At 43.4% G+C, this 119942-nt stretch overlaps 4 protein-coding genes across 10 annotated transcripts; 2 read left to right on the top strand and 2 right to left on the bottom strand.

The window, feature by feature from the left end:
• The first annotated feature begins 11826 nt into the window (after nt 1–11826).
• Nucleotides 11827–20191, top strand: LOC137427756 (uncharacterized). Its single transcript, XM_068117471.2, has 5 exons — nt 11827–12076; nt 12223–12279; nt 12396–12452; nt 12615–12722; nt 13758–20191. The coding sequence occupies exons 1-5, from the start codon at nt 11899–11901 to the stop codon at nt 15626–15628; spliced, it is 2271 nt and encodes a 756-aa protein (XP_067973572.2). The 5' UTR covers nt 11827–11898; the 3' UTR covers nt 15629–20191.
• Nucleotides 20192–22468: 2277 nt separating this feature from the next.
• On the top strand, nt 22469–105171 carry LOC137418904 (jerky protein homolog-like). Of its 5 annotated transcripts, XM_078777810.1 has the most exons (9): nt 22469–22814; nt 22962–23018; nt 27652–27708; nt 27871–27978; nt 80518–80568; nt 81077–81133; nt 81415–81522; nt 81833–83624; nt 103874–105171. In XM_078777810.1, exons 1-8 carry the CDS (start codon nt 22637–22639, stop codon nt 83614–83616), a joined length of 2400 nt encoding a protein of 799 aa, XP_078633936.1. In that variant the 5' UTR covers nt 22469–22636; the 3' UTR covers nt 83617–83624; nt 103874–105171. The 5 variants fall into 5 exon arrangements, with proteins under 5 accessions (XP_078633936.1, XP_067961151.2, XP_067961153.2 ...); XM_068105050.2 differs by lacking the exons at nt 22469–22814; nt 22962–23018; nt 27652–27708; nt 27871–27978 and adding an exon at nt 71591–71836; XM_068105052.2 differs by lacking the exons at nt 22469–22814; nt 22962–23018; nt 27652–27708; nt 27871–27978; nt 103874–105171 and adding exons at nt 71591–71836; nt 90301–96119.
• Nucleotides 23415–26656, bottom strand: LOC137427935 (uncharacterized). Its single transcript, XM_068117770.2, has 5 exons — nt 26278–26656; nt 25975–26147; nt 25379–25842; nt 24529–25143; nt 23415–24390 (listed from the first exon to the last, which is right to left on the bottom strand). The coding sequence occupies exons 1-5, from the start codon at nt 26622–26624 to the stop codon at nt 23542–23544; spliced, it is 2448 nt and encodes an 815-aa protein (XP_067973871.2). The 5' UTR covers nt 26625–26656; the 3' UTR covers nt 23415–23541.
• On the bottom strand, nt 101929–116169 carry LOC137414718 (uncharacterized). 3 transcript variants are annotated; one of them, XM_078777818.1, is made up of 6 exons: nt 116086–116169; nt 115677–115850; nt 109857–109913; nt 109096–109155; nt 104446–104502; nt 101929–104000 (listed from the first exon to the last, which is right to left on the bottom strand). In XM_078777818.1, exons 2-6 carry the CDS (start codon nt 115837–115839, stop codon nt 103054–103056), a joined length of 1284 nt encoding a protein of 427 aa, XP_078633944.1. In that variant the 5' UTR covers nt 115840–115850; nt 116086–116169; the 3' UTR covers nt 101929–103053. The 3 variants fall into 3 exon arrangements, with proteins under 3 accessions (XP_078633944.1, XP_078633945.1, XP_067956328.2); XM_078777819.1 differs by lacking the exon at nt 116086–116169 and adding an exon at nt 115988–116033; XM_068100227.2 differs by lacking the exon at nt 116086–116169 and having other exon boundaries at nt 115677–115996.
• Nucleotides 116170–119942: the final 3773 nt, after the last annotated feature.

Raw genomic sequence — 119942 nt, 5'->3', positions numbered from 1 at the left:
CCAGATTTGATTTCTTCAATTTTTCATTGAAGTCGATGGGGAAAATGGAAAAACTGATCCCCCACTTTATGGCCACCCATCAAAAAATATCATATTTCTCCCACTTTTAAGTAAGCCAAATGCATAATAATTAAATTACGTATAAACGTATATTAAAAGGATATATTATTGTTTTATCAGGTAGGCATTCATTGATTGAATCATAAAAATATATCGAATGTTGATCAAACAATAATCCTCAATAGACACACCCCCAATTTAACATTGAAGTGAATGGAAAAACTGATCCCCTCCTTTAAGGTCACCACTACCCCCACCTCCAAATCACACCTACTTCTCTTACCTTTTCTTTTTCAAAAAAAGTAAGTTAGCAGGATGGATGTTCATTAAATTACTTATAAAACAAGCATTCTGAGTATTGCGCTGCAATACATGTCCCCTACCAGCAGTCTGTCATCTGGAAAACTGTTGGGGAAATTACCAAAGTTCAAAGTGCCATAACTTTGTCAAAAATGATCGAAACGTCGTGAAGTTCGAACTTGATCTGTAACTTATGAGGAAACCATGTACCAAGTTTGAAATCATTAGCATTAAGAGTTTAGGGGAAAAAAGTCCGGAAAGCTGTTCTTTGCGTGGCGCACTGACAGACTGACAGACGGAGGGACGGAGTGCAAACCTATAATCCCCTCTGGTGTACACTGGTAGGGGACTAATAATAATAAGAGAATATATTAATATTTATCAATGAACAGCGGCAATATCAATGAAGGCGACAAACAGGGTTGGCGGCAGGAAGGGCATCCGGCTGTAAAACATTGCTTCAAAAAGGGGACCAAAAAATAACAACCACGGTCCCCGAAAAGGCCAACCCCCGCTTTGCGGGGAAAAATGGCCTCTAAACGGTGGGTGTTTTTTTAATGAGCAAATGTTTATTTGTCCACAACTTAACCAAATTTATTTTAAGCATAAAAGTATGTATAAAACATTGAATGATTTCATCAATATGTTTTTATTTTAAGTGTAAAAAATATCTATAAAACACAGTTTTCATAAATATTTTTATTTTTATTTTAAGCATAAAAGTATCTTTAAAACAATGAAAGATTTCATCAATTTTTTTTTCTGCACCTATAAGTAGATATAAACCACTGACATTTTGTCAATATTTTTTTATTTTAAGTGTAAATGTATCTATGAAACACAAACTTTTCATAAATATTGTTTTTTATTTTAAACATAAAAGTATCTATAAAACACTGAAAGATTTTAAAATGTTTTCTTTATTTATTTTGTAACAGAGGAGTATACAGTATATAAAATTATAAAGGCACTCTACGACGTCAACTGATATGCCTCCACCTCCACCCACATTATTACATCATTATAATACTTGTATTAAGTTTTATTTAAATCCATTCAGCTGTGCCCAAGCTAGCGCATTTCTACCTGACATGACCTCTGACCTTTGACCTATTGACCCCCAAAATTTAATGGGTTCATGTTTACATCATTATACATACCTGTACCAAGTTTTAATTTAAACCCCTTCAGCTGTTCAGAACTCACATTTTTACCTGACATGGCCTCTGACATTTGACCTCAGGACCCCTAAACTCTAATCAGTTAATCTTTACATCGTTATACTTGTCTGTACCAAGTTTGAATTAGATCCCTTTAGCCGTTCTCAAGTTATAGACCATTTACAGACATTTAACAGCGCAGTTAGCCTTCACTCATGGAGCAGTCCCTCTTATAGGAACGCTCACCACGAGAGGGGAAATTATGAGGATCTTCTTCTGCATTTCATCACAATGATGTTGATCAATGATGATTATGATGATTTAGAATCCAGTAAACTCAATGAGCTCTTCTGATGAGGATGCAGGAGAAAGTGCTGATTAGTCTTGCACTGAAAGAAATGTAGATGAGGGAGCTGAAGAGGATGCAGTTGAGGTAGCTGATGAGACCTGCACCAAAAGGGATGCAGGCAAGGGTGCTGATGGGTCATGTGTTGAAACAGATGCAAGCAAGGGCACGTTAAGGTAGAGGGACTGGGATGTGCTCAAAGAAAAAATGGGTGATCGGGATATGAGCACTTCAGGTAGGAACTTCACGCTCAGGTTGTGCCTCGCAACCTCTTCCTCTTCACTGCCTCCTCAGAAACCTTGATGATGGCCTCCAACTCCTCCTCATCTCCTCAACATGCGAGGCGATGAACTCCTCCAATGCCTCAGGCTGCATGTCGTCAAAGCCTTCCCTTTCCACCTCCAGTGCCAACCTGGCAATTGCCCACCTCTCTTCCATTGTGTCGGGAAAGCCTCTGAAGTCGTCGACTCCCTATGGCTATGGATTACTAGATTAGGGGGTTGCCATCCTGGGGTGCCCGCACCCCCAGGGGGTGCGAGATGGAATATCTGGGGGTGCGACAAAGAGTGGCTAGTGTCCTTGTCGTCGTGTGTCACGAGTCATCACTCAGCCATCTGCCAGTGTGCCGTTTGAACATGACATAAAACTTTTAAGTTTCTCTCTCTCTCTGTCTCTCTCTGTCTCTGTCTCTGTCTCTGTCTGTGTCTGTCTCTCTCTCATCTTTTACACTACAAGAAAAGAAGGATGGGAGATCCACCAAGAATGTTGTCATTGAACGCGTGCTTCGTTGAATGGTGACTCATGAGGTAAATGCTCCAATTTTCTTCAAATTAAAGTTTGACCACTCAATAATATTAAAATTGTGTGTATTTTTTTTCCATCAACCACTGTCACAACGGCAACACAACGGGTTCACGGGTCGTCTAGTGTATTTATATAATTTTTTATGTGTAGCTTAAATTGCTTCCCCATGACGAAAAATCACTGCACGCCACTGCAAACAACGTCTCAAACCAATAGTCAAACATGTTCCACTCCGTATACTTTATTCATTTTTTTGTCTTTTTTCAGCACAAACTCTTATCGTGTAGCAACTTCTTGTAACCTGTATACACCATTGTATACTTTTTGCATATTTTTATATTTTTTCTCCTATTAGCTCATATTTTTCTCTTTCTGTTTTGCAGATTAACCCTTCATCATGTCAAAAAGAAGGAAATGGAATGATGACTATGTGCGCTTTGGTTTCACTTGCATAACGGGAAATGATGGCTTGCAAAAACCCCAGTGCATTCTTTGTAGCGTTGTGTTTTCCAACTCAAATCTGAAACCATCCAAGCTTCAAGAGCACTTCAAGAACAAGCATGGCGGAGCTGATGTTGAAGGACATGATGTTGGGTCATTGAAAATCAAAAGAGCTCGTTTTGATTCTGTAGGAACTCTTCCAAAGTTGGGTTTCGTTTCTGTTGAAAAAACACTACTTCTTGCTTCATACCAAGTGCCATATGCAGTGGCAAAATCCAAGAAGCCCCATACAATTGCAGAAGATCTCATCAAGCCATGTGCACTGGAAATGGCAACAACTATCCTGGGCAAAGAAGCAAGAAAAAAAATTTGAACAGGTGCCCCTGTCAAATAATGTCATTCACAACCGAATCAGTGATTTGAGTGAAGATATTTTGGACCAAGTCATCTCGGATATCAGAGCTAGTCCTCTTAAAATCTCTATTCAGTTGGGTGAGTCAACTGATGTCTCCAGTTGTTGTCAACTCATCACATTAGTGAGGTATGTCAATGATGGTGCTGTGAAGGAAGATTTCCTGTTTTGTGAAGATTTGAAAACAAGCACAACTGCAAATGATGTGATGCAGCTGGTGAAAGACTTCTTTGCCAAACATGATTTAGATATCAAAGTCATTGGTTCTGTGTGCACTGACTGGGCACCTGCAAGGCTTGGAAATAAATCTGGCTTTTCTGCATTGATGAAAAAGGAGTTTCCAGACTTGCAAGTTACCCATTGTTTTCTTCATCGGCATGCTTTGGCATCAAAAACATTGCCTCCAAATTTGAAGAAAGTCCTTGATACTTGTGTGAAGATCATCAACTGGATCAGGGGGCGAGCTTTGAACCATTGCTTCTTCAAATCATTTTGTGAAGATCTGGGAAGTGAGCATTCAGTTTTGCTTTTCCACACAGAAGTCCGTTGGTTGTCACGAGGACAAGCTTTAACCTGCTTCTTTGAACTTCTTTGAACATCTGAAACACTATCAACTGCTCTCCCTACCTCCCCCTCTCATCCTTCATCTTACCCTACTCCTCCCCTCCCCTGTCCTGTACCCGATGCTCCCCCTCTCTCTTCATTAACGGTATGGACCTCAAACATCCGGGGCCTTCGCTCAAACCTGACTGATCTCTCCATACAGGTTGCTTCTGACAATCCAGACTTGATCTGCTTAACAGAGACTTTCCTCCTTCAAGATGTCTCTGATTCCTTAATATCTCTTCCTGGTTACTCCCTCCTCCGGTATGATAGACCTGAGCCTCGGCCTGGTGGTGGGGTGGCTATCTTTGTCAAAAACTCTCTTCCTCACTCTCCTTGCACTGCTCTCTTTCCTCCTCACCCGCAGGAGTACCTCTGGTTACGGCTTCCTCTCCGCTCCCACCTTTTGTTCATATGTGTTCTGTACCGTCCCCCAAACAGTGATGACTCCATCTACATTTCAATGTCTGACAACATGGACCAACTTCTATCCACTCATCCCAACTCTCTCTTCCTCATATGTGGTGACTTCAACTGTCATCATGCCACCTGATTGGGTGTGGGTTCCTCTCTCACTAGTCATGGCACCTCAGCAAAGGACTTCTGTGACTCACTGGGATTGACACAATCTGTCAATTTCCCGACCCGGATCTCAGCCAATGGAGTATCTTCTCTTCTAGACTTGGTTATGACAAACTTCCCTGCTAATGTCTGCTGCTCTTCTTCTGCTCCAATCGGTTCTTCTGATCATGTGCTTGTCAAAGTGGACATCTCTCTGGCCATTCTCAGAGAGCCTCCTCAGCGTCGACGAGTCTGGCATTTCACTCAGGCCGACTGGGACGGTCTTCAAGCAGCCATCAATCGTCTGGATTGGTCTCCCATCTCCACTGCCTCTGACATCAATTCTTCCTGGGAATTCTTCCAAAGCAAACTGATCTCTCTCATGCACAGATTTATCCCATCTCGCCTTCAATTGTCTTACCCTTCCTCCCGTCCATGGTACACTGAATCTTGTGGTGAGGCAGTTGCCCTGAAACAACTTGCCTTTGCCTCTTGGAAGGCTAATCCAACTGAAGGAAATCTCAGTTCCTTCCACCAAGCTCGGAACAAGTGTGTGTCTACCCTCAGGAGTGCCAGGAAGCACTATCTCTCCTCACTCAAGAATGAACTCTCAAACCTGTCTCCTTCCTCCAAATCCTGGTGGCGTCTGGTCAAATCCGTTTCTGGTGTTTGTTCCCCCTCCATCCCCTCCCTTACCTCAAATGGCCACACAGTTGACATCGCACGTGACAAAGCCGAATGCCTCAACTCTGTGTTCGCCTCGAAATCCTTAGTCCCAAACCCATCTCTCTCTGTTCCCACCTTTCCCAGTCGAACCCAAATGCTCCTGGACTCTGTGTCCTCTCCTGACAAGGTGGAGGAGTTTTTGTCAAACCTCGACTCTGATTCTGCAACTGGACCAGACGGCATCAGCCCACGGGTCCTAAAATCCTGCTCTGCCGCTCTATCTCACCCTCTCTCTGTTCTTTTCACCCTATCTTTTGCTCAAGGTCATCTGCCAGCATCCTGGAAATCAGCTAACATTACCGCTTTACACAAAAAAGGTGCAAAAACAGATCCTTGCAACTACAGACCAATCAGCCTGCTCCCAATTATCAGCAAAGTCATGGAATCCATCATTGCTTCGGATATGAAATCTTTCCTCTTCTCCAATGGCTTGATCTCTGATCATCAATTTGGTTTCATACCAGGTCACTCTACTCTGGACATGCTGCTTCTGCTGTCTCAACAATGGATGGAGGTCCTGAATGCCAAACAGGAAATCAGAGCTGTCTCCCTTGACATATCAAGGGCCTTTGATACGGTCTGGCACCCAGCTCTGCTCACCAAACTCTCCTCCTATGGTATCCATGGAAATCTCCATGCATGGCTTGCGGACTTCCTCTCTGGTCGTAGTCAACGTGTGGCCCTGAATGGATTTCTCTCATCTCCCCTTCCTGTTCAGGCTGGAGTTCCCCAAGGAAGTGTGCTGGGCCCTGTGCTTTTTCTGGTCTTTATCAATGATCTCTCTGACTCTCTGGAAAATCCTCTCTATCTCTTTGCTGATGACTCCACTCTCTGCCGCTCCATTCCTCTTCCCTCAGATAGGCAGTCTGCAGCCTCCTCACTCTCTGAAGACCTGGACAAAATCACAGACTGGTCAAACAAGTGGAACATGTCTTTCAATCCTGCCAAATCTCACTCTCTTACTATGTCGCTCCGAAAAGATCGACTGGACAACCCTCCCATCTACTTTCTCAACAATCCTCTCCAAGAAGTTCTGTCACTCAAGCTTTTGGGTCTCACTATCTGCCATGATCTTTCTTGGGAAAACCACATTTCCAAGCTGGCCTCCAAAGCCAGTCGCCGACTGGGCATCCTCCGTCGTGCGAAGTCCTTCCTCGGCACACTTGAGCTCCTCACCACATACAAGGCTTTCATCCGCAGCTCAATGGAATACTGTTCTCCCCTATGGGCTGGTGCTCCTGCCTCACACCTGGCTCGGCTTCACGCTGTTGAATCCAAAGCTTTCAAAATCATTGGAATCTCCCGCGATGAAGCTATCTCTGAGGGCCTTTCACTCACTCACCGCAGGCAGGTAGGTGGTCTTTCTGTCTTCTACCGACTCCTCTCCGGCCTTGCTCCCCCAGCTCTCTCCGTGCTCTGTCCCCCAAATATTCCTACAGGTCGCACAAGATCTGCCAGCAACCCTCTGATGGTTAAACTGCCGAAATCTCGGCTCTCTGCTCACCTTCACTCTTTCATTCCTCTTTTCTCCCGCCTGTGGAACAAACTCCCACACTCCCTTCAATCCCTCTCCTCCCTCCAGGTCTTTAAAACAGCTGTTCACCACCATCTCTTATCTTCCCCCATCCATAACCTTGATCTTTTCTACCCCCACTAATTCACCCCAGATCCACCTTGTTTGAAATTCCAACTTATTTCCTGGAAATCCTGGCAGTGTCCATATGTTTATACCTCTCCCACCCCCCCCCCCCCCCCTTCACATGCCTCCCCCCCTTCACATGCCTCCCCCCTTCACATGCCTCCCCCCCAAAGCCCTCTCCCTCCCACAGATCTCTCGATGTCTCCATGTCTCTCGGTCCCTGCTCTCAAATGTTGTGTTTGTGTCCTTCCCCCTCTCTCCCCATCTTGTCTACCGCTCCCGATGTTATTTGTTTTATGTGTCTGTTTGTCTTTCTGTGTGATTAATTTTCGCTCTTTCACGAGCCTCGATCTTGTATACAAAAAAAAAATAAAAAAAAATAAAAGTTTTTCTGGAAGAGCGTGAATGTGATCTGGTTGGGGCATTGAAATCACAGCAATTCACCCAAATGCTGGCTTACTTAGCTGACATTTTCACTCGTATGAATGACCTGAGTGTTTCTCTTCAAGGAAAAGGGATAAACATATTGAAGGCTTGGTTGAATGCCGTCAAAGAAAAGTTACGTCTTTGGCGTCGAAGGATGGAAAGAGGTAATCTCTCAAATTTTCCTTCACTTGAAGAGATGGTTGATGACGCTGGATCCATAACTCCTACTGTGCATGAAGAAATTGTGGCTCATTTGGAAATGCTGTCAGAATCGTTTGGTGGATATTTTGCTGCTGGAGACATGAAGATTTCAGAAGAATGGATCATGAATCCATATTCCTACAATATGGAGAAAATGTCAAATGATGAAGAACTGAAGGAAGATCTTATTGATTTGCGGACAAATCGAGCTCTTGAAATGCAATTTGAAAGCAAGACTTTGGAGGAGTTTTGGTGTGCAGCACTGGATATGTTCCCAAGACTTGGTGGAAAACCACTCCGTCATTCTATTTGCAACGACATATTGTGTGAATCTGGATTCAGTTCTCTTTTGTCAATGAAGACAAACTTGAGGAATCGCCTGAATCCACAGGCAGACCTGCGGATCGCAGTCAGCAAGAAAGTTCCACGTTTTGTCAAAATCATGAAAGAGAAGCAGGAACAAAGAAGTCATTGAATTTTATGTTCACAATTGGGATTGATTTTACTGTTTCATTTTTTCTGAATAAATTAGAATCTAATTGCTCAATTTATATTTGCATTTCATGCACTGAGTTAAAATCTTATTTTTTAGTTCAATTTGTTCACCCACAGTATTGTATGTGGTTCAATTTGTGGTTCAAAAATTTGACTTCTTCATCTTCAAATGTGATATTACACTTTTGTAGGGGGTGTGAACATTAATCAAATATTTCCTAAGAGTGTGGGACATAGAAAAGGTTGGGAACCACTGCGTATAGATAGTGCCAGCAAGTGTTGATAGTGGAGGCCTTGACCTCGTCAAGAGAGTCCTTGGTGGTGCTGATACACTGCGTGATGTTGACGTTCCTCCAACATTCCACGATGATAAGTGCGGGGTCAAGCTCGACAGCATCCAAGATGTGATGGAGGTTGTAGCGAGTGTAATACGTTTTTGTGGTTGGATCAGGGAGGTGGTATTGAGTGGCAGAAAGATGACTACGACATTGGCATGGGCCACCTACAGCCCCTCCCTACAGCATGGACCTGCCCCAGGAGCATTGTCCACCAGCAGGAGAACCTTGAAGGAGAGCTTGGTGTCTTCCAGGTAACTTGAGGGACGAAATAGTTGAGGCACAAATCCATGAAGATGGCAACTGTTACCCACGCCTTTTTCTTGGCCCTGGCAGCTGTTACCCACCACACAACAGGTCACCACCACCGCAGGTAATTTCGCATCCAAAGTCATATTTTCTACACCCGTTAAACTAGGCCCCACCTAGTTAAACTAGCCCTACCTCTCCCAACATTTTGCTTATGTATCCATCTTGCCACCCTTTGCGTTCTCCCTTACCCTTCATCATTACCTGCATCCCTTGTTTGTCCGTCTACCTTCTCCCTCTGCCCTGCTATCGACGTTTTCCCCTTTCTCCTATTGATCCCTTTGTAATGTTGGGTGCTGATCTGTTCTGTGCCCTAGCTCTTCCACGAGCTGAGACCATGTATATAAAAAAAAATAGGGGCAATACCCCACTACCCCAGGGTGCTCACCTGGTAGAATAAAGCAGTGTAATTCACTGACTCGAGGTATTTTAAACAGTATCACGGTATTTTAAATCAATTTCAATGGTTAATTGCAGACAGGACAGCATTTAGAATCATACTAACATAATCATGACTTTAAAAAAAAAATCATTTTGGGGGTCAACCCCCCCCCCCCAAGTTCCCAATTGAAGGGGGGATCAATTCCCAACCCCCCCCCCCCCCCCCCAGAATACCTCCAGGCCCAATTCTTTAAACTTCGGTACATCACGGGCCATGAAGGTTGTGGTCAAGTTTCACCGGAATCGCGTGTGTAGTTTCTGAGAAGAAAGCAACTTCCAATTTTTGGGGGGAGGTAACCACCCCTCACCACCCCCCCCCCCCCCCGCTCCCAGTATATCCCTATTTTCGCCTGGAACATCCACTACATGATCAAAAGTATGCGGACACCCGTTATAATTAGTTGATCTGGCTATTTCAGCCACACCCATTGCTGACAGGTATATATAATCAAGCGCACAGCCATGCAATCTCCATAGACAAACATTGTCAGTAGAATGGGGCGTCCTGAAGAGCTCAGTGACTTTCAACGTGGCACCGTCGTAGGATGCCACCTTTCCAACAAGTCAGTTCGTCAAATTTCTGTCCTGCTGGAGCTGCCCTCGTCAAATGTAAGTGCTGTTATTGTGAAATTGAAACGTCTAGGAGCAACAACACCTCAGCCGCAAAGTGGTAGGCCAATCAAGCTCACAGAATGGGACCGCCGAGTGCTGAAGCACGTAGCGCGTAAAAATCGTCTGTCCTAGGTTGCAACATTCTCTACCGAGTTCCAAACTGCCTCTGGAATCAACGTCAGCACAAGAACGTTTCGTCGGAGCTTCATGAAATGGGTTTCCATGGCCGAGCAGCAGCACACAAGCCTAAGATCACCATGCGCAATGCGAAGCATCGGCTGGAGTGGTGTAAAGCTCGCCACCATTGGACTCTGGAGCAGTGGAAACGCATTCTCTGGAGTGATGAATCAAGCTTCACCATCTGGCAGTCTGACGGACGAATCTGGGTTTGGCGGATGCCAGGAGAACGCTACCTGCCCAAATGCATAGTGCCAACTGTAAAGTTTGCTTGAGGAGGAATAATTGTCTGGTTTTGTTTTTCATGGTTCGGGCTAGGCTCCTTAGTTACAGTGAAGGGAAATCTTAACGCTACAGCATACAATGACATTCTATATGAGTGTGTGCTTCCAACTTTGTGGCAAACAGTTTGGGGAAGGCCCTTTGCTGTTTCAGCATGACAATGGCTCCATGCACAAAGCGAGGTCCATACAGAAATGGTTTTGTCGAGATTGGTGTGGAAGAACTTGACTGGCCTGCACAGAGCCCTGATCTCACCCCCATTGAACACCTTTAGGATGAATTGGATCGCCGACTGCGAGCCAGGCCTAATCGCCCAACATCAGTGCCCGACCTCACCAATGCTCTTGTGGCTGAATGGAAGCAAGTCCCCGCAGCAATGTTCCAACATCTAGTGGAAAGCCTTCCCTGGGTGGAGGCTGTTATAGCAGTAAAGAGGAGGAGGAGGGGGGGGGGGGGGGGGAACCAGCCCATGACTTTGGAATGAGATGTTCGGGTGTCCACATACTTTTGGTCATATAGTGTATTTCTGGGGACCTTATGCGATGGCGAGTCGGACATCCGTCAATCCGTCCATAAACACCTGCAACTTCTCCGAAACGGCTGATGGGATTGTGACCCCACTTGGCTCAACTGATATTTGGTAATTTGCAACTCGAGTTTGTTCACAGCATGAAAAAAAACCTCAAGATTTAAGGGGGGTCTTCCGGAGGTCAAAGTGGGTCCAGGTTTCACACCCAAAATAGGTATTTTCATTCTTCTCTGAAACTATACACACAATTTCAATGAAACCTGACCACAACCTTCATCACCCATCATGCACCAAAGTTTGTTCACGGCATTTAAAAATATGGGGGCAATACCACTGACGCTCACCTGGTGGAATAAACAGTATACTGTACTGACTAAAGGTATTTAAACCAATTTCAATGGTTTCAGGGAGACAGGGCAGCAGGTAGAATCATAATAACAACATCATAAGACTTTAAACAAACAAACAAAAAAATACAAATTTTGGGGGCAGGCCCCATATACCTCCTAACCCCATATACCTCCTAAGACCCCAATTTTTATAATGCCTTAAACAAACATTGGTGCATCACGGGTGAAGGTTGTGGTGAAGTTTCATTGAAATATTGTGTGTGTAGGTTCTGAGAAGAAAGCAAATACTTATTTTGGGGGCAAACAAAGAATCTGCTGTGATGGTGTTTTGGTTTCTTTGTTGGTGCAATTTCATTATTTGTTACACTTATTAATTTCCTTTATCAACTGTTTTGTCCACAAAGGAATAAATGAGATGTCGGTGGAGGATCTCATTGTCGGTGTATATTTAAGCTGGGCTTGTACATCCTCCCTCCTTCCTTTTCACCTCTTGCTCTGAGAAAGTAAAACAAGAATTGTTGACATCGGATGTGTTCATTTTGGGAATAACATGTGTGTAACAATAACAACAATAGTTCACCTGAATTATTTTCATATCCACTGGTAATTTAATTTATTTTTGTGGTTGTGAAGAGACGAACGTTAACCGAGGGGCCGAGGGGATCAGTTGTGTAACCCTGTGGTGATTGATGGTCATGGATCGAGATCCCCCGATCTGCACCCACGATCCCAACTCCTCGGACTCCAAGTCGGTCTCTGATGGAGGGAACACGGGGGGTCCGGGAGGGGTCCATGTGATCTGCGGGTTCAGGATCTTGGACGTTCAGAAGCTTCGTGATGGACGGGACGGGACGGACCAGGAACCAGGTACGGGGTTCTCTCATGATGGAGAAACCACGTGGATAAATATGGAGGAGAGAAAATAAAGGAAGAGTTTAAAACTACAGTAGTTTGTTTTAAATTAACAACTCCGAGGTTGATGTTTGTTTAAAACAGGTTTTGTTTCTCTGCAGATCCTATAGTGGTGGTGAAGGTGGAACCTGAACCTGCAGGTGGTTTCCCCTCACCAGGTAAGAATACATAATAACATTGACATTGTACAAGTTGAAGATGACGATACTGGATGATGGGAATGGCGGGATCGGGGTGTTGAGTTTGGTTTCAGACTCGATTTATCTTGTTGTAGATTTAAATGAGGAGGTGAAGGTGAAACTTGAACTTGGGGAGAATTGTTCTTCACAAGGCGAGTCCAGAACGACATTTAAACATTTATTCGTCGAAATTAAATTTCGTTTTCAATTTATTATTTGTTATTTTATAAAAGAGAAAACTATTAAAATTCCCACAAGATGTACTCGGTATTTAAAATCCTCCACGGCCGTGACGTCATTCCATTTCCCCTCAGATGAAACGGGTCGAGTGATACCCGGAGGTTTCCATGGTAACGTTCCTCAGATGTTGAACATCACTCATGTGAAGGAAGAACCGTGTGAAGATTCCTTCATAACAGAAGGTGAGCAGTGAAGGAAACTCTCAATCATTCCCAAGAGTTTTTAACCGAATGAATCTTTTATAAAACACTCAAGACAGGTGAACAGCTGTCTTGAAGACGTGGAGGGAAGAATGAGATGGTAAGGGGTATGGAAGGTGGTTCCACAGGTGGGCAAAAAGAGCAATTACTGAGTGGAGGTGAGCAGTGTATCTGGACATTTAGGTAGTTTCACTTGGGGGGGTTGGGGGGGGAGTGGTTGGTGCACTGCATGCGTCCTGCAGATACCTGAGGAGGACAAAGCACGGAGAAGGTCGAGGGTGCCACCAGGTTTCAGAGGAGGGAGACAAATTTTAAAGCTCATTCTTGAGATTTGACAAATGATGTTTTCCGGCTCCCGAGAGAGTACAAACACTTGTTGCGAGCTTTATGGAATGATCTGAGGTTGTCTTCATTTGGATTTGCCTTCTAGAAGGAGAATGCAAGTTGTTTTAAAGCAACTGCCTCACCACAGTTTTCAGACTACCAAGAGCGGGAGGATGGGTAAGATAATGAGAAGAGTTTGGGTGAATCTGTGAACAAGAGGGAACACGTTTCTATGAAGGGGCACCAATTTGATTCATACAGCTGCATGAAGAAGTAAAATAATGTATTTTAACCTATATATTTGGGGCGCCCCTTTTATATGAACTTTTCCAGAGCATTTCCCTGGTTCCCCCTAAGAACACAAGGGTAGTCCAGGATGCACACGAGCTTTTTGAATGTCCCTTTCTTTTCTATACCCTTATATAAAGGGGCCTTTCTATGCCCCTGGCATTTTTCCCACGAATCTATTTCATTTTCTACATGGAACCCCAAAATCTAATCAGTTAATCTTAACATCATTATACACAACTGTACCTCGTTTGAATTAGATCACGTCAACCGTTCTGAAGTTATAGACCATAAAGGCACTACTATAAAATGAATCTACTGATGTTGTACTGCTTAGATTTGCAAAAGGACAGGTTCGTTTTTAAAAACACATGCAAGTGTTTTTTTCTGTTATTTATGTTGCAGAGACACCCGTAGAGCATCCTGGAACGCTGTGTTCAAGTTCGTCTCAGTCTTTTTCAAGCAAGGTTACTTCGAAAAGAGACATGCGCAGGACAAGGAGAACCTCATTTGCTTTGAAGAAATGTGAAAGGAATCACATTGGTAAGAATATACATCAATGTGCTGTTATTGAAAAAGCCTTCACTACTTCCTATGCTCCGAAGATGCATGAGACCACTCATAATGATGAAAAGCTGTACAACTGTTCTCTTTGTGAAAAATCCTTCACAGATTTACTTTTTTTGAAGACACATAAGCTAAATCATAATGCTCAGAAACCATACAGGTGTTCTTTTTATGAAAAAGCCTTTCCAACTTCTTCCATAAAGCTGCGCAAGATGATTCACACTGGAAATCGGCCATACAAATGTTATTTCTGTAAAAAAACTTTCCGAACTACAACCTCGAAAATAATACACGAGAGGATTCACAACCGAATGAGTCCGTACAAATTTGTCGTTTGTGAAAAATCCTTCGCAAACCCTTACAACCTGAAAATCCACGAGCACAGTCACCCAGGAAACAAGCCACGCGAGTGTTCCTTTTGTAAAATGTGTTTCACGACGTCATATTGTTTGAAGATACATGAGAGGATCCATACACGTGAGAAGCCGCACAAGTGCACTGTTTGTACGAAAGCTTTCACAACTTCATTTTCATTAAAGAGACATGAAGTGATCCACTTGACAGAAAATCCGCACAAATGTTCAGTTTGTAAAAAATCCTTTGCAAGTGCAGACGGTCTGAATATCCATGCGATTGTTCACACCGGTAAAGGGCCACACAAGTGTTCGGTTTGTGAACTAACCTTCAGGTACGCTTCTCAACGAAAGGTGCACAAGAGAAATGCGCATGAGAAGCCACTAAAATGTTCTGTTTGTCAAAAATCCTTTCTAGCCTCGTTCAGTATGATTAGACACGAGATGATTCACAGGGGGGAAAAGCCATACAAATGCTCTGATTGTAAAAAATCCTTCACATGTCCATCCTATCTCAAGAAACATTCAGAGATGATTCACAGGGGAGAAAAGCCATACAAATGTTATCTTTGTGAAAAATCCTTCGCATATTTATCCTACTTGAAGAATCACGAGATGATTCACACGGGAGCAAAGCCGCACAAATGTTCTGTTTGTCAAAAATCCTTCAAATCTTCATCCTACCTCAAGAAACATGAGATGATTCACAGGGAAGAAAAGCCATACAAATGTTCTGGTTGTAAAAAAGCCTTCATATATTCATCCCACCTCAAATATCATGAGGTGATTCACAGTGGAGAAAAGCCACACAAATGTTCTTTTTGCAAAAAATCCTTTCTCTACTCGTCTGACCTAAAAAGACATGATTCGATTCACAGGGGAGAAAAGCCACACACATGTTCTTTTTGTCAAAAATCCTTCAAAACTATGTGCACATTAAAGATGCATAAGAGGATTCACACTGGTGTGAAGCCATTCAAGTGTCCTGTTTGTGAAAAAACTTTCCTAACTTCATCATATTTGAAGAAGCATAAAAATATTCATCAGGAAGGAAAGACCTACACATGTTCTCATTGTAATAAAGTATTTACATTGTCATCTTACCTAAAGAAACACGAGATTATTCATGAGGAAGAAAAAGCACACAAATGCTCTTTTTGTAAAAGGGCTTTCAGAACTGGATATTGCAGAAAGAAACATGAAATTGTTCACACGAGTGAGAATCCCAACAAGTGTTCCATTTGTGATAAAGTTTTCACCACTTCATATTATGTAAAAATACACGAGTATAAACACACTGTCCAATCCTCACCTTATTTGCAACTGAAATCCACAAATACATCAAAAAATACGTGATAAAACTAGAACGGCACTCGGAAGAGCCCATAGTCTCACCTCACGCTCTCGATCTGAACAAAAATGCCATCGTTAACTGAACACGCTGCTGTTGTGGCCCACTGCAATTATGGTCCATATACACATATCATCCATGCACCCTATTATGTCACATACATTGCCATTATCTGTAGCGCTATTGATTGTTGGTTAATTATTAGGATATTTAACAACCACTTTTATGCACATTAAGGCTACATTGCTTCAATGAAGATGAATATGACTTGCATATTCATATTGAATAGTCATTCCAGAAAATAGTAACTGATAAACACCACCAGAAGAAGGAAAAACCAGGCCCGACAAAGAGAAACCAAATTCCACCATGGAGACAGAGATTAGAGACACAAAGAGAGAAACTGCATAAGGAAGTAGGACAAATACAACAGTTCTGGATAGGAAACAGTCACCCAAAACGAAAAAACAGAATCCAAAGAATAAAAAATGCAAAATCGATGACAAAGTCCTCGAGAGCTTGCGTGCTGAAAACAAACTCAAAATAGAAACGACAGCAAGGAAGATTAAAAATTCATCATATTTGACATGAAATGAAGAAATGAAATGAAATCAAAACATGAAAAACTAGAACGGGCACTCGGTAGAGCGCATACCTTCGCCGCAGCTACTGTTCTGTACTTGGCATGGGAGTGTAGGGAACAGAACAACAAAAATACGATTTTGACCTTTTCGTGACCTTGACCTTGACCTTTGACCCGATTGCTCCCAAAATCTAATCAAATGTGTCCCGTATAATAACCAATCATCCCACCAAATTTCATGCAATTCGGTTGAATACTTTTTGAGTTATGCGAATAACATACACACACACACACACAGACATACAAATAAATACACAGCGATCAAAAGATAACCTTCCGCTTTTGCGAAGGTAACTAGAACGCCACTCAGTAGAGCGCATACTCCTGCCGTGGGTGGCCGCTGCTGAGCCCTATCTTCCAATGGTAAAAAAATCCTTCGAAAAATTCCTGGATCTGGAATAATATCCTGAGCTTCACCAGAAACTAATCAATTCTTCCTTATCCCAAGGGCAATCATCCCACCAACTTTCATCCAAATCCATTCAGAACTTTTCCAGATATCTTGTTCACAAACATACGAACACACACACACACACACACACACGGACGGACACGATCGAATGCATTACTCCCTAGCGGGAGTAACTATGAAGAAAGGTACAACAGGAGAAAACAAAACCACATGTTTGAAAGTAACCCAAAGAGATTATACCATGAATTGTGGAAACAAAAACAGGATGTGTCGACTCCCTCTGAAAAAGAGAAACTGGAAAAATTCTGGAAATAATTTTTGAAGATCGAAAAGAACGTAACAAGGAAGCAGAATGGATCCCAAACTTGGAAAAGTGGAAAGCAACATCTCGTCAAAATGCCCCAATTGATAATTATTGATGAAGAGAAGATGAGAAAACAACTTTAAAAATGCCAAACTTCAAAAGCCCAGGCCCAGATGGAATTCCAAATTTCTGGCTAAAACAACTTCATGCTCTCCATGCAATCACCACGCCAGGACTTTTAATGAACTGATCCAAGAGGAAAAGGCAGTAGATGAGTCGCTCGTAGAAGGAAACACCTTTCTCATCCCAAAATCTGAGTGAGTTTTCTGAGTTTTCTCATCCCAAAAAACCGTCCCACAAATACAAGCCAATAACATGCCTATCAACAACGGTACAAACTGCTGACAGGAAGGATCAAATAAATGATGTACCATCATCTAACACAGCAAGGAGGTTTAGCGGCAGAACAAAAGGGATGTAAGAGAGGGTGTTGTTGACCACCTACTACTGAAGAAGGCCATACTTGAAAATTACAAAATGCGACGAATCAAATTGTGCACCCCCTGGATAGATGACAAGAAAGCTTTTGACAGTGTCCTACATTCGTGGATGATAACATGCATTCAAATATACAAAATCAATCCCCAAATAATCAAACTGATTGAGAAAGCAATGGAGCTCTGGAATACCACATTGATATTACAGCACTCAGAAGGAAATATTGAAATACCAGATGTGAAGATCCGGCGTGAAATCTTAAAGTTTCTTCCAGGTTGTTGTTGTTTTCGTATGCAGCCTGTGGCTGCTGGTTGCATCATTTCTCTGGAAGCGCGTTTGTGCCGCTGATGCAGTGCCCTAATTACCAGTGAGCTGGTACTCAATTTGCCGACCTCAGAAGGATGACAGGCTGAGTCAACCCCCCTGGCGTTAATGCAGCGATCGACCGGGATTCAAACCCAGGATCCTAGGATCCCAAGCTGGCACCCTAACCGCTAAGCCAACACCAGGCTAGTCTTCCAGGGAGACGGTCTCCCCCCCCTCCCCCCCCCTTTTCAACCACTTCAATGAACAAGGACATGGATACACCCTAACAACCAACAGAAGAACATCCAAAGAAATCGGAAAGGTGACACATCTACTATATATGGAGAATTTTCAAGTTTTCATCCACCAAATGACGAAAAATTAACAGAACAGCTAAAACTAGTAAAACGGTTTTCTGAGGACATTCAAATGGAATTTGTACTTGACAAGTGCTCATTTGTACAAGGTAAACCAAAAAACAGACATGAAAATTGACCTTGAAATAGCAATACAGCAGTTAGAAAACGAAGCATCATACAAATACCTTGAAGTAGAAGAGGGCCACTAAATATGTCACAAACAAATGCGCAAAACAATTGCCAGATAATACCTTCATAGAAAGAAGCGGCTCCTGAAAAAAAATACCTCTCCCTAAGAAACAAAATCAAAGCCATAAACCAGCTCGCAGTACCTGTGTTCCATTAGAGCTGCGGAAATAATAAACTGGCCCAATCAGAAATCGACAAGTTAGACATCAAAACAAGGAAACTCGTCACCATTCACAAAATGTTTCTACAAAAATCAGCGCATCCCTAGAATGTATCTGCCACGACGAGGAAGTCTCAATCTAATGGAACTCGACCAAGTGCACAGAATGACAACTGTTGGATTGGCTGAATACGTGAAAAGTTCAACAGACAACCGAATCTAATTTGTATGGAAAACAAAGACAGCAAGCTGCAGAAGGTATCCCTAACCCATGTAGCAAAAAAATCCAAAGACAGATGCAAATGGAAGATGTCACACATGAAACTGAAACAGCAACTAATACAGCCCCAATGATTGAAAAAAAAGACGAAAAAAAATATAAAGCTAAATATCAACAGATATAAACCGGCAACTGGGAGAACGACAAAATTGCAGGAAGATATAAAAAAAATACATTGGGCATAGACAACGAAGGCTCATTGGAAAGGCTAAATAAAGAGAGTTCAACTCAATTGGGATGGAGAACGAATCATTAAAAATGCCAAAGATGAGGGACACTTACACAAATGGCTTTAAGAAAATGGCAGGACTGAGTCAATCGGACAAGTGTAGGTTCTGCAAGACAGAAACGGAAAGCACACATCACCTCCTATCGGGATGTAAAAAACTCATGTCAGAGCAGCTGTACACCCAAAGGCACAACAAAGTATATCGAGTAATCAACCGGGCACATCTGCAAAACCTTCAATACCCCAGCCCCAGAAAACTCATGTTACCAAAAAGCAATCACTGAAAACAAGGAAGTAACCCTCACATACAACCTGATGGTCCCATTGAGCGTGAACAGAGAAAACAAAGTATTGCGACACGAAGGTATAAAAAAACGGCATTGCTAATTGAGGTATCAGATCCCAGCGATTTTTGGCCTAAACAAAGCAGAAATCAAGATTAATGCCCAAGCACCAAGACCTCAAAAAGGAAGTGAAAATATCCTGGAATCTGAAGAGCACTGAAATTGTACCAGTGATTATTGGAGCAACAGGAATGATGAAGAATACCCTAAAAAAAATCCCTGGGATCTTAAATCGTAAAAACCATCATTAAAAACAATTGAACAATCATTAAAATATGATGTCTTAAAACCACCGCTGGGAATATTAAGACAAACGAACTGCAGTTGGAAGCTGTCTGGGGTTCAATGACGATCCTGAAAAGAACCTTCGGAACTATTCTTTGAGAACAACAAAACTTCAGCTTGGTCCATGAATCGTGATTCCCCACCCGTTACCAAAACGGAGGAGGCTGCTTCGGGACCTGGGAGGACTCCATTCCACCTTCTGAAACCTGCATATGGAGATTTAAAAAAACATCAACAACATACAAAACACACACACACAGACAGGGGTGTTGCAATGGTCTCGCAACCTTTTCAGGACGAGACTAAGAAATAAAAGCTGATTGAAAAATAAATTGACATCACTTTGAGTTTGTTTTTTGAATCCTTTAAGTCTAAATATTGGTGAATTGAAGAATGAGATGGAATGGCATAAACCGATACTGCTGCAGCCCACATTGGGGCAAAAGTTTGACAATCTTATTATAATAGAGCAAACGTATATGGTTATGTATGTTTGTCTGTATGTATGTTTATATGCGACTGAAAGGTCTTCTTCTTCTTCAAATAAAATTAATACCCTCTTAATTACGTTTAGACTGCTGAGTTCCTCAGACCTTTGATGACCCTTTAAGTCCCCCAAGACCCTTAAGACCACCAAGACCCAAAACACCCCAAAGACCCAAAATACCCTTTAAGGCCCTGAGGCTCAAAAAGACCCTGAAGACCCAAAACACCCTGAAGACCCAAAACACTCCAAAGACCCAAAATACCCCGAAGACCCAGAGGAACCTTAAGACCCAAAAGCCCCTGAAGACCAAAAATACCTTTAAAGGCCCAGAGGATGCAAAGACCCAGAGGATCCAAAAGACCATGAACACCCAAATGGTGCCGAAGACCCAAAACACCCAAAAGCCCCTGAAGACCGAAAATACCCTTAAAGGCCCAGATGATCCAGAAGACTCAAAACAACCTGAAGACCCAAAACACCCTGAAGACACCCAAAGACCCTTAAAGACCCAGAGGAAGCAAAAGACCCTGAATACCCAAAAGACACCTAAATGGTCAAAGATGCCTATCCTTCTGAAACGACGTGTGGTGAGGCGCGCCGGGTCACGCTAGTCCAGTCAATGAACAGGAAAGAGGAAAAAAAGCAAGATTAATCTGAGAACCTGCAATTAAGAAGGGTACATTTAAAGAGGGTTAATGGTGGTGGAAAATATCATGGGTAGGGATGAAAGGTGACATGAAAAGGATATGAACGACTCATTTCAAGCTGTATGAAGTGAAGTGAGGAGTGGGAGTCAACTGATTCCGGAAGGTGGTTCCACAAGGGACGAAGAAATAGAATACATAAAGGTAGGTGAGCAGGAAGCCTTGATGTTACAGGACTAACCAGGAGTGTGTTGCTGATAGACTGTGGTCCTCCTAGAGTTGTTGTGGAGGGTTGAATTTTTAGCTCACCTGGACTTTCGTCCGATGAGTTTATGCGATCGAGCAGTGTCCGTGGGTAAGTCAGTGAGTCTGTAAACACTTCAGTCATGCTCACTTGAACCAAACACTATTTTGATGAAACTTGACCACAATCTTCATCACCCGTGATGTACCAATATTTGGTCACGGCATTAGGAAAATCGGGGTCTACGGGTGAAGTGGAATGGGGTTGCCCCCCAAAATAGGTGTTTTTTTTTTTTAGGTCTGGGGAGCTTATGTGATGGTGCGTCATCTGTCCGTCTATAAACACTTGCAACTTCTTCTCCGAAACCGCTGATGGAATTGTGATCAAACGACATAAATGATATTTGTTGTGTTGTGACTAAAGTTTGTTCACGGCATTAAAAAATGGGGGTCTAAGGGAGTCCACCGGGGTCAAAGTGGATCCAGGTTTGACCCCCCAAAGTAGGTATTTGCTTTTTCTTCAGAAACTACACACACAAATTTGATGAAACTTGATTACAACTTTCATCACCCGTGATGTGATGTACGAATGCTTGTTCTGCAGGGTGTCCACAAAGTCTCGCATCACAGGAAATTATTTAATCGATTATAATATTTAATTATTCATCATAGGAAATTATTTAATCGATTATAATATTTAATTATTCATCATAGGAAATTATTTAATCGATTATAATTTTTAATTATTCATCATAGGAAATGAAATTATTTAATCGATTATAATATTTAATTATTCATCATAGGAAATTATTTAATCGATTATAATTTTTAATTATTCATCATAGGAAATTATTTAATCGATTATAATATTTAATTATTCATCATAGGAAATTATTTAATCGATTATAATATTTAATTATTCATCATAGGAAATGAAATTATTTAATCGATTATAATATTTAATTATTCATCATAGGAAATTATTTAATCGATTATAATATTTAATTATTCATCATAGGAAATGAAATTATTTAATTCCACAATTAGCCCGGATATGTTGAAGAACATTCAGAGAAACCTGCTTTTCCGTTTACAGACATGTTTTGAGATTGGTGGGACACGTTTCGAACAACTGATGTCGCCAACCTTACAAATAGATGTTTTGTCTATGATGCGTGACTTTGTCGTAACCCTGAAGGCATTAGAAAAAATCTGGGTCTAAGGAGGTATACGGGAGATGGAAGGGGAGGAGGGAAAATCATATATGGAAAAATCTCTGCCATACTTGCGTACGTAATACATAAACGGCCATAACGAATCTTCTGTGACTTATTTGCAAAGGAGTTTAAACGAGCTTCATTGTGGGTGTATAGTTCAGCTCGGTTTGTACATCTCCCTCCTTCCTTTTCAATGCCTGGTCAGTTGGCAGGTTCACAGGAGGATACGTTTTAGTTCATGTACCGGTAATTCTTTTCGGAATTTTGAGAACTACACCGGTGCATCATCAGTTCCTGGAATAAATTTTGCATATCCACAGGTAATTTAATTTATTTTTGTTGTTGTGAACTGTGAAGAGGCGAACGTTAACCGAGTTACCGAGGGGATCAGTTGTGTAACCCTGTGGTAATTGATGGTCATGGATCGAGATCCCCCGATCTGCACCCACGATCCCAACTCGTCGGACTCCAAGTCGGTCTCTGATGGAGGGAACACGGGGGGTCCGGGAGGGGTCCGTGGGATCTGCGGGTTCAGGATCCTGGACGTTCAGAAGCTTCGTGATGGAGGGGACGGGACGGACCAGGAACCAGGTACGGGGTTCTCTCATGATGGAGAAACCACGTGGATAAATATGGAGGAGAGAAAATAAAGGAAGAGTTTAAAACTACAGTAGTTTGTTTTAAATTAACAACTCCGAGGTTGATGTTTGTTTAAAACAGGTTTTGTTTTCTCTGCAGATCCTATAGTGGTGGTGAAGGTGGAACCTGAACCTGCAGGTGGTTTCCCCTCACCAGGTAAGAATCCATAATAACATTTAGTCTAGTAGGAAGACTAGGTCCCCCTGCACCCCCCGGAGATATACTTCTAATCAGTGTTTCTAGATTGGAAAAAATGTGTAGAAAATGACTAGCTATGGCCCCAAGCTGAAAAAATGTCCCACATACCATTTTTATGCAAATTACTGCTGCCATTATCAAAAAAACGATTTTTGACATATCTCAGCCAATATTGCAGATAATTGAAAAATGAAGGTGTCTAGACCCATGTTTTGAAGGGCATAGATCATGATAGAACTATTCATAACATGATTACATGTGTCTATGGTATACTAGTATGCATATTAATGCTGTAATTACAAAATAATCACAGTTTTACGAAATAATAGACTCATATTAAGGTCCGTCTACACAGACGTTAACACAAAGTTTTATTTTTCTAAATATTACAACTGTCAAAATAGTCCTAGCACTCAATGTGACCACTCTTCTCTTGCTTGTTTTAGATAAACATCATTAGCATTAGTGATTCTACACTGAGTCAGTCATCATCATTTTCATCGAAATCGTCAGAGTCAAACTCTTCTTCTCCTTCCTCTTCCTCCTCCTCTTCGTGCTCTCCTGTGTTCAGAAGATCCACCAGTGAGGTTGGTAGGATGGGACCACTGGACCACATTGGTTTCAACAGTCCTTCATCAGTCCTTATCCATCCTTGCTCCTCATAAGGTTTTGGCTTTTCGATGATAGGTTGATCGGCTCTTTTGTACAATGCTACGCGGTGGTTCACACGCTGGATGTGCGGCTTCAGGGCAGACTGGCATGGAGGAAGGCGAGCCAGATCAACCTTGGACTTGGATGTGAGGGTCTTGTCCTCTCCCACCATTTTTCGTAGCAGCTTGGCACGGACAATGTCCACTGATGACTCGCGACTCTGGCCGTACATCACACAGGTGAATTTTTCTAACTGCCTCTCCACCTCAGGGTTGGCATCCCAGTTGTCACCCAGTTCACCGAATGCCCTGTGAAACCTGGGATTCTTCTCCAGCTTTTTCAAGGGCCCGACTTTTCCCTTCCCTTTGAAGGCACTGGTGCAGTCTTCTCCGCTGAACACATAGTACCCCAGGAGAGTGGCACAGTAGTCCTCTCCCAGGGATTCTGCCAGCTCAGAGACGTTGACAAGTTGGCGATGCTTCCCTGACCCTGTATCCAGGTACACCATCAGCTTGATGTTGTGGGCATGGTGGAGCAGGATCAGGAGGATGTCTGTGTCCGGTGTTCTGACTACAGCGTTCTTGTATCCGATGGTAGCAGCATGATGGAGGTACAGAACCACCCTGGTATCAGTCTCTTCCTGGTTGCTGTAGATCGTGGGGAGTTCACGTACCTCGACCTGAAACACAAAAAGGCACCGCATTTCAATCACCAGTCACTGCCAGTTTCAGATCTAGACAAACATCACAGGTAATCACCTTTTTTTCAGGAAAAATTACAAATTGAATCGCCATTCACGAAGGGCTTTCAATTTTACCTTGCCATTCGTTGAGGCAAGTTGGTGGGCCTTCCCCTCCACGATCAGCACAGCCATCTCTGTTCTCTCCAGCCTGGTAGCTGCCTCTTGTCCACTCCACACTTTCAGAAGAAGCTGGCACATCTGCTTTTTGTTGTCGTCATTTGCAAGGAACATTTTGAAGTCATATGGCTTCCTGGTTGCTGGTCCAGCCAGAATGATCTTCTCTGAGCTGCCCCGCCTCAGCCTTTCCTGCGCTTTGATTGACTCAGGATGGTAACTGTCAGTGGAGAACAGAAAGTGCTGCTTGGCCACCATCTGATCAAGCACCTGCAAGCATATCTCACCACATGTTGGGGGAAGGTTGGCAAGGGTATGCAGCAGCGCCATTCCATCCTGGATGAACAGGGCATCCTTGGGGTATTGCAGATCTTGTGGTGTGGTGTCCTCTAAAAGGTAGTGCAGAATGGAGGCTTTGTTGGTTTTGCAGAAGAACCCATCTGGTGTCCCAAGGCTAGGAGGCACTGGCATCAGGCAGTACTTCATGAGTTCTCCCAGGTCTAATGGCTCATCTTGACTCTGAGACTTGACAAGGAGCAGGAATGCAAGGTTGCTTTGCTCCTGATACTGGATGACCTGGAATGATAAATGGTGATTGGTTGATATGTACTACAGGAAGGACTACAGGTGAAAATTATTCATGTGCTATAAATTGGCATATTTACAATCTTTACATTGTTCATTGATGTGCACTTTCTTTAATAAACAAATTTGGAGTTCAATCTTGTATCTCAATATAGCATGTACAGGACGCCATTTAAAAATACAACATAAAATACAAAAGCACTTGGGTATTGGATTACATCCTTACCTTGCCCTGTGAGGATGTTAGTGTGATCTTCTTGTTACTAGCCTCCATGGTCTTGAGTTTCTTTCTCTTGATTGGGTTGAAGAAGCTCTCAGGTTCTCCGCTTTCCAGGCGCCTGATGAAGTCAGCTTTCGCAGCTTTCCCCACAGCTTCTGCTTGTAACACATCCATCTCAACATCCATGGGGACGGGAGCACCAGAGGCCAGGCAGTAGAGTTTGTCCTTATCAATGATGGTGAACGGATTGGTGAAGTTCTTGATAGTAGTTAGGGTTCGCTGAACGGCCTCCTCGCCTTTTCTGATCTCTGCCTTCTCTAGTTCACGATGTCTCCCTGCTCTTGGGCAGTCTGGGTCATCGATGAGATCCACCATCTCAAGGGTCTTTTCATAGAACTGTGCCCGTGCTGTGGTTGTTCGGCACCATCTCTGGTATGCCCCAAACTGACTGTACAGGCCAGCAAAGCCACCTGAAAAGTGAACATATTTTAATTGCATAACCCAATCATTAAAAGGGAAATGTTTTGTAAGAGCAGTTTACATCATATAAAGCTGGTTTCTACAGTTTCAAATGTATAATGTACTGAAAGAAAATGATGTACCTGATGATTTAGCAAAGCGCATGAACGTTTCTTCCATTGTCTTGTCGACAGCACTGAGTGCCCCTGGTATCATCGAGCGAGCCACTGCGATTGCACCCATAGTAAGCAGGTCCTTGGCCCCTGGGTGCGTGCTTTCCAGATTTGTCAGGTGGACTTCCAGCCAAGTCAGATATCTGTAAAGTACAGAGAGGGAAATACTGTAGACATTTATTGGAATAGCTCCTCTCATAATACATGAACCCAAGTATCAATTAAAATCTACTCAGTGATGGTTATACATTTTACCATGTATGCTACACAAACCTGGAGTAGTTGTGTCCGTCAAAGGCGAAGAAGATATCTGCCATCTCTCCGTTACACTTGTGAAACAGCTGGAGGTTGTTGGTCTTCACAGAGTGGAGGAGCATGAAGACAAGATGGCAGTGGGTAATGAACGACATCCAGAAGGCAGCTGTCTTCCCCAGGTGGCCCTTGCGCACCTTTTCCTCAAAGGCATGGTACTTTTTGATGAGGAGTAGAGTTGAGGGGTCTTTGAGGGCTTCATCGAGGTGCTCTCGGTTGCAAGACTGGGTCATTCTGAGAAGCACAGCAGGGTCAGAGATCATGATGTTCTCCTCCTCAGTGAATCTCTCCATCAACAGCCTCTCCATTGCCTCACACACTGTTTTGAGGCAAAAGAGGGACTTTGCGTAGGCCTTTCCACTGAGAACACCTTTGAGAGATCCACTTGTTACTAGTTGTGCCTCAAAGAGAATCTCTGCATATCCAGAACCACGCATCTTGTGTCCAGTGAGCATCCCGATGTAGTTCATGGATGTGTGGAAGGGTCCAATCGTTTGTACAAAATCGTAGCATTGTACAAAAGAGCCGATCAACCTATCATCGAAAAGCCAAAACCTTATGAGGAGCAAGGATGGATAAGGACTGATGAAGGACTGTTGAAACCAATGTGGTCCAGTGGTCCCATCCTACCAACCTCACTGGTGGATCTTCTGAACACAGGAGAGCACGAAGAGGAGGAGGAAGAGGAAGGAGAAGAAGAGTTTGACTCTGACGATTTCGATGAAAATGATGATGACTGACTCAGTGTAGAATCACTAATGCTAATGATGTTTATCTAAAACAAGCAAGAGAAGAGTGGTCACATTGAGTGCTAGGACTATTTTGACAGTTGTAATATTTAGAAAAATAAAACTTTGTGTTAACGTCTGTGTAGACGGACCTTAATATGAGTCTATTATTTCGTAAAACTGTGATTATTTTGTAAATAAAGCACTAATTAGCATACTAGTATACCATAGACACATGTAATCATGTTATGAATAGTTCTATCATGATCTATGCCCTTCAAAACATGGGTCTAGACACCTTCATTTTTCAATTATCTGCAATATTGGCTGAGATATGTCAAAAATCGTTTTTTTGATAATGGCAGCAGTAATTTGCATAAAAATGGTATGTGGGACATTTTTTCAGCTTGGGGCCATAGCTAGTCATTTTCTACACATTTTTTCCAATCTAGAAACACTGATTAGAAGTATATCTCCGGGGGGTGCAGGGGGACCTAGTCTTCCTACTAGACTAATTGTACAAGTTGAAGATGACGATACTGGATGATGGGAATGGCGGGATCGGGTGTGCTGAGTTTGGTTTCAGACTCGATTTATCTTGTTGTAGATTTAAATGAGGAGGTGAAGGTGAAACTTGAACTTGGGGAGAATTGTTCTTCACAAGGCGAGTCCAGAACGACATTTAAACATTTATTCGTCGAATGTAAACTGAGTTTTCAATTTATTATTTGTTATTTTATAAAAGAGAAAACGATTTAAATTCCCACAAGATGGACTCGGTATTTAAAATCCTCCACGGCCGTGACGTCATTCCTGTTCTCCACAGATGAAACGGGTCGAGTGATACCCCGAGGTTTCCATGGTAACGTTCCTCAGATGTTTAACATCAGTCATGTGAAGGAAGAACCGTGTGAAGATTCCTTCAAAACAGAAGGTGAGCAATGAATGAAACTCTCACTCATTCCCAAGAGTTTTTAACCGAATGACCGGTTTATAACACACTCCCTTTGTTGGACTTTGTACTTAAAACATTGTAAAAGTGTGAAGCCTCGTTTTTGTGAAGCACAGTTGATGTTCGAGCTTTTTCTGAACCAGTAGCCTATGTAGTTTGTAGATACAGTCGGACCCCTACATTTTTAGGAGTATGCACCCGTATCTGTACCTGTAATGCCGCGAATGCATTACTTGAATAGGGTGAGGGAGGGGTAGGGAATTATTTTTTCGACTACATGGTCTACGCTTATGGAGGAGCTATGACACTGTACAAATCATAACGAGGAACAGCGGGAGAAAGGGGGAAATGCCAATAGCAGGGCGGATGGAGAAAATAGATTGAGATGGACAAGCAATGGATGCAGGTAATGAGGATGGACAAATGGATACATACGCAAAATTTTTGGGAGGCGTGGGGAGGGGGCGGGGGTGTTAACAGGTGTAGAAAAGGTCATGATGTTGTATGCGAGATCACTTGAGGTGGTGGTGAACAGCTGTTTTGAAGACCTGGAGGGAAGAATGAGATTGTAGGGGGTATGGAAGGTGGTTCCACAGGTGGGCAAAAAGAGCAATAAATGAGTGGAGGTGAGCATTGGTTCTGGATTTAGGCAGTTTCGCTAGGAGGGGGTTCGCTGGTGGACCGCATGTGTCCTGCACACACCTGAGGGGACCAAAGCACGGAGAGGACAAAGTGTGCAAGTCTTGACGAGGCGCCACCTTGAGGAGGCGCCACCGGGTTTCAGAGGAGGGAGACAAGTTTGCAAGCTCATTCTTGAGATTTGACAGATGATGTTTTCTGGCTCTCAGGGAGTAGACACACACTTGTTTCGAGCTTCATGGAATTATCTGAGGTTGTGAATTCGAGCTGAAAATATTTTCCTCCGGTGATGTCCACTTTTAATTAATATGCAGATAGGATTCATTTCATTGAGCATTCACATATTAATGGATGTTTGACTGAACTGGGATTGTGCATCTTGTTTTTTGTTTCCTCCCTTCCTTCCTTAATGAAAAAGTAGACAGAAAATGAAGGCAAATTGCTCTTAAACAACATGGATGATTCTTCTTCTTCTTCTTCATTCGTATCCAGCACAAGGCTGCTGGGTAGCGTCATTGGCCGAGGGTGCAGCTGTGCCATTGATGCAATGCCCTCTGCTGGCTCGGGCAATAATTTGGAATTTGTTCATGGTGCCGACAGCTCGCCTAATCTTCGCGAAGAACACTGGGATTTTTAACGTCCACCAACGATTTCTGGCAGAGGAAACGTCCAGTTGATAGTCGATCCGAGGGGAGGCACACACGTTGATGAATCACCTCCTGCCAGTGAAACACCGTGATAACAGTTTATAGCTTGGTGAGAATTCAAACCCAGGTTACACAGCTTCGAGGCGCGTGTGCGTACCTCTGGACCACCATTGTTACCTCTGGACAATTGTTACTGATCGCGGTTTAGATGTTATGATGGGCCGAGCGGATGGTCCAACCGCGACCGTTACAGGATCCCCGACTCACCCGATTCCACCCAAACGTTGGCCGGATCGCACCGCAGCTGCTCAATGAGGGAAAAGACTAAAACGACGAATGCAAAGAGGAAACGAAGGCAAAGAAAGGTTGGGAAATACTACTGAATTTATTGACTATTTACACACATAAGCAAAAAGAAAGCAGTCACGTCTATTTACAAGCACATAAGACGCAGGTGACACAGTGAAATCTTTAGCTTACCTTACAGGGATGGTTGGAATTGTATTTTGTTTTGCTCGTATCTCAAAAGGCTTCAGTGAACTATTCTCTGCAGCATTAACACAGAGGAATAGCTATAATCACTGTTTTGACACATTGAAGCAGGAACTACATCTCTATTATTTCATCAAGATCATGATTCATGATTCCTCTCCATTCCAGTAAACACTAGTCTCGTGTCCATTTTAAACCTGATCTGATTACTTGTGGCCAAGGTAAACTCGTTCAAGAGCTCCAATGCAAGGACGTTTGTTTGAACTTTTTCGCTCAATGGAAGGAAGACAATTTGGTCTGTGACAAATCATGAAGCCGAGTGTAAATGGGAAAGTCCTCTTCTCCAAAGAATATGACCCTGAGTGAGAGTCTGTTTTAAATCTGTCAGTGTCGATGCATTCACCTTGACTGTAATAGATTCACCAGCTTGAACTCAAATCGGAGCAGCCGCCTTCATGTTGATCAGATTCGTGGAAAACGTCTCGTCGTCCTTTTCAAAACTGTAGGCGATGGTTTTATGCAAAAATGCCAAAAATCAAACACTGATACATGAGAGCAAAGCTCTGTATTTGTGGTGGACGAAAAGGGAAAACAAAGAATTTGTCTCATGTTGATACATTCTGCTTGAGTGGCTGGTACTGTATTTACTGATTAATTTGTCTCGGCCTGCTCTTGGCTGAATGGTTAAAGTGGCTGGTTTGAGATTTTTGGGTCCTAAGTTTGAACCCCTGTCGTAATTAACACCAGGTGGGTTGACTTAGCCTGTCATCCTTCCGAAGTCAGCAAAATGAGTACCAGCTTATTGATAATGGGGGCATGGCCTCAGCGGCACAGCCGTACCTCCAGAATATGATGCAGCCAAGCAGCCACTAGCTGCATACGAACAACAACAACAACAACAACACTTAATTGGAAATACTCTTTTTGAAGTTGTATATACTTATCCCATACACGCAGAGCAAAAAGCATGATTCAGCAATTGGTTCATGTCCGTCTGCCCATCCATCTGTCTGTATATATACAAACGTCATTTTATGATTGAGGAACAACTTATTTAAACTCAATGTTATATTTTGAACACGACTCAAGGAGACTATGAAATACGAGTATAAAGCCCATCAAAAATGACGGGTTGGAACAGTTTTTGATGGTACGGCGGCATGAGCATGCCGAAGTCTGGGCCTAGTGTCAGCGGTGCTTATATCATATTTATTTTTTAGACATCCTACAGACGTAAATGAAAACTCGTTTTACTCTGCGCACATTGCACATCATGTGCAGCAAATTTCACCTCCCTGTGCCTTGTGATGAATTTTTAATTATTATTAATTATTGATTATCCGAGGTTCTGGTGGACGGTGGTTATGTTTGGACGGAGGTAATGTCTGTTTGTCTGTCTCTCTTTGAGCAGGAAATAAGCCTGGTGTTCGCTTAGCAGTTAGGGTGCTGGCTTGGGATCCGAAGATCCTGAGTTCGAATCCCGGTCGATCGCTGAATTAACACCAGGGGGGTTGACTTAGCCTGTCATCCTTCCGAGGTCGACAAAATGAGTACCAGCTTGCTGGGATGAATGATCCCGGTGTGTACCCCGATTTAGAATAGGTACACCGTATCCCTGCGCATCCAGGTGCAGGGATACGGTAAGAGGCGACGAAGGGTTGGCGTCAGGAAGGGCATCCGGCCATAAAAACATTGCCTCAAACAAGGAACCATGATTGTCATGGGGCCCGCAAGGCTAACCCCCACTCTAGCGGCGAAAAATGGCCTTAAAACGATCATTCATTCATTCATTCATTGATATTCATTCATTCATTCATTCATTCATTGATTGTGAATTGATTAATTATTGTGATTTTAAAAAATACCGCTTCTGTACACCGACCAACCTTGAGGCTCAGTTTGCAAACCACCATCTACAATGCCAATGTAAGATGCATAATTCTTCTTCTTTTTGGGTCTTCGGAATCCTTGGGGTCTTTTGGTCATTTGGGTCTTCAGGGTCTTTTGGGTCTTCAGGGTCTTTTGGGTCTACAGCATCTTTTGGGTCTTCTGGTTTTAGTGTCTTTTTGGTCATTTGAGTCTTTTGGGTCCTCTAGGTCTTTTGAGTCATTTGAGTATTTTGGGTCTTCAATCGAGATCTTTGGGGTATTTAAGGGTCTTTGGGGTATCTTGGATCTTAGGGGTAATTTGGGTCTTTGGGGTCCCCTGGGTCCTCAGAGTCTTTAAGGGTCTTTGGGGTCTTTCGGGTCTTTAAGGGTCTTTGGGGTCTTTAAGGGTCGTCGGGGTATTTTGGGTCTTCAGGGTCTTTAAGGGTGTTTGGGATATTTTGGGTCTTAGGTTCTTTTCGGTCTTCTGGGTCTTTTTGGTCCTTTCAGTAACCAGGATCTTTTGGGTCTTCGGGCTCTTTTCGGTCTTTAAGGTTCTTTAGGTCCTTTGGGTCTTCAAGAGCTTTTCGGTCTTCGGGGTCTTTTCAATCTTTTCAGTCTTCGGGGTATTTAAAGGTATTTGGGGGTATTTTGGGTATTTTCAGTCTTCGTGGTCTTTTTGGTGTTTGGGGTCCATTGAGTCTTTTGGGTATTTTGGATCTTCTGAGTCCTTGGGGTATTTTGGGTCCTCATTGTCATTTGGGTCCTCAGGATTGTTTGGGTCTTTTGGATCCCCGGGGTGTTTTGGATCCTCGTGGTCTTTCGGGGCCTTGGGGTCCATTGAGTCTTCAGGGTCTTTGGGGTCCATTGGGTCTTCAGGGTCTTTTCAGTCTTTTGAGTTTTCGGGATATTTTGGGTCTTCAGAGTCCTGGCGGTCTTCTGGGTCCTTGGGGTCTTCTGGGTCCTTGGGGTCTTCTGGGTCTTTTGTGTCTTTAACAGTCTACAGGGTATTTTGGGTCTTCGGGTATTTTGGTTGTTTGGGGTCCATTGGATTTTCCGGGTCTTCTGAGTCCTTGGGGTCTTTTAGGTCTTTTAACTGGTGGACACACAGTCCTGTTCAAAGATTTCCCATTAAACCACCCCCCCCCCCTCCCTTTTCCCCTCTCCCCCCACTAAAATCCCTTTTAAAGCACTACTCAAAGTTGAAATCTAGCAAAATACCCCAAATACCCCCTTTAAAACCTACCCTTATGAAGGGTGACAGATACACACATACACAAACACACACACATTGTGTTTTATATGGTAGATTACAAAAGATGGGACTGGGATGTTCCTTTCACCATACAATGAGGGCGAGGGAATGTATCTTGGTAGTGGTTACTATAAACCAAAAAGGCAATGGGGTGTAGGACATCAATTTAGAAATAAAGGAGATGGGATAATTAATACACTAATGGGTATTGGTTCAATTATTCTTCAACATAAATACCTAATAGGTTCAACCACTTCTGCCATGGGAAATGTAGCAGGTGCTATAAAGAGTATAAAAGATGCTCCAAAGGAATCCCATAAATTACAAGCCATCAAAAAAATTAAGAAGAGCGAAACTAAACTATCTCCACAAGAACGGCAGAAAATAATTCAAATACTTAGGTCGGGGTTTCAAAAGTTTTAACATCTTTATTTACGAAATAAATACAAGTATGGAAGCAATTGATAGTATATATGATTTGGATGATATCAATATTATCTCAAACCCTACTAAAACAGAAAACTATTTTAAGGTAAATGCTATAACAGGAACAGATTGGAATACAAATGGAACTAAAAGTTTTGAAATAAATAATCCAACAAACTTACTTGAATCTAGCTGATAGTTTTTTGTTGTGTAAATTTTCATTCACTATGGCTGGGAATAACACAAATGCCACACTCGTAAATGATTTCTTCTGGAAAATGTTTGATCGTGTTCGTTTGTATTTTGGAACACAAGAAGTTGAGGCGGTCGATTATGTCTCTGCTACATCTGAAATGATGAAATTTATACTATATTCGTTTAGTGATAGAATAGGTAAGGGATCTGCTGAAGGTTTTATTCCTGATATGGCAACCGGAACAAAAGCAGACCCCGGTTATAATCAAAGAAAAGGAAATTATGACGACTAGAGAAATACCCGTGCGCAGCACGGGTGGGAGGCCAGAAGCAAACAGGCAATGCAGATATGGCGAATGCTAAAGCATGAAACCAATAAATTCCATATTCCTGTAGCACCTTCAGTCGCACGTCAGACATGGACAGGAAGTTCGTGAAGGACTTCCATGAAAAACGTACCCGTTCGCAAACAAAGGGGTACGTTCACGTATAGAAACATCGATCATGGGACCATGGCGAATCTGCATATGGCGATGGCAAAATATCAGAAATTGAAGGCTTTTTAAAATTTTAAACGATTCATATAAACATCCGTTGAATCATATCACACACAAATCAGCAAAATCTAAACAGTATCTTTCGAATTTCAATAAAAGCCACATCACTGTTCATATCGGTAAATATTATTCCATCATGTTTCAAATCGTGATCGATACACTATGATCGTGATGATCGTGATCGTGAATCGTGATCGATAATCGTGTTCACAATCGCTATGTCGTATGTACTCCCGATACGTGTACCAAATTCCCGATACATGTAACTGTACCAAATCAACAGTTAAAAGGATTTTGAGCCGATAGGTGTTACGGCCTTGGCAAGATCGATGGAGACAGCGATCTGTTAGATCTGATCCTCCTTCATGCCGAAGTGCAGATCCTCCTTCATGCCACATCCAATCGATGCAGCCGTGCAGCGATCAGTGCAGTTGTTTGTACGGCACATGGTGCAGCGATCGGTGCAGCCGATCGGTGCAATCGTGGACTCCCACACTGCCACATCCTGCTGATACTTGCTCCCACATGACGTTGTTTTCCTGGGTGCCACACAAACAGCTGCACCGATCGAGATTTAACAGATGTTTATATAAATTGTTTAAAAGAAAAAAACCCTTCAATTTCTGATATTTAGCCTTTTCATTTGGGCCTCCCAATTGAAGCCCCGCCCATAGGGTGGATACCGTTGCTCGACGTAAGAAGACGTCGCAATGAAAACAATGAACGTCATGCAAACGTGAATGTTATGCGGGAGTCCAACCCTGAGAATGCTGGAGACCAAAGCTGAAATTGGGAAAACTAAATAGCTTATATTACTCCTGGGGGATCCCAGGATTACCCATCTAAAATATCTTTGCGATCGGTTCAGCAGTTTTTACAGTACCTTCGAACGGACAGACAGACAGACATTTGGTGAATTATAGTAAGATGATACAAAAGCAAAAAATATTTGGATTTTGTGATTCGGGTAAAGTTCTGTATGGACTTAAAATTAGATTTCAACTACAAAGGAATGATAATGCAAATAGATTGCTTTTTGGCATTGCTAATGCTTTCGGTGATAATAATAAATTTGTTATTGTTGAAACAAGTTGGTATATCAGTGAATATACTCCTAATTTAAAAACGCAAGAGATGTTGGATAGAAGTCTTAACTCAAAGTGACCTCTAAATGTATTGTACTGTTACGTTTGTGGGGGTAGGCATGGAATACCTTAGGAAAGTTCAGAATGTGTAGGTTTAGAATGCTCTGTATGCCGCAAAGAATCTCTATGTAGTAAGTAGGCCATCTTTCTGGGTAATAGCGTTTGCATGTCGCCATAAGGGGCATGGCTTTGTGCTAATTAGTTCTTGGGCTTAAATATGAATTCCCCAGTGTGTAATTTGCCCCCTGTGATCCTCCCTCCGTCTTTATTACAATTAAATGCCTGCCAAACAACAACGACAATGTAATGGACTCATTCACTCACAACGCCTCCAGGGCCGACAGAAACAGCATTTGCCGATTGGCAAGTAAACCCCAACGTCATCCGAACATTCCCGAAAAGAGATTAGACTCCGTCCCCCGTCGACTCGTGACGGGGAGGCCATGCGTCATTGGGCATCAAGCAAGGCCATGAGGCCCTGCCCCGAAGACAACGATTGGTCGTGACGATGAACTGATGCAATGGGACATCACTGATTGGACAGTGTGACATCCGCGGTGGAACATTCGAGAGCTAGGAGAGCAAAAAGAAGCCGTCTCGCCATCTTGGTCTCTCTTCTGGTCCTGGCTAATACAGTTAATTCCTCAACAAAATTAAAACCATCAAAAATATTTCCAAAATTAGAATACAAAAAGGAGATTAATGTGAGAAATCCAAAGTTTAAGGTTGGTGATGTCGTAAGAATATAACGGTGGAAATCACACTTTGAGAGAGGTTATACAAAGAGATGGGCTAATGAACTTCTTTAAATCATTGATGTAATGGATACAGTTCCTTGGACTTACAAATTATATGATTTAAAGGGAGAAGAGATTTTAGGTTCATTTTATTCACAGGAATTACAAAAGACAAAATTAACAAAGTACATAATAAACTGAGGGGTTTAAAAAGATTTAATGGATGTCAAGAAATCAATGGAAAAATAATTTACTACAATCTCAAAATGATACGTGGCTCTGGAGGCACTCAGAGTATGACATTGAGGGAGGGTTATAATTTCATATTGACTCAACAACAATATTTACTTATTGTTTGTTAACATACTCGATGGCGATGAGTGTTGTCAAAAATTTAAGTTATTTCCTAAAATAGAACATAAACAGATATTCATTGGCTATCTATATGACTTTAATGAAAATTGTTACGTTTGTGGGGGTAGGCATGAAATACCTCAGGAAAGTTCAGAATGTGTAGGTTTTAGTATGGACCGTGTGACATGAAGAAGCCATCTCGATGTACATAAGCAGGGTAAATGTTCAGGTTAAGAGTGTTTGCATGTCGCCATAAGGAGGGTGGTTTTGTGCTAATTAATTATAGGGCTTATGGTTAATAATCCCCAGTATATATTGCCTCCCTGTGATTTTTCCCTAATGTTCTTATAAAACTCAGCCTGCCAGGCGATGGCTCCATTAGCCAACCGCCAGGGCCGACAGAAACCAGCACATTTGCCAATCGGCAAGTAAACCCCGACGTCATCCGAACATCCCCGAAGGACTGCTAGGCTCTGCCTCTGAGGACCGGAATTGACAGGCCACACCCTGAGCTTCGTCATTGGGCATCAAGAATGGCCGTGAGGCCACGCCCCGAAGGATGATTGGTTGGGACGATTAGATGGTGCTGGGAGATTGGTCAAGAGGATGACGTCATGGGGACGCTTCGAGAAAAAGCAAGAGGAGACGACATTTTCTCTCTTCTGGTCCTGGCGTTCGTTGGAGGCGGCCGCATTCTCTTTTGGTCCTGGTGTTCGTTGGAGGCGGTCCCATTCTTTTCTGGTCCTGGCATTCGTTGGAGGCAGTCAAATTATCTTCTGGTCCTGGCGTTCGTTGGAGACGGTCACATTTTCTTCTGGTCCTGGCCTTCGTTGGAGGTGGTTGCATTCTCTTCTGGTCCTGGCATTCGTTGAAGGCGGTCGAATTCCCTCTTTTGTGCTGGCTTTCAAAGAGAATGGCTGCGGTTGCCTTTTGCTCTTGTCCTGGTCTTGATCGCGACGGTCACTTGGTTGTTTTGCGTGGGAGGACGACGAACGCTTGTCTGTGTGCGCCGGAGAGATCATCGGAACCGTGTTAGCGAAGAAGGGCCGCCTGCATGGATTACCTCATGGTCGGGGTGCGACGAAAAAGCAACTCCATGCCATTTGTGCGTTTCCTGCGCGGTCGTTCGAGGCGAAGACCACCAAGCCCTGCGTTGCGACTAGAGCTAAGCGGCTGCACGACCAACATTATTCTCTTTACTTTTATGATTCCCTTGTCTATATATGAGTTGGAGTGGAGGATCCTCAACCTCGGAATTTTAGTTTACCTCACCTTTCCTTGTTTTTTACATTTCTGTAAATAAATTTATATTTGTTGAATTTCACTTGCGTGTCTTGTTTTGTTTTTTTGTTCTGTGGGTTCAGATTGTTTGGTTGAATGAAAATTCAACCATGTGTTCCCGATGTGATAAGGCTTCGGGCCTTTCCCGCGCGCGTCAATGACAATCCCGCCAAGTTCGAAATACGCCGCGGAGTAAAGCTCGTTTTGGTCATCCGTCACCCAGGGGTCTTTACCCCGGGGACACGACAATATGTTAGCATGATCATGAGGTTAAAGTATGGTTTGAATACCATCATCACATCAGGAATAACCAACTCCCAGTAGTAGTTGTTCTATTGAGGATTTAATATTTGTTTATAGGCTTAGTTGGACGCTAAGTCAAGACTTCAATTCAGTGGCAGTAAAAACATGAAACCTTTGACCTAATATGTTTATACATAAAAATGATGAAGGACTAGTAGAATCCCCCTACAATTTAATAAGTATGATGATGAAGGTAGACCCTCCAAGTAGTAGTTGGTCTACTGAGAATTTAATATTTGCTTATAGGCTTAGTTGAAAGTGGGAAAAATAGTGATTTGGGGGGGGGGGGGGGGGGGGGTTTGGGGTGTTGGTCCAATAGTTTTTCCCTTTCCCCCCATTCACTTCAATGTAAATTTTAGTGTGCATCTGGACCTTAACCAAAATATAATCGGCTTGTTCTTCTCAAATACCCAACTCATCCACCAAGTTTTGTTCAAACCGTCCACAATGTTTTGAGATGTCATGCCAAATATATTTTTTGGCCCTATCACTCAATGGTGAAGAATCACTTAAAAAAATTAATAAATTCTCATATCCGGATCTGGATCAGGGTTTTCACCGAAATCCAATCAATTTGTCCTTATCACCCACCCAACCTGTCCACCAAATTTAGTCTGAATAACCTTTTGAGATATCCTGCTCACAGACAGACAAACAAACAAGGGGTGGTATTTGCTGGTATTTGCTCGTTAATAAGCGACAGGTGGTATTTGCTAGTAAATAATAATGTCTTGTAATCTCGTGGTTCATGATTTTGTAATGGGCTGTAGAGTACTGGAGATGTCTTTAAAAAAAATTCGGGTACATATGTTGGTAATGAAGGCATTGTGTTCTGCTTTTTACGTATGTTAAATTTACTTTGCAGAACTTGTACTGCAGTGAATGGTAAAAGAGAAGGATAGTTTTTCAAAAGAAAAACAAGTTGTTTTTTCTCTGTTCTTCTCCTTACATTGCAGAGACATCCATAGAGCATGCTGTAAACTTGTGCTCAAGTTGTTCTCAGTCTGACTCAAGCAACGTTACTTTGAATAGAAACAAGGACAGGGGAAGGAGTACTTCATTTCCTCTGAAGAAATGTGGAATGAATCACACTGAAAAGAATGTACAGCAATGTGCTGTTTTTGAAAAAACTTTCACAACTTCATCTGCTTCGAAGATGCATGAGCCAACTCATACTGATGAAAAGCTGTACCTGAAGTGTTCTCTTTGTAAAAAGTCCTTCACAAATTTATATTCTCGAAAGAGACATGAGCAGAGCCACACTGTTAAAAAACAATACAAGTGTTCTTTTTGTGAAAAGGTATTCAGATATTTTTCTGAAATAAAGCAACATGAGATTAGTCACACTGGAAATAAGACACACAAATGTACTTATTGTCAAAAGGCGTTCCGTACTTCAACTCACCAAACCATGCATGAGAGGATTCACACTGGTGAAAAGCCAGACAAGTGCAGTGTTTGTAGCAAAGCCTTCATTACCTCGTCTGCATTAAGGAGACATGAAATGATTCACTTGACAGAAAAGCCACACAAATGTTCTGTTTGTAAAAAGTCCTTCACGAGTGCATATTGTCTGAATGTTCACATGTTGGTTCATACCGGCGAAAAGCCACACAAGTGTTCCATTTGTAAAAGAGCCTTCATGTACTCTTCCCAACGAAATCGACATGAGATTAAACACTCAAATGATAAGCCACACAAATGTTCATTTTGTAAAACGTCATTTGCATCTTCCACCTACCTCAAGAATCACGAGATGATTCACAGGGGAGAAAATCTACACAGATGTGCTATTTGTCGAAAGTCTTTCACTGTTGCATGTTCTTTAAAGATTCATGAGAGGATTCACACCGGTGAGAGGCCATTCAAGTGCTCTATTTGTGAAAAGGCTTTCATGTACTCTTCAAAACGAAATGTGCACGAGAAGAAACACACGAATGAGTATCCACACAAATGTGCATTTTGTAAAAAATCCTTCACATCTTCATCCTACGTCAAGGAACACGAGATGATTCACAAGGGAGAAAAGCCGCACAAATGTGGTGTTTGCAAAAAATATGTCGCAACCATGCCGCTACGTTAAAAATTCATGAGGGGATTCACATCGGCATGAGGTGGATATTCATACGGAGGTGGATACTTTGAGACCTGGTACGTCTCCGATGCATTTCCTGAAACCCACCCACGTGTGGAGATAGCAGCCAATGGCAACTTGCACGCACACACACACACACTTACCCACACACACACACATACACAGAGGAAAGTGGATACTTTGAGACCTGGGAGGGCTCCGTTCCACCTTCTGAAACCCACATATGGTGATAACAACAAATGTGAGAGGACTTTCAAGTGTTCTGTTTGTGATGTAGCCTTTAGATACCCTTGTGAACTAGATGCACATGAGGAAAATCATAAAGAAAAAAGTCACACAATTGTTCAGTTTGTGAAAAATCTTTCATAACTTCATCACTTTTGAAGAAACATGAAAATACTTACAAAGTTAGAAAGACACACGGGTGTTGTCATTGGAAGAAATTCTTCACATTGTCGGCTTACCTTAAGTAACACGAGGAGATTCACAAAAGAGAAAAAACACACAAATGCTCTTTTTGTGAAAAGTCTTTCAGATCTGGATTTTACTTTAAAAAGCATGAAATGTTGCATACTCGTGATAATCCCCACAAGTGTTCCGTTGGTGATCAACTTTTCACGACTTCGTAGAACCTAAAGATGCATGAGTTTAATTACACTGTCCAAGTGTCACCTCATTTGCATCTCAAACCCAGAATATTTGTTCATAAGGATAAAGGATAAACAGAGAAAGACAGGCACCTAGCCTGTCTTTCATAAGGATAAACAGAGAAAGACAAGCACCAAGCAGTTTTATTTCAGCCATAAATGACCCCGATATATTTAATCTTACTATAATAATTCACCAAATGTCCGTCCGTCCGTCTGTCTGTGTCCGTTTGAAGGTACTGCAAAAACGGCTGAACCGATCGCAACGATATTTTGGGTGGGTAATCCAAGGACCCCCTGGAGTAAAATAGGCTATATTGTTTTTCCAACTTTCCAGTTTTTCCAAACACGATGGAATAATATTTACCAATATGAACAGTGATGTGCTTTTGTTGAAATTCTACATACCAGAAGAGAGTAGATCGACTCCTGACAAACTCTTCCTATATAAACGTGCGGTTCCGAAGTAACACGGCAGTGTGTGCAAAGCGATGGAGAATCAGGTGTAGCGGCCGCTTCTGTGTTACAGATTCGGCGCGCACTCTTCACACATAAACGTGAAACTAAGAAAGGCGTGTCGCGGCCGCTTCCGTTTTGCAGAATGCAATCTTTTTTCCAAATGGGCGCCATGTACTGTTTAGATTTTGATGATCTGCGTGTGATATGATTCAACGGATGTTTATATGAATCGTTTAAAATAAAAAAAAGCCTTCAATTTCTGATATTTTGCCTTTTCATTTGGGCCTCCCAATTGAAGCCCCGCCCATAGGGCGGGTACCGTTGCTAGTTGAACAAATGGAGAAAAGTGTTTGAAAAAGAAGAATGTGCTCAAAAAGAAGCTTTTTTAAAATGTATTTGTGCTGTTGCCAAACTATTGCTCACGTCCACATTTGATCAGAAGAAAAACCTTAAATGTTCTGAAAAACAGACAGGGAATTATTTTTTTATATACAAAGTCTCAGCTAATTGAAGAACGGGGTGATTGTGGGTAGAATGGCAATAGGTGGACACACTAAAAGACAGAATTAAACAAGTGGAGCTACATTCAAAGTACACCGCACACATGCCAAATAAATAAATACCATCCTCCAGCGTGGCATTGCTGGGGCGCCCGGCGATACCGCTGTGCAGCACATAGAGACGGTATTGGGAGGGAGAGGTGTACAATGATTGATTGATTAATTGCATAATTAAAATCAATAAATGATCATCATGAAATATTTTCTTAATCAATTGGCTAATAGCATACCTAAACCACCAGTGCTTCATCCGAAGCTGTAAATGTTTGAAAATTAATGAAATAAGTCATTGATCGAAAAAATTAAATAAGTAATTGATTAATCAATAAATAATTAATTGATTAATTGATTAATCAATAAATCAAAATGTCCTTTATAGCCACATCACTTGGTCATTGTCATGTCCAAATATCAGCTTCCTAGTTCAAAAGGTGCCTGAGATATTGCCCAGATGAGAAAGAAAATAAATAAATAATAATCACAAAATAATTAACTAATTAATCAATTGGCTAATATGATACCGAAACCACCACCGTTTCATCCGAATCTTTAACTAAAAAAAATAAAAATTATGTCATTAATCAAATAATTAAACGATGAATTGATTAATCAATAAATCAAAAATAGCCTTTACAGCCACATCACTTGGTCATTGTCGTGTCCAAATATCAGCTTCCTAGTTCAAAAGGTGCCTGAGATATTGCCCAGATGAGAAAGAAAATAAATAAATAATAATCACAAAATAATTAACTAATTAATCAATTGGCTAATATGATACCGAAACCACCACCGTTTCATCCGAATCTTTAACTAAAAAAAATAAAAATTAAGTCATTAATCAAATAATTCAACGATGAATTGATTAATCAATAAATCAAAAATAGCCTTTACAGCCACATCACTTGGTCATTGTCGTGTCCAAATATCAGCTTCCTCGTTCAAAAGGTGCCTGAGATATTGCCCAGATGAGAAAGAAAATAAATAAATGATTAATAATGAAAATAAATAAATAATAATCACATAATAATTAACTAATTAATCAATTGGCTAATATGATACCTAAACCACCACCGTTTCATCCGAATCTGAAAAAAATAATAATTAAGTCATTAATCAAATAATTAAACGATGAATTGATTAATCAATAAATCAAAAATAGCCTTTACAGCTAAATCACTTGGTCAATGTCATGTCTAAATATCAGCTTCCTAGCTCAAAAGGTGCCTGAGATAATGCTGCCCAGAAGAGAAAGGAAATAAATAAGTATTTAATTAATCGATAATAATTAAGTAAGTAATCAATTAATTGATGAATGAAAAAACAAAAAATATCGTTTTTGACAAAGTACTTGCTCACTATTGTGCCCGCTTCGCTGCCCGGCAATGACTTCATGCAGCGCCTGGAGATGGCATCGGAAAGGAGCGGTATACAATAGTGTGACTATTACCTATGTGACTGTAATAATGTCTAAATCATTGAGAACGAACAAAAGTGATCCAGTATGAGCATCTAAAAATGACATGAAGAATGAATGAATGAATGAATGATCGCTTTAAGGCCATTTTCCCCGCTAGAGCGGGGGTTAGCCTTGCGGGCCCCATGACAATCATGGTTCCCTGTTTGAGGCAATGTTTTTTTATGAAGTGTCATGTCAAAAATGACATGAAGACAACTTGTAAATTAAAAAAATAATTTAAAGCTTGGTCCATGAAACTTCCAGCTAAAAAAATTGGTTCCTGACAGTCAATGGTTCTGCCTTTTATACCCACTTGAATGAGATTAAAACCACCACGAATAGCCACACATGTGTTCTGCTTTGTAACTACCAACATCTTTAGAGGCATAAGATTATTTGCATTGATGAAATGAATTGCTGTGAAGTACATGAAAAGATAAAGCAAAAATGAATAGATTTTTTAATGTGAAAAACATCCCATGATCTTTGAGTGAAATCCCAAATAAAAATTGTCCTTTATCTTTTGCGAAGGCTTCGTTCCTTCTATGAACACCCGTCACATGATATTATAACCAATGTGTACATGGGTTTACAAATTATTTTTGTTTCCAAAAAGGCTTGACTTGCATGCATGTTTGTGTGATATTTCAAAACTTTCATTTGGAACAAAACTTGCAGCATTTAATTAACTGATCTGTTGGTGGCATGGCGCAATACGATTTAATGTGATTCCGTGCTTTTGTTGTGCATCAAAAGTGAAATTCATGAAAATAATATCATTTGATTTACTTTTTTTTTGTATTCAAAATTGAGCCTCAGGGAAGAATGAGGAGACAGGAAAAAGTGCAAAGAATGGGGTAGTCTGATATGGTGGTACATAGATGGTGCAGTTACCATTGAGTCATACCTTCTGGGTTTGATTCCCCACCTGACTAGAAACAGTCAGATCTGTGCTTCGCAGGCACGGCACTTCATCAAAGTGAAGATGTAAAATATCATGATCATGGATGTAAAATATGATCATGGATGTAAAATATCTCTCTATTATATAGTCTCCCTGTATCTCACGAGTTATCACCTATGCTCTGTCCAAATCCTTAATTCCTGCCCAAAACGAGAGGCCAAAGTTGGATGCAAACTTATGGATCTTGCTGATCAATACTGTAGGTGGAAGGTTTACTAGTCTGTTGTTCATTAGGTCTGTCTTTGTGCCTTTCTGATGGGTTAGAATTGTGTAAGTCGTATTCCATAGTGAAGGGAGGGAGGTGTGATTTTCCTGGAAATATCTGCGGAAGGATAGTAAAAGTGGAATAGTGAGGTCGGGTGCACACTTTTTGGATGAAATCACTGATACCATAGGGACCACATTTATTATATCAAGATTGTCCAAATCATTTTTACCTTTACGGGTGAGAAGATTACTTGCTCCATGGAATAGGCTGTAAAGGGGAAAACAGTTTTGAGCCAGGGAAGTAGAGAATTAGGAAAATCTGATATGGGAACCTTTTCGACAAAGAAAGAGTGTGGACATTCCCCCTTATCAGCAGATGTGTCCATTGTGACTCCATCCTCGATGGGCGAAAAGACTCGATAAGAGTACAATCCAGAGACATTTTAACTGGATTTGGAGGGAAGGCAAAGGGCCTGAAATGTATGATCTCAGAGGAGCCGATTTTTGGATTCCTACGGTCCATTCTAAGGACAGATACACACAGATTGTAGGATTTTCGAAGTGTCTGCAAGTCCCACCAATAGGATTGGCCTTCAGGGTAGTGACCACATGTCGCTTTTCTTGCCATTGCTTCTGTATACCCTGGACAAGATGTTGGACAGCAGAACTGGATACACAAGTGCGATGGAAGTAGGTTCTTGTGCAACGAGTTACAGATGCTGTCACTATCTGTTGCTGATGCTGCTGTATTGATTTGATAATGAATATTGGCACAATATGTATTCAAGTTTTTGCATGCTCATCTGCATTCAAAAAAAAGTGGTTCTGTTGAGGTGAAACTGGTCCAGTCAAGGCAAGATGTTTCCATGGCAATGCTCCTCTGTCTTCAAACGGTGTTCGTGTAAAGGAAGAGCCGAGTGAAGATTCTCACCGAGCAGATGGTGAGCAGGGCACTGATTTAAATATCGGGTTGACTCGAGTTATTTTTGTGGAATGAAATGTTTTGCAAAGCACTCTTTTCTTACCTCGCTTTCTAAAGCTCTTGACTCGTAGAAGTGCAACATTACGTGGCAAACTGAATGCAAGCCAAAAATACTTGGAGTTAAAGCCAAAAATACTTGGAGTTAAATGTGGCCTCCTTATGCTACATGGCATTTTAATATTTGCACTATCGAGGCTCGTGGAAGAGTGAGATGTTTGTTTCTTGTACAATACTATGAGTTTGTCAGTTGTCACTGAGCAAAACTCCCAGCGATGTGAGGTTTCGCCGCATCACTCTTCCTGGAAATGGGTTTGTTGTCGAACTGTGAATTGGATTTCCATCCACTGACTTTGCTACACAAAAAACAGTTGACTTTACTACACAGAGGATGATGGAAATGTAACAGGAAGTAACGTAGTTGAGTTCACCAAATGCATCGGTGAATTGTGTACCTTTTACACATCGACTTCTGATTGGCTCCTTGTTTTTGTTTATCATTGCAGAGAGATCAATGGAAAATGGTGAAAACCTGTCCTCAAGTCGGAAGATCCCCAAGATCATTCACACTGGCGAAAAACCATACAAACGTGATCTTTGTGAAATCGCCTACAGCACGGAAAGTTATCTGAACATGCATACAGGATTCCACAAGGGGGAAAATCCATACAAATGTCCTATTTGTGAAAAAGCCTTCAAGACTTCATTCTTTTTAAAGAAACACGAGACCACTCACACAAGTGAGAAATTATTTCAGTGCTCTGTTTGTGAAAAGGCCTTCAAGAGATCTTTTGCTCTCAAGACACATGAGAAATCGGTTCATACCGGCGAGAGGCCATTCAAATGTTCTCTTTGTGAAAAAGCCTTTGTGTTGGCCTCAAAGTTGAAGCACCACCAAGTAATTCACACAGGTGAGAGGCCATTCAAATGTTCTCTTTGTGAAAAGGCCTTCTTCTTTCCGAGCCTTTTAAAGAAACATAAACTAACGCACACCTGCAAGAGACCATTCAAATGTTATCGTTGTGAAAAAGCATTCCTATCCTCTCATAATTTAAAGAAGCATCAGAAAATTCATGCTTTTTAGGAAGGTCGTGAAAGAAGCCAGCGGTCGAAAAATGCGTGGTATTTCATACCATGAGAAACTTGACATGTCTGGGATGCGGGTTCAAAGAATAATAAAATTATTTTCATGCGTCTTTTCCACCAAACGTGATCCAAAACAAAACTTTTTTCGACCAAACTTTTCCACCAAAGAATAAGAAACTTTTCCACCAAAATTATTTGAATACCATAATGTTGCCCCCTTTCCCCATCAAAAAATGTATAAGTGCGTATTTTGGGAGAAAATAAAAACATTGAATGAAACCTTTGGGGGAATTCTTCACATTTGGAACAAAGCTGAGTAATCTGTAAAAAATATTTTCATGGAAGAACCGTGACAGAGGGTCGACTAACCGATGGCCGGACAGATGGGTACACGAGGACAGGGGACACGTGTGTCAACATGACTACAGATATTGTGCATCCACAGAGAATGCATGTGATGAATAGAGTAGAAGAGCTCATTGTTAGGGATGGGAGAGGACAAGTGAGGTTGCGATGGACTGCACTCATGAAAGCATGTAAGAGGGCAGACTTGTTTTGAATACTGATTCAAGGATCGTGCAGGAGCTAGAACACAGCACAGATCAGGATTAGGATAACAAAAGGAACAGCAGTAAGAGAAGGGGGGATGCCAACAGCAGGACCAAAAGAGAAAATAAATGGAGGTGGACAACAAGGGATGTGCAGGTGAAGGGCAAGGGTAGGGGAGAATTCAAGTCATGGATAAGATGGATACAGAGGCCAAATTTGGGGTGGAAGTGGTTTAACGGGTGTAGAAAAGATCATGGTTTAGGATGGGGGATAATCTGAGATGGTGGTGAACAGATGTCTTGAAGATCAGGAGGGAAGAATGAGATTAAAGGGAATGTGGAAGTTGCTTCCACAGTTGGGAAAAAAAGAAACGAATGAGGGCAGGTGAGCAATGATTCTGGATTTTGGGAGTTTCAAGATAATGGGGTTGCTGGTGGAACGTGTGTACCATGCAGATACATGCGCCCTGTGGGAGGGACAGGCAAAGCATGGAGAGGGTAGAAGGTGCAATACTGGAACGGAGCGAGACCACCGACCTGCCAGCAATGGCAAAGTCATAGACCCATAAACTCAGCTTCATTGTGGGAGATTTCAATCATCTTGAAGGCCTTGGTTTCCATGGTGTCAAGCTGAGCAAGATGTGAGGCAGGGCCTCCAGTCCAGAGGGGAGAGCAGTATTCCATCAAGCTGTGGATGAAAGCCTTGTAAATGGATAAGAGTTCAGGTCTGCCAAGGAAGCACTTTGCACGATAGAGAATGTTCATTCGGTTACTGGCTTTGGAGGCCAACTTTGAAATGTGTTTTGCCCAAGAAAGATCATTGCTGAGATTGCGACCCAAGAGTTTGAGTACTGAAACTTGAGCAGGCAATTTTGCATTTGAGAAAATGCAAGTTAAATGAGAGGAAGGCTTAAATATGGGTTCGGAGGATGACAAAGGAGTTACTTTCTTCTTTTTTTCTTGTGATCTGGACGGGACAGAGAGTGAAAAGGGACAATGTGCAACACCGGCACACAGGGGGAATAAGACCTTCAGGCTACCAGCCTGCCATGGTATGTGAGCACAAAACCCAAAGCCATCAACCAAAAAAAGGCATTTCATCTGATGGCCTCTCTCTCTCACCAAAATGATGCCAAGATGAAAAGCTGAGGCACAGGCCCAAAATGGTGAGCCATACTCCATAGCATTTCAGATGTATGCCTTGTAAAGCATTATAAGCTGCGATTGGCCTCACTTGTGTGAGATAAAGGACTTGCTTTTTAGAGTTCTCTAAGGCAGTGACAATGCTTCTGATCATAAAAGAGGGACAAATTGCGATTGGTGGATGTTGCAGAATTGAACGACATACAGTATTCCAGATTTTGGTGCAGTTTTTAAAATTCACTTTCTTAAAAATATGCAAGCAAGAATTCTTGCATGCCCCTTCCCTTTGAAAATCGGAGACATGCTGAATGGAGAAGGTGGATCAGACTCGGCAACGGTTGCTAGAGTGAGATGTTCATGGAAGAAGTTTCGGGAACTGAGTGGCGTGCTGATGAGGAGGGGAGTGTCGTTGAAGCTGAAGGTAAAGGTGTATGCTGCATGTGTGAGAAGTGTTATGATTTATGGGAACGAGACATGGGTAATGAACGTAGAGCAGCAACGAAGGCTGGAAAGGGTGGAAATGCGAATGGTTCAGTGGATGTGCGGAGTATCGTTGAGAGAGAGGAAGACAAATGATGAATTGCGAAAAATGATGGGACTAGAGCCTGTGATTGATGCTGTGAAGAGGAACAGGTTGAGATGGTTTGGTCATGTGTTGAGGAAGGATGAAAGTGACTGGGTGAGAAGAGTGATGGAAATGAATGTAGAAGGAAGTAGAGGACGGGGAAGACCGAGAAAGACTTGGCTAAAGATGGTGGAAGAAGAAATGCGGGCAAGGGGGTTAACAAGGGGAGATGCAGAAAATAGGGCAAGATGAAGAAGATTGTCATGGGGACCGCAAGGCTAACCCCCGCTCTAGCAGGGAAAATGGCCTTAAAATGCATGTTGTTGTTGTTGTTGTGTACTCTATCAAGGGAAGGTTGAACACCCCATTGCCATTTGTGCACACTCCATTGATGAAATGAATTGCTGTGAAGTTCATGAGAAGGAAACTCTAAAATGAACGGATTTTATAATGTGAAAAACATCCCACGATCTTTGAGTGAAATCCCATATAAATATTGTGCTTTATCTTTTGGGAAGTCTTCATTCCTTCAATGGGCACCCTTCTCCAGATATTATATATAACGAATGTATATGGTTTTGGAAATGATCTGTTTCCAAAAATGTCTTGATTAAATAACTGACTTGCAAGTTCGTGTGATATTTTAATAGTTTCATTTGGAGTAAAACTTGTAGCATTTAATTAACTGATTTGTTGGTGGCATTGCTCTATATGAAATGTTGGGAAAATGCCAGGGGCATAGAAAAGGCCCCATTATATGGTATGTGCCATGTGGCAAAGTATAGAAAAGAAGGAACATTCCATGACTTGTAGAAAATGCCAAACAATAGAAAAGAAGGGACATTCAAAAAATCTCGTGTGTATGCTGGACTACCTACCCTTGTGTTCTTAGGAGGAACCAAGTAATGTTCTAGAAAGGTTCATATAAAGCGGCACCAATTTAGTTCATACAGTTGTATGAAGAAATAAATGTATTTTATTTGCCAGATGTCGGTCCTTCGCATCAACGTTAAGTTGGATGTCGCGTCTGCTACCCTCGGCTTGGTATTCCAATGTCAAGCTGGATCGCCGATTCATTTTTGGATTTTCAAATATATTTTAAAATTCTCAAGAGTGCCAGTCTGGTACCCTCTCTTATATCGATCTAGACATTTCATACACCAATAATCCACAATAATTTTTTGCTAAATACTGACTTGCATGGTTCCACCCAAATATTCCATTTGGCGACCAGAATAATAGAATGGATTAATGTGGCGTTAATATAGCGCAGATATGATGGGCCCAACTACCTCCTCTTGTGTCAAAGTTCCTTTCGTGTACGTTCATCCTTTTGAAGATTAAGATTCTTCGTTGGTATGCACTGATCTCTATACTGACTGGATAGGAAGGGAAGCTCATTTTTTGAAGCCATTTTCCGCCATCTTGGCACTCCCATGAGTTCCCGCACGCTGGATCGCTGGACGCTAAGAGTTGGCTTACCGATGAAATGTGATTCTTCTAATCCTTTGAACACGACTGTCGCAGTTTTCACAACCATAAGCAGCATCTTTATTCCGCATCATGAGCCCGCCTTTCTGTGTTTTGGGAGAAGCAATATGGCGGATTGAGGGCTTCCGGTGGCTTCAGGAGCACCCGAACAATGAACTTTAAGCACCCTATCCAGTTACTAGTACCCGACTGCAAAGCCACAATGAGCCGGCGAAGCCAAAGCCTCTTGCCACTATTTTACCCATCACTGTGGCATCAGTAGGTTAGGTAGTTGGTAGTAGGTAGGTGTAGTAGGTACCGTCGGTGTAGTAGGTGTAGTAGGTACCATTTGCATTCTGGATGAGATTAAAATTGATAAAATTTACTTCTTGATTAATTCGGTGAATTCCGTCTCAACTTCGGATATTTCTGGCCGTGAAAAACTATCCCCGACGGCCGCGATATTTCTAAAAAATAGTTCTTCGTCAATTTTAGAATATTTGACGCCGTTTTCACCATCCGAAATGCGTAATAAGCTTTTTAAAAATATTTTTCAAATGCTCGAATCTCATTGGTTCCGGTGTTTGGTGACGATTTTCGTTGAAGATAACGAGGTTGGTCTTAACGTATTTTAATTACAAATTAGATGCTCATTAGATTGTGAATCAAAGAACGACGGGTGAAACAAACTCCTATTGAACTTTTTCGCAATTGTTTTATGCAAACTTCCGCATCCGGTCGATGGCTGCCTACATTGCGTGATTTGGTTTTAGAAATATTTTTTCAAATGCTCGAATCTCATTGGTTCCGGTGTTTGGTGACGCTTTTCGTTGAAGATAACCAGGCCCGTGCAGGCCGAGGTTGGTCTTAACGTATTTTAATAATAAATTGGAGGTGCATAAGATTGTGAATCAAACAAAGACGGGTGAAAGAAACTCCTATTGAACGTTTTAAATTTGTTATGCATACTTCCGCATCCGCAAGATGGCGGCCTCCATTGCACTTCGGAATTCTCAAGCCAAGGCATAATCTGGTTTTCGACATAATACGTACGCGTTTATTGACAACACCGGCTTCGCCGGCTACGAGTACCCGACTGCAAAGCCGCAATGAGCCGGCGAAGCCAAAGCCTCTTGCCACTATTTTACCCATCATGATGGCATCAGTAGGTTAGGTAGTTGACAGTAGGTAGGTGTAGTAGGTACCGTACCTGGTAAGACTTGGTAAAAGAGAAGAGCAGACAGTCCTCCCCAATACCTACATACAATAAATGTCACAAGAAGCTTAAGGAAGTAACTATACGATGTGCTAGCTTAAGGCCTATCTTAAGAATTTTTAACTGGGCTTAACGTACGTTTTCACAGTATGTGTGTCGTCTTCTAACTTCAGTCGCTGTCAGGGCTGGTTCTCTCCGGGCACGGCAGCTTCCTCCACCAGAAGAAGTTAGCTTGCAGTAAGATCAGTGCCGACAGATCAGACGATAGCGCCGTTTCAACGGCAATGTGTGACTGTCGTTAATCAAACCGAGCTTTCTTTCTTTATGTAAACCGCTTATACCGTATTTCTGGCCGTGAAAAACTATCCCCTACGGCTGCGAGATTTCTAAAAAATAATTCTTCGTCAATTTTAAAATATTTGACGCCGTTTTTAGCGTCCGAAACGCATAATAAGCTTTAAAAAAATATTTTTCAAATGCTCGAATCTCATTGGTTCCGGTGTTTGGTGACGATTTTCGTTGAAGATAACGAGGTTGGTCTTAACGTATTTTAATTACAAATTAGAGGTGCATTCGATTGTGAATCAAAGACGGGTGAAACAAACTCCTATTGAACTTTTTCGCAATTGTTTTATGCAAACTTCTGCATCCGGTCGATGGAGGCCTCCATCGCGTGATTTGGTTTTAGAAATATTTTTTCAAATGCTCGAATCTCATTGGTTCCGGTGTTTGGTGACGCTTTTCGTTGAAGATAACTAGGCCCGTGCGGGCCGAGGTTGGTCTTAAAGTATTTTAATAATAAGTTGGAGGTGCATAAGATTGTGAATCAAACAAAGCCGGGTGCAAGAAACTCCTATTGAACGTTTTTCAATTTGTTATGCATACTTCCACATCCGCAAGATGGCGGCCTCCATTGAGCTTCGGAATTCTCAAGCCAAGGCATAATCTGTTTTTCGACATAATACGTACGCGTTTATTGACAACACCGGCTTCGCCGGCTACTAGTACCCCGACTGCAAAGCCGCAATGAGCCGGCGAAGCCAAAGCCTCTTGCCACTATTTTACCCATCACGATGGCATCAGTAGGTTAGGTAGTTGATAGTACTAGTAGGTCAGTGTAGGTACCGTACCTGGTAAGACTTGGTAAAAGAGAAGAGCAGACAGTCCTCCCCAATACCTACATACAATAAATGTCACAAGACGCTTAAGGAAGTAACAAGATACGATGTGCTAGCTTAAGGTCTATTTTAAGAAATTTTAACTGGGCTTAACATACGTTTTCACAGTATGTGTGTAATCTTCTAACTTCAGTAGCTGTCAGGGCTGGTTCTCTCCGGGCACTGCGGCTTCCTCCACCAGAAGAAGTTAGCTTGCAGTAAGATCAGTGCTGACAGATCAGACGATAGCGCCGTTGCAACGGCAATGTGTGACTGTCGTTAATCAAACCGAGCTTTCTTTCTTTATGTAAACCGCTTATACCGTATTTCTGGCCGTGAAAAACTATCCCCTCCGGCCGCGAGATTTCTAAAAAATAATTCTTCGTCAATTTTAGAATATTGACGCCGTTTTCAGCGTCCGAGACGCGTAATAAGCTTTTTAAAAATAGTTTTCAAATGCCCGAATCTCATTGGTTCCGGTGTTTGGTGACGATTTTCGTTGAAGATAACGAGGTTGGTCTTAACGTATTTTAAGTACAAATTAGAGGTTCATTAGATTGTGAATCAAAGAACGACAGGTGAAACAAATGCCGATTGAACGTTTTCGCAATTGTTTTATGCAAACCTCCGCATCCGGTCGATGGTGGCCTCCATTGTGTGATTTGGTTTTAGAAATATTTTTTCAAATGCTCGAATCTCATTGGTTCCGGTGTTTGGTGACGCTTTTCGTTGAAGATAACCAGGCCCGTGCGGGCCGAGGTTGGTCTTAACGTATTTTAATAATAAATTGGAGGTGCATAAGATTGTGAATCAAACAAAGACGGGTGAAAGAAACTCCTATTGAACGTTTTCAATTTGTTATGCATACTTCCGCATCTGCAAGATGGCGGCCTCCATTGAGCTTCGGAATTCTCAAGCCAAGGCATAATCTGGTTTTCGACATAATACGAACGCGTTTATTGACAACACCGGCTTCGCCGGCTACTAGTACCGACTGCAAAGCCGCAATGAGCCGGCGAAGCCAAAGCCTCTTGCCACTATTTTACCCATCACTATGGCATCAGTAGGTTAGGTAGTTGGTAGTAGGTAGGTGTAGTAGGTACCGTACCTGGTAAGACTTGGTAAAAGAGAAGAGCAGACAGTCCTCCCCAATACCTGCATACAATAAATGTCACAAGAAGCTTAAGGAAGTAACTATACGATGTGCTAGCTTAAGGCCTATTTTAAGAAATTTTAACTGGGCTTAACATACGTTTTCACAGTATGTGTGTAGTCTTCTAACTTCAGTCGCTGTCAGGACTGGTTCTCTCCAGGCACTGCGGCTTCCTCCACCAGAAGAAGTTAGCTTGCAGTAAGATCAGTGCCGACAGATCAGACGATAGCGCCGTTTCAACAGCAATGTGTGACTGTCGTTAATCAAACCGAGCTTTCTTTCTTTATGTAAACCGCTTATACCGGTAGATGCAGGACAACATCATAAATCAGACAAACCTACTGAGCATGGGAGCATGGGATTGAAGCCTAATTCGGCTTTTCAGGTCTACCACTAAAAAAGAGAAAAATTTCGAAAATGGCCCAGAGTGGTTTACTTTCCAATTACGTTTCGTGAGAACATTGTTTTTTATCGCGAAAAGAAGGTGATAGACGCTGATAGTGACCTGTAAGTACTCTTGAACATCCTCAACAACACATATATGCTGGTGCGAGCACTCAAAGGTCTTTACATGCTTTAGAGAAATTTAGCAGTGTACAGTTAAAGTGTAGACTTAAACTGGTAATTGAAACAGTGTAGATTGTAACCTGGTGAATGAGCAGTAGTCGCAAGACACTTTCTCACGAATTAGCTTGGGTACCCAAAACTTGGGTACATTTATGTCGTGGTTCAGCATAAACGTCGTCCTTCATGCCACATCTGATAGGTCGGTGTGGCGATGAAGAATGGAGGTGAAACATTGTTCCTCGTTTTGGCTTTGACCGAGTGACATGGCGTTTTGCAGAATCGAGTCAAAAACACGTTGTTCAAGTGCTCGTACTTTTTCGCTGTGCAGTAAGTGAGTGACTTGATACGTTTCAGTTCATCAGCTCTAGCCCACGTTGTTGCAGTATTAACAACCATGCACATATGGTCATCGTTCAACAAGTAGTTCGGATTCCAAGCGAAGTCCGGAATGGTGTCATCGTCACCAGCATATTTTGCACGAGATAATGCGACGAATAGTGCTCCTGGATTGAGACTTTCGAATTTCGCTCTCCCCGGATGAATAACGATATATCTGTTAGGTTCGCCAACACCCACAGTAATTCCTTGACAGCGATGAAAAGTTGCTGCCCATCCAAGTCTCAGAGGTATTTGCATACGTTTGCAACAGTTTCAATCAATACGACGCTCAATTGACACGATCGGCATGAGCTTTGGATGATCCTCCAAAAAAGGAGGACCCGTATATTTAGGAATATTAACGATGACGACGTCTGGTAATCCATCTTTTGGTGAATGACCATTTTCGTAAATGATGTCCTCAATATGACACGTAGCTCCGTTGTGGAGACCGTGCTCAACAGACAAATTGGAAGTAAGACAAACTTTGGCCCCTTTGCAAAGATACAATAATCGAGGTAAACCTTGGGCTTGGGCCTTGTCACTCTCTGCCACCCTGGCGTGTGGTCCAGTGTTATTTGATGTGATTTTCGCTACAGGCACATCACGATTGGCGGTTTGCAGTTGATGCCCAAAGCAATGACGATTTAGCTTAGGAAATTTGAGCATATGATGAGAACTATTTCGAGCAGCATCTTCTTACGCGTGATTCGGTTGTTTTGCACCAGCCTCGTTCCCGGCGTCGCAGACGACGTCTGACGACGCCCTGGTAAGATGTCCTGTGTCGAGGGCGCTGATTGGCTGACCTAAGCTGATCGCTGATTGGTCAGCTCAAAAAAATTTCGAAAATTCAGTTCCGGCCGTGAAAAACTATCCGTATTTCTAAACTAAATATGTAAACCGCTTATACCGTATTTCTGGCCGTGAAAAACTATTCCCGACGGCCACGAGATTTCTAAAAAACAATTCTTCGTCAATTTTAGAATATTTGATGCCGTTTTCACCCTCCGAAACGCGTAATAAGCTTTTTAAAAAGATTTTTTCAAATGCTCAAATCTCATTGGTTCTGGTGTTTGGTGACGATTTTCGTTGAAGATAACGAGGTTGGTCTTAACGTATTTTAATTACAAATTAGAGGTGCATTAGATTGTGAATCAAAGAACGACGGGTGAAACAAACTCCTATTGAACTTTTTCGCAATTGTTTTATGCAAACTTCCGCATCTGGTCGATGGCGGCCTCCATTGCGTGATTTGGTTTTAGAAATATTTTTTCAAATGCTCGACTCTCATTGGGTCCGGTGTTTGGTGACGCGTTTCGTTGAAGATAACCAGGCCCGTGCGGGCCGAGGTTGGTCTTAAAGTATTTTAATAATAAATTGGAGGTGCATAAGATTGTGAATCAAACAATGACGGGTGAAAGAAACTCCTATTGAACGTTTTCAAATTGTTATGCATACTTCCGCATCCGCAAGATGGCGGCCTCATTGTTATGCATACTTCCGCATCCGCAAGATGGCGGCCTCCATTGCGCTTCGGAATTCTCAAGCCAAGGCATAATCAGGTTTTCGACATAATACGTACGCGTTTATTGACAACACCGGCTTCGCCGGCTACTAGTACCGACTGCAAAGCCGCAATGAGCCGGCGAAGCCAAAGCCTCTTGCCACTATTTTACCCATCACTATGGCATCAGTAGGTTAGGTAGTTGGTAGTAGGTAGGTGTAGTAGGTACCATACCTGGTAAGACTTGGTAAAAGAGAAGAGCAGACAGTCCTCCCCAATACCTACATGTGTTACATATTTATGTGAATGTATGTGAATTACTATTCAGGTCTTTGCTTATCAATGTGTAGTCGATTAAAGGTTGTTGTGATTAAAGGGTCAGGAGCCCTTCTGAGAAAAAGGAGACCGGAAACGGAAGAAGAAAAGACACGAGGTCCTGGAGACGCGACGATTCTTCTTCTTCCTGGCCGAGCTCGGACGCGAGCGGTATCGATTGAGCAACGTAAGAGAATCGGCGTTTCAAAGCCCGTCTGGCGAGAGGAGTTACCGGGACGTGTAACTACCCTTTGACACGTCAAGTCACTGTGGGTTCGTGCACGGAACCAAGCAGCTGGCACAGTTCGCCTCGCCGTCTACAAGGCCGCGTACGGGTCGCACCTAGGGCCGCGCGCGCTGGGCAAGCCGCGTGTTGCTTTGCCTGCTTTACATTACCTGCTTTGCTTGGCCAGGAGGTGCGCGCTGCAGCCATTGTTCCCGGTACGGGACGTGCCCGGTGAAAGCACGTCAGGAAGGGTCCGTTCAACCGCCCACGTGCGGAGATCGAACTACCGGAGTACGGAGACATTGAGAGAGACATTGACCATGGAGGGAGTCGGGAGTGGGGCTCACATGAGGAATGTATAAGATGGCCATCTTAGAGTTATTATAGATGAGTTTACATCTTTGTACTATTGATTGCTGATTGTGGATGGTTGTTGATTGCTCGGGAAATATATATCATTGATTATTCCGGATCCTTGGTGTGGGGTTTCTGATTGATTGAAATTCATATTGATTGCGTTACGAAAGCGCCTAAATAATAGATCTTTCTGGCGGAGTTCCTCTCACGGTCCGGGGGTCACCGAGACCAGGTAGTCACCGGGAGGACCATGTAACAGAATTGGGGGCTCGTCCGGGATCTAAAATTGTATAAAATAATAAAATAATATTTTTATTAATTAAAATTTATTAATTAAGTATTAATTGGTAAATGTTTGGGGAAATTGGGGTAAAGTCTTGGGTGAAGGTTAACAGGTGTTAACGATAGGCACCATGGCGTTTGTGGCACAGAACTTTGCGGTAACCCCGAGTGAGGCACAGTTCCGAGCGTTACTAAAGTCGGACCTCTTGAAATTGGCCAAACATTTTAACTTGGAGGTCCGAACTAATTTGAGGAAGGCAGAGTTGCAGACCACGGTGATACAGTCTATGGTGGGATTAGGAACATGGGACGAGTTAGCCTGGCAGTGGCTACCCGAAGAACCAGAAGACGTTGAGCTCCGGAAACTGGAGTTGCAATTACGGAGCCAGGAACGGATTAAAGAAGAAGAAAGGAAAGCAGAAGAGAGGAGAGAAGAGAAACAAGCAGAGGAAAGGAGAGTGGAACGAGAACTTCAGGAAAGGTTAAAAGAAGAAGAAAGGAAAGCAGAAAAGGAAAGAGCAGAAGAAGAAAGGAAAGCAGAAGAGAGGAGAGAAGAGAAACAAGCAGAGGAAAGGAGAGTGGAACGAGAACTCCAGGAAAGGTTAGCAGAAGAAGAAAGGAAAGCAGAAAAGGAAAGAGCAGAAGAAGAAAGGAAAGCAGAAAAGGAAAGAGCAGAAGAAGAAAGGAAAGCAGAAAAGGAAAGAGCAGAAGAAGAAAGGAAAGCAGAAGAGAGGAGAGAAGAGAAACAAGCAGAGGAAAGGAGAGTGGAACGAGAACTCCAGGAAAGGTTAGAAGGGAGAAAAGCAGAGGAGAGGAGAGCTGCAAGGGACCTCGAAGCAGAGGAGAGAAAAGCGGAAAGGGAATTAAAGGAACGTGACATGGAGCTTCAGCAAGAAATTAAATTCAAGGAGCTGGAGTTAATGAGAGACTGGGGAGAGGTACCACCCTTGCTGACGGGGTCAACACCTAGCCAGAACACCTGGGATGTGGGCAGACATGTGAGGCTGGTTCCACCCTTCAGTGAAAAGGAAGTCGCTAAATTTTTTCCACACTTTGAGAAAGTGGCTCGACAGTTAAACTGGCCGGAGGAGGCCTGGACCATACTAGTGCAAAGTGTGCTGGTGGGAAAAGCTCAAGAGATTTATTCGGCGCTACCAATGGACCAATGTGCAGATTATGAGGTATTGAAGAAGCACATCCTCAAAGCCTATGAGTTGGTTCCGGAAGCTTACCGGCAAAAATTCAGGAATGCCAGGAAGAGGGAGAGTGAGACCCATGTGGAGTTTGCCAGAGTGAAAGAAAACATGTTTGATTGGTGGTGTGAGTCAAAAGGAGTCGGGAACGACTTCGAAGCATTGCGTGACCTGATGCTGGTGGAGGAGTTTCAACAGTGTGTCCACGAGGACATCAAAGTGTACCTGCAGGAAAAGAAAGTACCGAAGTTGTGGGACGCAGCCACCATGGCAGATGATTATGCCTTAACACACCGGATAGGGGTCCACGAACCTAACTCCTCGCCTAGATCTCCGCAGGGGAGGTGGGGAACAGCAGGTGCGGAGAACGACAATACATGGCGGCGGCCTCGAGAGGATTATGGGGACAACGCGGATACCCCACCTGTTCGAAATCAGAGGGCTGCGGGCCCAAGACAAACTTATTTTTCGGGGGGCCCGAGGCAGACCACGAGTTTTTCCTCCGGGCCTACTTGCGCTTTTTGCAAGAAACCTGGACACTTGATGTCCAGTTGTTACCTCATGAAAAGGGAAGACCCAGAGCGGAGTCTGACTATTACCACTCCGAATGCGATGGCAAGCGTAAGAAATCGCCCACAGAAGAGTTACCAACCATTTATTTATGAGGGGTTGGTCTCACTCAAGGGAGACTTGACTAACCCAAGACCGGTTAGGGTTTTGAGGGACACAGGAGCCCATCAATCCTTAATGCTTGAAGGCATTTTGCCATTGTCAAAGAGTACCGCAATTGGTGATAGTGTTCGGTTACAAGGGATCGGTGGCTGTGTTAGTGCCCCACTTCATGTCATCCATTTGGAATCCGATTTGGTGTCAGGACCGGTCACCGTCGGTTTACAAGCCACGCTTCCTGTAGAGGGAATATCTGTGATTATTGGGAATGATTTGGCCGGGGGGCAAATTTATGGTAACCCGAGGGTTGGTAAAGAGCACAGCAGGGAAAATAACACCCCACCAGCTCGGGATGGCGACAAAAGTTCCAAGTTATTTGTCGGGGGACTGAACTTCAACACAGAGGAAGAAGTTCTGACCTCTGTCTTCAACAGATATGGGCCGCTGGTGGAAGTGCGGGTGGTAAAAGACAGGGAAACGCAACGGTCAAGAGGGTTCGGCTTTGTCACGTTTGCAAGCACAAGAGACGCCAGAGAGGCAGAGAAGAATTGGAATGGTAAGGATTTGGAGGGTCGGACCATAACAGTAGGGAAGGCATTTCGTAGGCGTCGAGAGGTCTACTGAAGAGGACCACTTGGCAGGAGTTTTGGGGTTGGCAGCAGCCGATATTACTATGGAGGCTCCCAGAGTTACGGCACCTCCCGAAAGAATGAAGGTCAGAGCACTGGCCGAGAAGGAGACCGCCAGTCAGGTAACGGCTGGGACAAGGGGTCCCACCGTAACTGTTAGGAGTCTGGAGAAGTTGAAGCACTATATACGGGGGAGCTGCCGAGCCGAGGCTCCTACACGGACTAACCGTGAACGCCACGTTCTTAAAGGCGTCCAGGTAGTGAACTTTCCTGCACGGACTAACCGTGAACTCCATGTTCTTAAAGGCGTCCATGTAATGAACTTTCCTCCCCGGACTAACCGTGAACTCCACATTCCTTAAGGCGTCCATGTAGGAATACTCTGCTGGGCCTCCCGAAAAAGTGCTATAGAGAGGTTTAAATTTGGGGGCTTTGGGTCACCACCTCTTAACCGTCATTCAAGAGAAACTAGAAGTGGTTGACGCTTGGTCCAGAGGGAATTAATCTAGGGGATGGTGTGAAATTTTGTTGCTTTATTTTTAAGTGATGACTGTGCCCGGCGGGAACGGATGATTTGGGGGGGGTGAGTTATCTGGTTTGTATATCCAAATTGGCCGGCAAAGAAAGTTTTCGCTGGGTTCAAACTTTCTTTCTTGAAGGGGGGGAGTGTTACATATTTATGTGAATGTATGTGAATTACTATTCAGGTCTTTGCTTATCAATGTGTAGTCGATTAAAGGTTGTTGTGATTAAAGGGTTATGAGCCCTTCTGAGAAAAAAGGAGACCGGAAACGGAAGAAGAAAAGACACGAGGTCCTGGAGACGCGACGATGCTTCTTCTTCCTGGCCGAGCTCGGACGCGAGCGGTATCGATTGAGCAACGTAAGAGAATCGGCGTTTCAAAGCCCGTCTGGCGAGAGGAGTTACCGGGACGTGTAACTACCCTTTGACACGTCAAGTCACTGTGGGTTCGTGCACGGAACCAAGCAGCTGGCACAGTTCGCCTCGCCGTCTACAAGGCCTCGTACGGGTCGCACCTAGGGCCGCGCGCGCTGGGCAAGCCGCGTGTTGCTTTGCCTGCTTTACATTACCTGCTTTGCTTGGCCAGGAGGTGCGCGCTGCAGCCGTTGTTCCCGGTACGGGACGTGCCCGGTGAAAGCACGTCAGGAAGGGTCCGTTCAACCGCCCACGTGCGGAGATCGAACTACCGGAGTACGGAGACATTGAGAGAGACATTGACCATGGAGGGAGTCGGGGCTCACGTGAGGAATGTATAAGATGGCCATCTTAGAGTTATTATAGATGAGTTTACATCTTTGTACTATTGATTGCTGATTGTGGATGGTTGTTGATTGCTCGGGAAATATATATCATTGATTATTCCGGATCCTTGGTGTGGGGTTTCTGATTGATTGAAATTCATATTGATTGTGTGGGGTTTCTAAATAATAGATCTTTCTGGCAGAGTTCCTCTCACGGTCCGGGGGTCACCGAGACCAGGTAGTCACCGGGAGGACCACGTAACACATGCAGTAAATGTCACAAGAAGCTTAAGGAAGTAACTATACGATGTGCTGGCTTAGGGCCTATTTTAAGAAATTTTAACTGGGTTTAACATACGTTTTCACAGTATGTGTGTAGTCTTCTAACTTCAGTCGCTGTCAGGGCTGGTTCTCTCCGGGCACTGCGGCTTCCTCCACCAGAAGAAGTTAGCTTGCAGTGATTAATTCGGTGAATTCTGTCTCAACTTCGGATATTTCCGGCCGTGAAAAACTATCAACTTCAGTCGCTGTCAGGACTGGTTCTCTCCGGGCACTGCGGCTTCCTCCACCAGAAGAAGTTAGCTTGCAGTAAGATCAGTGCCGACAGATCAGACGATAGCGCCGTTTCAACGGCAATGTGTGACTGTCGTGAATCAAACCGAGCTTTCTTTCTTTATGTAAACCGCTTATACCCGTAGGTGCAGGACAACATCATAAATCAGACAAATCTACTGAGCATGGGAGCATGGGATTGAAGCCTAATTCGGCTTTTCAGGTCTACCACTAAAGAAGAGAAAAATTTCGAAAATGGCCCAGAGTGGTTTACTTTCCAATTACGTTTCGTGAGAACATTGTTTTTTATCGCGAAAAGAAGGTGATAGACACTGATAGTGACCTGTAAGTACTCTTGAACATCCTCAACAACACATATATGCTGGTGCGAGCACTCAAAGGTCTTTACACGCTTTAGAGAAATTTAGCAGTGTACAGTTAAAGTGTAGACTTAAACTGGTAATTGAAACAGTGTAGATTGTAACCTGGTGAATGAGCAGGAGTCACATGACACTTTCTCACGAATTAGCTTGGGTACGCAAGACTTGGGTACATTTATGTCGTGGTTAAGCATAAACGTCGTCCTTCATGCCACATCTGATAGGTCAGTGTGGCGATGAAGAATGGAGGCGAAACATTGTTCCTCGTTTTGGCTTTCACCGAGTGACATGGCGTTTTGCAGAATCGAGTCGAAAAACACGTTGTTCAAGTGCTCGTACTTTTTCGCTGTGCAGTAAGCGAGTGACTTGATACGTTTCACAGTGCCCAAAGCAATGACGATTTAGCTTAGGAAATTTGAGCATATGATGAGAACTATACTCAAAGGCAAAAGTTATTGTGACACACAAACAACAAACAGAATCAGTGTTAAACTTTTACTGCCGCGAATGAAATGTTATTACATGGAAAGACAAATGTTTCAAGGTATGGTAACGATCAACAGTCCATAAGAACAGTGCACCTGGCATATGCAAATGAGCCACAACACAAGAGGGGGTTCACAAGCAAGTTCACACAGTCAGTAGCGAGTGTGTCCACCTTGTGCATTGATGCAGGCCTGGCACCTTCGCCTCATTGAGGCCACTAAACGTCGATGAAAGTCCTTGGGAAGATCATTCCATATCCGAGGAAGGATTTGGTGGAGTTCCTGCAGCGTTTTTGGAGGATTCGGATGACGTCGTAAACGTCGCTCCATTTCATCCCAGACGTGTTCAATGGGTGACAAATCAGGGGATCTTGCAGGCCAGGGTAACACATTAACATTGTTCTGATTAAGATACTGCTGTACAACTCGAGCAACGTGTGGTCTGGCATTGTCGTGTTGAAACGTCACTCTAGGGCCGTTCTGTTGCAAAAACGGTAAAGCGGCCATTTGCAAAATCTCGTCTCGGTACCTCACAGCATTCAAGTTCCCCTCAATCACAATCATTGGCGTTCTTGCTGCAGCTGTTATCCCACCCCAGATCATAACGCCCCCACCTCCAAAACGATCCCCTTCCAGAACACATGGCCTGATGTAACGTTCACCTGTGCACCTGTAGACACGTGTCCTACCGTCAGCTCGGTGAAGCTGTGCCAAATGGTGTTTCTATGGACGTTGAATCGACGAGCAACATCACGCTGCGAGGTACCAGACTGAAGCATACCTATAGCTCTCCATCTGTCATTTTCCCCGAGGCGTGACATGTCGAACTTATTCCAAAACGATGAATAGAGTTGTTTTTCTGACTTCTGCACTTCTTAAGACTGCATTGAGTGGAAATGATAAGCGTCTGGTTGTCTGGCCTTTTAAAGTTAACATTGCTGGCCATTTTTCTCGAATATGTCATGCTTCTTGCAAATTTCATGCAATTCGAACAACAACTGCTTGGTTGCGTTTCTTCGACCATTTTAACACACTCTTTCTCTGGTTCAAATCCAAAAATTCATTCACAAGATTACCAATGAAAAAATTCCATGTCACAATAACTTTTGCCTCTGAGTATATTTCGAGCAGCATATGCTTACGCGTGATTCGGTTGTTTTGCACCAACCTCGTTCGTGGCGTCGCAGATGACGCCCTGGTAAGATGTCCTGTGTCGAGGGCGCTGATTGGCTGACCTAAGCTAATCGCTGATTCGTCAGCTCACAAAATTTCGAAAATTCAGACCTAAAATGACACAATTTGCATTCTGGATGAGATTAAAATTGATAAAATTTACTTATTGATTCATTCGGTGAATTCCGTCTCAACTTCGGATATTTCCGGCCGTGAAAAACTATCCGTATTTCTAAACTAAATATGTAAACTGCTTATACTGTATTTCTGGCCGTGAAAAACTATCCCCGATGGCCACGAGATTTCTAAAAAATAATTCTTCGTCAATTTTAGAATATTTGACGCCGTTTTCACCCTCCGAAACGCGTAATAAGCTTTAAAAAAATATTTTTTCAAATGCTCGAATCTCATTGGTTCTGGTGTTTGGTGACGATTTTCATTGAAGATAACGAGGTTGGTCTTAACGTATTTGAAATACAAATTAGAGGTTCATTAGATTGTGAATCAAAGAACGACGGGTGAAACAAACTCCGATTGAACTTTTTCGCAATTGTTTTATGCAAACTTCCGTATCCGGTCGATGGCGGCCTCCAGTGCGTGATTTGGTTTTCGAAATATTTTTTCAAATGCTCGACTCTCATTGGGTCCGGTGTTTGGTGACGCGTTTCGTTGAAGATAACCAGGCCCGTACGGGCCGAGGTTGGTCTTAAAGTATTTTAATAATAAATTGGAGGTGCATAAGATTGTGAATCAAACAATGACGGGTGAAAGAAACTCCTATTGAACGTTTTCAATTTGTTATGCATACTTCCGCATCCGCAAGATGGTGGCCTCCATTGCGCTTCGGAATTCTCAAGCCAAGGCATAATCAGGTTTTCGACATAATACGTACGGCGTCGTACGCGTTTATTGACAACACCGGCTTCGCCGGCTACTAGTACCGACTGCAAAGCCGCAATGAGCCGGCGAAGCCAAAGCCTCTTGCCACTATTTTACCCATCACCATGGCATCAGTAGGTTAGGTAGTTGGTAGTATGTAGGTAGGTAGTTGGTAGTAGGTAGGTGTAGTAGGTACCGTACCTGGTAAGACTTGGTAAAAGAGAAGAGCAGACAGTCCTCCCCAATACCTGCATACCTCTTGCCACTATTTTACCCATCACCATGGCATCAGTAGGTTAGGTAGTTGGTAGTACGTAGGTAGGTAGTTGGTAGTAGGTAGGTGTAGTAGGTACCGTACCTGGTAAGACTTGGTAAAAGAGAAGAGCAGACAGTCCTCCCCAATACCTGCATACAATAAATGTCACAAGAAGCTTAAGGAAGTAACGATACGATGTGCTAGCTTAAGGCCTATTTTAAGAAATTTTAACTGGGCTTAACATACGTTTTCACAGTATGTGTGTAGTCTTCTAACTTCAGTCGCTGGCAGGACTGGTTCTCTCCGGGCACGGCAGCTTCCTCCACCAGAAGACGTTAGCTTGCAGTGATTAATTCGGTGAATTCCGTCTCAACTTCGGATATTTCCGGCCGTGAAAAACTATCCGTATTTCTAAACTAAATATGTAAACCGCTTACACCATATTTCTGGCCGTGAAAAACTATCCCATACGGCCGCGAGATTTCTAAAAAATAATTCTTCGTCAATGTTAGAATATTTGACGCCGTTTTCACCCTCCGAAACGCGTAATAATATTTTTTCAAATACTCGAATCTCATTGGTTCTGGTGTTTGATGACGATTTTCGTTGAAGATAACGAGGTTGGTCTTAACGTATTTTAATTACTAATTAGAGGTTTCATTTGATTGTGAATCAAAGAACGACGGGTGAAACAAACTCCTATTGAACTTTTTCGCAATTGTTTTATGCAAACTTCCGCATCCGGTCGATGGCGGCCACCAGTGAGTGATTTAATTTTAGAAATATTTTTGCAAATGCTCGACTCTCATTGCGTCCGGTGTTTGGTGACGCGTTTTGTTGAAGATAACCAGGCCCGTGCGGGCCGATCGATGTTGGTCTTAAATTATTTTATTTATACATTGGAGGTGCATAAGATTGTGAATCAAACGATGACGGGTGAAAGAAACTCCTAATGAACGTTTTAAATTTGTTATGCATACTTCCGCATCCGCAAGATGGCTGCCTCCACTGCGCTTCGGATTCTCGAGCCAAGGCATAATCAGGTTTTCAACATAATACGTACGCGTTTTTTGACAACACCGGCTTCGCCGGCTACTAGTACCGACTGCAAAGCCGCAATGAGCCGGCGAAGCCAAAACCTCTTGCCACTATTTTACCCATCACTATGGCATCAGTAGGTTAGGTAGTTGGTAGTAGGTAGGTGTAGTAGGTACCGTACCTGGTAAGACTTGGTAAAAGAGAAGAGCAGACAGTCCTCCCCAATGGCAATACCTGCATACAATAAATGTCACAAGAAGCTTAAGGAAGTAACTATACGATGTGCTAGCTTAAGGCCTATTTTTAACTGGGCTTAACATATGTTTTCACAGTAAGTGTGTAGTCTTCTAACTTCAGTCGCTGTCAGGCGCCAGGGCTGGTTCTCTGACTCTCCGGGCACGGCGGCTTCGTCCACCAGAAGAAGTTAGCTTGCAGTGATTAATTCGTTGAATGCCGTCTCAACTTCGGATATTTCCGGCCGTGAAAAACTATCTGTATTTCTAAACTAAATATGTAAACCGCTTATACCGTATTTCTGGCCGTGAAAAACTATCCCATACGGCCGCGAGATTTCTAAAAAATAATTCTTTGTCAATGTTAGAATATTTGACGCCGTTTTCACCATCCGAAACGCGTAATAAGCTTTAAAAAAATTTTTTTTCCAAATGCTCGAATCTCATTGGTTCTGGTGTTTGATGACGATTTTCGTTGAAGATAACGAGGTTGGTCTTATCGTATTTTAATTACTAATGAGAGGTTTCATTAGATTGTGAATCAAAGAACGACGGGTGAAACAAACTCCTATTGAACTTTTTCGCAATTGTTTTATGTAAACTTCCGCATCCGGTCGATGGTGCCCACCATTGAGCGCTTTCATTTTAGAAATATTTTTGCAAATGCTCGACTCTCAATGGGTCCGGTGTTTGGTGACGCGTTTTGTTGAAGATAACCAGACCCGTGCGGGCCGATGTTGGTCTTAAATTATTTTATTAATACATCGGAGGTGCATAAGATTGTGAATCAAACGACGACGGGTGAAAGAAATTCCTAATGAACGTTTTAAATTTGTTATGCATACTTCCGCCTCCGCAAGATGGCTGCGCCCACTGCGCTTCGGATTCTCGAGCCAAGGCATAGTCAGGTTTTCAACATAATACGTACTCGTTTATTGACAACACCGGCTTCGCCGGCTACTAGTACCGACAGCAAAGCCGCAATGAGCCGGCGAAGCCAAAACCTCTTGCCACTATTTTACCCATCACTATGGCATCAGTAGGTTAGGTAGTTGGTAGTAGGTAGGTGTAGTAGGTACCGTACCTGGTAAGACTTGGTAAAAGAGAAGAGCAGACAGTCCTCCCCAATGGCAATACCTGCATACAATAAATGTCACAAGAAGCTTAAGGAAGTAACTATACGATGTGCGAGCTTATGGCCTATTTTAAGAATTTTTAACTGGGCTTAACATACGTTTTCACAGGACCGTATGTGTGTCGTCTTCTAACTTCAGTCGCTGTCAGGCGCCAGGGCTGGTTCTCTGACTCTCCGGGCACGGCAGCTTCCTCCACCAGAAGACGTTAGCTTGCAGTGATTAATTCGGTGAATTCCGTCTCAACTTCGGATATTTCCGGGCGTGAAAAACTATCTGTATTTCTAAACTAAATATGTAAACCGCTTATACCATATTTCTGGCCGTGAAAAACGATCCCCGACGGCCGCGAGATTTCTAAAAAATAATTCTTCGTCAATGTTAGAATATCCCTGGTGTTGTGCTAGCGGCTTGGGTGCCGGCTTAGGATCCAAGGATCCTGGGTTCGAATCCCGGTCGATCGCTGAATTAACGCCAGGGGGGTTGACTCAGCCTGTCATCCTTCCGAGGTCGGCTAATTGAGTACCAGTTCACTTGTAATTCCCTGTTTGTCGTTAAAGGCGGCAAAAAGGGTTGGCGTCAGGAAGGGCATCCGGCCGTAAAACATTGCTTCAAATAGGGGACCGAAAAACAACAACCACGGTTCCCGAAAAAGGCCAACCCCCGCTTTGCGGGGAAAAATGGCCTCTAAAGGTGGTTATAATGTTAGAATATTTGATGCCGTTTTCACCGTCCGAAACGCGTAATAATATTTTTTCAAATGCTCCAATCTCATTGGTTCTGGTGTTTGATGACGATTTTCGTTGAAGATAACGAGGTTGGTCTTAACGTATTTTAATTACTAAATAGAGGTTTCATTAGATTGTGAATCAAAGAACGACGGGTGAAACAAACTCCTATTGAACTTTTTCGCAATTGTTTTATGCAAACTTCCACATCCGGTCGATGGTGGTCTCCATTTAGTGATTTCATTTTAGAAATATTTTTGCAAATGCTCGACTCTCATTGGGTCCGGTGTTTGGTGACGCGTTTTGTTGAAGATAACCAGACCCGTGCGGGCTGATGTTGGTCTTAAATTATTTTATTAATACATTGGAGGTGCATAAGATTGTGAATCAAACGATGACGGGTGAAAGAAACTCCCAATGAACGTTTTAAATTTGTTATGCATACTTCCGCATCCGCAAGATGGCTGCCTCCACTGCGCTTCGGATTCTCGAGCCAAGGCATAATCAGGTTTTCAACATAATACGTACTCGTTTATTGACAACACCGGCTTCGCCGGCTACTAGTACCAACTGCAAAGCCGCAATGAGCCGGCGAAGCCAAAGCCTCTTGCCACTATTTTACCCATCACTATGGCATCAGTAGGTTAGGTAGTTGGTAGTAGGTAGGTGTAGTAGGTACCGTACCTGGTAAGACTTGGTAGGTAGTTGGTAGTTGGTAGTAGGTAGGTAGGTAGTTGGTAGTAGGTAGGTGTAGTAGGTACCGTACCTGGTAAGACTTGGTAAAAGAGAACAGCAGACAGTCCTCCCCAATACCTGCATACAATAAATGTCACAAGAAGCTTAAGGAAATAACTATACGATGTGCTAGCTTAAGGCCTATTTTAAGAAATTTTAACTGGGCTTAACATACGTTTTCACAGTATGTGTGTAGTCTTCTAACTTCAGTCGCTGGCAGGACTGGTTCTCTCCGGGCACGGCGGCTTCGTCCACCAGAAGAAGTTAGCTTGCAGTGATTAATTCGGTGAATTCTGTCTCAACTTCGGATATTTCCGGCCGTGAAAAACTATCCGTATTTCTAAACTAAATATGTAAACCGCTTATACCGTATTTCTGGCCGTGAAAAACTATCCCATACGGCCGCGAGATTTCTAAAAAATAATTCTTCGTCAATGTTAGAATATTTGACGCCGTTTTCACCGTCCGAAACGCGTAATAAGCTTAAAAAAAATTTTTTTTTCAAATGCTCGAATCTCATTGGTTCTGGTGTTTGATGACGATTTTCGTTGAAGATAACGAGGTTGGTCTTAACGTATTTTAATTACTAATGAGAGGTTTCATTAGATTGTGAATCAAAGAACGACGGGTGAAACAAACTCCTATTGAACTTTTTCGCAATTGTTTTATGCAAACTTCCGCATCCGGTCGATGGCGCCCATCATTGAGCGCTTTCATTTTAGAAATATTTTTGCAAATGCTCGACTCTCATTGGGTCCGGTGTTTGGTGACGCGTTTTGTTGAAGATAACCAGGCCCGTGCGGGCCGATGTTGGTCTTAAATTATTTTATTAATACATCGGAGGTGCATAAGATTGTGAATCAAACGACGACGGGTGAAAGAAACTCCTCATGAACGTTTTAAATTTGTTATGCATACTTCCGCCCACGCAAGATGGCTGCGCCCACTGCGCTTCGGATTCTCGAGCCAAGGCATAATCAGGTTTTCAACATAATACGTACTCGTTTATTGACAACACCGGCTTCGCCGGCTATTATTGACAACACCGGCTTCGCCGGCTATTATTGACAACACCGGCTTCGCCGGCTATTATTGACAACACCGGCTTCGCCGGCTCCTGGTACCGACTGCAAAGCCGCAATGAGCCGGCGAAGCCAAAACCTCTTGCTACTATTTACTATTTTACCCATCACCATGGCATCAGTGGGTTAGGTAGTTGGTAGTAGGTAGGTGTAGTAGGTACCGTACCTGGTAAGACTTGGTAATTGACAACACCAGCTTCGCCGGCTATTATAGAGATCGGTGATAAACACAACACCTACAATTTACATTGAGAACCTGTGAAACAGTTATATGGAAGCTTATAGCATGGTCTGGATTCGAACCCAGGTTACACAGCTTTGTAGCGAATATGCCTAAAAATAACACATTACTTCTTCATATGGGGTGATGTGATGAGACAGACAGATTGAGAGAGGGCAAGACAGAATGAAAGGAACCCGTCCGTGAGGCGATATCGACCACGTGGTGAGGGGTTGTCACAGCAGCTGGGCGGCTTTCAAGCCCTTCACCACCTACGTTCTGTTATGGCCTTTGCTCAACAGCCAGGGAGGGTGCATTCAAGGGTGTGGGTGGATTCAAGGGTGTGGGTGGATTCAAGGGTGTGGGTGGATTCAAGGGTTTGGGTGGATTCAAGGGAGTGGGTGGATTCAAGGGTGTGGGTGGATTCAAGGGTGTGGGTGGATTCAAGGGTTTGGGTGGATTCAAGGGAGTGGATGGATTAAAGGGTTTGGGTGGATTCAAGGGTGTGGGTGGATTCAAGGGTGTGGGTGGATTCAAGGGTGTGGGTGGATTCAAGGGTTTGGGTGGATTCAAGGGAGTGGGTGGATTCAAGGGTGTGGGTGGATTCAAGGGTGTGGGTGGATTCAAGGGTTTGGGTGGATTCAAGGGAGTGGGTGGATTAAAGGGTTTGGGTGGATTAAAGGGTTTGGGTGGATTCAAGGGTGTGGGTGGATTCAAGGGTGTGGGTGGATTCAAGGGTGTGGGTGGATTCAAGGGTTTGGGTGGATTCAAGGGAGTGGGTGGATTCAAGGGAGTGGGTTCAAGGGTAAAACTTTACAATGTTTGGTGTCGCTGATGTGACGTCCATGTTCCACATTTGACTGAACTCGATCATCATAATCATAAATATTATTATTTTCCTCCATCAGAGTCCAGAAAATAAACAGATTTAATAAACCACACAGTTTGCGGTTATTGTGGTTCATTAAAAAGTACTTATATAGATTTAATTCACGAATGAACCAGCGCTGGCATGGCCGAGTGGTTACATCGCTTCATTTGACGAGTTCCCAACTCTGTCTGCATTGAATCTCCGGTTCAAATCCGGGACCCACCGGCATTATCCAGCGTTTTATTTCCCGAAAAATTTCTTATTTCTTTTGCATAGTTTTCTTTGGGAAGTCATTTTTCACGGATCCAGGTCTTCAACAAACCAAGGATTGATAAAAATAAAATGTGGGAAAGCAATACGCAATTGAGAGCTTTCCGTGACGTCACTACTATCGGGCCCGTCGCTGGTACACCGCCATCTTGGAGGATACATGACATGAGCACGGAGTTTACGTACGCGTTTATTGATAACACCGGCTTCGCCGGTTATTGTAGAGATCGGTGATAAACACAACACCGACAATTTACATTGAGAACCTGTGAAACAGTAATATGGAAGCTTATAGCATGGTCTGGATTCGAACCCAGGTTACACAGCTTTGTAGCGAATACGCCTACCAGTTCCTTTTAAAGATGTGCTCGTAAGCTCAGCTTGTGCATTCTTCTTTTTCAATGCAAACGCGATTTTTTTGTTGAATATAATTTGTAAATTCAAAACAATACGAATTATCTTCTGTGGATTGGATTTTGAAATAATAATTACACTAAAACTCAAAAACATAATTGAAATAACTGGTGTTGTTTCGGTGTTTGTCTCCACGTGCATTTTGGAGAAATGTCCTGTTGATAACGTTGGTTGTAGTTGGAGCGGTAGTGACGTCAAACGTGTGTTGTGGGTGCTGAGAGTCAGCGTTGAGGGTCATGAACCGAGACCCCCCGATCTGCGGCCACGATCCGAGATCCTTGGATTCCAAGTCGGGTTCTGATGGAGGGAACGGAGGGGATCCAGGAGGGGTCGATGGGATCTGCGGGTTCAAGATCCTGGACGTTCAGAACCTTCGTGATGGAAGAGACGGGACGGACCAGGAACCAGGTGCGGGGTCCTAATTGCTGTTACCTTTCGCAAGACATACCCAAGGTGTGTGTGTGTGTGTGTGTGTGTGTGTGTGTGTGTGTGTGTGTGTGTGTGTGTGTGTGTGTGTGTGTGTGTGTGTGTGTGTGTGTGTGTGTGTGTGTGTGTGTGTGTGTGTGTGTGTGTGTGTGTGTGTGTCGGAACTAAATGCTCAGCACTGGCAAAAGCCTGGCAAACGTCTTGTCTGGCTCAGACAGGCTCAGACAAAAGCCTTGTCTGAGCCTGGCAAACGTTAAGCTCTGAAATGTCCGTCCCCTCTCAATGCTTTGCACCGAAATGTCCGCACCCGCAAAATATTTATGATTTGTATTAATTAGAATACTTTGGCTCATTATAATTTGCCTTTGATTGTTGTTGAGTTTTTATAGATACTAAATGAAGATATGGAGCAGAGGAAGAATAGGAAGAAGAAGAATCATCTGTTCAATTCAGCTTTCCTGATGTGACTACCACTTTGATGTAGTGGGGAGGCTTGTGCGTCACAGTGACCCGGAGAGCTATGCTGGTGGGAGCAATACCCCCTGGTTATGTTTAACCAAGCCAGACAGGTCAAAGGGTAGGGGCCAGACAAAGAGGGGTCACACAAATATGACAGGATGAGGATTTTTCACATATGACAGGATGATGATGACATATTTCATATTTGATGATGATGATGATGACATATTTCACATATGACAGGTCACACAAATATGACAGGATGATGATGATTTATGATGAGATGAGGATGACAGGTCACAATTAATCTTAACACGATCGTCTATCTCCACATCTATACATTTTTGCTTTAAAAATGGATTTCTCTGCAACCGCTTGTCTGATCAATGCGAAACTTTAAACATAGGAGGGCATCCCCATGGATAATATTTTCTTGCTAACTGATGTCATAGGTCACATAGTATTGCAGCCATATTGGATTAAAGAAATAAATCTAGACATGATTTTCTACAAAACTGCTCAACGAAAAAAAAATTAAACTTGGCATATGTCGGCAACTCCCCATGGGGTTAATAGGGTGATGATGATGTCACCGATAACTCGGTATTTCAGCCATAATCTGTTGAATATAAATCTTTATCTGAAAAATCTGAAACTTCATATACACTACATGACTAAAAGTATGTGGACACCCAAACATCGAACATCTCATTCGAAAATCATGAGCATTAATATGGAGTTGGTCCCCCCTTATGCGCTACTTGCTTCAGCACTCGGCGGTCCCGTTCTGTGAGCTTTTGTGGCCTACCACTTCGTGGCTGAGCTGTTGTTGCTCCTACACGTTTCGACTTCACATTAACAGCACTTACAGTAGACAGGGACAGCTCTAGCAGGGCAGAAATTTCATGAACTGACTTGTTGGAAAGATGGCATCCTACGACGGTGCCACGTTGAAAGTCACTGAGCTCTTCAGTTCGGCCCATTCTACTGCCATTGTTTGTCTATGGAGCATGGCTGTGTGCTTGATGATATATACCTGTGGCTGTGGCTGAAATAACCGAATCCACGAATTAGAAGGGATGTCCGCATACTTTTGGTCATGTAGTGTATGTGATATACGACCCGATGTGAGTACAACAACAACAACATGCATTTTAAGGCCATTTTCCCTACTAGAGCGGGGGTTAGCCTTGCGGTCCCCATGACAATCTTCTCCATTTTGCCCTATTTCCTGCATCTCTCCTTGTTAACCCCCTTGCCCACATTTCTTCTTCCACCATCTTTAGCCAAGTCTTTCTCGGTCTTCCCCGTCCTCTACTTCCTTCTACATTCATTTCCATCACTCTTCTCAACCAGTCACTTTCATCCTTCCTCAACACATGACCAAACCATCTCAACCTGTTCCTCTTCACAGGCTCTATTCCCATCATTTTTCGCAATTCATCATTTGTCTTCCTCTCTCTCAACGATACTCCGCACATCCATCGAACCATTCGCATTTCCACCCTTTCCAACCTTCGTTGCTGCTCTACGTTCATTACCCATGTCTCGCTCCCATAAATCATAACACTTCTCACACATGCAGCATACACCTTTCCCTTCAGCTTCAACGACACTCCCCTCCTCATCAGCACGCCACTCTGTTCCTGAAACTTCTTCCATGCACATCTCACTCTAGCAACCGTTGCCGAGTCTGATCCACCATTCAGCATGTCTCCGAGGTAGCAAAATGTTTTCACACCTTCCAGCTTCATGCCGTCTCCAAGATCCAACTCAACATTTTCTCCATGTGCAGCTCCCTCTGTGCACACCTTACATTTGAATGTAGCTGCCACACTGGTTAATGACCCTCTCAGACCACTACATTTTTGATGAACCCACTCAGCGCACATTGTACATTGAATGGAGTTCACTCCGCCACCCTTCCTGCACACAGCACAGGGCCACTTCCCAGTTCTTTCCACCTCACCACATACTTTACCACTTGCCATCACCTTTGTCTTTCCGATATTCACCTTCAGACCTTTTGTCCCCAGACATTCCTTCCACTTGTTCATCTTTTCCTTCAGTCCATCCATACTTTCCGCAGTCAACACCAGATCATCTGCATACAACAACTCCCACGGTAAACCCTCCTTTACCTTCTGAGCCAGCACCTCCATCACAGCTACAAATAGTAGTGGACTTAGTACCGACCCCTGATGCAATCCCACCTTCACCTCAAACTCACCACTGTTCCCGTCCTTCGTCCTTACAGCTGTGCGTGCTCTTTTGTACATTGCCATCACTACTCTGATCAACCATTCCTCCACTTATAACTTCCTCATTGCCAATGTCAATACTTTGCGTGGAACCCTATCGAATGCTTTCTCCAGATCAACAAACCCAAGAAACAACTTCTTCCTCTTCTCCATGTACTTCTCCTGCAACTGCCTCACAATAAAAAGCGCGTCTGTCGTTCCTCTTCCTGGCATAAATCCAAACTGCATTTCGTCGATCTTCACTTTCTTCCTTATCCTCCTCTCCAACACCCTTTCCAATACCTTCATTCCATGCTACAAAAACTTTATCACTCGGTACGTGCCACACTCTAGACTCTAGAGGGTCACCTTTCCCCTTGTATAGAGGGACGAGGGTACTCAGTTCCCAATCCACTGGAACGCGGCCTTCTTTCACCGCCAGATTACAGATCTCTGTCATTCTCTTCACACCCCAACTTCCTGCTGCCTTCAACATATCTCCCACAACTCCCGTCGGCCCTCCCGCTTTTCTACTCTTCATTGCTTTTATCGCTTCCTCAACTTCCTTCTCAGTTATCTTCTCTGCCGGTCCTAAAACTGGGTTACTCTCTATGTTGCCATCCCATTCATTCTCTATTCAACAGCATTTCCATATATCTTTTCCATCTTCCTTTAATTCCATCTGGGTCCACAACGATTTGTCCCACTTCATCCTTCAAGCAACTCACCCCCATCACATCACACCTCTCTTTTGCTATCTGCTTTGCAATCCTGAATACTGCTCTCTGACCCTCTTCCAAATCCAAGCGTTCTCCGAACATTTTCCTCCATGCCTCCTGCGCCTTTGCTACCTCTTTCTTTGCAGCCTGCTTGGCTGCCTTATAACTTTCATGCTCTGTTGTTTCTGCTCCCGTACCCTACGCCTTCTGCCACTCCTTGAACTTCTTCCTCTTCTCGTCAATCCTCTTTCCAACTTCATCATCCCACCACCATGTTTCCGAGTGCCTCGGTGGTCTTTTTGTCCATCCACATACCTCACCAACGGCTCCCAACAGACTATCTTTCATTGACATCCAACCACTTTCAAGCTCAACCACATCATCCTCTACCATACTCAGCCTCTCTTTTAATGCCTCCCTTACTGTCACCTTTCAACCTCCACACCTTCATTCTCGGTTGGTACTTCACCCGCCGAGCTCTCCTCGCACCTTTCACCCTCATGTCGCAGACAACCAAGTGGTGCTGTGAAACAGCCTCCTCCCCCGGGATCACCTTTGTGTCCCGGAGGTGCCCCCTATCTCGCCTACGCACCATCAGGTAGTCAACAGTTGTCGTCGACCCACCTGACGTGTATGTAACAAGCTTATTATCCTCTTTCTGGAACTGAGTATTACAAATCAACAATTCAGCTCCATCAGCAAACTCCAAAATCCTTTCACCTTCTCCATTTCTCACACCATATCGGTAACCCCCCATGAACTCCCTCAAAACCATCCATACTCCTTCCCACATGTCCATTTAGGTCTCCTCCTACCACAACAACTTCCTCATCTTTCACGTTTTCCATCAGCTTCTCTATCGCACACCAGAACTTGTCCTTCTCTTCATCGCTCCGACCAACCTGCGGAGCATATCCCGAGATGACGTTCACCAAGAGCTTTCCAATCATCATTTTCACCATCATCAACCTATCACTCACTCTTGTCACACTCACCACACTGTCTACAAACTCCTCAGAAAACAGGACACCAACACCATTCACGCCCTCCAGGCACCCTTGCCACACAAACTTGTATTTCTGTCCCTGCCTACCCTTCACCATTCTCACACCACTTCCCTTCCATCTCGTCTCTTGTACACAACATATGTCCACTCTTCTTCTGACCAATACTTCCACCACTTCTCCTGATCTCCCTGTCATTGTCCCTACATTCCATGTCCCAAACCTCAGAAACCGATCTCCACTTCGGGCCGTACCCTGCCTACATGTAGTTGTAATTGTCATGGTTCTCTTTTTGAGGCAGTTTTTTATGGCCGGATGCCCTTCCTGACGCCAACCCTCTTAGTCGTCTCTTACGACACGCAGGGATACGGTGTACCTATGCTAATCCAGGGTACACACTGGGAAAGGTTTAAAACATGGAAATTCTGGGGGGGGGGGGGGGGGGGGAGGGGGCATCACGGCTGCGGGGGCCCCGTCAGCACCATGCCACGTTTGCCCGGTCAGCACCACACCATGTTTTCCCGGTCAGCACCACGGCGGCCCGGTCAGCACCACACCATGTTTTCCCGGTCAGCACCACGGCGGCCCGGTCAGCACCACACCACGTTTGCCCGGTCAGCACCACACCACGTTTGCCTGGGCAGCACCATGGCGGCCCGGTCAGCACCACACCCTTGGAAAGGACTTCAATGCACGTCGGCCCGGTCGGCCAGAGCCTGGTGCGAAGTCCAAGGACATCAGCACGTCATCCGAAAACAACTCCGGTTGGTGCGAACCACTCGGTCAATGGCACGAACCAGGTCCTGACACGCCCTTGCTCGCTTGGTCCCGATGAAGGCCTCGCTGGGTGTTCTCCAAACAGGGGCAAAATCGCCCAAGCCGCGCTGGATTTCGGCAGTGGAAGCCTTGCTCGCTCGGCCCCGATGAAGGGGCCTAAAGCAGAACCTTGTTGACTTGGATTCCTTGTTGGCTTGGAGCCTTGAATTCCGGCTCCACTTCGAGTTGCACGAATAATCCTCTCGGCAGGTCTCCCAGTATAATCAGCGCTCAAAAGGCGCCCTCATGCTCTTCAGGAGACGTAAGTATTCTCGTGCAGCAACCAGGAAACATCGAGAGAGCAACTGAAGAATTATAAACTGTGACATAATTGGGTGTATGGACCAATGGACCATGATAACAGTTGGCCATAATAGTTGCGTGTTCAGTTAACGATGGTGTTTTTGGTCAGAATGAATGTGCTAGGCAAGACTATGCACTCTACTAGTGCTGTTATTGTTAGATTTTGTGTTTAAAGTTTTAAAAATCATCTTTTATTACCTCTGCCACCAAAGGTGGATGGAGGTTATGTTTTCACCCCTGTCTGTCTGTTTGTTTGTCTGTCTGTTTGTTTGTGAACACAATATCTCAAAAAGTTGTGGATGGATTCGGACGAAATTTGGCAGAGATGTAGCATATACAGCAGGATATGGTTAAACTGCCAAAGTCTAGGCTCTCTGCTCACCTTCACTCTTTCATTCCCCTTTTCTCCCGCCTCTGGAACAAACTCCCCCACTCCCTTCAATCCCACTCCTCCCTCCAGGTCTTTAAAACAGCTGTTCACCACCATCTCTTATCTTCCCCCATCGAAAACCTTGATCTTTTCTACCCCCGGTAATTCACCCCAGAGTCTTTGCAGTGTTCATATGTTTTATTCCTCTCCCACCTCCCCCCAAGTCCTCCCGATGTCCCTGCTCTCAAATGTTGTGTTTGTGTCCTTCCCCCTCTCTCCCCATCTTGTCTGCCGCTCCCCTTGTTTTTTGTGTTTTGTGTGTCGGTTTGTCTTTTTGTGTGATTAATGTTAGCTCTTTCACGAGCCTCGATCTTGTACACAAAAAAAAAAAAAAAAAAAAAAATGTCACAAGGACGAAATGATTAAATTTTGGTAAGGATCCGGGAACGGATCCGGCTACTAGAATTTTTAAAGTGATTATTCACCATTGGGAGATAGGGCCAAAAACTATACATTTTTTTTTGTATACTGAATCGAGGCTCGTGAAAGAGCTGACATTTACTTCACAAACAAATCAACCAGACAAACAAAATATATAAAAAGAGGGAGCGGAAGACAAGAGAAGGGGAAGCACACAAACACTTGAGGCAGGATATCATAACAGGATATCTCAAAAAGTTGTGGACGGATTTCGACGAAACTTGGCGGAGAGGTTGTGTGTGTGACAAGGGAGAATCGATTCACTTTTGGTGAAGATCTGGATCCAGATCCAGCTGGTAGAATTTTTAAAGTGATTCTTCACCATTGGGAGGTATGGCCAAAAACGATATACAGCAGGATATCTCAAAAAGTTGTGGACAGATGATTTTGATTAAATGTGATTCTGTATTGTGATTTTCTGGTCTACTCTGGGCTTAGCCTGGTGGTGTTGGCTTAGCGGTTAGGGTGTCGGCTTGGGATCCGAGGATCCTGGGTTCGAATCCCGGTCGATCGCTGAATTAACGCCAGGGGGGTTGACTCAGCCTGTCATCCTTCCGAGGTCGGCAAATTGAGTACCAGCTTGCTGGGATGAATGATCACGGTGTGTACCCCGGCTTAGAATAGGTACACCGTATCCCTGCGCATCGTAAGAGGCGACCAAGGGTTGGCGTCAGGAAGGGCATCCGGCCATAAAAAGATTGCCTCAAACAGGGAACCATGATTGTCATGGGGCCCACAAGGCAAACCCCTGCTCTAGCGGGGAAAATGGCCTTAAAACGATCATTCATTCATTTTCATTCACTCTGGGATACAAAAGGTAAACTGTTCACCTGGCGGAGGTATGCTCTCGACTGAGTGCCGTTCTAGTTCACTTTGTATTTGGAAGATTTGTTGTTTAAAATGAAAATTTGTCCTTGTTTTACTCGTCCGCATTTAACATAAAATTTTATATTTAAAGTGAAAAATTTTATTCGATGCATTTTTTTTTTTAAAATAAATTTTTAAGGAAAAATAATGACTTTCAATGTTTACATGAGCACAGTTTATTTTGTTTTGGGTTTTTAATGCTTTCTTATGTCTTTTTTACAATGTAACAAAAACAACTGGGACAAAGAACTATTGTTTTTTTGTTGTTGTTGTTGTTACTCCAGTATGAATTTTTGCTTCAAGATGACATCTCAAATTCTTCAAAAAGAATACACTTATTGGTCCCGTAAAGAAGACTAGTATGTCTATGCTGTTAGTATGTCTATGCTGTATTTAGAAACCATTTATATTATTATTTAAAGGAGAGAAAGTTCCACATTTATTTTGTGAATGTGCCGACACTCCCGAAGATACCCCAACTATTACATCATCCAAGGAGAGTTGGACTTGTTGAAGGTAAAGTGTACCAGAACTGTAACTTTTACCCTACTGGTAGGTGCGTTATCGTCGGCACAATGACAAAATTCCAACATCTTGTCTTGACACACTCTGAAAAGTCCAGCTCTTGAGTTTGAGCTCTGGAATCCCGTTACCCATCAAGGTCCATGACGGAGCCTGAAACATGGCTGGGACCAACGTGCATGTGATATTTGGCTTTATACGTGTTGATCTTGTTAACTCGTTTGTTGTAATAGTTCTTATAACTCGCGATCTAAATAGGAAAAACCTGAATATTTGCTGGTAGCTGTGGTTACCATTTGTGTATGTTTGGAGAACATGATGCTTCCACATCAACTTTGCATGGCAAGATGGAGGGTTTCTTTCTGTCTGAACAGAACAGCGAGGGGGACGACTCCCCCTGTGGCTCGCTGTGTTGTGACGATTTTCAATGCAAGTCCTATAACTTTAGGAACAACTGGTTCTCATTGCTAATGGCAGCAGTGGGATTAATTGGGGGTTTCTCCCTGTAAGCGACTCCCTCGGCTGGCAATGTTGGAGTGAAAGTGCTGCCACGAAATCCTTATCAGCTGAGTGTCAGGTTATCTTTCTAAGTGGCAAAGTGTAAAGGTTCACACATGTGCAGAGATGGACTTGCAAAATAAACAAATGTTTTCATCCCCCAAAAAATACTTTCCCCAGCAATCCTTTCAACAAAATGTTAGATTATACCCAGGATGCTCTTGTTCTTTTCCCCTTAATGTATTGCAACATGTGTATATGGTTCCTGATGTTATCCACCCATTTTGCATATCATAAGAATATGCTGTTTCTGGCTCAGCTATGGTGAAGATGAAGTGATGAACTGTGTGCTTTGTTTGAAGTGGGTTATTATTTTTTTGCGCAGATCCGATTGTGGTGGTGAAGGTGGAACCTGCAGATGATTCTTTCTCACAATGTAAGAATGTGAAACAACATTTTGAAAGTTGAAGTTATTGACTGTCTGATGCGAATTTGTGTTGGATGGTTGTGTTGAATTTGGCTTAAGACTCGTTTTAATTATTCGTTGTTGTTATGGTCCACAAGATGGCGCATAGCTAAGACGTTCGTCACTGAGCTGTCTAGTTTAGGTTCAAATCTCGACTCGATTATACCTCAGATCGTTGCTTCACGGGCTGTGTATTTCGTCACAAAATACGCCGTCCCTCGGATGGACATTAACCTGGGGACCCGTCCGCGAGCGTTAGCCGGTGGACGTTGAAAGCTTCCTCGGCGTCTTATGACGAAGAGTATGTATGTTATTGCCGACATCTTCAAAAAATTCACTCGGCCACTTCTGGGTCTATTTACCCGTGGAAAGGCCAACATGACGCCCCAGAATTAGGTAGCGTTGTGGGAAAGATGATTATGATGAGGAAGAAGAAGAAGATGATGATGATGATGATGATTATGACAACTTGTTGCAGATTCTAAAGACGAGTTGGAGGTGAAACCTGAACTGTTGGATAATTGTTCCTCACAAGGCAAGTCCAGAACTTTGTTTTAGTCCAGGAAATCGTGTTGAATCTTTGTCCGTCTTAAAAACCCATGGTCAAAACATTTTTGCATATTCGGTATTAACTGCAGTCAACAATGAATGGTGATAAACATATTTCCTTGATGACATCTCCACCATATCACAATTATAAAATTACCTCTCGTATCAAGTGATATTATTTGGTAACAACTATTTCTGGTTTTATTTGGTAACAATTATTTCCAGTTTCCGGTACTGCAATGTGTGGCGCCACTCTTCATTTTGCAGATGAAATTAATCCGATGAAGGCGGGATGTTTGGATGACAACGTTCCTCTGACTTTGAACAGTGTTCAAACGGTGAAACGAGAGCTGTGCGAAGATGCTGACTTTGCAAGTGAGCTCGACACGACTGTAGCAGGTTATGTGTATTTTAAAAGATATTTTCGTACTTTTTGTGTTCCGATTAAAATGTTTTGCAAGTACAGTGGAGTCCCGTTAAGACGAGCACTCAATCTCACCAATTCGATAAGCCAAACCAGAAATTTTAATTGCTTGCACCTGTTATTCGATTTGATAGGTCGATCAGCAAAAAAGTAATACATTTGTATTCGGCTGCATGTAGTTTCGGTGTTCGGCATTCTCTACCATCCGTCGTGTTCGATTCTTCAGATTTGGCTGTGTAGTGCTTTGCTCTTTCCTTTCAGCTGTGTTTGAAGGTGGTGTCACCGGAGCAAAATGTCATGGCGTCGGTTCATGTGAAAGTCAGCACGTCCATTCGCAAAAGAAGCAAAAGCGCATTATCAAGGCCTGGTCATTGGAGCAAAAACTTTCAGCCGTGGCTCGTGTGAAAGCCGGAGAGTCGATCAACGGCGTGGCTCGTGACATCGGAGCAGGTCCAGCCAGTGTTTGCGAGTGGAAAAAGTGGGAAAACCAGCTGCGAGCAGGGCACGTGACTATGAGAAAACATCGAAAGCATGTCCGGCTCAACATAGATGAGCGTCTGGAAGATGCGGTCGTGCCTCATGTGAAAGCCAGAGAGTCGATTAACAATGTGGCGTGTGATACCGGAGCAAGTCCGACTGGTGTTCGCAAGTGGAAGAAGTGGGGAAGCAAACTGCACGAAGGACGTGGGTCTTTGAGGAGATATCAGAAATGCGTCCACAAGGAGGTAGAAGACTCTCTGCTCGTACGGTTGGGGCACCGGTTCAAGAAACATCACTGCGTCCGCCTATTGTCGGTGGAGGGAGAAACCGCCAGTACAAACACAACAGCCTTTCGGTCCTTTAAGCAGGCGTTTGCCCGGGAGTGCTCGAAGTACTCGCCTGAACAAGTTTATAATGCCGATGAAACCGGCCTGTTTTGGAAGAAAATGCCAAACAAGACGTTCCTGGCACAGGAAGAGATGTGCCGAGCAGGATTTAAATTGTCAAAGGAGCGTTTATCGCTGTTACTGTGTGCCAATGCTGCTGGTACGGATAAGCTCAGACCTATTGTGGTGGGGAGGGAAAGATGCCCACGAGCATTTAAACACATCAACGTCACCCATCTCCCGGTTCTCTGGCGCTACGACAGCAAGGCTCGGGTAGTACGGATGCTCTTTGATGACTGGTTCCTCTACAGTTTCATTCCACACGTGAAAGAGTTTCTTCGATCTAAGAACCTCGCTGAAAAGGCCGTTCTTGTTCTGGATAAAGCGACTGCCCATAGTCAAAGCCTGATAGACTACCATAAAAACTTTAAGGTTATTTTTCTCCCGCCAAATTTGACAGCTCTTATACAGCCTATGGACCAGGGAATCATTACCGACTTCAAACGGCTATACACCAGGAGAATATTCCGCCGTTTGGCTGTAGCCGGTGATGAACCAGACGCCGTCAGAAAATACTGGCAAGGCTACACCCTAAAGGAGGCCATGTATGATATTGGTCATGCATGGGTCGAGGTCTCGCAGAGATGTCTAAAAAGCGTCTGGAGGAAATTGTGGCTGGAGTGCAGCCAACTCATTGATGAGGACACTGTGCAGCAAGTCAGCACCAAAGAGCTAGCTGCGCTCGCCAACGATGTCCCTGGGCTGATGGAGGAGCCGTTGAGTGCCAAGGATATGGAGGAGCATATTGAGAGCCATCGTGAGGAGCCTAGTGCAGAGGATCTCGACAACCTCACGAGATACCCGGAGGAAGCCAGTTATGAAGAATCGACCGAAGTGAAATGTCTAACGGTGACTAAATTGAAGGAGATTCTGTCACTGTTTATTCAATTGCAGGACAAAGTCACTGACTATGATCTTTGCATTGAAAGGAGGGTCATGGCTTTGAAGGAGTTAAGATCAATAGAGAGCCACTATTACCAGACCTACTGTGAAAAGAAGGGCCTTACTAAGATAAGTGACTGTTTTGCGGTTCGACCTCCTGCCTTTCATTCGGTTTTGAGCACTTTGACCGCTCCATCTACAGCTCAAGCTGCATCTCGAGCTGCAACTCCGAAATAACCTTGCTGGTGAGCATATCCATAATTAGCCCATCCCCTGCGCAGCAGGAGTTGTGTGTGTGTGTGTGTGTGTGTGTGTGTGTGTGTGTGTGTGTGTGTGTGTGTGTGTGTGTGTGTGTGTGTGTGTGTGTGTGTGTGTGTGCGTGCGTGCGCGCTTGTCCACGTCTATCTATTTTCGCTTAAAACAGTTTTTTTTTTCTCTGCAACCGCTTGTCCGATCAGTGTGAAACTTTAAATTGTTACGTTGCCGTAACATTTTTACCATTTGAGCTTTGTCATTACATTTTCAACAAAGCCTTATTATTAGAATATGGAGAAGGCAAATAAATAACTTGGTCAAAGGTTGAAGGTCAGTGTCTTCTAAAATCGTCAATTTTCATAATTTGGAGAATTTGCATGTTGGGTCACTGAATTGCTTCACCAATCGAAAGTTAGAATTTTATATATTTTTTTTATATCAAACTGTAAAAGATCAAGGTTGCAAAAAATCATCAATTTTAATCTGATTGACTTGAAATTTTAAGAATTTCCATATTGGGTCACTGAATTGGTTCACCCATCAAAAGGTAGAAGCTCATTGGTTTTTTTTTAATATCCAAAGGTCAAGGGTCAAGTTTGCATAAAATCGTCAATTTTCATCCGATTGAGTGATACAGCTAAAACCGATATATAACGCGATATCTCGAAAGGTTATGGAAGGATTCGGAGGAAACTTGGTGGTCAGGTTGGGTATGTGACATCGATGAATCGATTCGATTTTTGTGAAGATCTGGATCTAGGTATGAGAATTTTCAAATTTCTTTTGTGGTTCTTCAACATTAAATGATTGGCCAAAAACTATACACACCATGATGTTTCAAAAAGTTGTGGATGACATATAATATGACAACTTGGTGGATTAGATTTTTAGATTAGATTTCGGTTCAGGTCCTGATCCAGATCTGATGTATAAGTGGGATAGAAAGCGTAAACTGTCCAGCTTGTATGCCCTCTACCAAGTGCCGTTCTAGTTCTTAGCTGTTTCCGTCATGCTTCGCATACGGCAAATTGAAGTCTGAATCGAAAGCGGATGTGGACGGGCTTTGCATTTTCAGATGCTTTCCGGTTTTATTTTGTTACTTTAAGACCTGTGCCATGTAATTCTGCGACATGTAGCTCGGTCTTATGCCCCCCTCCCCTTCCATCCCCCTCAGTCTTGATTGTATTTTTGCAACTTTATTTCACCTCTGCTGTACATTTAATGTGGAATACGTTCCTATGTTTTTCATTGTACTTTTCCAAGTGTTGGCTTTCTTTCTCCAGTGTTTGCGTTTGGTTTGCTTGTGATGTTCTCTGCAGTCCTATTCTAGTTATAATAGGTCATCAGTGCAGTGCGAGTTTCATATCCAGTTTTGCATCATTTTTGTCTTTTCTGCATGTATTCTTTGAATTATTAGCATATTAAGCTGCATGTTGCACATCTTGTCATGCACCTAAAATATTTATTTGAATCGGTGAAGTTCAGCTGAATATTCATCAGCACGATGCTAAAGCGAATGTTACATGTTTGGCTTACATGGGACTCTACTGTACTGATTTATTTGCCTCCCACTTCCTTAAGGAAATTCCATTTTAGTATGTTTAACATTCCTTGTTTGTGGAACAGAATTGTCTTTTGGGATGTATCCACCAGTGTTCTCTTGTGCCGGTCTTCTACCAGTTTGCTGAATTGCAATTTTTGTGCACGGCATTGGTCGTTTCATTAACTCTAGCAGACTAATGCACTTTTATACCATGCATAATATATACAGGTAGTGTACAGGTATATACAGTATATACACACGGAACCCGTTAATATGCGATCCATTAATTAAGCGATTTCGGATAGCACACAGTCGACCCTTGGTACCCAAAAATTTTGATAAATTATTAGGAAAAAATCAAAAAATGACAAGAATCGAGCATGTAGTACATTGTACACGGCAGCCGCCATCTTGATTTTTTTTTAAATCACGCGCGTGAAAGTTCGCTCTCATAACACCAACATAACGATCATAACACCTCTGGTTTACTTAACATTTCACAAGTTATTATTAATATGATTTTGACACGAGTGTTTATCTACGTAAGCTGATTTAACCTTTCATCTCCACTGGTCGGGCCCGGGAACTGCAAAGTGTCAAGACGCATTGACACCTGTCTCTCTCCCCGACTCATCTCAGTCAGTGCTTCCCGTATAAATATGGCATCCTTTTCAACTCAAATCATATCACCTTCAGTTTCTACAGCATTTACATCATTTACATCACTTGAAAACGTTTTTTTTCGAGCAATCAAATCCAATCGGCCCAATCCAATCGCCATCTTGTTCTTCGCGCAAGGCATCGTGGGAGGTGGGACAAAAAGAAAAAATTCGAGCTACACGATGCAGGAAAAGCTGGATGCGGTTACGCAAGTACGGAATGGAGACCCAGGCTCAGGTTAGTTTTCTATTTAAAGGATGTTTATTTTATGATACAGTATTTTTATTATTTATGATGTTTTATACACTTTTACTAACCCTGTATTTTTTCTTGTTCAGGTGTGTGGAGGTCTGAACGAGTCTACACTCCATGGGTGGCTGAAGAAGGAGGATGAATTGAGGTCTTTCGTCCGAGACATCGAGCACAGTGATCGACTAACCAGGAAGAGGGCCAGGAAGGCAGCAGACACCCATCTGGACCGTGCTACATACACCTGGTTTTCCCAGAAGATGAACAATAATGTTCCTATCTCTGGGCGCATCCTGAAGGCCCAAGCTCAGAAGCTGCACAAGCAGATTCATGGTGAATCTGTCGATGCACCAGACTTCATGGCTTCTGGAGGCTGGCTGTCCAGGTTCAAGAAGAGACACGGCATTGCCAGGGTGGTGAAGTAGGGGGAGTCCAAGTCAGCAGACACTGCAGCAGCAGAGGCCTTTCTCCCAGAATTCCAGGAGTTCATCAAGGATGAGGGCTACATTGATGAGCAAATCGACAATGCAGAACAATATTTCTTGATTTCTGTTTTTTGTATATTGTTTTGTATAATAAAAATTGTATAAGTATTATTACATATGTGTTGTTTTATTACGAAAAAGTATCTTTTAAAAAATTGACCTAGTTTCACTCGTCACCCGACACAATCAAAGATGGCGGCCACCACGCTCGCGCTGGAAGATAGGTAATACACGGTCTCACTTAGCACACGGTCGATTTTCCTGGCTCCAATGGATCCCATATTAACGGGTTCCGAGTGTGTATATATATATACACAAACACACAGGTGTATATATATATGCATAATATATACAGGTAGTGGACAAAAAAATGGAAACACCAATGTAAAGTCACTTAATAGAGTGTTGGGCCATCACATCCCGCTGGTACGGCCTTTGTGCTCCGTGGTATTGAGTCTACCAGCGTCTGGAATTGTGTAGGAAGGATGCGGAACCATTCGTCCACGAAACGGTCAATAAACTCGCACCTGTTTTATGGATGTGGAAAACGCTGTCTCGGATGTCCTCTTGCAGCCATGCTAGCCATAATTATAGGCAACCAGGCCTTTACAGCATTTTTATAAATGACCCTAAGTATGCTGGGATGTTATTTTCTGAACTTATACATGGGTCATGAATACACAAGGTGTAGCTGTTGCTTGGAGTCCCTCGTTTATCGAGGTGTTTCCATTTTCTGCCCACTACCTGTATGTAGTCTAGTTATAACAAATGGAGAAATATGTTTCATGGAGATGTTTATACATCAAAAATAGGATGTACTGTCCAGAGAAAACTAACCCCTGATATTCGAGATGACATGAGCGTCCTACCTCGACTCTTCATCCACGATGGACACAGATGGCATTGGTACCCCTGTTCTCAAATTGTGCTCTGCCATCTACATTCTTCAGCCTCTCCATCTTCTTTAACCACCTGATATCACACTGAAAGTCACAAGGGTGAAAAAATAGATCTTCTAAACTTTAGGCCAGTCAGCTTGCTTCCATGATAAGTGAGGGCATGGAATCAATCATTACTTCTGATATTGAGAAATCAAGAAAAAAAATGGACACCATGAACATCTCCATGGACATATCTCAAGCATTCATCAGTCATTTATCTTGCACCTCTTTCCAAGCTAGATGCCTGTGACATACAAGGCCTTCTTGCTACATAGCTTTTGGACATTCTCTACTCAAGTGGTCTACGCGTTGCCATCCATGGAATCCAACGCTCTCCTGACAGTGGTGGGAGCAGCTCAAGGTGGTGTCTTGGGATCTGTCTTGTTCCAAAATGTTCTGCTGGAAAAACCTCACTTCCTTTTTGCAGATAACCCCATATCGTGTCATCCATTGCCCCCATCCCTCTGATGGACAGATGGCAGCTGCATCAGTCTCTGCTGATCTGTAATACTTGTGTTAATTTGATATTTCAGTTTTTTCTTTTTCATAAATTTGCAAAACTTTCTAAAATCCTGTTTTCTCTTTGTCATTATGGGGTATTGAGTGTAGATTGATGAGGGAAAAAATGAATTTAAACGATTTCAGCATAAGGCTGCAACATATCAAAATGTGAAAAATGTGAAGGGGTCTGAATACTTTCTCAATGCACTGTATTCGATGCTGGTCTAAGGAAATGGAATATGTCTTTCAAACCTGAAAAATATCACTTCAGAAGGATAAGCCTGGTGTTGGCTTAACGGTTAAGGTGGCTGGCTTAAGATCTTAGGGTCTTGAGATTGAGCCCCTGTTGCGCCATAACACCAGGTGGGTTTTACTCAGTCTATCATTCTTCAGAGCTTGGCAAAATGAGCACCAGCTTACTGGAAACAGAGGGCCACAGGCTGCATATTATGAAATGATGATTGCGTCACAAGAATCGTCTAACGAACCCAACGATTATTGCCATCTTCGGTCACTGGAATAGGTTCGGTCTCTTGAACTTCTATACCTCACTCTCGACCTTGACCTCTCCTGTCCGACCATGTAACAAAGCTGGCCTCCAAATCCAGCCACATATGGAACATTCCTTGTCCTTCCAAGTCATTCCTTGGAAAATCAGAACTACTTAGCTTTCAAGTCTTTTTTCCATAACTCAATGGAGTATTGGTCTCCCATATACAACAACATGCATTTTAAGGCCATTTCCCCAGCTAAAGCGGGATTAGCCTTGCGGTCCCCATGACAATCTTCTCCATTTTGCCCTATTTTCTGCATCTCTCCTTGTTAACCCCCTTGCCCGCATTTCTTCTTCCACCATCTTTAGCCAAGTCTTTCTCGGTCTTCCCCGTCCTCTACTTCCTTCTACATTCATTTCCATCACTCTTCTCAACCAGTCACTTTCATCCTTCCTCAACACATGACCAAACCATCTCAACCTGTTCCTCTTCACAGCATCAATCACAGGCTCTATTCCCATCATCTTTCGCAATTCATCATTTGTCTTGGAGGTCGTCATGGAGGTCACTGGTCTCCCATATGCACCTCAATAATATTTGTCTCCTGGATTATGTAGCTTTTAAAGCTCATGATGTCCGTTGGTGTTACCGTGCAGAGGTAACAGGTGCTACTTTAACTGTCCGTTGGTGTTACCTTGCAGAGGTAACTTGCAGGTGTTACCTTGGTGGCCTTTGTGTTTTTTACTGCTTATTCTCCGGTCTCGCTTTCCTCCCATCTCTATGCTTTTGTTCCTCTTGTTCCCCTGTTTGTGGAACTGCCTTTCAATCCAATTGCATTTCTCTCCAGGGTTTTGAGGAAGTGGTGCACATCATGTCGTGCTATCCCGCATTCCTATCTGCGATTGTTCTACCTCCATTTTTACCCACCTTACCAATCCTGTCTTCTTTGCAGGTTATTGTGTGCGTGTCTTCGATTTCCCTGGTTGTTCTTTTAATTTCTTGTCGTATCTAACTGTGGTTCCCCTGCTACACTGTCACTCCATTGCCATTTCCCCCTTTGTATCTGCACTCACGTACTTGCTAAGATTTTGTGAAGAAAATAAGTGAGATGTATGTGAAGAAAAGACTAACAATTCACGGCACAGCATGGACTATTATAGTATCAGGACATGATCATGTTGCTGTACCTGCACACTTGGATGAATGTAGCGATTTAACACGACTTTTCAAACACAAAAGGTACTTGCACGGGCATGAGATCTTTTGGATCAATTTGCAGCGTGATATGAAAGCCCATTTAAGGTATTTTAAACTTCTATCAACACCATCCGTTCGTCATGTACCTCGGTGTTCCTTCTTTACCTACTGAGCAGCTTGTCATACAGCCGAGCCGTGTGATCCCACGGGTAGGTCTCGGGCTTTATGGGTATTTTCCCTACTTTGTTCAACTTAAAAGTTCATGTACTGGGCATTCTCATTTGGTGGGGTCGTGCATTGTGTACCTGTAAAATATATCCTTCTGGTAAAACTATGGGTCAAATTGAGAATGGTGAAAAAAATCAAAATAAAAAACTTGACTGGATACGACCTTGATAACACATCTGGACAACATGCAAGATTGGTACAAAAAAACCGTTTTGCAGAGATGGAACTGGGTCAGACGGATTGTGGTAAGAGGTTTTTTATTTATTTTTTCTTGTATACATGGTCTAGGCTCGTCGAAGAGCTAGAATTGGTACACTGAATGGATCAAGACACTAATTATTTCTTTATTGCTTTGTGTATCGTTCCAGAGAGATTATTGAAAAATGGTGAAAGTGCAAGAAGAAGATGGTCCCAGGCTTTGCAGGACAAGTTTACTTTTAACCAAGTCGAGGAAAGGAAGCAACATCAGTGTCGGAGGATCAAGTATAAGCAGTGTTTTTCCACCGGCAAATTTGACAAACACCCAAACCCTGAGAGAAGGAGATTTGCGTGCATTGTATGTGAAGAGGCTTTTATGGGTGTGTCGCGTTTAAGATTGCATGAGAAATTGCATGAGAAATTGCACTCGGAAGCATCCGTGCAAGTGTTCAGTTTGCGACGAGCTTTTCGCATCTCTGTATAAACTAAAGGCACATGAGATGAGACACAGATAAAAAGCCGTTTGAATGCAAGATTTGTAAAAAGGTCTTTAAACATTCGTCTTACTTGAGGATGCATGAGAAGATCCACATGGATGACAGTCCCTACAAATGCACCGTTTGTGTAAAAGTCTTCACCAGACATTCTCACCTCAGGAGACACGAGGCGATCCACACGGACCGGAAGCCATATCCGTGCTCCGTTTGCTTCAAGACCTTCCTCCATTCGGCTAGCTTACCGATGCACGAAAAGGTTCACATGGGCGAATGTCCACACAAGTGTTTGGTTTGCGAGAAAGCCTTCGTGTCATCATCTTACTTGAAGAACCACGAAATATTTCATATAGGCGAAAGCCCATTCAAGTGTTCCGTTTGTGAAAAGGCCCATGTGATGTCTTATAATCTCAACGTGCACAAAAAAACTCACAGGGGCTTGCGGCCATTTAAGTGCTCGGTCTGTGAGAAATCCTTTACCACTTATTCTATTCGGAAGACTCATGAGAGGATTCACACAGGTGAGAGGCCGTTCATGTGTTCTGTTTGCGACAAAACCTTCACGACGTCTTCTAATTTGAAGACGCACGAAAGAATTCACACAGGCCATGGTCCGTATTTTTTTGTTTGCGAAAAAGACTTTGCAATTTCTAATCTAAGGCCACATGGCAGAATTCACACGAGTGTGATTCAATATCCCAGTCCCTGTCCCGTTTCACAAAAGGAAGTATCGAAAACCACGACAATACACTTGTACGTAACCTGACTGTTCTGTCGAGCGTGAGCAATATACCAGGATCTGAAAAGTGATACGGAAGAAAATCTGGAATTTAAAGAAAATCGACCATCAGGTTCTACCAATGCTGCAACCGGTGTGATAAAGAAGAGTCTTGCGGAAAAACAGAAAGATGCTGAGAAATGTCACGACAATTTTCTTGAAGTTTCGTGGACATTCTTACGAGAGGCCTCGAAGCAAATACATGACGTGGAATACCTGAAAATGCTCCAAAAGTTAAAAAGGACAATATTACAACTTACTGCTTGAAGCGTAATCCTAAAATCAAAAGAAGATGGATATCCTGGACCCTGCGTTCTGTCCGTCTATGTCCGTATGAATTTTAAAAAACTCCTTGAAAAGCAAAGTTTTCGTCTATAAAGAGATGAGAAAGCTTGTACAATTGCAAAGCCAGACAATTGTGCCGTTTTTGTTGAAGAAAGCTTTCTGTAACCGTCTTCATTCACCATACCCAAGGTTGTGACCTGTACTTGGAAAAACCCTTTAAAAATCTGATTGTCAGAGTCAAAGATTGTCAGAGAAAACGCTTTCGATATGAAAGAGGAGGGTTTTCATGTCGAAAGCGTTTTCTCTGACAATCTTTATCGTAGGTACCGGTACCAAGTAGGTACCGGTACCATTTGGGTCTCGAGGCGAATGTAATTTTAAATTTTCGGTCGTGGCCAAAAATGTTTGGGAACCGCTGATATAGAGGGAATATGATCAACACGGATGACGTGATCTAAAGCAGACCATGTGAATAACTCATCAAAAAGTGAAAACGCCTTGATTTTTATGGTTTTTTTTTTCTTTTTTCGTTCGTCTCTATTCCACCTTTAGAGGCTATTTTTTCCCCACAGAGCAGGGGTTGGCCTTTTTCGGGCACCATGGTCCCCTTTTTCGGGCACCATGGTCCCCTTTTTGGAGCAATGTTTTATGGCCGGATGCCCTTCCTGCCACCAACCCTGTTAGTCGCCTCTTGCGACACGCAGGGAATTACCAGTGAACTGCTACTCAATTTGCCGACCTCCGAAGGATGACAGGCTGAGTCAATCCCCCTCGTTAATTCAGCGATCGACCGGGATTCGAAACCCAGGATCTTAGGATCCCAAGCCGCACCCTAACCACTGAGCCAACACCAGGCTACATGAAGTATGAATATGGTCAATTAATGATCTAAACAATAATAAAAGGTCTATCACACACGTGACCAGCATTTGTTTATGATCCATGTACAAAGAGGCTCATTCTTTTATTTAATACTGTAATATGAGATGAGCAACAATTGGATGGATAGAAGTGTGAAGATAGATTTGGAGAAAATATGGAAGCGTCGTATGGAGAAGTGAGGTGCAGGATTGAGACAATCGTATGAATAGTGAGAGATGGACAAAGGGAGGTGAACACGTGGACTTGGGGAGAAAGATGGAGTTAGTCTTTAAATATCCGACCAAAATATGAGATCATAAACATTAAAGATTATATATTAATAGTTTTTGTGAAAAGACAAGAATGACTGCACTGTGTTCTCGACCTGCAACAAAATCCAGTAATATTGCAATTTTTTTTGTGTTCACTGAAATGCGCATTGAAAGCGCTCTGTTACGTGTTACCTCCCCAAACTCCGGTTACGGTGCCCCTCAGAGTCTCAATAGGGAACGTGGCAGAAAGATTTGTTATTTTGAGTGTTCTAATAAACCATGGTAAAACCACACCAATGCAATTGTAGAATAAAACAAGAAATTGTATTAAGAACTCTCACATACATAACAAGAAAAAGAGCAATTGGAGATTGCAAACCCTCGCCAGGATGTATTTTCAGTGGTTTTTTAAGGCTTTTGTGTTAAAACAAATATGGCTGCCAAACCACATGACCGATGACATCATTATTTTTTTTCTAAACTAATTTATTCCTAGATCATGCTCAATAAATTTCATCTTGATTGGATGAAGTTTTGTACTTGTCGAATTATGTCATAATGGATGCACCTATGCATAATGGATGCACAATATGACATCATCATTAACACATTTTATTCCCCATGGAGAGTTATTTACAATGAGCCATGTCTCAATTTTTGCTATGCAGCGCTTTCAGAGAAATAGAGGTGCAAAGTTTTTCGGTTTTTCCAAGATGGCGGCCGAAACACGTGCCCTATGACGTCATAATTTATTTTTTTTTCTCCACCAGTTTATGCCGACATGGCGCTCAAGAAATTTCATCTTGATTGGATGAAGTTTTGTACTTGTCGAATTATAATGTCATAATGGATGCACCTATGACAATGACATCATGAACATATTTTATTCCCCATGGAGAGTTCTTTACAATGAGCCATGTCTCAATTTTTTCTATTCAGTGCTTTCAGAGAAATAGAGGTGCAAAGTTTTTCGATTTTTCCAAGATGGCGGCCGAACCACGTGACCTATGACGTCATACTTATTAAATAATTCTCCAGGTGGAGATGCACCTGTGGTGAAAATTTCCTGTCAATCAGACCAACGGTTGCAGAGAAAATCATATTTATTCTGTGCGGACAAACATAAACAAACAAACAGACAAACAGATGAAAAATCGGACAGAGACCGAGGACTTGCCGAAATGTACTTTTTTATTGCCCATTTTGGACAAATATGGCGGCCGAACCACGTGACCGATGACGTCATCATTATTTGTTTTCTAAACTAATTTATTCCTTGGTGATGCTCAAGAAGTTTCATCTTGATCGGATGAAGTTTTGTACTTGTCGAATTATGACGTCATAATGGAGGCACCTATGACATCATCATGAACATATTTTATTCCCCATGGAGAGTTCTTTACAATGAGCCGTCTCAATTTTTTCTGTTCAGCACTGAGATATCGAGGTGTAAATTGTTTCGGTTTTTCCAAGATGGCGGCCGAACCACGTGACTGATGACGTCATCAAATGGGCGCAGTCTTTTCCAGGGCAAGACAAATATGTGTGTAAAGTTTGGAGATTCTACGTGCAACGGTGTAGACGTAGTGCTGTGCACAGACAGACACAAAGACAAACCAACCGATCAACATACTTGCCGGAATCTTTTCCGGCAAGTAACAAACAAATTGACTCAAATGCAATACCCTCTCCTCTGGCGAGGGTAATAATAACACGATTAAAGAAAGTACAATTAAAATATCACTTTCATCAAATGAACAATACATATGATGGTACCATCATTCCCCAATGCTCTCAAAGCAATAAACTCACGATACGCCAACCGTGAGTGGAATGTAGCATTCCCCAAAGTCCGTGCACAAATCCCCACGCGGGGTGAAGGTTGAAGTCGTGCAGAACAACAAGAGCAGGCAGGTATACAAATCCGTAACAACGCTTAAAAGATGAACAGCGCGATTGGGAAACATACTTTTAATGCACTATTAAAAGATTAACCGGACACCTCTTATCCGTGTCACTCTCCCCATCGTTATATGAGAACGAGCCCGACTTGTCACACGGTCACGGATTGCTTAACCACAATATGGAGCCATTTAAAAAATAATCAATTTAGGTAATGTAATGCTTGATTACCGTGTATTCTGACAGGCTTGATTAAACCTTTCGATTTATTATTCGACATATGATTTTTCTTGGGGTCCCTCATCATGAATAATACTCGACACAAACAAAACCAATGGAAATCTGACGCAACAAACCTGGGACAAACCTGGGACGCAACAAACCTGGGCAAATCAGCAGAAGTCGACAGGCCTCATGTCTTCTGGCCACCAAAAAAACCAAGATTTCAGCCATATTATTTTGTCTGGGTGCCATGGGGGGTTGGGGGGTGGTGGAGTCATAGCTCTCCCATTCTTAGGCGATGGGACACGTTGGGATTTCTTAACGTCCACCGACCAATTCTGACAGCCGGGACGCCTGCTTTATCATCCATCCGAGGGACGGCATACAGTAATGCCTCACACTGCCTGGCTGGATAACCTCCCGGTAAGCACACTCGCCTCCGAGCCATGTCGCCTGGGTTAGAATCTCAATCTGGGATGCCACACACGTCAATGCCTCACCCTGCGTGCGAAACACCAGGAATATGGTGTGCAGCCGGGTCGAGTTTCAAAGCCAGGCGAGATGGCTCAGGCGAGTGTGCTTACCTCGAGGTTATCCTGCCTGCCCTGGCCTAAGAATTCATCTGCTGTTAATATCAACTGCTCTGCGAACCTCTTGCGCAAATTCAATTCGTTCTCCGACACCGGTTCAAAAGTCCCTTCTTATTCCTCTTTTCGAGTCCCGTTATTGTTGTGCAACATCGAGGCAATAATTGGCTAACAAATTGCATTTGTATTCAGGAAAAGACAACTGCAGGATTTATTACAAATTGGATGAATTGCTGTTTTCTATTTTATTTCCTTTGCATTCTTTATTTGAAAGTTTTTAACCTTTTTCCAAACGTATTATTTTAATACATATAATTTATACAAATTTTCCAAACGTACTTTATATATTTAATTTTAAAAACTAATAGAATTGTAATTATAATAATTGTTTAAAATGTTCACACTTATGGTTATCCACCTCATGAGGTTTTTGTTATCTTGGCTTGTCATGTCATGTCCATGCTGTACATATGCTGATAAATTCACTTAATTAATGTAACTTAAAACTGTATGTGTTTATAATTAATTTATTCATTTTCTAGAAATGGCCTTGAAGTTTTGTTGTAATAAAACTTTTACATGGTTGAATGAAGTAATTGCATCTTTCACTTCTCCATAGCAAGCGTGCACCCAAGGTTTGTACAATATTGTGCGCTCCTGGAACAGGCGCACCTCATCACAGATCATGTCCATCCGCACAACAAGCAGCCCTCTTTTATCCATATTCCTTGTCTGTTTGCACTTCGGGTAATCTTCCTCCTGAAACCGTGAGCCCTTCGTCTCTATTCCAGGTACCTGCATGTTCCTCTCGCCTCCAGTTTGTTGGTGCCCCCTGTACAAACATCGGTCCTGACCCTGCGTTGTACAGGTGTTTCATTAGTCTCGACGGTATAATCGTGTCGCATGGTCGCAGAATCATTGGAATCTCCCATGATGAAGCTAACTCCGAGGGCCTTTCACTCACTCACCGCAGGCAGGTTGGTGGTCCTCCTGTCTTCTCCCGACTCCTCTCCGGCCTTGCTCCCCCAGCTCTCTGTGCTCTGTCCCCCAAATATTCCTTCAGGTCGCACAAGATCTGCCAGCAACCCTCTTATGGTTAAACTGCCAAAATAAAGACTATCTGCTCACCTTCACTCCTTCATTCCTCTTTTCTCCCGCCTCTGGAACAAACTCCCCCACTCTCTTCAATCCCACTGTCCCAAACCCATCCCTCTCTGTACCCACCGTACCCAGTCGTACCCAGCTGCTCCTGGACTCTGTGTCCTTTCCTCCTGACAAGGTGGAAAAATTTCTGTCAACCCTCGACTCTGATTCTGCAACTGGACCTGACGGCATCAGCCCACGGGTCCTAAAATCTTGTTCTTCCGCTCTTTCACTCCCTCTCTCTGTTCTCTTCACACTCTCTTTTGCTCAAGGTCATCTGCCAACATGGAAATCTGCCAACATCACCGCTTTGCACAAAAAAGGTGCAAAAACAGATCCCAGCAACTACAGACCAATCAGCCTTCTCTCAATTATCAGTAAAGTCATGGAATCCATCATTGCTTCAGATATGAAATCTTTCCTCTTCTCCAATGGCTTGATATCTGATCATCAATTTGGTTTCAGACATGGTCACTCTACTCTGGACATGCTGCTACTGCTTTCTCAGCAATGGATGGAGGTCCTCAATGCCAAACAGGAAATTAGAGCTGTCTCCCTTGACATATCACGTGCCTTCGATACGGTCTGGCACCCCGCTCTGCTCACCAAACTCTCCTCTGTTGGTATCCATGGAAATCTCCACGCATGGCTGGCGGACTTCCTCTCTAGTCGTAGTCAACGTGTGGCCCTGAATGGGTTTCTCTCATCTCCTCTTCCTGTTCAGGCTGGAGTTCCCCAAGGCAGTGTTCTGGGCCCTGTGCTTTTTCTGGTCTTCATCAATGATCTCTCCGACTCTCTTGAAAATCCTCTCTATCTCTTTGCTGATGACTCCACTCTCTGTCGCTCCATTCTTCATCCCTCAGATCGGCAGTCTGCAGCCTCCTCACTCTCTGCAGACCTGGACAAAATAACAGACTGGGCAAACAAGTGGAACATGTCTTTCAATCCTGACAAATCTCACACTCTTAAGATGTCTCTCCGAAAAGACCGACTGGACAACCCTCACATCTACTTTCTGAATAATCCTCTCCAAGAAGTTCTGTCACTCAAACTTTTGGGTCTCACTATCTGCCATGATCTTTCCTGGGAAAACCACATTTCAAATCTGGCCTCCAAAGCCAGTCGCCGACTGGGCATCCTCCGTCGTGCGAAGTCCTTCCTTGGCACACCTGAGCTCCTCACCACGTACAAGGCTTTCATCCACAGCTCAATGGAATACTGCTCTCCCCTCTGGGCTGGTGCTCCTGCCTCACACCTAGCTCGTCTTCGCGCTGTTGAAAGCAAAGCATTCAGAATCATTGGAATCTCCCGCGATGAAGCTAACTCCAAGGGCCTCTCACTCACTCACCGCAGGCAGGTTGGTGGTCTTTCCGTCTTCTACCGACTCCTCTCTGGCCTTGCCCCCCCAGCTATCTCTGGGCTCTGTCCTGCAAATATTCCTACAGGTCGCACAAGATCTGCCTGCAACCCTCTTATGGTTAAACTGCCAAAATCAAGACTCTCTGCTCACCTTCACTCCTCTTTTCTCCCGCCTCTGGAACAAACTCCCTCACTCTCTTCAATCCCACTCCACCCTCCAGGCCTTTAAAACAGCTGTTCACCACCATCTCTTATCTTCCCCCATCCAAAACCTTGATCTTTTCTATCCCTGATAATTTCACCCCAATTCCACTTTTTGAAATACCAACTTCTGTCCTGCAAGTCCTTGGTGTCCTTGTGTTTTATACTTCTCCCACCCCCCCCCCCCCTTCCCACGCCTCCTCCCCCCAAGCCCTCTCCCTCCCACACATCTCCCTGCTCTTAAATGTTGTGTGCTCTCAAGTGTTTGTGTGCTTCCCATTCTCTTGTCTTCCGCTCCCTCTTTTTATATATTTTGTTTGTCTGGTTGATTTGTTTGTGAAGTAAATGTCAGCTCTTTCACGAGCCTCGATTCAGTATCCCAAAAAAAAACAACCTCCCTCCAGGTCTTTAAAACAGCTGTTCACCACCATCTCTTATCTTCCCCCATCCAAAACCTTGATCTTTTCTACCCCCGCTAATTCACCCCAGATCCACTTTTTCGAAATTCCAACTTCTTTCTTGGAAGTCCTTGCAGTGTCCATATGTTTTATACCTCTCCCACCCCCCTCCCCTTCCCACGCCTCCTCCCCCCCAAGCCCTCTCCCTCCCACAGATCTCCCGATGTCCCTGCTCTCCATCTTGTTCTGCTGCTCCCATTATCATGTTTTTTGTGTCAGTCTGTCTTTTTGTGATCAATGTCAGCTCTTACACGAGCCTCGATCTTGTACACACACAAAAAAAAAAAAACTGAAAAAATTGAAACTTGGCATATGGAAAAACTCTCCATGGAAAAAAACAGTGCTCATTGTGATGTCATTGGTGAAGTGGTATTCCAGCCATAATTGGTTGAATTGAAGTCTTCATCTGAAACTTCATATATCTGGTCTATGACCTGATGTGAGTGAAGAATTAAATTTATGACGCTCATAACTCATGCAAAGAAACTGACATAATAGAGTGCATGGATGATAAGAGTGTATGGGCGTGTTCAATGGTAACGTGTTCAGTCAACGATGGTACTTTTGTACAGAATGAACGTACGAGGTGCGACTTTGCGCTCCGAGTACCATTCTAGTTTCAGTGAAGTGTTTAACTTGTAAATAGATACTTCGTTCTCTATTAATATCAACATTGTGCCACGAATCACGTTTCTGCGACATATGTTTAAACGGCCCATTTATGACGGTTCAGAACCCCGGCCACAATGACTTATGTGACTTGGCGCGTGGTTACTGTCTTTTGGGCGTGGTCATCCGACTACAACTCCCGATTGGTTGTGAGCCCCTCCCCACCCTGACCCTGTTTTTTTCTTTCTTTTTTTTGGATACAAGATCGAGGCTCGTGTAAGAGCTAACATTAATGACAAACAAAAACAAACGGACACAAGACAAAATAAAGGGAGCGGGAGACAAGATGGGGAGAGAGAGAGGGCGGAAGCACATAAGTACAACATTTGAGAGCAGGGACATCGGGAGATCTGTGGGAGGGAGAGGGCTTGGGGGTTAGGAGGCGTGGGAAGGGAGGGGGGGGGGGGGGTGGGAGAAATATAAAACACATTGACACTGCAAGGACTTCCAGGAAATAAGTTGATATTTCAAAAAAGTGGATCTGGGGTGAATTAACGGGGGTAGAAAAGATCAAGGTTTTGGATGGGGGAAGATAAGAGATGGTGGTGAACAGCTGTTTTAAACACCTGGAGGGAGGAGTAGGATTGAAGAGAGTGGGGGAGTTTGTTTCAGAGGTGGGACAAAAGAGGAGTGAAGGTGAGCAGAGTCTTGATTTTGTCAATTTCACTAGAAGAGGGTTGCTGGCAGATCTTGTGCGACCTGTAGGAATATTTGGGGGACAGAGCACAAACAGAGCTGGGGGAGCAAGGCCGGATAGGAGTCGGTAGAATACAGAAACCGTTGAGCGGTTTCAGAGAAAATGTCCAAATGCTTTCCTTTAATCCAATATGGCTGCCATACCATGTGACCTTCGACAGAGTTAGCTATACAATATTCTCTACTAGCAGAAGTACCTGGCATTGCCGGGCGGGGGAGGGGAGGGGAACGGGGGGGAGGGGAGGAGGGGGAAGGGGAGGGGAGGAGAGAAGAGGGGGGAGGGGAGGAGAAGGGGGGAGGGAGGGGGAGGGGGAGGGGGAGGGAAGGGGAGGGGGAAGGGGAGGGGGAGGGGAGAAGAGGGGGGAGGGGAGGAGAAGGGGGGAGGGGAGGAGAAGGGGGGAGGGAGGCGAGGGGGGAGGATGATGGGGGGTGGGAGGGTGGGGGAAGGGGAGGGGAGGGGGGAGGAGGAGGGAGAGGGGAAGGGTGAGGGGGGAGGGGAGGGGAGGGTGGAGGGGAGGGGGAAGAGGAGGGGAGGGGAACGGGTGGGGAAGTACCCGGCAATGCCGGGCGGGGAAGAGGAGGGGAACGGGGGAGGGGAGGAGAGGGGGGGAGGGGAGAAGAGGGGGGGGGAAGTACCCGGCATTCCGTGTATAAACGTGAGGGAGGGGAGGGGGAGGGAGGAGGTGGGGGAGGGGGAGGGGGAAGAGGAGGGGAGGGGAACGGGGGGGGGGAGGGGAGAAGAGGGGGGGGGAGTACCTGGCATTGCCGGGCGGGGAAGGGGAGGGGAACGGGGGGGGGGGAGGGGAGGGGAGAAGAGGGGGGGGAAGTACCGGGCATTCCGTGTATAAACGTGAGGGGGGAGGGGAGGAGAGGGGGGGAGGGCACGCGAATCGTCGAATCAGCGTGCTGCTCTGCCACCGATTCAGATTCCGTGTATAATATTCCTTGCTGAAAAAAAATATGGATCTAAAGATGAAAGAAAAAAAAAACCTATGTGATGTGAATGGCAATGTTCCTCGCTGAAATGTGAAAAAACGCAATCGCGCGGCAAGGAACATCACGTGATCGCTCTGAGCGATCGATTGCAACTCTGCGTCGTGTCGTGGCCAACGTGGCCTCATGCTCCCAGGTGATTGGCTAACTCGAGCTCGAGAGAGCCATAATGCGCTACGTTATGGCAAAAAATATGGATCTAAAGATGAAAGGGAAAAAAACCTATGTGGTGTGGGAATGGCAATATTCCTCGCTGAAATGTGAAAAAACGGAATCGCTTTTCGCTCTGAAATACGTGCGAACGCGTAACTGAGTTAATGGCGGCAAGGAACATCACGTGATCGCTCTGAGCGAATCAGCGCGCTGCTCTGCCATTCCGGTCATAATATGCCTCGCTGAAATGCGCTGAGGTAAAAATATGGTTTAAAAATATTATGAAATAAATTTTTAGGCCGACCATGTTCTTCCCAGGCTCAATGGCCATGTTTGTGCCAAATATCAAGTACGTGAGCCTCTCCGTTTATGAGTATACCGGTAACATTACACACACACACACAAACTGTTTTATATATACAGATGGGGTGTCCTATGTTTAAAGTTTCACACCGATTGGACAAGCGGTTGCAGAGAAAAAACCGTTTTTAAGTGAAAATAGATAGACGTGGACAAGTGCGCACGCACGCACGCACGCACACACACACGTTGAAATAATCTCGCAACCCCTTCAGGGCGAGACTAATAAACATTTTACCTACCCAGTGAAATCTTTGTGGAAGTAACTATCTCTTGCAATGGACTCTTCTAGTAGCTACACTGCTGGAAGGTGAGGATGATGTTGGTGTAGTCATCAGATTGTCTCGTTCCCTCTCATCGTTTGTGGAGTTCAAAAAGACAAAAGTATTGCAAGATTTTGAACTTTGCTGCTTCTTCTATCATCATCGATTCGGATCACCCAATGATACGATTAGACCTTATTGATGGGTTTTCGATGTAGTCAGTGAAGGTGGTACGGTATATAACGGTGCCTTTGGTATAGACACTGTTGTGGCATTTGCAGATTTGGTCCTTTCTTCATCATACTCAGCTTTATCGAAATTGAATCTTTTAAATAAAACGGAAAGTAGAAATTTAATATAAAAATATACACTTCACAGCACTCCATATAAAACTGCAACAGCAATAGTTTCATAAAAGTCATTTTAATGCATCAATATATTAAATGTCATAAAAGTCACTTGTCAGTGTCCACGCATGCGTCCTCCCCTACCAATCATTCTTCCTGCATTCCCCTTATTTATCTAAGTCTGTCTAGTTTGACCCTCAACCCCACTGTTGGTGTGTTTCCCCCTTTCTTTCTACTGTTCTTTTTGTCCTGTCATGTCCTGATCCGTTCTATGGTCTCGCTCCTCCATGAGCCTCGACTTTGTTTCCAAAAAAAAGTGTGACATTTGATATTGCATTCCATGTTGTACTTACCATCGGATCGGTCATCATCCTCAAAGAGGGGAAGCGAGGTCTCCTTATCCTCCTCCCCCCAAGTTCCAGGAGCAAACGTCATCTCGTTCTCCTCTTCTTGAAATAATTCTCAAGAAAAACAAAAATCACTCCCTTTGCCACACTCTCCGCAACAGGCCTCAGAACAAATCGCTTTCCTCTCAACATTTCTTTACCAATAAGTGTTTGTTTTTGTTGTTGCAAATTTACATTCATGACTCGTGCACACTGTGTTGATCCATACATTATTAGGTACACAAATTTTAATCTCCCCACTTTGCGTCTACTATGCAACACCTCATTTGGACCTTCAGCCATTTCCAAGAACAAGGCAAACAAAAATAACGAAATGAAACAAAGCCTTTAAATGATAGACTGCCCCATAAAACTCATCCAGTAATTTTTAGGTTGATCGGCACTATTAACAGCAATAACTCCAAAATGCACACTTTAGATGATTAGGTAAGAAATAAAGTCATGAATTAGGTTTTGGATGAAAAATAAATGTTTTAATGGAAAGAATTGTTCAAAAAGATTTCAGAGGTGGTGTGATGAAGGTGGGTCAGTGATTCAGTGGGCGAGGAAGGTTCATCGGTGAAGGCAGAAGTGTTTGGAGACCTGAAGAATTCGGTGATTCTTTTATGCTTCTGTGTGGCCAAAAACAAGTCGTGGTACAAGTTATCCACCACATCAAATGTGATGGAGGCCTCGTTAGCACGGGACAGGTTGGCATCTGTGGTTTCCACATGATGTTTGATTTCCCTCAGCAGCTTGTAAAGTTTTCTCACATCCTCTTTGGTCATGCTCGGGCCACCTTCTGATTCGGATTCATCCTCTGCTTCCTTCGCGTCCCTCGTTACTATGGCGAACTCCATCGGTTCTTCATTGGTCGATTTGTGGCGATGCTCCAGCAAGTGTTCTGGCACGTCGTCACGATTCATGCTCTCGAAGCCTCCAGGGATACTTCTTGCAGGTTGTGCCAATCCTTCATTCACCATTTCTGGGAAGCCCATAAAATCCTGCACAGCACCTAGCCACAGCTGCCTCCACACCACATCCAGGGGGGAGTTGTCCGTATCCTTCCAGGAGTAAGTACCCTCGTTTGCCTTTTCAACTCTGTGCATAACATTATGTCTTTCCAGATGAAACAAATTCACAAACGACTTTTTGCAAACAGGGCATTGGATGGGCTTTTCATTCGTGTGATTTTCCTCGTGTTTTTTCAAATTAGACATTTTATCGAAGACCTTTTCGCAAAAATGGCAGTTAAACAGTCGTTTGGTAAAATGATTCTTCAAATGCTGTTCTAATTTGCTTTTGTCTTCGCAGGTAAAAAGACAGAAACTACATTTGTTCTGCTCAGCACAAGATTCTTGGTGGTGCTTCTCCTTTTGTGGTCGTTTCAGAGCGACTTTGTTGTAGATAGAAGACCAGTTTTCACCATTCATCGGGCTCTCTGCAACAATAATTTGGAAATGAGAAAGAAAAATGTTGATTGAAGAAGAATCATCATAAAAAGGTGCATATTTTTCTGATTCAAACAAATCGACTCGTAAACTTTTTCCCATCAACTATTGTGCTTTATCTTGGAAAATGAAGCTTGAATATGAAACTCGACATATGAAATATGAAATACTCAATGAAACGTTTCAACGAGTTTCAAATGAGGTCTTGAATTAATGTGGAGAAATACTTAGGATAGACACTTCAAATGTGAGTACACATCCTCCGAGCTTTTCTGTCAGGTGTGTGCACTTCTTACGTGTGCATATGAAATTGTGCCACGACGCCTCGAGGAAATTTACTTTCGACAAGGTGTACCTACAAATAGGTGAATATTGTTTACCTTCAGAACAAATTTACACCTTGAACAAACAATTACGATGTAGTTATGCACTTACCTTGTGAAGAATGATGATCCACAAGTTCAGTTTTCACCTTCACGTCTCCATTAAAATCTGGAACAAATTGAAAAGGTCACTTGGTTACCTTTTGTACTTTTAAAGTCTGAACAATTTCAATGATCACATAACGTCCCGTGCGATATATGGATCGATGTCGGCAGCTCGTATGTATGAGTGCGTGTATGATTAGGCCATGTTTTCACGAACCGGCTGGCCAGGGCTGATGTTCACGGAGAACTGCCGAATGCAAGGATTTTGAATTCTGCCATTCAGGAACTAATTTCGCTGCGCAAATCACAACGTATTTTAGTGAATTCATACGTGCAACAGTCGTGACGCCCCCACAAATTGTTCAACTAAACAGGGATCTGGTTTTCCCGGATTGGATCGATTGTGCATTTCTACTGTTGATTATTCCTCGTGTTATTGAATGTGCTTTCTTCCAATTTATGTGTCTTAACCGTACCTTGTCGAGGTGTATGATCAAAGTTACATCCTTGTGAGTTAAAATCTGGCCTACCGCTTGAGGCTTCAGCAAGTGAGCATGCACATTCTCAAATATGTGCCTCATTTGGCTATTGTATCCTAAGTGTTCTCCTTTCACACTTCTAAACTTCCTCTTTTGTGTCTCACTTTTCACTTCCAAAAAATTATAAAACGAATAAATAAATATTTAACTTGAAAAGAAATTGAATAAAATAAATAAAAACAATCACAAAGTCATTCTGCCTGTTACATTGTTCCTCCATTCATTCTTTATCCTTTCCATTTCCAAAACCTTCTAATTGAACTAATTTGCTTTTGCCTTTTAAAGTTTTTAATAACATTTTAAGTTTCTTTCCCAAACCTATTCGAACTCGCAAACACTCGGTCCATCGCATCGTCCATCAACAACAACAACAACAACAACAACAGGCATTTTAAGGCCATTTTCCCTGCTCGAGCAGAGGTTAGCCTTGTGGGCCCCGTGACAATATTCTCCATTTTGCCCTATTTTCTGCATCTCCCCTTGTTAACCCCCTTGCCCGCATTTCTTCTTACACTACACCATCTTTAGCCAAGTCTTTCTCAGTCTTCCCCATCCTCTACTTCCTTCTACATTCATTTCCATTTTTTTTTTTTTTGTATACTGAATCGAGGCTCGTGAAAGAGCTAACATTTATTTCACAAACAAATCAAACAGACAAACAAAATATATAAAAAGAGGGAGCGGTAGACAAGATGGGGAGAGAAGGGGAAGCACACAAACACAACATTTGAGAGCAGGGACATCGGGAGATGTGTGGGAGGGAGAGGGCTTGGGGGGAAGAGGTGTGGGGAAGGGGGGGGGGGGGTGGGAGAAGTATAAAACACAAGGACACCAAGGACTTCCAGGACAGAAGTTGGTATTTAATGGACTTGGGGTGAAATTAGCGGGGGAAGAAAAGATCAAGGTTTTGGATGGGGGAAGATAAGAGATGGTGGTGAACAGCTGTTTTAAAGACCTGGAAGGAGGAGTGGGATTGAGATTTGGGAGGATAGGGAGGGAGGAGTGGGATTCTTCTCAACCAGTCACTTTTATCCTTCCTCAACACATGACCAAACCATCTCAACCTGTTTTTCTTCACAGCATCCATCACAGGCTCTATTCCCATTATCTTTCACAATTCATCATTTGTCTTCCTCTCTCTCAACGATACTCCGCACATCCACCGAACCATTCACATTTCCACCCTTCCAGCCTTCTTTGCTGCTCTACGTTCATTACCCATGTCTCGCTCCCATAAATCATAACACTTCTCACACATGCAGCATACACCTTTCCCTTCAGCTTCAACGACACTCCCCTCCTCGTCAGCACGCCACTCAGTTCCCGAAACTTCTTCCATGCACATCTCACTTGAGAAACCGTTGCCGAGTCTGATCCACCTTCTCCATTCAGCATGTCTCCTCGGTAACAAAATGTTTTCACACCTTCCAGCTTCACGCCGTCTACAAGATCCAACTCAACATTTCCTCCATCTGCAGCTCCCTCTGTGAACACTTTACACTTGAATGAAGCTGCCACACTGGTTAATGACCCTCTCAAACCACTACATTTTTGATGAACCCACTCGGCGCACGTTGTACATTGAATGGAGTTTACTCTGACACCCTTCCTGCACCTCCGTGTGGCACACGGCCACTTCCCAGTTCTTTCCACCTCACCACATGCTTTACCACTTGCCATCACCTTCGTTTTTCCGATATTCACCTTCCGACCTTTTGTCTCCAGACATTCCTTCCACTTGTTCATCTTCTCCTTCAGTCCATCCATACTTTCCGCAATCAACACCAGATCATCTGCATACAACAACTCCCATGGGAAACCCTCTTTTACATTCCGAGCCAGCACCTCCATCACAGCTACAAATAGTAGTGGACTTACAGCTGTGCGTGCTCTTTTGTGTATTGCCATCACTACTCTGATCAACCATTCCTCCACTCCTAACTTCCTCAATGCCCATGTCACTACTTCGTGTAACACTCCCTTTCGAATGCTTTCTCCAGATCAACAAACCCAAGAAACAACTTCTTCCTCTTCTCCATGTACTTCTCCTGCAACTGCCTTACAATAAAAAGCACGTCTGTCGTTCCTCTTCCTGGCATAAATCCAAACTGCAGGTCATCAATCTTCACTTTCTTCCTTATTCTCCTCTCCAACACCCTTTCCAATACCTTTATTCCATGTTCCAATAACTTTATCGCTCGACATGAGCGACAGTCCAGAGGATCACGGATACTCAGTTCCGAATCCACTGGAATGCGGCCTTTTTTGACCACCAGATTACAGATCTCTGCCATTCTCTTCACACCCGAACTTCCCGCTGCCTCCAACATATCTCCCAGAAATCCCGTCGGCCCTCCCGCTTTTCTACTCTTCATTGATTTTATTGCTTCCTCAACTTCCTTCTCAGTTATCTTCTCTGCCGGTCCTAAAACTGGGTTACTCTCTATGTTGCCATCCCATTCATTCTCTGTATTCAACAGCATTTCCATATATCTTTTCCATCTTCCTTTAATTCCATCTGGGTCCACATCGATTTGTCCCACTTCATCCTTCAAGCAACTCACCCCCATCACATCACATCACACCTCTTTCGCTATCTGCTTTGCAATCCTGAATACCGCGCTCTGACCCTCTTCCGAACCCAAGCGTTCTCCGAACATTTTCCTCGATGCCTCCTGTGCCTTTGCTACCTTTCTTTGCAGCCTTCGTGGCTGCCTTATAACTTTCATGCTCTGCCTTTTCTGCCCCCGTATTCTTCGCCTTCTGCCACTCCTTGAACTTCTTCCTCTTCTTGTCAATCCTCTTTCCAACTTCATCATCCCACCACCATGTTTCCGAGTGCCTCGGTGGTCCTTTTGTCCATCCACATACCTCACCAACGGCTCCCAACAGACTATCTTTCATTGACATCGAACCACTTTCAAGCTCAACCACATCATCCTCTACCATACTCAGCCTCTCTTTTAATGCCTCCCTCACCATCACCTCTTTCAACCTCCACACCTTCATTCTCGGTTGGTACTTCACCCGCCGAGCTCTCCTCGCACCGTTCACCCTTATGTCGCAGACAACCAAGTGGTGCTGTGAAACAGCCTCCTCCCCCGGGATCACCTTTGTGTCCCGGAGGTGCCCCCTTTCTTGCCGATGCACCATCAGGTAGTCAACGGTTGTCATCGACCCACCTGACGTGTATGTAACAAGCTTATTATCCTCTTTCTGGAACTGAGTATTGCAAATCAACAAATCAGCTCCATCAGCAAACTCCAAAATCCTTTCACCTTCTCCATTTCTCACACCATATCCGTAACCCCCATGAACTCCCTCAAAACAATCCATACTCCTTCCCACATGTCCATTTAGGTCTCCTCCGACCACAACAACTTCCTCATCTTTCACGTTTTCCATCAGCTTCTCTATTGCACAGCAGAACTTGTCCTTCTCTTCATCGCTCGGACCGACCTGCGGAGCATATCCCGAGATGACGTTCACCAAGAGCTTTCCAATCATCATTTCCACCATCATCAACCTTTCACTCACTCTAGTCACACTCACCACACTGTCTACAAACTCCTCAGAAAACAGGACACCAACACCATTCATGCTTTCTGGGCACCCTTGCCACACAAACTTGTTTTTCTGTCCCTGCCTACCTTTCACCATTCTCACACCACTTCCTTTCCATCTCGTCTGCTGCACACAACATATGTCCACTCTTCTTCTGACCAATACTTCCACCACTTCTCCTGATCTCCCTGTCATTGTCCCTACATCCCATGTCCCAAACCTCAGAAACCGATCTCCACGTCGAGCATCAGACGTTTCGTCCTCATAAATGGAGCGATTTACACCCTTGCTTCGATCGGGTTCCCCACCTTGAGTTTTGACGAGAGGGAGTGGGGCCCCCCACGGGGTACTTCGGGCTGCACCCTGCCCATATGTAATTGTTATTGTCATGGTTCCCTTTTTTGTAATTGTCAGGGTTCATCGTTGCATCATTATACATACTTGCACCAAATTCGATTTAAATACCTTCAGGCGTTCTTAAGGTATCGCGGTAATAAAAAATAAATAAATAAGTGCACTTTAATGAAGCAATTGAAATGTAGTTCTGCACTTACCTTGTGAAGAACAATTATTATCCAATGGTTCAGTTTTCACCTTCACATCCCCATTAAGGTCTGGAACAACACAAATCAAGTCTTAAAACATAAAACAACTCATCGCACCACTACGAGGGACACCTTTAACTTATATTCTTTCCATTTGTAACTTCATGTTATCCTTTGGTTTTTTTGTGGTGCGTTGGGAGGGGGGAGGGTGGCAGGGTGTACCATATACAGGACCTTCCAATAAATAAATAAAAAAACACCTTTAGAGGCCATTTTTCCCCCGCAAAGCGGGGGTTGGTCTTTTTCGGGGACCGTGGTTGTTGTTGTTTTTTGGTCCCCTTTTTGAAGCAATGTTTTACGGCCGGATGCCCTTCCTGCCGCCAACCCTTTTTGTCGCTTTTTACGACAAGTAGGGAATTACCAGTGAACTGGTACTCAATTTGCTGACCTCGGAAGGATGACAGGCTGAGTCAACCCCCCTGGCGTTAATTCAGCGATCGACCGGGATTCGAACCCAGGATCCTGGGATCCTAAGCTGGCACCCTAGCCGCTAGCCCAACACCAGGCTAGCCCAACACTTCACCACCACAGGACCTTCCAATACTAAGTCACTAATCTCCACAAAGAAAGGGGAAAATGATTAAGAAATTACACCTCGAAATCTGCAACACGAGTAAAGAACAAAACCAAAGTCAACACAACCGATCCCGCCATTCCCATCATCCAGCTTCGTTATCTTCAACTTGTACAATGTTATTATGGATTCTCACCTTCTGCGGGAAAACCGTCTGCATCTTCAGGTTCCACCTTCACCACCACTATAGGATCTGCAGAGAAACAAAACCTGTTTTAAACAAAGCTCAGAAAAACATTGACAAACTGGAGCAGCACTCGGTAGAGCACATATCTCCGCCAGGCTGAACAGTTTACATTTTCTATCCCAGTGATAGGCTGGACCTGAACCCGGCCCTTAACCAAAATATAATAATTTCGGCCTTGTCACACACACATACACAACCTGTCCACCACATTTCGTCCGAATCCAACAATAACCTTTTGAGATGTCGTGTTCACAGACAAACAAACAGGTGAGAAAAAAAAATAACCATCACCCACCTTTGGTAACGGAGGTAATAACAATTACTTACCATGACGCGAACTGTACCCACAAACAAAAGGTAATTCTCATTCGCACAATGGCAAGAAAAATTGAAGGAAGAGATGAAAACAATTTATTTTGAGGGAGGAGGGTGGGGGTTACCTATGTGAGGAAAGGATCATGGATGTACTGTACTTACTAACACAACACAATGAGCAAAAACATGGAATTGTGTGCTTAAAACACATGGAAGGGAAACGCCGACATATTATATAGTTACCATTCAAATTAACATCAAAAGCTTCCAGAAGTGGCAACTCTCGAGAACTGACATTCATGTATATATATATATCTGCTACTGAAAAGATAAATCATATATATAAATATATATATATACATATACATATACATATACTAGTGGCCCCTTGGTCTGCTGGATCAAATTTTCATTGGTCTTTGCGGCCTTGTAGCATACCTGCCTGTTTACGGCTTGAGCATAAGCTTACCTTTCACCAAGCCCAGATGTGTTTGGGTCAGGGTGGGGATAATACGTTTTGTTAATTATTATTGCCAAATGATACGACTATTATTATTGTTGGTAATATTATTAGTATTAAATTAATATATGTGCTTTGTTGCAATGTTATCATTATTTTTGTTATTACCTTCGCCAGAGGAGAGGGTATTGCATTTGAGTCCGTTTATTTGTGTTTGTCCACACAGAATAAATATGATTTCAATTGCAGCCGTTGGTCCGATTGACAGGAAATTTTCACCATAGGTGCAACTCCGCCTGTATAATTTTTAAATAATAATTATGACGTCATATATCACGTGGTACGGGCGCTATCTTGGAAAAACTGAAAAACGTTGCACCTCAATATCTCCGAATGCGCTGCATAGAAAAAATTGAGACATGGCTCATTGTAAAGAACTCTCCATGGGGAATAACATATGCTAATGATGACATCATAGGTCCCTCCATTATGTCATCATAATTCGAAAAGTACAAAACTGCATCCGATCAAGATGAAATTTCTTGAGCGTTATCTATGGATAAATTGGCCGAGAAAAAAAAATTGACGACGTCATCGGTCACGTGGTTCGGTCGCCATATTTGCTTTAACACAAAAGCCTTAATAACCACTAAAAACATGTCCTGGCGAGGGTCTGCAATCTCTCATTGCTCTTTCTTGTTTATTTTGTAATGAGAATGCCATGCCACGGAAGGACCTATTAAGCTGCTCGATAGACCTTAACATGGCGTGCGTTTAAAACATGGGAATTCTTCCGATCTCTTTGTAGTTAATTAGCCGAATCAACTCAGCAGGTCATGCCGATCATTGTGGTGAATCGTACTCATATCCGAATGCTCTAGGTCTAGAAGAATTTCCCAATTGAACACACACACACACACACACACACACACACACACACACACACACACACACACACACACACACACACACACACACACACACACACACACACACACACACACACAATCAAATGCGCAAAACAATTACCAAGGAATAACTGTGTAGAACGAGGCTGATCCTAAAAACATGCCTCTCTCTAAGGAACAAAATCAAAGCCATAAACCAACTCACAATACCAGTATTCCTGGACAGCTGTGGAATAATAAACCGGTCACAATAAGAAATCAATAAACTGGATATCAAAACAAGGAAACTCCTCACTATTCACAAAATGTTCTACAAAAATCAATGCATCCTGAGAATGTACCTGCCGAGATGAGGAGGAGGTAGCTGCCTGATGGAACTCAACCAAGTACACAGAATGACAACTGTAGGATTGGCCGAATACGTAAAAGGTGCAACAGACTACCGAATCCAATTTGAAAGCAAAGACGGAGACAACAAACCAGATAAGGTATCCCTAACACACCTAGCAAAAAATTGCAAAAGACAGGTGCAAATGGAAGATGTCACACAATAAACTGAAATAACGAGTACAGCCCCAAAAATTGCAAAAAAGGAAGAAAAATCTAAAACGAAATATGAACAGATATACACCGACAACTGGGAAAACGATAAAAGAGCAAGAAGATATTTTTAAAAAGAAGAAAAAAAAAGAAATATGTCGTGCATAGCACGATACTTGCGAAATCCCTAAAATAAGTTGTTAGCCTATGATGACCTCAAAAACAATTTGTGGTTGAATTCAGTGACCTAGTATGCAAATCCTCTTAAAATTTCAAGTTAATGGGATGAAAATTTAGGGTTTTAGAAATTTGGCCTATGCTGACCTTTTGGCCTATGTTGACCTCAAAAATAGTTGGGGTTAAATTCAGTGACCAGATATGCAAGTCCTCTTCAAATGTCAAGTTAATCAGATAAAAGTTGAGGATTTTAGAAATTTGGCTTATGTTGACCTTTTTGGCATATATTGACCTCAAAAATAGTACGCGGTTGAATTCAGTGTCCAGATATGCAAATACTCTTAAAATTTCAAGTCAATCAGATGAAAATTGAGGATTTTAGAAATTTTACAAAGTTGATGACCTATTGACATTTTGACCCCAAAAACAATCGGCTTCTTGCTTATGACCAACTCTACCATTTGGTGAAGTTTCATGAAGATCGGTTTAAAATTGTGGCCTATAGGCGACTAACATACAGACATACAGACAGACATACAGAACTAGAACGACACTCATTAGAGAGCATACCTCCGCCTGGTTGGCATAACACTCAATGGTGAAGAATCACTTTAAAAAAATTAAACAATTCTCATGTCCGAATCCACATTCAGATCTTCACCAAAATCGAATCGATTATTCCTGGTCACACACAATCTGTCCACCAAGTTTCGTCCAAATCCGTCCATAACTTTTTGAGATATCCTGCTTATGTATTGTTTTTGGCCCTATCTCCCAATGGTGAAGAATCACTTAAACTAGAGAGGTTCCAGGGAACCTGAACTCAACTGGTCTATATCAATATGGTTAGAATATGCATAATAGAACCACAAACTATATAGTTTATATGTGCTAAAAATGTATGACAAAAATTGATTTTTCAATATGGCCACCCTGCCGCGTGCACGCCCAAATGCAATCCCAAACTAGTTTATGGCTTCAAGATGCTGCATAACAAGTTTCATCAAATTTAGTCAATATTTGTGACTTTTAGAGCGTAGACGTCGAAATGTTTACAGACGACAGACAGACAGACGGACACCCAGTGGTGTCCAATGGTGAAGAATCACTTTAAAAATTCTAGTAGCCGGATCCGAATCCGGATCTTCACCAAAATCTAATCGTTTCATCCTTGTGACATACGTTACATCTCTGCCAAATTTCGTCCGAATCAGTCCACAACTTTTTGAGATATTTTGTTCACAGACAAACAGACAGAGGTGAAAACATAACCTCCATCCACCTTTGGTGGTGGAGGTAATAACGCACAAGACCAACAAATATACTTGAAAAATCTTCAATTTTCGCGAGTAAAAATAAGTTGGACAAATTAGGAGTCGACAAAGAAGGCTCTTTGGAATGGCTAAGAAGACGTCAGCTCAACTGGGTATGAAGAACAAATCATTATAAATGCCCAAGACCAAGGGCATTTATACAGCAATGTCTTTAATAAAATGGCAGGACTGAGTCAATGGAACAGGTGTAGGTTCTGCAAGGTAGAAACAAAAAGTACTAGCCACCTCCTGTCAGGATGTAAAAAAAAACTCAAGTCAAAGCAGCTGTACACCCAAAGGCACAACAAGGTATGTAGAGTAATCCACCAACATGTGTGTAAAAGTGTCAATATCCCAGTTCCAGAAAACTCGTGGAAACATGAACCAAAAGCAATCACTGAAATCAAGGAAGTAATGCTCATGTATGACCTAATTATCCCATTAAGCGTGAACATAGAAAACAAAGCATTGTGACCGGATATAGTACTCACTGAGGTACAAAAAGGAAAAGAGGACATTGCTAATACTAATAGAGTTGTCAGTCCCCAGCGATTTTGGCCTAACAAACACAGAAATCAAGAAAATGATCAAATAAGATCTGAAAAATGAAGTGAAAAGATCCGGGAAGCTGAAGAGCGCCAAAATTGTACCATTGGAGCAACAGGAATGATAAAATAAAATAAAAACTTTAAAACCATCCCTGTTATTATTACGACAAACAAACCGCAATTGGAAGCTGTCCAGGGCTCGGTGACGATCCTCAAAAGAGCTCTCGGAATAAAACAAAAGAAAACTTCACAACCTGGTCCACGAATCATGATCCCTTACTGAAACGGAGGTGGATACTTCGAGACCCAAGAGGACTTCGTTACATGTTCTGAAAACCGCATATGAAGATAACAAGTAACGACACCAACAAAGACACAGACACACACTTATACTAGTTATAGTAGAGTATTAAAGGATCTACGGGGTCTTTCGCGTCCTCGGGGTCTTTCGCGTCCTCGGGGTCTTTCGCGTCCTCGGGGTCTTTCGCGTCCTCGGGGTCTTTCGCGTCCTCGGGGTCTTTCGCGTCCTCGGGGTCTTTCGCGTCCTCGGGGTCTTTCGCGTCCTCGGGGTCTTTCGCGTCCTTTGGGGCCTTAAAGGGTCCTTCATATTTCGAGGGGTTTTCAGCAGTCTGAAGAGTTAAAAGGTATATTGGCGCTGAGGAAGCGCCTTTAGCGATTGACTTCCAGCCAGTGTAACGCTAATTCCTGTCACAGGAATTCTGAGATCATATAAGTGGGCGTGGCAGTTCCTGATTGGTTCGTGTTGGGGAACGCCTTCTCGCTGCCGACGTGACGTAAATTCGCGCACGCGCACTGGTGATTGGCGCTGAGGAAGCGCCTCTAGCGAATGACTTCCAGCCAGTGTAACGCTAATTCCTGTCACAGGAATTCTGAGATCATATAAGTGGGCGTGGCAGTTCCTGATTGGTTCGTGTTGGGGAACGCCTTCTCGCTGCCGACGTGACGTAAACTCGCGCACGCGCACTGGTGAAGCTTACTCGATCTTACTCGATCCCATATTACATGTACTTTCATTGCATACAAATTATACTTCCTCCTAGAAATTCCATGCCCGAACCTCAGCGCAATCCAAGAGGATTCACTTGTTTCAATAGTACATCATTAATTAATATACGTACGTAATTAATAGACACAAAAAGCATGACACACACACACACACACACACACACACACACACACACACACACACACACACACACACACACACACACACACACACACACACACACACACACACACACACACCCTCATCCAATTATATATTTATATATAAATATATAATTAATTTTTTTAATTATTATTTTGTTTGCGGAATGCGTGCTCCATGATGAGCAAACCTCTGGTGGAAGCGCACGACAAGTTAGACTCAGATTCGACGATTAAGAGAATGAATGATAAATGGCCAGACAGCTGTGACCAGGACCATGTTTATTAATATTATGTGCTGATAAACCCCTCTATATTATAAATATAATTATATACCGTACCTGGTTCCCGGTTCGTCCCGTCTCCACCATCACGAAGGTTCTGAACGTCCAGGATCCTGAACCCGCAGATCCCAGCAGCCCCTCCTGGACCCCCTCCGTTGCCTCTATCAGAGCCCGACCTGGAGTCCGAGGAGCTCAGATCGTAGAACGAGTCTCGGTTCATGATCCTCGGCACTGAAAACATAAGGAGGTGGTGGGATGGGCTTGGTGGGAGCCAGAAACAGTGACCTACCCCTGCTGGTCCAACAAGCTATCTTCGTGGATCCACCATCCCCAACAATTTTAAATCACTCAAGCACGTGGTGACACACCGGAAGAACGCTACTAAAGGTGTCCATTTCTCACATTTACAGACTCACATTTTATCCACGTGACCACATAGAGCTAAAAGGTTTTTATCCAAATGGACCTTAAATAATGCTTCTTCTCCTCGTCCCGTCACGGTTTTCTTCCTAGAATAATGAAAACACACCAACAACAACTCTACAAGATCTACGACGATCTATATACAACACTATGGTACGTTTTTCACTAACTGTTTTTGTGTATCTGGTTCCTTTATTCCCCTGGAAACCCAAACATGTCTTACACAACACCATCTACAATAACTGATTCCTGGCTATTGGAGTCACCCGGCCCTGGAGTGAGCTGGTCCATGGGCATGGCGATCGTGACGGACACACCAAGCTCTACAACAGAAGGCATCACAGTATAAAATTGAAGGAAACTCGAATTCAAAATACTGCTGAGCACTGTAGGATGATGAATGAATGGCTGAATGAATGGATGGATGAATGGATGGATGGATGCATGGATGGATGAATGAATGGATGGATGAATGAATGGATGGATGGATGGATGAATGGATGGATGAATGAATGGCTGGATGAATGAATGGATGGATGAATGAATGGATGGATGAATGGATGGATGAATGAATGGATGGATGGATGAATGAATGAATGGATGAATGAATGGATGGATGAATGGATGAATGGATGGATGACTGAATGGCTGAATGGATGGATGACTGAATGGATGAATGGCTGAATGGATGAATGGATGGATGAATGAATGGCTGAATGGATGGATGGATGAATGGATGAATGAATGAATGGATGGATGACTGAATGGATGGATGGATGAATGGCTGAATGGATGGATGAATGAATGGCTGAATGGATGGATGAATGAATGAATGAATGGATGGATGACTGAATGAATGGGAGAATGGATGAATGAATGAATGGCTGAATGGATGGCTGGATGAATGGATGGATGAATGAATGAATGGATGGATGACTGAATGGATGGATGGATGAATGGCTGAATGGATGGATGAATGAATGGCTGAATGGATGGATGAATGAATGGATGGATGGATGAATGAATGGATGAATGGATGGAATGGATGGATGAATGAATGATGATGATGATGATGGTGATGATGGAGATGATGATCTGTATCCAGCTCCAGGGGACATGCATCCACAAGTGGCTGATCGGGGGCCCACGTACTCTGATAGGCCTTCACTGCCTCGTTCATTGCACGACGCTGGGTTTTGCCAGTTTCAATATGAACTCCTCGCTGCTTCTCCAGTTCATCTTTCCGTTCAGCAGTCATGTCTGGCGATTTAAGTTCTGTGTCTATCTTATAGCAGACATTGCACAGGTCTGTCAGGACCCTGCCCAGCTTCAGCCTGGGACGGAAGGCGCGCACATATTCTCTCCATCTGTTGAGGGAAACAACCCTCTCACCCTCGTCCTCACGCTTGGCCTTGTATGTTTTGTGGAGATCTTGCCACTGAATGTCCGCTGCCGCAAGGTATTCCAGGGGCTTTCGGTGAGCACAGGGGTATCCTGGTTCAATGTCCCACGTCTCAATCTGGGCCCTGATTGCCTGCTTGTCGTCTTCTGTGAGGGCATGCCAAGGTTCTTTGGCCGCTTTCACAATGGGTGCCTCTGGGTCCAACTTCTGAAGCCTGGCTACCCGGTGACCGCCAACATTCAAAACTGATCGAACCTCAATTTGTGAGAGGCCTTGGGCAAGGAGTGCCAAAATGACACCGTCGCCTTCCTGACTGGGCAGTGATGGGAAGGTCGTGGCCATTCTCTCTGCCTCCTCCGTCCCCAGTTGTTCATGGACCCTCACTCTTGCTGTCGCTTTCTGTTCTTCCAGTGATCTCTTTTTCTTGGTTTTGGGTTTTAGCAGGCTCCCATATCCTCCTTGATTTGCAGCCATGATTATCTGCTCACTGGGCACACTTTTTAACCCGGGTAACCCAGGTAACACACGGTAACCCGGGTCACCGCGTGGTGCATCACTTCATCATTTGAAATGGAATGACGTATTCAGAGACGGGAGGCTCTATATACACCACTCTCCCCAAAAAACATTTCCTTTGACAAATTTTAAACTCGCTTTGCAGATCTGAGCGGGCTGAATGAAACCGGCCTGGTCTTTAAAATTGCGGAAATTCAATTGTGTGAAAGTGCAAGTAAAACAACAACAACAACATGCATTTTAAGGCCATTTTCCCTGCTAGAGCGGGGGTTAGCCTTGCGGTCCCCGTGACAATCTTCTCCATTTTGCCCTATTTTCTGCATCTCTCCTTGTTAACCCCTTGCCCGCATTTCTTCTTCCACCATCTTTAGCCAAGTCTTTCTCGGTCTTCCCCGTCCTCTACTTCCTTCTACATTCATTTCCATCACTCTTCTCAACCAGTCACTTTCATCCTTCCTCAACACATGACCAAACCATCTCAACCTGTTCCTCTTCACAGCATCAATCACAGGCTCTATTCCCATCATCTTTCGCAATTCATCATTTGTCTTCCTCTCTCTCAACGATACTCCGCACATCCATCGAACCATTCGCATTTCCACCCTTTCCAGCCTTCGTTGCTGCTCTACGTTCATTACCCATGACTCGCTCCCATAAATCATAACACTTCTCACACATGCAGCATACACCTTTCCCTTCAGCTTCAATGACACTCCCCTCCTCATCAGCACGCCACTCAGTTCCCGAAACTTCTTCCATGCACATCTCACTCTAGCAACCGTTGCCGAGTCTGATCCACCTTCTCCATTCAGCATGTCTCCGAGGTAGCAAAATGTTTTCACACCTGCCAGCTTCACGCCATCTCCAAGATCCAACTCAACATTTCCTCCATCTGCAGCTCCCTCTGTGCACACCTTACATTTGAATGTAGCTGCCACACTGGTTAATGACCCTCTCAGACCACTACATTTTTGATGAACCCACTCAGCGCACATTGTACATTGAATGGAGTTCAATAAAGTGCAAGCAAAGTGATAATATATATTGGGCCTTATTATATAATATATCCTGAAGTTATGTTTTACTGAAATGAAATCTTTGAAATATTATTTTAACTATGAGAAAAACACTTTTTCCTGGAAATTTCCCAAATGAATTTCAAAAGTGGGCGGGGCGCATCTGTGACGTCACGAACAGACAATGGGCTTATCGAGGTCAACAACTATGGCATCAGCGAGTGCAGAAATACTTGTGGAATTTGAGGATTTGAGTGGGAGTGAGAGCGAGTTTGTGCTGGAAATTTCGGAGGATGAGGGAAGTTCTTGCGATGGATTTGTCAGAGAAGAGATTGAGGAATTTAATGTGGATTTTGCTGGGATTAAACCCTGTATGTTCGAGCCGGAGCGCGACGCTAATCAGGCTAATGGCGGACCGCGAAACACAAATGTCGAGGAAGAAGCATCCAGAATGGGAAACAGTGACTGGTGAGTTCTTAACTAAATATAAATGTACATACTTTCATGAATGACAAGTATTTTAAGTATCGCCGCTTATGGACATAACATAATGTGTTGATGAGTGTCATGTTTTGTTGCAGGTGTACATGTGGTCACTGCCAAGCAATGGCCACAGTCAGGGAATCGACGTGTCGTCACGAGATTGGACAGACAGCACGTCGAATTCAGGGAATGATGGATGTGAACTGCACAACACAACACCCGGGATTTCAGGCCGTGTGCTTGAACGAATTTGTCCTTGAGACCGCGTGGAATGGCTATGTGTACAGCTATGGAGCTGATGCTTTTGTGGGAACAGTGCAAGAGAGGCAGCGCTGTGTTGCCTATCGCCAGATGGTGCGTTGGCTGTGGGGCAAGCTTGGCCGCCACAACAGAGTCCTCCTTCCTGCATGCGCAGTGACGAAGATCAGGGAGGAAATTTCTGAACCAGGTCAATCTCAATACAAGGGATTTTTGAGTGATGAC

This window comes from Myxine glutinosa, chromosome 5, assembly GCF_964187855.1.
Source record: "Myxine glutinosa chromosome 5, kmMyxGlut1.1, whole genome shotgun sequence".
Taxonomy (NCBI): domain Eukaryota; kingdom Metazoa; phylum Chordata; class Myxini; order Myxiniformes; family Myxinidae; genus Myxine; species Myxine glutinosa.
The sequence above is the reverse complement of the archived record's forward strand: the minus strand, read 5'-3'. Positions and strand labels throughout refer to the sequence as shown.

Bases quoted from the DNA above. Each gene is read 5' to 3' on its own strand.
- LOC137427756 (XM_068117471.2), top strand. From the start codon at position 11,899: ATGGTCATGGATCGAGATCCCCCGATCTGCACCCACGATCCCAACTCC. The intron at 12,453-12,614 runs GCGAGTCCAGAA...ATTTCCCCTCAG, and splicing joins GGAGAATTGTTCTTCACAAG to ATGAAACGGGTCGAGTGATA. The intron at 12,723-13,757 runs GTGAGCAGTGAA...TTTATGTTGCAG, and splicing joins AGATTCCTTCATAACAGAAG to AGACACCCGTAGAGCATCCT.
- LOC137418904 (XM_078777810.1), top strand. From the start codon at position 22,637: ATGGTCATGGATCGAGATCCCCCGATCTGCACCCACGATCCCAACTCG. The intron at 22,815-22,961 runs GTACGGGGTTCT...TTTTCTCTGCAG, and splicing joins CGGGACGGACCAGGAACCAG to ATCCTATAGTGGTGGTGAAG. The intron at 23,019-27,651 runs GTAAGAATCCAT...ATCTTGTTGTAG, and splicing joins AGGTGGTTTCCCCTCACCAG to ATTTAAATGAGGAGGTGAAG.
- LOC137427935 (XM_068117770.2), bottom strand. From the start codon at position 26,624: ATGGAGAGGCTGTTGATGGAGAGATTCACTGAGGAGGAGAACATCATG. The intron at 26,148-26,277 runs GTTTGTGTAGCA...TGTACTTTACAG, and splicing joins GACGGACACAACTACTCCAG to ATATCTGACTTGGCTGGAAG. The intron at 24,391-24,528 runs GTAAAATTGAAA...TTTGTGTTTCAG, and splicing joins TTGCCTCAACGAATGGCAAG to GTCGAGGTACGTGAACTCCC.
- LOC137414718 (XM_068100227.2), bottom strand. From the start codon at position 115,860: ATGTTTTCAGTGCCGAGGATCATGAACCGAGACTCGTTCTACGATCTG. The intron at 109,914-115,676 runs GTACGGTATATA...GTTTCTCTGCAG, and splicing joins CGGGACGAACCGGGAACCAG to ATCCTATAGTGGTGGTGAAG. The intron at 109,156-109,856 runs GTGAGAATCCAT...GTGTTGTTCCAG, and splicing joins AGACGGTTTTCCCGCAGAAG to ACCTTAATGGGGATGTGAAG.